Raw genomic sequence first — 110,836 nt, 5'->3', positions numbered from 1 at the left:
AAATTGATCAGGAATATAAATAATAGAAAAAAGAAGTAGTTCAGTAAATTAAAATTATATTTTCACACATGACAATATAAAAATCATCCGGATCTTTTTTAATTCATTTAATTTAAAAATCATCTGGAAAAAATCAGATTATATCTCGTTCAATTGATTTTAATAAGTATATATTTCACATTCTGTTAGATACATAATAGAATATTGACATTATAAAACTTGAATATAATTACTTTTTAAAACATTAATAAAATTGTTTTTGGGGAGACTGGGGTTAATCGAACCGATTTTTACAAAATAGGCTACAGCTCCTAGTTTTCTATAGATAATATAAAAATAATATATGATTAGATACCTAAAACTATACTCTATAAAGGTTCCATATGAAAAATTTAAAAATATAATCATTTCTTTTGAATTTTGTTTTTTGTATAAAGGAAAATTTTATCCAACAAGCTCCAATAGCGTTTTGAGGCAAACCACTTCAAGAGGCTTCCGAAACCATTGATTTTTTTAGGCCATAATAAATTGAAATGCATTTTTATTTATTAATAATGATACGTATAGAATAATTTCATTGTTCAAAATATAATACTTATAAATTGAAGTTAATTATATATAAAAATTGAAACTTAATTTTGGTTAATTTAATAAACATTTTCGTCATAAAAAAAATAAGGATCTTAAGGAGAGGTTATGATTTCTTAACATAAATCCTAAATACCAAACATAAACAGCCATGAAATAGCCTTTTCAAGATTTTGAATTTTTTTCATTATTAACTGCCATAATTGACGTATAAGGTTTAGCAAGCCCTGCTAGCTCTAAATTGACAAATCATGATTGAAATAATATCTAGATATAATAAATACTCATAAAACTTTCCCAAATTATAGAAGAGTGTTTAAACTTTGCTATAAAATTTAATTTACATATAAATGATTATATATTTTAATAAAAATTAAAATTTCATCATGTAAAGATCTTTGAAAATTTCTTCAAAATATTATTAAATAAAATTTTTAATAATTAATTATTTCAAAAGATTTTTTGTCTATAGATATAAACTAATAAAAGCTATATTCGGATAAAATTTTAACCTTCTGATGTATTTAATTTTAAAATGAGATTTAGTGGTTTGAGCACCCCTACCCCTAAATGATTCGATTATATCGAATTCGTTCATATCTATTCTTATCTATCACAATCAACACTACCGCCCAAGCTAATTCCTACAGATTGGCATATATATTAATTTTAGTCAAAAATAAACGGATATTACGAAAGTATATATGAGGTTTAATAGATTATTTTAGGAAGAAATTGATGAAAAGACTTAGACATTAAGAAGAAATGCTATGTTATGAATAAGAAATAATAGAATTGATATCGAGGCAAAGGCAAACTGTAGTAAAAGAAACGAAAATGTATAGAATCAGTAGTTATCGTTATAAGGGATCGATATGGTTAAAAGAAGGCATTATCGTTAACTTATCATTAGAAGCCGCGAATAATAGACAAAAGAAAAATATAGAGCGGAATCATTTAGTGGGAGATAGGTAGAAACAGAGACAATGTTGGACAATTAAAAAATTTAGGAGACACCTTGGCAAAATATTAGGATACCTCTGTAATGTTTTAGAAACGAGTGTTAGAAGCAACAAAGGATCTAGAGAGGTGAATTTATCAATTATAATATAGCTGGATCTCCCGCAATGGCAGTTCAGAATGGAGTTATGGAAAATTCTTGATACTAGCGCCACCCTTATTTTACGCTTGATGCTAATTAATGGAAAAGGTGTTGTAATTAAATTTCAATTTTATTAAAATGATATTTAGATTTGTTTTATAATTTGATCAATTATCATTATATTAAAATGAATGTTTTTCTCTAATAGTATATAAATTCTATTTGTTTAAAATTAGTATAAATAGTGATATTGAAAATGTTAATAAAAATAAATCGAAAATATAATAATTAAGAAAAGTTTATATATTTTTCACTTTACATATTTTTATTTTGTTATGTAATTGTTTATTTGTACAATTATGAAATAACAATAAATTTAATTCCATTTTATAAGTATAATAGTTTAAATTTAGACATCACGAATAAATATCAAAAAATATAATTTATATTAATATAAAAAAGTAGTATTTGCCAAACCCCTAAGTCAATAATATACCTCTATTTCCCCCTCCCCCCACTATAGGGCCATCTGTGATCTTATGCAAGTTTTTAAAGTTTTAACGGGCACGTGATTTTATTTAATTTCTTTATTTTTATTTAATAAATAGTCTAGGCTTGGGTAATCAGAAATAATGTTAACTATGATTTCTTAATAACCATATTTATACAATACAATAAGCGGTAGAGGATTTTAAATAAAAAAATTAAATACAATTATAACAGTGGCATGTTTAGGAGTAGGGATGCAGGGATCAAGCCATCTGAAATTTTTGAGAGCCAACCGATAAAATTAAAAATATTTATTCGCTTATTTCCTGCAAATTTTAGATATTATTTGCTTTTTCCTTAATCTAGTAGAAAATCTAACGTCACTTTCCTTCTTTATTCAATTTTTGTAACATTTATAGTGCCATAAATTGTTCGAAATTGACGCCTGTCACAAAATGATACGGTTATATTGTTGTTTACAATAGTATATTAAAAGTCGCGAATGAGTTTGCGATTCATTTGTTTTTAAAAATTTTTAATATCACCTCAAATTTAAAAAGCCGTCTACAATTTTTTATTTCTTTTGAATCGTAATTAGCCCCGCAGCAACGGTGGGAGTGACGGGAGCTACCCTTAAAAAGTTTTTGGCACGCTAATATTGCTTCAAATTTGTTTCTAATGGCTATGAAGAAAAAATTAATCGATCCTTCAAATATTGGCCACCACAGTTTCTGGATATGGGCCTGATGGTAATATAAATAGCAAGCGCCTAATATGTAGACATTTCCCAGTTTTCGAATTTAATTCTATATATTTTACAATTTACATTTTTACTTTAAAAATCTATTATGTTTGATATTCATTTTTTGTTATTTTTATGTGATAATATTTTTCGTTCTTTTTGTATACAACAGATACACTGATTTGTTACTTGATTTGATTGGCATAAAGAAAAATATATAAGTTATTTAATAAATATTTAATTTTTTGAAACTATTTATATGTTTTTAAATTAAAGACTCCAAAGAATTCGAATGAAAATAATTATGCTTCATTTAATACCTATTTGTAATTTTTTTTACTCATTCTAATTAATTCATGAGGCAGAAAAATTTTAATTTTTTTATCGGAATCGATGTCGAATAATATTTTCAATCTAACCTTAGATCGAATGTTATCTTCGAAATTTCGCATATCTCCGATTATCTATTGCTTTAAATCCATCGGCTGGAACGGTTCTCTCGCATTTTTGTATATGCTGGCTATTTACGTTGGTTCCAAACATGGTATATAACAGATATTTGAAGAGAATTCGAGGACCATTATTTGGATTAAAAACAAATGGCAGATAGAAAAGATTGAGTTATCTTGGTTTGTGTTATAGCTCACTGTCTTATACAAATATTTTTTATTCTATCACACAAATCCCGAATTTGAGATAATATTTCTCGCAAATGTTCTATATCTTTAACCTTTGCATGTTATAAATTAATAAAAAAATTGTATCTGAAACTCCATATGATATATATTTGAGAAAAATCCGAATTCTATATTTGAATTCTTAATTGATTATCATTACATATCAAAGGAATAATATATAATGTGAAAAAATTTAATTTTCGATATTACCCATTAGTGCATCTAACGTATATTCGAATATTTTATATTAATATTTAATCTATCGAATAATTTTTTTGTTATTATATTCATTATTATTCGTTGTTGGAAAATTTTATTTTAATATTCACGAATATTATTTGAATATTTTTTTTGTTTATTTTTATTTAATAGGAAATTTATATTCGCAAATAATGAAATATTCGATTTGTAAAATCGGAATACTATTATCCATACATAATAATTTTAAAGATTAAATATAATCCCGATAAAGTAGGACTATGGCTATAATTAAAACAAGTATTATTATAACCCCCCTCCTACCAATGAGTATTTGCTTAAAATTTGTATTTATTGGAATAGATATTACAAGCATTCATTTCATCTCCTATAATTTCTGTTGTCAATTATTTAGTTCGATGAATGATAATTCAATCATGATAAATATGCAGAATTTTTACCCCCTATTCAAAGTTATTTCATAAGATACCTTAAATATCTTTTATTCAATTCTAATCTGATAAATTTATATAATTCCTATTGAGTGGGTTGATCGGTGCAATATTATAGTGTCAACATTCTAATAAATGTATTAGATGAAAAAAAAATGATTGCGGTGACCCATTTTATTGATGTCGAAATCATTAGAAAGTTCTTTAAGCGAATTCTGATCTTTTATTTATTTTTACTTTATTTGGACGAAATAAACGCAAGGTTATAATATTTTTATTTTATTAAATTTTTAGTAAGAACTAAATAAGAACAACATTATATTATTATAGTATATAAAAATAGTATACAAATTCGGATGTGTTATGTACAAAATATCAAAAATAATAATATTTCTTTTACACCGAAAATGCCTCGGAACTATTCATGGCGAATACTTTATTCGTGGGCAAAGAAACGTCACTTTTTGAATACATTCGATACAAATGGTATTCTAGTTCTAGCCCCAAATTTGCTATGATATTTTTAACGCACCTTAGGCGTGCATTATTTTCTAAACCACCTATCAACGTCTTAGATGGGATTTTTTTGCAATCGTCAATTATTGTTATGTCTATGAGAATATCAGGTTCTGTCAGGTGATTAAGCAAATGTCTTAATATCGATTCCGCGATAGCAGGAGAATCTGCATAGAGGGGCTCTATGGAGTAACCTTCTATAGTAGGCTTAAGCATTCCGTATCCAACTACTTTAGGAAGCTCTTCTATTTGATTATCATTTTTTATAAGGGTGACATCTTCTGTACATACAATGGTTACCGTGTGTTCATAATGGCTTATAGCCTCTTCAAGAAATTGAGAGCGAGGTAGAGTATTTATTTGTGTGTCATAGTCGACAAGTAAACGCAGCAGGGATTTTCGATTCACTTGAGTGATTTGCGGGTTTTCTTGCATGCTTGATAATTTTCTAAAGGTATAACCATCAGATTTAGGGCTAAATTTGAGCTTGAAAGCATTAATGACCCTAGTGGTAAGTCGTCCATAATATGTTGACACTATTTTTTGGAGAAAAAAATAATTATATATTTTAAGAATATTGTAGTTTACTTCTGAATGCCAGTTTCATTCCTAGTTTTTCGTTCGGTCCTATTCTAGATTCGAGAGCATTGATTCCAAAATTGCGATTTCCTATGTGATTTAAACGAACTTTCCATAATTGACCACCTATTCCATGACACCTGTATGATTTTTTTACAGCGAATAGTCCACCAAATGCTTGATTATCGTTCATATTCATTGCAAATATTGTTCCTTTTATAATAAGGAATAATTAATAATCGTAAATATTTAGTGCATATTTGTACATAATAATTTTAAAAAAATATTTTATATAATATACCTAATATTTTACCCTTTTCATCTACTGCCACGATCCAGCCAGATGGGTAACAATTGTAAAGGGACATAAAATAATCCCAATGGGTTCTATATCCAAATTCCTCCTTTCTCCAATCGTATATATTTCTTATTTCGTTGGAATACGGATTTCTAATTTCAAACTTCACTTTAAGACTCAGATTTTTATTCAAGGCAGGAGCTGAGTTTATAAATTTATCTACCACTTTATACATCAAGAACATTGAATTTATAGGCTTGACAATGGAATGAACCGTATCTTTGATACTTGCTAAATCCCGATTGGCATCATTTTTATCAATAGTGTAGAATGAATCTGATTTAACACTCAAATTGGAGGAAGAAATTGAGGTTTGGTCAGAGATTCCACTGTCTACTCCTCTTTTTTCATTAAATTTTTCAATTAAGGCCTGGGCATTTATAGTTACACATTTGAATTCCATAGATTATTTAATATATCTGGAAAAAATAAATATTAAGATAGTTTTGTTAAATTATTTTAATATAAGTTTTAAAATTTTATTTAAAAATTTTTTAATCGAGTATCACTTAATATAGTTCTGAATTTTTTTTAATAGTTAGAATTATTAATATCTTATTATTATGTTTTGATATAATTTGTTTTTCAATTTATTTTTATCCTTTTACGTTTACCTGAAAATATAATTTTTTTTAAAAAATCCTTAATCGATTTCTTTAATTTTATTAAATAGAAAGACAATAGAAACTTAGAAAACTATAGCATTTTTTATAATTATTATTTTTTTCTAATCGTTTGACAATTTTAATCATCTTCATCTTCTTATTTGTTATAATGTAAAACACAAAAGGAAAAACAATTCAAAACACTTATATTTTCTTTATTTCTAATTTATTATATTATTTATACAATAAAATAGATATAATAAGAATAGTAAATTTATTCTATGATTAAATTTAAATTCATAACATTAATTATAAAACACTACCCTAAATAGTTATATACCGGAATATAAAATAATAATATTTAAATATAAAAGTTTGCTAAAATATCATGTATAAATCACGCATAAAAAGCCTGCAGAAAAAACAACTTGGAATATCAAATCTATAGGTATGAAAGTCTTCAGAAGATAAATCTACGTTTATTTTAAAATAAAACTACTAAGGGTTAAATATTTAAAGTAGAATCAATGTTTATATATTTAGTCTTCTGACATTAGCACGATTCTACTCGTCACGAATTTTAAAATATTTTTTATCTCCGGTCAATAAAATATTTTTTGCAAGTATCCTGGCACAGCACATAATAATCGTATGATAGAAATATCTTAAATTTGCATTATTAATTGTCGAAATTAGCGAAATATTCTTTTGAAGATATATATTAATTTTTTTTTAAATCTTCCAAATTTAGGTTAGAAATTTCTCTAAGGTGTTTTAGATAATTGTTTATCGAACACGAATTTTATTTTAGTCATCTCTTACCTTTAGCGAGATTTGTTTTTAATCACGGTAAGCGATTTTTTTTTTAATTTGAGGAATTTTGTTTTTGCAAAGATATAAATTACTACCTTTTATAAAGAAATTAAATAAAATGAATATCGTTAATTGCTTTCTCCTAATTCTAAGAGATCTTAGTATCATTTTATCTTAAGAATAGATACGAAAACATTACTTATTAAAATATTTAAGCTCCAACCCTACCCAATTTATTAAATATAAGACTGTGTTAATCCTCGTGAGATTTAGGCTTGGGGGCGATTTGTTGAGCTCTAATAAAATGATACCCATCCCCTCTATAAATCTTACAGGTGTACTAGATATACGCGAAAAATTAAAAGGATTCGAATAATTATTAACCCTAGATATTACCATAGTTTTCCCACTTTTATTCTTAGAGATTTTTTTCGGCTGCATTTTGTTGCTACTTTCACATTTTTTTTATATTCCCAAATAACCTTTTTGAATTTGTGATAGAATTGAAATCCAAGAAAATATTTTAAATAGAGTGGGTAATGGACTTCTCGATTATTTGTCCAGAATTAACACATTTAAATCATGTTACTCTTTACATTCAAGACGGATTACGATAGAGTTGTGTTAAGTTGAAGCCAATTTGGTTTTAATTATTGAGTTGGAGTTGGCCCCGCGAGAATCGTTTGAAAGAGCGTATTGGAACGGGAAGCATCTTTTTTTTATAATTTGGAGTAGGGTTGATTAAATAAGATATCGATTACAACTCGAGTTCTAGATGTCTAGAAATATGGTTATCTGGGAGGGGTATAGTTAAAGGTAGAAAAATTAGTGGGCGGAGAGATTAGATGAAATTAAGATATTGATAAAGGATGCCTGGGTGTTAATTCTAATTGAATTATATAGTAGAGAGGCTTGAGTCGTAGCGGAATCGATAATTTATGTTGAAAGTGATTCTAGTAGATCCTGATTTTTAACTATTGTGAGGCCATAAAATTTTTATTTAAAAAAAATGCGTGAGTATCTTATGGTATATAAGAATTTGCGTGTAGTGAAGAATCTTTTTAGTAAATCCGAGTTCGATGTCACCGGAGAGTTTAGTCTGATTGTTAATTTGACAGCAAATTATTCCGTTATAACAATTAAATTGGGTTTAAATTATATTTTAAAAACTTTCCAAAGAAATAATTTGAGTCGGTCATACTTAAATGAGACTATATCTTGGAGACTTGGTCGATCATAAAATTTAAAGGGCTGGGAAATTCATGTAAAAAAAGATTTTCGGTCCGGTCAGACAATTTATACATTAAGTACAGGCAGAAAGAATCTCTGATTTTTCGTAAAATTCTAGTGGGTCAGCTCGAACATTAAAATTTTAATATATTTTATTGAATTTTAAGCTATGATTTTGATAGATATTATTTAAAAATTAACAATATAAAGCTGTCTAACTAAAATACTAAATCTATAAATAATATAGTAAATTAAAAAAAAATTAAACAATTTATATGTGATATGATATAATCCAATTACTATTGCACAATACAGAGATAAAATCCAATTGATTTATAAAACAGGTTTTGTGGAAATAGATAGCCATAGAGGAGAGATATAAGATCCTTAATTGATATTGGCAAAAAAATTAGATATAGATATTAATAATGTGATAGCAGAAAATTCTTACAAATAAATTTAATGGGATGGGCTAAGTTGGGGGGGGGGGTGGGTGGGTTCGTAACATTTTTATTGGCCGTACCGGGAAAATTAAAAAAAATTACAATTGGCTGGGTCTGTCCAAAAAAAATTTGGGACAAGTAGGACAACTTGTGTATTAACTTGCCTAAGCGCTTCAGCAAATTCACTGCATCTTATTAAATATCGAACATTATGAAATTTTTGATTATTCTAAATTCATTGTATCTTATTAACTATTAAATATTATGAACTTTTTGGTTATTCTAAATTCACTGCATCTTATCAACTATCGAACATTATGAACTTTTTGTTATTCTAAATTCATTGCATTTTATTAACTACAATATTATAAACTTTTTGGTTATTCTAAATTCATTGTATCTTATTAACTATCAAATATTATGAACTTTTTGGTTATTCTAAATTCACTGTATCTACTATCTAATATTATAAACTTTTTGGTTATTCTAAATTTATTGTATATTATCAACTATACAATATTATGAGCTTCTTGATTATTTGAAATTGATTGTATAAAATTTTCTTGATTCCCTTTTAACCAGATTTTAGATTTCAAATATCTAAAATAAATTATGAGAACCTGAACTTTCAAACAAAAGTATTTATTGGCAGACAAGGTTTTTTATTCCTATTTTCTAATGCCCTCGTGTTTTATTTTTTTATTTCCGGTTGGAATTATAAATTCATAAAATCATTTTCTAGGGCCTGTAAATTTCTCTGATACAAAATAATGATATGATTCAATTGAATTATTTATCAAATTTTAGAAAGTCAAAAAAAATGAAAAACACTTCGAATATCGATTTCACATAAGTGTCATATATTGAGAATATATAAGGTAGCGAATAGTAAAAACAAAAAAAGAAGAAAAAAGACCAACAAAATATTATATATTCATTCATTTTAATTAATTTGTTTTTGCGAATTTCGAATATTATATGTGGCGTGTAACGACTGGCTAAGATGACGTGCAGTTTGTGAAAATGAATCCATATCATCGGATCAAGGAATGAGATTTCACCTGTGTTAGATTAATATGACGGATAATTATTGTGGTATGTCGAATATGATGTATTATCATGGATTTAATGATCTTATATAAAAACTATTAATGTTAAGCTTGATGATTCAATAAATAACTGAATCAATTAATTTCTGTTTCATGATGTATAAAGAAAAGATGATATATGTGATAGTATTTTAAATCAAATAATGAATTTGACTAGAATATTTGCCGTTAAAATGTTGAATAAAACTAACTATTATTATAATTATTATAAGATATATTTTTATGTACATAAACAGAAAATATACTAAAGGTGCCTGGAAGATAAATATATCAATATTGGTTTAAAAAATAGGAAAAAATTAAAGTAAATTTTTTTTAAACACCATATCATCTTTATTTTTAAAGGAAAAAGAATTTTAAAATTATAATTAATATGCAATAAAAGAAGAGAAACTTTAAAAAAAATTTAAATATATTTAGGTATGGTCGGCGGGGCTTAATGACCCGATATACAGTTGGATCAACAAATTTCAATTGATATTCTTTGTTGTAGATAGAAGCCTTCTTCTCGATCATCTGTGAATAAACACAACCTTTGCTCTATTATTTTGGATAATTTTAGGGATTGGGGTTCAAATTCAAATGATCCACAGGTGTCTACTGGAACGAACAAAAGATTATTAAAGTGGCTATAATTATTTGTTTTTGTATTTTCAGCTTTCATGACGGAGTTGACAGAAAAAGAAATTTACAATTGAACACTAAACATTGATAAAACTTTCAGAATAATGCTTTCATCGCCTATTAATCATAAATTTGGCTGCCAAATTTTGTTATTACAAGCAAGATAATAGCATTACCGTCGTCAAAAGGTTTGTTCGCCTTTTTAGGGTTATTGTTTTATTTAAGATTTCAGCCCCGGTATATCAAAGAACTATGGCTATAATATTTTATGATTAATGGTAGTATATTTTTATATTATATTTAGTAACAGGAAGAACTAAGGAAGAACATAACGAGAGATTGGAAGAAGTGTAAAAAAGAATAAAAGAGAAAGGTCTGAAAGGAAGCAAAATGAAAAGTTTAGTTGGGGTGTAGGGGGACATAGAATAAGAAGAAATGAGATAGAATAATTAAATTCCAATAAAAAGTTTAAAGAAAATGAGACCGCCGAAGAACAAAAAGGAGATATATTCCATTTTAGGTATGATAAACTATTATCACAAATTCATAAACTCGTTTGCGGAATTAGTTAATTCATTTTAATTGTTTATATAGAGAAACCGAAGTGATATTGAAAATTGATACGCCAATGAAGGGATTTGGAGGAGCATATGCAAGTAGTTGATAATTGCGAGAAGCCAATAATACATATTTTCGAGGAAAATTAAAACGAGCAGAGGAAAGTTATTCAGTAATAGAGAAAGAAGCGTTAGCCGTATTATTCACACTAATAATGTGCAGAGTATTAGAAGTTGAATATTTAATATGAACACGAATTGAAGATGTCCATTTAATTTATTAAACTAAAATGTAAACATATAAAATCAAACTAAAATATAAAATCAACTAAAAATATAATATCAAAGTCAAACTAAAAATTATAAAAAAAATTTCTTGATATTACATTTTTATCTCTATATTTATACTACTAAAATTCATCATATAATCTCGTTGTATACATATTCAAATTTTACATGAAATTCAACTTTATATATTAAAAAAAAACTATTTTCCTTAACTATTCAAATTTATATAAACAAAACTATTTAATTAAATGCAAACAAAAATAATATCATTCTAATTATCACAACACAGAGAATATATAATGAGTAGAAAGTTTTCTAATTGTAAAGACCATGAGCCGTTGATAGTCATTTAAAAAGGAAAACATAGATATTATGCTATCAACAAGATTACAAAAACGGATAATAATGGTAGGATCTGATGCTAAAGTATAATATAAGAGAGATAGTGAGAATAACCTACCAGATGTAATGTTTAGAATGGCACTAGAAGAAAGAAGGGTTAGAAGAGATTATACATAATTCAATGATAAGATAAGATAAACTACCAAATAACATGAGAAATTTAAGAGAAGCAACGTAAAGGAGAGAGGTGGGGAGAATAAAATATAGTTTAACGGAAAAAGAGAAACAGAAATATAATGAGAAGGCATGTAAAAGGTAGAAAAATAATTGACAATAGAAGATGATTGTATAATCAGATGAAACCAATTAGTGATTTCCAATAATTAAAGATATTGGACTTATTACACACACCACCACAGGCCATCAAGGGATAGTAATGATGAAAAGATTAGGTAGGGAATATGTATGGTGGCCAGGAATGAATGAAGAGACGAAAAGTTTAAGTAGAAAAGGTGAAATGTGTAATAAATGAGCCAAAATGCCAACAATAAAAAAATAAGGTAATTGGGAACCAACAAAAGGTCCAGGAGGGTTAGCTTTCTACAAATTTCCGTTTTTGGTTTTAAATTTTTTCTGATTTAAGATGAGAGTTATTCAAAAATGAACATTTAATTAATTGGAAAATAAATAAATATTTGTATAGTAAAATCAAAGCAAAAATGAGTGTATATACAACCTTAACGTATTTTATGTATTAGGTTTTATTTCATTTTGATGTCTAGGATCATCTAATAAAATGACAATATTATATACAATATTTCATACACACTATATTTTGATTTTTATCATTTTGTTTTTGCTTAAGGCGTGGAAGGAAATCATAATTTTTAAATATGTTAAATATATTAATTTTTTTGGTATATATAAATATTTTATCATTTATTAAAAAGATATTCAAATCAATTTATTATGTCTGAACAAAATATTTCAGTTAAATATCAGCTTTATATTATTCAAAAAAAATATTGAAAAAGATTTTATCACTGAAAAACATTTATTTCCTTAGAAAAATAATTTGTCTATATTCAAATTTATATTTTAGTTGTATATTTTTTTATATATTTTTTTATATTATATTTTATTTCAGTGTGTAAATATATTTGGTTATATAAGGAGATGAATTTATATGTTTGGAAAAATTATTATTTTGAAGAATAAAATTGTTTCTATCATCAGATATACAGTCAAGTCTACATGGTGGCATACAGATACTTATTAATAATTAAATATCATACAATATATGATAATAAAAACATTTTTGATGATTATACAGGCGTCGTAGTACAACATATCAATAAAAAAATTTTTTTAGTTCATTATTACTATGATGATGTAGAAGGCATGTTAATGGCATATCGATTTGTTCAATGAATGAAATGCAGGGACGCAGACGCCAAAGTATTCACCATCAGCGCTCAGCAATACGAAAGAATCTAGACAACGTTGTAATATATCTTTTTTTATATAACTTATTATAAAATCGATAAAGTTATAAACTGTTAAATAATTAAAATAAATTAATGAAAATGGAACAATCGGTCAATAATAATAGGTAAGTATAGAGTTTCCGACATATTCGGGCAATGGAGATTTATTTTTAAGAGAAGATATTTTTAAAGATAGATATTACCGATATCGACAAAGTTGGATCGTTTATGAGGAGATTACCCGATAACGAGTATATTAAACTGAAAGCCATATGCTCGCCGACGGACTTCATCAACCCGATAATTTTGATTGAAAAATTTAAATTATTACATCCTAAAAAATCAACGAATGCAAGTTTAATTTATTTAATGCCGCTGTTCAGGGTAAGAATGAGACATACATGAATTGGGTAAGCCGTCTTTGTTTTAAGAAATGAATGTTCACTTGAGGATAGTAGGGTGATTAAATTAGAATATCATTCATTATCAGGTAAAAATTACACTTAGGGAGAATATTACTTTAGATGAATTTTTAAGTTTAAAAGATGAATTAAAGGAGTTAGAATTAAAAGAAAATATTATTGCAACAATACAAAATATATCTTTAAACGGAAAAATAGAAAGTGAAACATATAGAAAAGCAAAGATGGGAGCAGACAGACAATTAGATTCGAAAACAATAACAAAAGACAAAAGGTGCATCTAATTAAGATAACAGACAACAGTGAACACCAAGATACATTGACTATCAAATAAAAATTATCAAAGAAATAATTACAATGCTAGATATCAGAATTACAATCTAAGACATTACAAAAATGACAGGGCAGACTATGAACCAAGATGGTAAACATTTCTGAATCGGTTTTTTCCATCAATGTGTTATTTTTTAAAACTTTAATTCTTGAAATTAGAGGTGAGCGCGGGCCGTGAAATTATGCGTGATCCGAAAGGTATATGTGGGCCACTGCTTGAATGTGAATAAATTTTAAATTAATAAGAGTGACGGGCCTTCCCAAAATTTTTACTTGGTGTGATTGGGTGTTAACATAAATTTCCCGTGAATCACGGAATTGTTTTTTTTAATGAACATATTCGCAAATTTACAATTATAATATATATTTTCTAATTTAATCCATTTTGAAAGCAAAATAATTACGTATTTTATAAACTTCATTTTTTTCCAAAATTTAAATTGAATGAAAAATTATTTAAGTCTCAACTCTCTTTCAACAACGGAAATTTTGTAATAAATTTAAATTAAATATTTTATTTTCATTTAATCACATTATATAAACATTTTTTTTTAAATAAATTTCAAAAACATTTTTTTAAATATATTTAAATCAATTTTTTTATTAAATTAAAAAATAGATTAAATATCTATTAATATATAATTCTATTTTTTTTAATAATAATGGAAAAAGAATATATTTACTAGCTTATTACAACTCAAATTTTATTCCTCAATTTATTTTAATAAATATATCTCTAAAAGAGGGCGTTAAATTCATAAATATGAAAATATATTATGAAACCTGAAAGATTATTGGTTAGCGCTTTTTATATTTGGATATAGATACATGTGAAAACCTTAAAATGAAAAAAAAAAAAGATAGTTTTTTTGACATTTAATTTATGAATAAGTTCAGGATTTAAAAATAACAGTAAACTTGTAAGGCACACATTGCTGGCGTTATTAATCGAAATCTCTTCATTTTTTGTTTTCACTTTTTATATTTACGTGTAAAACATCATCCCAAAAAATATTGTGATTTGACCGATAACCATTACTAACTAAATAGGCGTTATCCATGGAAAAATCTTCATTTTTTTTATATGCGAATATTTGCTTGTTAAGCATTATTCTAAAAAATATTATGATTTGAGCGATTGCCGAATTCAAAAATGACTGTTCTTTTTACATAATAATTAATATAAATAATCTTAGATTTTTATAATCTTATTTGTTATTAATTAAATAAATAACAAATATATCTTTATTATATACCCAATATTTTGCCCTTTTCGTCAACTGTCACGATCCAGCCAAACGGATAACAATTGTAAAGGGACATGAAATAATCCCAAAAGGTTCCGTAGCCAAATTACTCTTTTCTCCAATTGTATATATTTCTTATTTCATTAGGATACGGGTTTCTAATTTTAAACTTCACTTGAAAGTTTTTTATTTATGCCCAGATTTGAGTATATGGATTTTTCCAGGACTCTATACATAAATATAGAATTTATCGGTTAATGAGTGAATCGTATTTTTGATGCATACCAAATCCCAATAGCATTCTTTTTATCAATCATGACGAGTATCTGATTTAACACTGAAGTTAAGGGGGTGGGGGATAAAATTAGACCCTATATCTGACTAGTAATAATTCCAACTTTAAAAAAATACAATATTATATAAAGGGCACTCATTTAATGAATTATTATATTACTGTTCATTAAACTTTAAAATTATATTTCTAAATTTTATTATTTTTAACTTTAAATAACAACGAATTTCAAAGATGTATTTAATTCTCAGGTATTGAGGAACAAATTTAGGAATCTCAGATTAAACATAGATTTCCTTTTCCAACTTTAATGTTAAATCAGATTCACTCCTCATGATCTATGGACACAGATCTATTGACACTAAGAGAGATATAGAATCTGTTAAGGATAAAATTCCATCTTTAACTAAGCTGATAAAATTCAGATTTGTAATTTTTAGCCATGAGAAACGCATAAACTTAACGCTGGTAACGAATATTAATTCAAATTCAGTTAAAAGTTGGCATCAGAAACCCTTACCTTGATGAAATAGCAGAAATATGCAATTGGAGACAGCGTTCATAAATTATTAGATATTCCTTTAATAATGTTATCCGTAGGGTTGAATCGTGGCAGCTGACATAAAAAGGAAGATAATAAGGTATGGCAAAATTCTTACTATAAATTAACTTAAGAAATATTTACGCAAATTAAAATATTATTCAATTTATTTTTTTTATTATCAAAGGAACGATATTTGGAATGAATATGAATGATGATCAAGCCTTTGAAGGATAATTGGCTGTAAAAAAACGTTGCAATGTCATGCATAGGCGCACCGTTATCAAAATTTCGTTTAAATCACATTGGAAATAGTTTAGGAGTAAACGTTGCTTAATCTAGGATTGCTACCAATAAAAAATTAGGCATGAAACTGGCATTTAGAAGTAACGATTAATATTTTAAGGACTGAATTATTATTTTTAATTATTAATTTGATTTGATTAATATCTCTAATTTATGGACTATACATATATATATATAATTTTTATAGCCTATATCATAAAAAATTAAATTATATACTTAAATTATCCAATTTTATCACTGCGAGAATTTTAGAAAAAATAATTATGCAAATACATCGCAGCCATAAGTTATTTACACGGTAAGGATGCCATGTTAGAAATGAATCATTTGGAACTAGAAAATAAGGACCAGAGTGATATGATGAAAGCAATTAAGATTTTATATATTAATGTCGCACCACCTTTAATTGGTATATTATGTATTAAATAATAGTAGTTTTTAATAATATCAAAAATATACTCTCATTAAATTTAACTCAAAACTATCAAGGAAGAAAAAAAAATAGCTTTCCTCAAAATACGTAAAAAAAAAAGATAAGGAAAAAAAGATATCTAATATGGATAACATCCATTGTGGGATAATAATATGATTAATTTTTAATTTTTATTCAAAATAAATAGATGGCGTTAAAGAATTGAATTCAAATTATTGCTTGTATTTATTATAAAATACATTGATTAGTATATTAACTGTAATATATTCTATAACTGTTAAATCTGTCTGTAAAAGTGACATTTTACCTAATATTTTGTAACCAATTCTATAAAATAGAGGATTATCAACTATATGTCTACTTACTTTTTATAAATAAATTTCTTATATTTATTTAGACATTGGAAATATTTTGGCATGGTAGTTACATTTAAAAATGAATAACATAATTGATTAGTGATTTTGAACTCGGCTAATTACAATATTATTTATTTATTTTGAATTAAATGATTATAATTATTTAATTAGGGTTATAAAATAATTTAAATAATAAAAATTAATTAAGCTTCAACTGTTAAGGTTAAATTGATACCTAGACATTATAAGTGATATTAATATTCTATTTTTAACACAGAATTTGATTGCAAGCTGACATAGTGAAAATATAATTTATAAGTATTAATCTAAACTCATAATTAAAATAGTATTCATATAAGAATAATTTAGATAGACTTATTAATTTTTAAATTATAAAATTAAATCTATATATTACTCAATAGAATTATAAAGGAAATCATTCAGTGGGCAATCAAAAAAATTTATTTTTAGTTCAAGGGGATATTAAGGAGCCATTAAAAAGAAATTTTTTGCTTCAGGGGGCTATTCAAATTTTTCATGGGGCTCGAGCCCCTGAGCCCCCCCCCCTAGTGACGCCACTGTGTATTAATCTAAATCTAATAATTAAAATAACACTCATTTAATAAAAACTTAAATCAGACGTATAAATTTTTAAATAATAATATAAAATCTATATATAATACTTTATAGAATTATTAAAGGAATTGTTCAGGGGGCTATCAAAAAATTATTTTTAGATCAAGGCAATATTAAGGAGCCATTAAAAAATATTTGCCAGGGGGCTATTCAAATTTTTTAGGGGGCTCAAGCCCCTGGGCAATGACGCTACTGAAGGAAAATAGTGATTTTTTTTTAAAAAATTTTTTGAAAAAAAATTATAAATTTTATTCTTGTCATTTCTCTGAAATTTATAGTTTTTTTATTTTTCCTTCTTATTTTATTTCTAACTTTTTGCTATTTTTCTTATCTTTTCTCAATTTATTTTTCTTCTAATTTTGGATAATTTATTCTTGTCTTTTTAAAAATAAATTATTAATTTTCCCTTATTTATCAGTAACTCCATTTTTTATCTCATTTTTTAACAATTCTTTCCTCTTTTTTCATACATAACAATTTTTAGACTTTTTATGATTTTTTTCTCTTTATATTTTTATATTTTTATCTTTTAAATTTCATTTCATTTTTATTTCACTTCTGCAATAAATATTTTTTATTAATATTTTTTGCATATCAAATTATTTCATTACAATTACGATTATATATTCCAAATTTTTTAAAGAGATCAATACTATCCGCGATTATCACGGGATTTAAAGGGATCTGAATTCAATTTTTTACAAGATATTAATCGATAGCTAATCAAAAGATCTATTCAATTGGAGGTCAATCTCTCCCTCTTAATGCGCAAGTATAGATATGGTGGATCAAGAATATTTTTATCAAACAAAAATATTGATATGGGTACCAAAATAGCTTTAAAATCTATTGATTGAAAATATCTCTTCTTGCTCTTAATGAGTGTAATTAGTCTTGGGGGTAGATAGAGTAGAGGGGTAAGGGGGGGGGGTGGGGGGGGGGGTGGTAAAAAATATTGATATAGGTATAGGTATCAAATAAAAGGTAATTAAAATATCTTTTGATTGTAATAATAATTTTTACTCTAAGTAGGCGGGTCGAGATCTCGGGGGGTCAGTAATATTTTTGTCAACACTAAATATCAATATGGGTATCAAATAAGAGCTAATTAAAAATCTATGACTGATTCATTCTTGTTAATGGGTAAGACTTGGTCTGGGGAGTAGATGAAATGGGGGGGGGGGGGGTTAAAAATAAAAATGATTTCTGACCTCCAAGGCCTTGACCCGCCCACTTAGAGTAATAATTATTATTACAATCAAAAGATATTTTAATTACCTTTTATTTGATATCTATATCAACATTTTTTATCACCCCCCCCCCCCTCCATCAGCTCCCAAGACTAAGTCCCACACATCAAGAGCAAGAATGAATACTTTAAATCAATAAAAATAAATTGAGAAAAGATAAGGAAAATAAAGATTAAAAATGACTTAAAGAAATCACTAAAAGTTAGAAATAAAATAAGAATGGAAAATTAAAAAAATTATTTAAGAAAAATTGACATAAAAATATTTTTCCTTTTCTTTTGGGACTTTTCCTTTTTTAATTGAATCCTTTTTTGATTGGACTTTTTCCTTTTTTGATTGAACCTTTTTCTTTTTTATTTGACACTTTTCATCAAACTTTAAGCCTTTGAGACTTTTTCATTTTTGTTGATACTTTACTTTTTTGAACCTTCTCCTTTTTAGATTGACCCTTTTCCTTTTTTGAATGGGAAACTTTGTAAATAACCTTCATGTGTATATTGTAAAAAGCTTGTATATTTATTATAATATTCAGTATTATAGGTATGTGGCTATCAAATTTAATATAGATGATAGTTTTAAATGGAAATAAAATATTAATAAAAAATTAATTTAATGGAGAACCATATATTTTAAAAATGAAGTCGTTTAAAAAATTTTCCTTGTATTTCAAATATAAATATTTAAATTTAATAATGATAATATATTTTTTTAGAAAAAGCATTTTGTCATAGGGGGGGGGGGGGTTAAAGTGAATTAAACGATTTAAAACGAAGAAAATAATGTTTCTCGGTAGAAACGAATTTAAATGCAATTTTTAGGCTTAGTAATTATTTTAATCAGATTCATGCTGAAATTTTTAAAGATATGTTCAAAAATTGAAAAAAATAAACTTAATCACATATTAATTAATTGTAAAAAATTGGCCAAAAAGCTTATAATTTCAATTTTATATAGAAAATCTTATTTTTTATTTCCCTTTATGTTTTTATTATACAAATGCCTAATAATATTTAATATATTTTAATTGTGTGAATATAATATAATAAATGTTAATGTTTTTTAAGGTAAAATATGTTTCTTCTTATTTCATTTTTATTTATTTCATTATCACATTTAAATCAACTTATTTTGCCCCTTCTTTATCAACATTTAAGATTTCGATAAGATTTAATTGTTGCTGTTTCATGTTAAAACATAAGTAAGATAAAAGACGTGCTAATCCTGAAAACGATCATCTGCAGAACATGCACCTATGGGAATTGTAATGCCCCATTACTGGTTAAAATAATTTTTATGATATTTTTTAAAATAAATATAGAAAAAAATTATTCTCATACGAGATATTTTTGGTGTAATATTTTTATTACGATGGAAAATATAAACATTGAGGAACGAAATATAAAATAGCATATTATCTTAATAAATAAAGAGAAAAACATCGAATGTATTGTATAATTCTGTGTTTCAAAAATAAGCGTTGGGGAAAAAAGCCTAATTTATAAATAAATAAAATAAGAGAAATTTTTATATTATATTTCTTATCTCTTCTTTTTTAAATAATTCCTTTTTTTTAAAAGAATTAATTAATTTAAAATGTCTAATGATTGCAATGGTTTTGTTAAAAATATTATTTAGCTCAAGAAATTTGATGTGAAAAAATTGATTATTAAAAAATGTAAGACCAAGACAAGAAATAATTTGAATTCTAAATTTTTCTCTCAATAATGAAAAATATGAGTGGCTCACTGAACGTGAATTTTCCAATGCTCTATATTGTTGGTCATAGAGGTCTGCATTGGCTTCGGATGGGTTTGGCCGGGTTTTCTAAAATATTTTTCCTACATTTGGTAGGTGACGGGTGGGTTGAAAAAATTTCAAAACAACGAGTGAGCGATCTTTTTGGTTTACTCTCCCCCTCCCATTGCAGCTCTAGTTGGTCCCAGAGGAAAAATATGTTTGTGATGATAGAGTTCGAATATGAATAATCTTTTGAAGGCTGTTTAACGGCATGAAGAGGCAACCACTCATTTGCAGTTGATGATTCAAATAAATCATTTGGCAAAAATCTAATAAAAATATGATAGATTCTATGCGCAAATATCAATGAAAATTTTTGTCAAAGATCAAGACGAATTTCGCTTATTTATAAATCTTAAATTATTGTATGGTTTGATAAATAAAATTGTTTTTAAATTGCTTCCCTAATAGTAAACTTTACGCTTCGTCATTGATACTTATTAGATACGTCGATTTGAAATTTTATTTTATTTTATATCTTACGGCGAGATTTTATTTTTATTTTATATACATTTTATTTTATCGTTGCAATTTATGTTTTTTTCTTAACTTTAAAATCAATTTATTTCATCGTTTTATATTTTCGCTAAAATTGACAATTTATATTTTTTGTTATTTTATAACTTAAGTTAAGTTGAATTTTAAACGAACATATTTATTTTTCATAATTGATTATTTTTTATGATATATTTATTTTTAAATAGATATAAAAAGAACATTTTTTTAAAAAAAGTAGGGATAATGAATTTTTGATTTATAATAAAAACTTATTTTGATTGGTGATTTAATGAATAAACTTTTATCGACGACAAATTGTTTACTCTAATTACATAAACATTTAAGAACACTATTAAATCCCTCTCTTTTCTTCAATACTAATACTACTAAAAAATACTTTTCTAAAAAAATCTATACATATTTTCAACAATTAATTTGAATGGAAAAAACAATGTCAAACAAATTAAACGTTGAAATATAAATAATAATGATTAAATTAAAATTCTAATAATAATATAAATATTTAAAATAATATTTATTTTAATATAGATCTAATTGACACATAAAAATATAACATAAAATTGAGCATGAATGTAATATGCCGCTAAAATTTAAGGGGGGGGGGATCATATTGATGCTTTTGGAAATGCAAATACTTACAAATTTGACATATTAATATTTTCAGGGCCTTAAATTATATATGTTTTTATATTAATAGAGCATTAAAAAAAGGCTTCTAGTTAATTTAATCTTTCAAATAAATAATTCCAATTAATTTCAATCGATAAAAAGTTTTCATATCATTTGCACATATGTCAAACATATGTTAGTGCCTTCATCTAGCGAAGAGGATTCAGACAATAGTTCGAATGCTGTAGAAGAGGGAGGAGAAGTTGCCACGGATGTATTACAAGTTCCACTTAATACATACACAGCGTCTCAAAGCTTGCATGGCCTTCCTATACAAAGTCGCAGTATATCACCTTCTCATGAGATAAATTCACATATTTCTTTGAATCAATTCAACATTCCACGGAAAATTGGCGGATCAGAAACTGTTTCCATATCGTCTTCTACAATGTTTAGACCTATTAGTCCAAGTCCTTCTATTTTGAGTGAAAAAGATAGAATTAGTATTATCATGGATGAAAGTCAAGATAAAAGTGAAGAAGAGCATAAAAGGAGACTACAAATATATGTTTTTGTTGCTCGTTGTATATCATATCCATTTAATGCAAGACAACCAACAGATATGACACGTAGATATTATAAGGTGACCAAATCAGGTTTACAACAAATTAAAGAGAGATTTTCAAATTTTTTGAATGTAGACAGCAATCTTGCTGTAGATGAAGCATTTTATAATGCAATTCAACATTATTTTGATGTATTTCTAAAGAGTGATCGAGTATTAAAGATGGTTACAACAGGTGGATGTTCAACAAATGATTTTAGAGAAATTTTTAAGGTTCATATTGATAAAAAATTAAAGATTTTGCCAAATAAAGAAGGACTAAATAAAGATATGGCATTATCTGCCTATATGAATAAATATGATGCCTTATTCAAAGGTGGAACTTCATTTTCATTGAATGAAGATGGTAAAAAATTATCAACTCAACAATCTTTATCAGCTTCCTCCCGTTCACAGCATCAATCATTTATGCAATTTCAAACAAATAGGCCTAGTGCAGAGACTGCATTAAACAAGGAGCAACTTTTTGACATGTTTCAACAAATATTAACTATCAAAAAATTTGAGCATCAACTTTTATATAATGCATTGCAAGTAAATTATTTATATTATAAATTGAATTTTTTTTAGTTGTCTATTTTATTTGTAGTGTTATTATAAATTTAAAATTTTCTCTTTTTTCCCTTAGCAAATTTTAATAAGTTCTTTAAAGTAAATATCTATTAAATTATAAAAGGGGAGAGGATGATTTTTTGATTTATTTTTAAAGTGCACCAATTGCATTAAAAAAAATAATTAATTATGTGGTAATTATATGAAACACATTTAGTATAATAGATTGAGAACCAATGGTTCACTTTATTGAAGTACTGTACTGCTACTTTTTTTATATTTTTGCCAGATTTAAAAATTTACTATAAGAACTTCAAAAGATATGCTATAAAATGCTTTTATACCTAAACTGGCAATACAAATTTATCATATATTAAAGTTATTATTAACTTTTAACCCCCTTCTTACTTTCCCCAACCTTCTTATAAACAACTACCATATTTTATTTTTTAAATAGGTATTTGGCAATACATTACCTTCCCCAATTGCAGATTTTTTTAGTGGGTGTATTGCTCTCTCTAAGCCTGACAAATAATGTAATATGGCCTATAGCTATTTATTCATGTTTCTATCAATTAATAACTAAGTAAATTGTAAATCTTATAAGTTCAAACTCCCCGATAGCTATAAGTTTGGTTTTTTGGAGCCAACTTATCATAAGTTTTAGTTTACAATACAAAGTAACTCAATATATGCACTCGTTTTGAATAGGCCTACTTGAAGGTCTGTTACATAAATGATTATAATATACAAAATGTCTTTTAGTTAACTTATGGTCCATTAAGAAATGTGATGAGATGGTATCAAGTTTAGTTATTTATATAAAACTTATTCACATATTACTTTATCCAATTCATAATATTGTACCTAATTATTTATTTAACTCAGGTCATATTATTTATTTTTTTTACTGTATTCATCAAATGAAAAGTTTCAAAAATGTTAGAACCTGTTTTAAAATTTGTATGAGCCAGCCTGAACGCACCTGACTTCGGGTTGAATTATAAGACCCTATAGTGCACAATTTTCGTTTCTTTAGAACCATTATAGTATAATTATTTGGTATAGTATGATAATAAATATTATTCTTTAAATAGTTCACATTAATAAATTTAATACAAAAATATTTTAAAAAATTCTTAATAACAATAATGCAAAAAAATCGGAAAAAACTATAGGAATAAAAGTTTTCTGAAAATAAATCATTTAAAAATAAAATAATAATACTGAGGATAATACTTGTTAATATCAATAAATAATGTCTATATTTTTAATTATACATGTCTCAATCTTTATGTATTTTGACATCAACACGGTTTGGCCAAAATGTCTCGTCAAGAATTTTTAAATGTTTTGGCCCACCCAATATAGGGTTTATTCGGGACCCATTTGGTAACGTTTCCTGGCCCGTACGTAATTCTTTTTGTAAACGGAAAATCGCAAATTTGCATTATTCAGGTTTGAATAAATTGCAAAATTCCGGACTGGTCAGAAAATTGTTTTGCAAAAATGATTCGCTACTTTGCACAAATTCTCCCGCTCGTTTTTTAGTCAGACCTGCTATGCTAGCCGAGGGCAGGTCAAGCAGTTCAGATCTCTAATATCTATTTCCCACATCTAAATAACATTTAAAATTCCCTTTCAAAAAATATAAACTTTTATATCTTCCGAATCGAGGTTTTAATACCTTTCATTAAGAATTTTTAATACCTTTCATTAAGAAGTTTTAGCAATTTGTTGGCTCGTTATTTAACAAAAATAATGGTTTATCGAACACGAATATATTTTTTTTGATTAGGGGAAATCGGCGTTATATTTTTGGAATTTCGTATTTTTGCGATATTTGTTTTTAATCCCGGCAAAATAATAACCACATTTTTATATCCTAATTCTAAAATAAATTTTATATTTTTTTAAGGCCCGGTAGGCCCAATTAGAAAAATATTTTTAAGCCCCATCCCTGCACGATTTATTAAATTTTTAAGTCCAATTTACCCCCATCCAATTCGGGCATAGTTGCTGGGCTTTATCGAGATGACAAATTCTCTTCACTGATGTACTTGATATACTTACACAATTTAAAATAAGATTAATTTATGATCTTAAATATTTACCTATCGCAGTTTTATTTTTAAATTGTACTTGATGTTCCGATGACTGTTGTTCCAACGGTATTTTTTCCTGCAATTTTTTGTTCTTAATTTTTTCACCCTTGAGATTTTTTTCCCCTAGTTTTTTATTCCTAAGTTTTTCCCGGCTATTTTCCTATATTTCCGCAATTTTTGGTTGAATTTTTTTCCCATTGTCCATTAAAATAGAGAATTAAAATAAATATTTGAAATTTCTTCTCTGTAAGCTTTTTTTTTAAAAAAATTTATTTTCCGAAGTCAAATCTCGATCTAAGACCGAATTCGATTTGGTCGGGCCGAATCAGCGGGACGGATAGATCGAAAGTTTAACAGGTTATATAATCCCCCTCAATTTTATAACATAAAGATGATAGGTTAGGAAAGCTGATAGATAAGATTAAATTAACATTAAGAAAATAGGAAAACGAGCACTTATAGTTTATGGAGATTATATATTAGATTTAACAGTGATATTTTTATGTATTATTATTTATTTTGGATATCGTAATTAAAATCAAAGATGTAGAGACTCCAAACTTAAATCTGACTTTTGAAATTTTTCTTTTGAACAATGATAAACCCATTTTACTATAACCCAATAGAAATACATTACACTATAGGGAAATTTAAACCAATACAATTGTTTGAAGCCAGTGAATAGTGTTGTATTTTTATGATAACCGGCCCTAAGTATATTATGCTTATTTGAATGACAAAGTATTATACTTTAAAAGGATTTTTAAGATTTAAGTTATAATACCGAATTAAAAAGATAAATAAGAAAAATTTGACAAAAAAAAACTGACTTATATTATTTTGAATTAATCTTTTATTTCCTTTAAAAGGATGAATAGAATTATATTTGGTATGCAAGTTTTTAGGAAACAAATATTATAATTTATTGATTTTCAAATGCAATATTTGAAAAGTTTTTTTTTTTTAAATTATTTTCTTATATTTTTTTATATAAATAGTCTAAAATGATTAAATAGAATATTAATTATTCAGAAATTTTTTTTGAATAAGTATAACTTCCATGATAACCTTACCAGCTAAAGATTTAAAGTGTTAAGCACGTTAACATGAGAAACATTGCAGTTTATTGATTTTCCGGGGCCCGATTAAGATACTAATAGCGAACCGATTATACTATATTTGAAATTTTTAGCGTAATTGACGATTGAGGAATTAGTAAATTATAAAATATATTTATAAATAATTAATAGCCTTTTTATATTTAATAAATCGATATAATATGACGTACGTGTTTGGTTTGGGCATTAAAGATTTATTTTATTTATAAATCACACCCATTAATTTAATTTTAAAAACGATAAAATTTGATCTATTTTATTTACGAAAAATATAAGAATATGATTTTATGCTGATTAGGATTTTTTTTTAAACTAAATTTCTTGTTAATATGTGTTAGAAGCTTTGGTACTAGGATTTTATTTAACTTTATTCAACTAAAGAAATTGCAATTTTAAATCAGTATTATGAAAAAAAATTATTGTTGATTTTACAATTTCGCAAATAGATATTTGTATATTTTTCAAAATCAATTTATTTGATTTAAACATTAAAATAAATAATCATCGCAACACTAATCATATGTAATATCCAACTAAATGGAAATTTAAATATCAAAATAAATGTCAACTATAACCATACAAAATTTCAACAATAAGAGAAACAAACTCGAAAGAAATATCCGGGAAAAAGCTTTAGAAAAAAAACTCTCGGAAATTATATCACAGGGGAAAAAACCATCAAATTTACAAAAAGGTCCATAAAATTGGGGAAAACCCCGACCCATTAGTAATATTAAATAGCTATAATTTGATTCTTGATTCAAACTAAGGTCTGATTTGGACTAGAGTCGAAACAATATTATTTAATAGTTTGCATTTTACTTACTTTACCTACTAGGAGGTGTAGGGGTTTACCGTTTTTTCCGAAACAAACCACGCGTACTTTAAGGAAGAGAGATACAATTGATATATAAAAAATAATGGTCTGATAAAATTTGGTCGTTATTGTAAATTATTAAGGGACTATCTACTTTTATAGTAATATAAAATTTGAGCGTTTTATTTAGTAAGTTGCTAGATTCTATATTTGGGGGAAATGAGGATGGTGATTTAGATTCTTATTCGATAGATTTTCGCTTAATTTTTTTTTTTTTAAAAAAGAAGAAATCTACCATAATTTAGTGTCCATTGGAATTTCAAAATTTTTATTTTCCGCTTCCTTTTTTTTAATAAAAAAAATTGAAAATAATATTTATTTTGCCTTAATGTAAAAGGATCAGAATTGGGATCGCGATCAAAAATTTGATCCTGGATTTTGATCCTGTTTTTTGAGAGATCGGGATTCGATCTTTTTAAAATAATCATTTAACAAGTTTTCACAATATTAAATTTAATTTAAATATTTTTTTAAAACAATTTGGTCCCGTTTTGGTTCTTATTTTTTATTCTTATTTCTTTTTAGTCTAGGATAGCTTTTGAACCCTGACGCCCTATTTTGGTTTTTTAAAGTGTTTGGTAGCATTTTTATTTTTTATATATTTTTTTCTTCATTTTTTTGTGTATCTCTCTCTTACTTTTAAGGGCTGTTTAGATAAGTCGAACCAGTACACAACTTATATCTTTTTTTTCGTAAATTATATTTATTTATCTGTAATTTTCTTTAAGCACAAAATATTTTTCGCTATTTTATTTGATTTAGAATGTGAAACAAAATATTTAGCTATTTTAGTACAACTTATCATTTATACGTTAATTGGTTACTTTATTAATATCTCATACAAATGAATTTCAGTATAACAATTTTTCTTGCGCAGGAATACGAATTTTAACGAATATCGGTTTAGCAAATTTATTATAATTATATTTAGAGAAGCACGTTTTTTTTAACGAACTATCGGTCTTTTAAACTATAAATCCATTCTATATTTAATAATAAAAAAATTTGAATATATTTTTAAACCTCTAACAATTGATAATTTCTTAAAAATTATCTGAGCCCGGACCACGGACCCTTAAGTTTTTTGACTGATCCAAAACTCTAGTTTTATGAGAGTTTTTTAGATCTTTTTTTAAGATAAATATATACAATATCTAATGCAGTACCCCCCCCCCCACCCTTCCTTCAGAAAATTCTAGCTATATGATATGGCGAACCCCTTTTAATTATTACATAATTTTGATTTATTTCTCATTTTTCATTACATCCAGAGAAATATCTCTGAACTAGTATTTGCTCGATTTTTAAAAATGGGTATCCCAATATTTTTGCCAAATTATATTGCGCAAGCCTGGAGTTTTTGCTCATAGATGGCATAAAGGTTTGGATATTTATTAACGAAATCTCGGGGTTCGCCTAATATTATTTTGGTTAAAATCCAAATTTAAAATTGGTAAAATCTAGCCGTTAATAACAACACTACTCTGAACATGAATTGAATTATAAATTCAATTATTTTTTATCACAAATCCCTTTTACCATTATAATATGGTTAGGGCCTTTCTTAATGCAACGTAATTCGTAATCAATAAAAAAATCTTTAAATTAAAGATTTTTTTATCAGTCATTATTGATTTATGCTATTAAATTCCACTAATTGTATTCCTTCTGCTCTCCATATATCTTTTATCGGTGTATTCTTTGGCTTCAGTAAAAGGAGATATAATAAATTGAAGGGAAGAGGGGGGTGGTGGTCAGTTATCTAGATTATTTAAAGGATATTCTTAAATAATTCGAAGACATTATTTATTATTAAATATTTTTTTTAAAACAGACATTCTTTTAAGATGGATTTTATATGGCCAAACATTGTAGCTGGGCATTTATTTTATATTATCTGTATCTAACCATTGAATTATAAAATGAAAAATCTGTACCTAATAATAAATTTATGCATTATAATGTTTAAGAAATGAGGAATGAAATATATTAAATTCCAATAATATTAACTGATACAAATATTTTTTAAATTTTTTTTAGATAAGTTATTTTTTAAATGATTTTTTTTATTGGATTTAATCTAAGTTATTCATTTAATTATGCAAAGTATGATTGAACCAGAAATTGTTTTAAATCTATGGTTTAAAAAAAATTGCTAGACCCCCCGCCCCTCCCCCACTCGTGGTTGTTTTTTTTATTTATTTTTTTTTAAGAAAAATACCCACGTAAAGATGGTCTATTTATTGAGATGGTAATCACAAATAGTAGAATCAATCAGGCCTTCTAATTTATTTGTGTATTCACTTAATATAATTAAGTATCCTTTCTAACCCCTCTTTTTAGTTTTCCTTTGTCGTCTTTTTATTTTTAGTATCAGTATCATTTCCCCTTTTTCTTGAAAATTTCGCGTTATCTTTTTTAAATTAGATTTTACGATTTATAATTATAACAGTAAAAAAAATTCAATTTCTATCATTTAAAAAAAATGTTATAGCTAGATAATCAAGATGAACAAGCAGCCACGATCAGAAGAGAATTGGATAGCCGTTTGCAGATGCTGGAAAAATGCACAAAAGTTTATCAATAAAAATTATGGCTTTTATTTTATATTACAGGGTTCTATTCTAATCAAACTTCATTTATAATCGAGAGGTAGACGCCCTATTCCCCTCCCCCATCTATCAAAGATGTATCGATGGCATTTTTTTTTCGCCGATACCAGAGATACTTATTTTTAAAAAATGATAAATTAATTATAAAAAAAATATAGCTTGCATCCTTTGTTTTCCTATTCAGATCTAGGTCCAAATCCCATTTGCTCAGGATGCTATAAAAAAAGAGATGATTTCTTTGATAGGTGAGTGAATAAGCATATGCTAAGAGATATGGTCGCTTTAATGATTATTATAATTAAGATAAATAGAAGATAGGTAATTGATAAGAATGCTTAATAGGATTATCCTAAGCTTATCATTCTCAAAATATTTTTCTTTTTCAGATATATTTTAAACAGTTTTATCAAATATTACACATACTTAACAAAAAATAATTTATTTTTATTTTATTATGATAAATTTTTTTAATAAAAAAAACTAATCTTCAACATTATATGTATGATAAATAACAATCTAATAAAAATTAATTTATCGATCAGTAGTATTGGTAAAAATTAATTTGTCGGCAAGTAGTATCGATAAAAATTAAAAGTATCTGTCCGATACTAACATTATCGGACTGATGCATTTCTGCTTCATATAATATTTCACATTACACGCTGTTTTTAAACCATTCTTATGTTCTATTTGTCGATATGTAATTTGGTCTCTCTAAAACATTTTAAATACATTTTACAAGCGTCATTTTATTGCCCCTGGCCTTGATGATATAGTGGTATATTTTATATTGTATAAATAATATCGGGCCGATTTCCCATTTTTAAATATCGGTTAACGGCCAATATTATAAAATTTATCCGATATAAAATGGCTTCTTTAACAAAAATAAAATGTTATAAAATTTTTTAAAAAAGTTTTTAAGAATTATAATAATAATTAATTAATAAACATCCTGCCTAATTGTTATTTTTTTGCGCATTCTGTTTATAAAAGTGTGCGATATTCTCTTCAGAATCTGTTTTTAGTGAAGCTGGTGTACTATCGCCATAAGCTGATCTCTGATAAATTGGAAATATTGGTATTTCTAAAAAGAAATCTTCAATATATTAATGTTAAATATTATTTTGAATATTTATTCAAATTTCATATTATAATTGTTTATTACTTATTATGTAGATTAATGTTTATTACTATTATATAAAAGTTATTTAACAATAAAAATATTTTATATACTTTTAGAATTGCAATTGAATTGAATATAATAAACTATAACTGATCATTAGAATATATTTAAATGACATAAGTTATGGTATAGTTAAATTACAGATGTTATACTAATAAAAAGTATATTAAAAATTAAAACCATTGGTATTTACAATAAATTCGATGTAGTTTCGCACAAATATTCATTTTTTTCCAATAAATCATGTCGAATTATGAGTAACGATTATAAATTTTGAGTTCTTGATTTGAATGCTTCACCAATATTATTATTATGAACCCTTATTAAGATTGAACACCATATCCACTCGAGTAGAATATTTGGCCTGGGGTCTCAACATTGACCTTTTTTAAAGATACAATATATATATTTTTTTTAAAAATCAAAACGAATAGGACAGAAAACTATTACCGAAATTCGTTTTGCAAAAAGAGATGGAAATACTATACTTCGACGAGGTGAGAAAACAGATCAATCAGCTGATGGTTAACTTGGAGAGTTTACCTGTTTCTAAGACAGCTACCGATTCCAAATATTCCTTACAAAAGTTCAAAGGATACCATCACCATCATAGGTTCATTTATTTTATTTACCCTACAGGGTTTGTAAATCTTTTATTTATTTTTCAACTCGATTTTTTTTTAAAAAACGATGATTTTTAAAGCCAAATATCGGAACCTCATTATAAGTTTTAGAAGAAGGAATATTGGGATGCCATGAAAATAAAGACGAAAAAAAATACAGAATATTATCATTTATAATTGAGAATTAAATCATCTCTGAGTCACGCATTTAACTTTTTGAAAAGTCATTATTTATTTAAGCCCTCTCAAAAAAAACGTTTTATTCAAATAATGAGAATATTCTAGGAGACTTGAGTTAGAACCCGCTTTTATCCCTCACTAACAACGTCAACGTATAACAAATTAATGTTAAAAGGATTCATAGAAGCTCAATAAATTTTTCCCTATTTTCTTTAAAACGCAAAGAAAAGAAACATAGTAAAATTTATCTAAAACAAACTTAAATATTTTTCAGATACTCCAAAAAATTTTTTTTATTAATATAAATTTCTTTCTAAATCATTATTAAATCAATACCAAACAATTTTTTTAGCAAGAAAAACTAAATATTAAAAAAAAAAATTAGATCATACAATTATAATATAATATACATAGATTGATTTAAGGCAAAAAAAATTGATCAATTGGAAGCCATGATAGTTTAATTTTATGCATATTATATTGTAATGGAAGAATCGCGGATCCTTGTCAAATATTTTTGCTGCTTTTGGTCAGCTCTTCTACTACAATTAGGATGAATATAAATTTTTTTCCTTAATATTGTCATAATGATTAGTCTATATATTAGATACAAGTTTGTATTGATTAATTTTCTCCAACCCAGTAATTAATAGTCTAGAACTTTCAGAAAAGTATACATTTTTTTGGATATATATAATCTATTTTTTTAAATAGATTATAATATTCCATGATGGGACACGTGTTACTAATTATTTTAGTAAGCCAGATATGGTATAAGCCACATCAAATGAGATGCCTAGCACTGAATTAATATACTAGTCCTTATTTTCATAATAAAATTTTGATAGTCAGGTTACTTGTCTCTTTATTTTACCCTTCATTAGTGAAAACTTTATCACCCCTTTGTAATTACCTTATCTCACTAGTGAACGCTCAAGTCAAGGCGCAAACCATAAATTCGTCGGACTGTTTTTATATTAGGATCATGATCTCGATAAGAAGTCCATATAAACTTGCCCTTGAATATTTATTTACTTTATCTGATAAGATATCCTTCCTTATACCCTTATTTCATATATATTGATTTAACCATGTTTTTACATCTGCTTAAATTAGATCTACCGCCTCCTTGAGCAAAATGGATTTTATGGATGGTAACGAAAATTCTTTGTCCAAAACAGACGTCGTGCTATCTTTCAATCTTGAAGTAAAGAATGATTAATTTATAATATTGTAATCTCGTATCAGTTGTTGATTTATACATATTAAAATGAAATAAATGATTTAATCGACGAAGTATTCTTTCTTCAAAAATATACAATAGTGAACAAAATAAGTTAAATGGAGGGAATTTTTTTTAACAACAGAACATATCTCTAAAATCTTAATATTTGATTAACGCAATCAGGGATCCGAACCATAATGAATATCTGCTCAGGTTTAGGTTCAGATAAAAATAACGGCTCAGTTTTGGTCGCTAAAAAAAATAATATCGCTTCAGTTTGAACTTTTATAAAACCGGTTAGAATATTTTTGCATACATATTTATTAGAAATATGTAAAGTAGTGAGGAACCCTTTTTAAAATTTTATGCTTATCCACCAAAAAAAAATAAAATTGAGCCATATACAATTAAAAAAAATTTAAAGATTTAATTCTACAAATTATATCTATAGAGAGGAAAAAAAATATTCTATGTTTGAATCTATACCCAAACCTGGGTAGCTGGCAGCGTCAAATAGCAATATACAAAAATATCTAAAAAAAGTTACTGATACTATCAATCAAAATTGATTATTAATAATAACTCTTAAAAGAATTGGGATATAGCTCGAACAGGGTTGCCAAATATTTTATAGGTTAAAGTTTGGGTGAGATTTTTAACGGTTCAGAGTCGGTTTGAATTCCTGATTTATAAGCATTTTTACAAAATGATTTAACTATCTAGATTGGTGAACTGGTCATAAGACCAAGTGAATAGTTTACTCATGATGCCGCAAGAAAATGTCGACAATTGAGGCTAAAATTAAATTTGTTACCATTAAGTTATTTTGCAAGATTTTCCCCTTATCTTACGCATATTATATATATATTATAATATCAATCAATACATTCCTCAGATTATCATTTAGCTATATTATGTATTTTTCGTTTTCCAAAAAACTTTTGAGTGAAAGTCAGGTATGGATCGATTTAAATCTATTTAATCATAGAAATATTATCGTTTTTGATTCTTGTTAATCTTATGGTTCAATGAAATAAATAAAAACCTAGTTTAATAATTATAATGAATTATTAATTTAATCATCATATTCGTTTTTTATAAATAATAATAATTTGTAGGGTTGTGTCGATATTAAATATCGGATCGAATCGGCACCGATATTTTGATTTTTCAAAAGTATCGGCCCAAAAAATATAAATATCAGATTGTGCCTATATTTTTTAAAAACAGATCAGATCGGATATTTTTTTTGTTTTTGGTTATTTTATTATTGGATAATAATTATTATAAAAATAAATTAATTAAGGGAACTAAAATACAATTTATTTATTGTAATGTTTAAATAAATTGATATAAATTGTACACTATTTTTTATTATGTTATCTTCGACAAGAAAAGAATTTAAAAATATCTAACGAGTCACATTTAGCTAATGTTGTTAAACGACTCAATTTATCCAATTTTTAAGAACAATTTACTCAGATTTTACCCCAAAGTAAATTTCTCAAGCGTATTTATTTTGCCCACAGATGATCGAGAGGTTATCACTTTTATTAATTTCGAGGCTTAGGTAATAATATTTTGGCTTAAATATTAATTTAGCCCTTTTTAAAAATCGGCTAAATAGAGCTGTTTAACAACACTACATTCACTTATAATTATCGCAAATTGATTAAATGAGATTCTTTTGGAGAATAAATAAAATACACTTTAATCATTCGTGGAAATTAGTTGGTTTTTTTTAAAATAGAAAATATTAATATTTTTGTTACATTGGTTCAAAGATAGATAGTAAATAAAAATAAATTTAGTAATATCGGATTGGATCGGTGAAACGATTGAGAATTTGTGAAAATTTAAAACGATAAATACAGTTTCAATTTTTTTTAGAAATTTTTGATGAAAATTGTTGACTCAGTCCCCTTCTCAAGTCTTATTATTTAATATTGCTTTAAAAGCCAATTTTAACTTTTTGAAGCAGTGGTCCCAATTGTGCTTAAGGTTACCTAAGTTGCCCTATAATTTTTTTTTGAAAAAATAAATAAATTAAAAAATAGGTAATCGTGATGGAAGTAAAAGGCTTGGTTAATTTAAATCCCAACCGTTTGATATATTGCACTATGGAAGTGGACGGTGGAGTCAAACTCCAGACAGATATGGCAGAAGTTTCTAAACCCTGGTTGAATTATAACGATTATTTATGCAGACTAAGGCCTATTTTTTATATATGTGGTTTATGAAGCTTTTATACAGTAGTGTGCTAGCTGTTATTATTTAGGCAAAAAGAGTCCTTCTCGAAGAATCATCTTGCTCAAATAACAAATAAACTTTATCTTCCCTTAACGGTGCCACTACTTTGATATATAAAGGCTTCCTATTTTACCATAATGAACATACCCTATATTCAGTTAATCAGAGGCGGAAGTGTAATGGACCTGCTAAAGGTAACGCTTATGACAGATTTTTCTCCTTTGGCATATTGAAAACATTTTGTCTAAATTTATTAGAGACGGGTACCCATTTTCAGATCCACCCAGGGTTTTTTAAATTCACCATTTTTCTCCCCGAATGTATGATCAATCATGGGACTGATTCATTTATATAATTTTAAAAAAATTAGGCCAGCCTCGGTTTGCAAATTTTTTCATTTTTTAGATCCGGCGAGGCTGCAAGTCTCTGATATTTATATACAATTTATAATAGACAAGACTTGTGCTTACGGTAAGCATAATTGGTTATATTTAAATTTTCAATTCACTGTAGGAAACAAATTAATGTTGGCCTCTAAAATAGTCTAATTGGTGGCCTATGGCCGTTGCCCACCTAGTCTTCATTTTGCACGGGCCTGCTAATCAAATATTTTATTCTTAAAGAAAAAGGATGTTCTGCATTGATTCTATCTCTTACAATATTTACCTTTATTGACTTGTTATTTGTTAACTTAAATTTATAATTCTTCTTCCAACACTCCCTCCCTCGCTTTAAAGTTGGGATAGCCAAGGCGATTTCGTTACTGCCCACACTCTTCCTATAATAAAAATTAAACTCTACGCCAAAAATGTGAAGATGCTAAAACTCGAAGACAAAGAACTGGGAAAAGTCGTCATCAAGCCCACACCTTTCTCCTCAAAAATGCCCGAATGGTACAAAATGTTGGCTCCCAATGTTAAAACTTCTTCACAGTCGACCAAAGATAATGCCGCATCTCTACCTAACTCAGAATCTAGTCTCAAAATCAAGGTGACTATTAGGATGGACAAACCGCAGAATATGAAACACGGAGGATACCTTTACGCCAAAGGAAGCAAAAATCTTTGGAAAAAGTGGAGAAAACGGTACTTTGTACTCGTTCAGGTATAAATAAACTTGCATTCTTTTAAATATTAGCTTTTCTCGTTGTTCTCCTAGGGAATCATTATATGGCAGGCAGGGGCGCCCCCAATTTTTTAGGAGAGGGCAAAAAATAGGCTTGGCATGATTTAATCAAATTGATTTAAATCAATTATTTTTTGCTTGTTTCTTAAGGTTGATTATTTATAGGTTTCAGAAAAGTAAGTCCATGTACCGTTTGCCTTGATAGGGGAATTTTTAAATTCAAATATTCCACTTCCTTGATTATTTTAACATAATTGATTTTTAAAATATATAAATTTATAGTAATGATTTTATTAGGAAGGGCAAAACTCTCTAATAATTTAAATATATTTAAATAGAGAAATCTAAATATATGTATAATTTATAAATTTAATTTTCCAGAATGAAAAATACTAAAAATCCTTTAAAGTGATATTTAAAAAAATCTTTATACATTATACTTGAGCTCCTCTCCGAGCGCCCCTTGATATCCGATCATCTTATTATTCGAAATTTCATATTTTAAAAATAAAATTATATTGATGATCAACTCGTTTAGTGGGTAGTAACATTTTATTTTTCACATTAAAAAGATAACGACCTTGAATCACTATTCTTCTACAGACTCTTACTAATATTTTATATATTACTCATAATATGACACCCTGTTCAGGTTTCTCAATACACTTTCGCTATGTGTAGCTATCGTGAGAAAAAGGCTGATCCTAGAGAAATGATGCAACTAGATGGTTTTACCATTGATTTCGCTCAATCTATCCCAGGTTAATTTTCAAACTGAATTTGTATTTTTATGCATCATTTCTATCATAAGTTCATTTTTTAAAGGGGCCTTCCTTTTGACCCGTTTATCGAAACTCTGATTTTTGATATCAATTTTTTGTTAAAAATTTTCAAACCGAACAATTTTTCAAGGTTTGGTAGGTGGCCATTACTTTTTTACCGCGGTTAAAGAAGGTGAGAATATCGTTTTTGCCAGCGAAGAAGAGAACGATAGAGCTCTCTGGGTACAGGCTCTATGCAGGGCCACCGGTCAGTCGCACAGACCCATTCCACCTAGCCCCTTAATGAACGATAAAGGTTATATTTAAAAAAAATTTGTGCTTTAATGATATAATAATAAATATTTAAAAAAATTTCTATCTTAATAAATCTTCTTTTTTTTAGGCAATTTTTCTATCATTCTTTCTTTCAAGTTCTTTATAAAAAAGTTATTTTAATTATTATTATAATATTATATATACTTCATATTTTATAAACTTTTAATAATAATTATGAATTCTTGTAAGATGTCATTTTATGCATAGTAATCCTCACTTATGATTCAGAATCTCTCAGTTTCTATAATTTACGAGAGCAATTTTTAATTGTGAAAGATTTCATTTTGCCTCGTTTCCCATTTTCGTTTCGGTCTGGATTTAAGACCGAATCTTGACCACTACACAAAATTACGATTTTATCTCATATTAGAGAGTGATAGAATAAGGAAGCATGGAATGGATGACCTCGTTCAAGCTGATCCATGCAAATTTGATCATAATGCCTTATTCACACTCGTTCAAAAATTAACCTTGGATCACCGGCTTGGGGAACCTATAGCCTCTTTGGTATATATTTATACAAATTTTAATTCTTTATAACTTGGGATTCTTTTGATAATTTTTTCTTTGGAAAAGAATGTAAAATCCACTTTCTGGACTTTGATAAATTTAATTAATATTACATTCTGTATTAGACTATTTAGTAAACTATATTACATATGATTTTATTATTGCATTCACTAGAAAATATATAATATCAATCATCATGATAATATAATCCAAATATAGTGTAATATAAAATGTATGAACTATAATAATATCTTATCTAGCATTTATCACATTTCCCCACACTTAAGATTTTAAAACTCTTCAATCAGACGATGTGTAGGCTTCCTCGATCTTTATGATTTCCCCCTCATTGTTGTTTATAGTTCTCGAGGTAATAAAAACATCCTGTGGACCTGAATTTTCATCAGTTTTTCCCGTTTCGCCGTTATCTCTCTCTATTGGTGATCCTTCTACATTTTCCAAATTCTCAACTATTTCCGACTCCATATTTTCTTCATTTTCTTCCTCTCTCCTTATTTCTCTATCTTTCGCTACATCCCGTTTTCGCAGTTGATCCGCATGCTTTTGTAGCATTCTATCCTTACTTTCTACCAAATAGGAATATCTACCAGTTCTGGATTTTATAATTCCTTCTCTACATCCGGAATTAATTTCATTATGTACCCATACTGGCTGTGAAACCTCGAATTCCCTCATTTGAATGTGTTCAACATGCGCTATCTTTTGTCGTATATTAGATCGTTTCATCTCATCTTTAACATTTGGATGTAACCAATCTAATCCAGTTTTTAGATTGCGCCCTAACAATAATTTCGCCGGTGAACGCCCAGTTGATTGGTGCTCGCCTTTTCTGTATGCTTTCAAAACTTTCCCCATAGCTTCCTTTGGCTCTTTAATATCTTTTCAAGTGGCAAAATATCGACTAGTGTTCGTATTGTTCTTTCAGCTAACCCATTCGTTTTGGGATGGTAACTGTTGAATGTATTAATTTAATATTTATCTTTAAACAGAATTTTCGAAATTTCCAGAACTAAACTGAGGGCCATTATCTGACACAAGTTGTCTTAGCGTTCCAAAATGTGCGAACCATTTTCTTACCTGATCATTGTTCTAGACGTTGTCTCTCTCATCAACTCTACCTCAACCCATTTGAATGTACATCAACTCCAACTAACCATGAATACGAATCGATAGGTCCCGCGAAATCTAGATATATGCGTTCCCATGGCTTATTAGATATGTTTCACGAATATAGAGGAACCTCCATTATATTCGACCGGTTACTTTGACATGGCATACATTGACGAATATGTTGTTCAATATCTTTATTGCATTAGGCCACCAACATTAAATTCTAAAAATTGATTTCATATCATTTATTCCTGGATGCCCTCTGTGTATATAAGTTAATATTGATTTCCACATCACGGTTGGAATTACCAACTTTCCCTTCCATTCAATGACATCACGATCTACTGACAATCCTCCCTACAATTATTAAAACAAATTAACTCTACATCATTTTTCGCATCAAACTCCACCCATCATCTCTCAATCTTTTTAATTACTTTATTTAGCAATCTATCTTTCCTTGTTTCTTTCTGGAGTTCAATTTGACCAAGATTTATATCGAGCAAATTTATAGCTCTAATTTTTAATGCATGTTTCTGGTCATTATTTGACTCCATACTTGCTACTGGCAGTCTAGATAATGTATCAGCCACTGTTTTCTTTTCCTGGACGATATTCAATTTCAAAATCATATGCAGATATTTTCCATGCCTAGCACATTAATCGACTATTGGATATTTTTGGTAGTTCACGTTTATTACCAAATAATTTTCCGAAGGTTTGTGATCTGTTCGCAATATAAATTTTCGTTTAAAAATGAAAGTATAATATTTTTCCATTCCAAACAAAAGTTCTCGTGCTTCTTTTTCTGTTAGTGCATAATTTTTCTCTGACTCCAATAATGTTCGCGAAGCAAATGCGATAGGTCTGCTAAAATCCTTTTTAACTATGTGAAGTTACACAGCTCCAAAACCAGTGTTAAGGGCGTCGCATTCCAATATAATTTGCAAGTTTGACGAATATGGAATTAATGTTTTATCTGTTGACAAATGATGCTTTATTTTATATTTTATTAAATACATCTTGTTCATTTATGCAGCGGAGCGGCTATACCATGTAAATGTGGTAAAAATCTCTCGTGATAATTCACAAGTCTTAAAAAAAATCGCAAATGGTGTATATTCATAGGAGTTGGTATCCTTCGAATAGCATCTATTTTTTATTTCTCTGGGTACATGCCATCTTTATCTATTACAAATCCTAGAAAAGAAACTGATTATTTTAAAAAAAAGCCCATTTTGCCTTCATACCAGCCTGTTTTAATTTCATTAATACTTTTTTCACATTGTGTCATTTGGCAGTCCTGTAATAGATTATCCATATATCTTTGGAAAAAAGTCCGCGAAACTTTTATCGCGAATGGATTTTATAGCGAAACTTTTATCGCGAATCCACAGTAGAAAGGCCGAAAGGCATACATTGATATCGAAAATAGCCAATATGGGTTGATATAGTTAGGTATTCCTTTGAGCTCTCTTTTATTGGTAGCTGCAAATAAGCATTTTTTAAATCTATGACAGTAAATTTCAACCCCCCTTGTAATTTGTCCAATAGATCATCCACAGTTGGTATTATGGATAGTGCTCTATCTTTTGGCAATTGTATCATTTCACCCTTGATGCAAAACATTGGATTGAGGTGTGAGTTCTTCCACATCGTGAACAGTCATTGTTCTTACCCGATTTGGAGTCACTTTATCACGCGACACTTTATCACGCGACACTTTATCACGCGACACTTTATCACGCGACACTTTATCATGCGACACTTTATCACGACGACACTTTATCACTCAGTCATTTGATAACGCGACACTTTATCACGCTACATTTTATCATGATATACTTAAAACTTAATTTAATATAATTGAAAAAATAAAATTTTGATAATATCTCATTTTTTGACTTTTCCGTCTAAATTTCAATATTTAAAAAATTTAAATTAATTTTTTTTTGTTAACGCCACACTTTATCATGATATACTTAAAACTTAATTTAATATATTTGAAAAAATTAAATCTTGATAATATCTCATTTTTTAACTTTTCCGTCTAAATTCCAATATTTAAAAAATTTAAATTAATTTTTTTTATTGAGAAAAACTCATATTTTAATTTACATAAATATAATTTTTTTTAACTTAATTATCATCTTATATAGGGAAACAGGAGACAAGCAATAATTTTCTATTTATACTTTTTATTAATAAGTAACTATAAATCAATATATCACGCACGAGTAAAAAATATAAATTATTTATAATATATTTAATTGCACGAAATATGGGCAATAGCTTTTGACATCACGACTTGAAGATATAGAGCTTTATGTTTCTGCATATCTTTTTGTATCCCATCTAAAAATTTCCATAGTGTTGGATGAGAACATTGGTGTAGGGATTGAATTCCATAGTGCCACCCTTCAACACAATTTGTTGTTCGGGCGACACCTTCTAACGTGGAATTGTGTTTATTCCATAGTCTTACATTATATAAAGGCGCTGCAAAGTTATTTCGTTGCCCTATAAATATAAAAATTTATAATAAAAAAAATATTTTTTTACTGGGATTTCTACGTCCTCGGATATAGGTCTTCTCAAAGTAGGAAATTAGCTCAGATGAGCCATTCAATTCACCAAATATTTCTGCCAAAGTATCAAATGAGTTTCCAACATCATCCTCTGGGACATATGCAAGAGCCGATAAACACCTACTATACAATCGAAAGTCATCATTCGACTCATACATCTCTTTTAATCCCAAATCGTTTATTTTTCTATTAACGCTCTGTTTTAGATGAAAATAACATCCAAGGATATCTGCTAGTGGATACTCAGCTCTAAACGCATTTATCGGTGCCTGTTCGAAATCCACCAATATTTTCCTCGGATGCGCCCCTGGTAGTAATTGTTTCAGCTCCTATAATAAAATTTAAATTACATCTCTTAAAATATATAATATGATTACTTTTATCATCCTTGCATATGTATGCGCCGTTTTATTTGGTAATAAGCAATATATACCATCAAATTCGCGCCCGGTGCAATTTGAAAGTGGATGGTATAAAGTTGGAAGAATATTTCAGGTACAATTTTAAAGGTACCATCACATATCCATATATCCGATCTTGATAATCCTTCGAGTAGTTCGTCCGTGCTCAACATTATAAATCTTAAATTATCATCTGGCCCAGAATCGTATTTGAGCATATCCCTGTAACATTCCGGATATAAGAAAGTGAGATCCTTAGGGATAGGAGGCAATATAATGGTAGAGATCGATTTTTTATGCCTTTGTAAGGATCGATAAAGGGCAGACTTATTTGGCATAACCATCAAAGTATTATTATCATAATTTAACAATGTTGTTGCATGGACCAAAGAAGGACTAGAATATTCACTTAATTTGGATTTCATTTCTGATATTGCTTTTCGAGCATAAGATTTTGAAATGTTACCCTCATGAGTATGATCAAGGGGACCTTTTAAGATATCATTCAATTTTGTTGTAATAAAAGAATGGCATTTTAGAGATTTATATTTGGCGCATCTCCAGCATATTGATTCATTTTTATTTGTCCTAAATTTAGTATATTCGTAATTTTGATATAAAAGGGTAGGTTTATTTTTCGATGTAAATCCTAATTCAAACATTATAATTAATAAAAAAAATATTCTTTAATATATAATAATATAAAAAATTGAGGTATATATAGAAAAAAATATATTATTATATTTATGGGTAAATACAAAACCTTAATTTGTAAAAATTATAAATCTTTGTGAAACAACGATTAGCTTAAAAATATCAATAGATAAACACATTAATTTAAGTGTGGTGTTTTATTGATTTATAGTTACTTATTAATAAAAAGTATAAATAGAAAATTATTGCTTATGTCTCCTGTTTCCCTATATAAGATGATAATTAAGTTAAAAAAAATTATATTTATGTAAATTAAAATATGAGTTTTTCTCAATAAAAAAAATACAAAAAAAATTAATTTAAATTTTTTAAATATTGAAATTTAGACGGAAAAGTCAAAAAATGAGATATTATCAAAATTTTATTTTTTCAAATATATTAAATTAAGTTTTAAGTATATCATGATAAAGTGTGGCGTTAACAAAAAAAAATTAATTTAAATTTTTTAAATATTGAAATTTAGACGGAAAAGTCAAAAAATGAGATATTATCAAAATTTAACTTTTCAATTATAATAAATTAAGTTTTAAGTATATCATGATAAAGTGTCGCGTTAACATAAAAAATTAATTTAAATTTTTTAAATATTGGGATTTAGACGGAAAAGTCAAAAAATGAGATATTATCAAAATTTAACTTTTCAAATATATAAAATTAAGTTTTAAGTATATCATGATGAAAGTCAAAAAATGAGATATTATCAAAATTTAACTTTTCAAATATATAAAATTAAGTTTTAAGTATATCATGATGAAAGTCAAAAAATGAGATATTATCAAAATTTAACTTTTCAAATATATAAAATTAAGTTTTAAGTATATCATGATGAAAGTCAAAAAATGAGATATTATCAAAATTTAACTTTTCAATTATAATAAATTAAGTTTTAAGTATATCATGATAAAATGTCGCGTGATAAAGTGTCGCGTTATCAAATGACTGAGTGATAAAGTGTCGTCGTGATAAAGTTTCGTCATGATAAAGTGTCGTCGTGATAAAGTGTCGTCGTGATAAAGTGTCGTCATGATAAAGTGTCGTGTGATAAAATGTCGCTAGGCGTTCTTACCCATATCATTATTATAATTTACTATTATCTCTGTACTTAAAATTGTTATTATTATTGTAATAATTAAAATTTTCTTTTTCTTTAATATTATATAGGTACTTTTGATTAAAAGGATTTCTTTGATATTCTCCAGTTGCTCCTTATATTTATTCACCTTTTTTACCATCATTAATTTCATCCTCAGCTCTTTCCATTGCCAAAGCCATATTTAAACGTGTTGAAAGCTCACCCTTTCTCCCAGGTCATTTATTCCTTCTGAAAATCTGGTGCAAATTTCTTTCTCCAATTCAGCCATTTTAATTCCAGTCACCATCTGATCCCTCACCCACCAAGGTTAGATTAGAACTTACACTCTTGTATCAATCTTTTAAGTCGACCTGCAAATTCAGCAAATGCTTTGCCTTCCCCTCTTTCTATTCGCATAAACTTAATCCTAGAGCTAAACAAAGTTGAAGGGGGCTTAAACACTGCCTTACCAACTTCAACTATCTCCTCATAATTAAGTTCCTTCAAGATTCTTGGATATATAAATGACCTCATCTCTGCCAAATTACTATTCCCCATGTATGCAAATAATATTTTTTTCTTGGTTTCCTTATAATATCCCTCTTATCTCCAACATATCTATATATTCAATATAATCTTGAAAATTGTTTTGTTTATCAAAATTATCAAGTTTTACTTGTGTTATATTTATTGATTCAAAATTGTTTTTTACTTGATTACCATTATTCGCTTCACTTAAAATATTCATCTCACCATTCTTATTAATTAAAATGTTTGATTCATCACTTTTACCAATTACAGTAGTTGGTTTTTCTTCTTTATTCATAAAATCCTTCGTCACTATTATAGTAAACTATATTTCATATGACTTTATTGTTGCATTCACTAGAAAATATATAATGTCGATCATCATAATAATATAATCCAAATAGAATGTAAAAATATATGAACTATAATAATATCTTATATAGCAATTATCAAAGACTATTTATAATCATTCATATTTTTTAATACGCATGAATAACACTATATCTTTATTTTTAAAAACAAAAACAGAAAGAAATTTTTGCATCATAAAATAATAATTTACAAGTAATGTATATTCAATTGATCATCAATGATCACATGATTAATTATAATATTATACTCATTTTTACTTGCTATATAATTTTTTTAAGTAAAAATTTTGCTCGGGTTTTTATTTTTTACATCTAACATAAAGGGACATAAGTTATAAGGTAATATAAAAAATATTCAAAAAATAATGGACTCGCTGGAAGCCGTTCTGACAAGATGTAAACATGTGTGGCACAACTGCTGAGATGTGAGGTGTACTAAGAAAAATATAGCATCTTGTAATTGTTTATGTATATCTATTAGTATTGCATTAATTTAATTATCGTTTATCCATAGATGATTAATTATATTATCAATAATTAGAAATTAAGAATATATTTATGTGGATTATTATTCAGATAAGTAATAATAAACCCATATTTATGTAGTTATATTATTAATATATTTTACAATTTACACACATAATTTTCTTCATTATTTTTTTTACTATATAACTATATTTCACGATTATAATTGATTATACAATTATTTTAACGATGGATAATTAATTTTCTTTTAGGGCTGGTTCAGTCCCGGTCAAATATTTGTGCTGGAAGAATATTGCAGTAGGTACGGAGTAAGGGGATGTATGAGGCACCTTGGCTACCTGGATAACCTTATAACCAAGGCTCAAGCCGGGGTCATGATAGATCCCACTCTCTTACATTATTCCTACGCATTTTGCGCTTCCCATGTTCATGGAAATAGGTGATTTATTATATTCTTCATTTTTTTACTTATATTTTATATTAGTTAGTAGTGTAGAATATTTTTTTTCCAGCATTTTAACTAAGTTTAAAAGATTAAAAAGTATTGAAAATTAGTAAAAAGTAATTAGAGAGCGGGAGTTAAAAAGAAATTAAGCAAAAGATGATTCAAACTAACAAAACTCAAGTGAATATCATTTATTAATATAATCAAAAAATCACATTACCCACACTCCTATAGAGCTCTGCCTTAGGATTCATGTTTTTTTACCATAGGTTATAAATCTTAATAATTTATATCTAAAAGAGAAAAAAACAAAAGAAAGACATTATGATCAAAGTTGTTATGTGAATTATTTCTTATTATTTGTTTAGGCCAGACGGTATAGGTACAGTTTTATACGAAGAAAAGGAGAAATTCGACTTGATAAAGGAAAAGATTAGAATACTTCTAGAACATCAGATCACAAATTTTAGGTTTATATAATAATATATAAGAAGAAAAACGAACGAACAAAGTATACTTATTTATAATGGCATTTTACAATCCCATGGTAAATGAGTAAAAATAGGCATGTGATTATCATTATATTCTACTGTAACAGCAACTTAGGGGTGCATTTAAATCCCTCATAGTAGTCATAGACTTGAATGATAAAGCCTTGATATGTGATAGGGTTAGTCCATATGAAATAACTAAGAGAATAATCATATAATATAAAGAGCTACTTTAATTATAAAAATAATGGTAGTCACGTGACATACTTAAGCAGTTACATTATTTACTAACTTTTTAATTTATTTATATAATAATTATTTTTCTTTATGAAATAAGATACTGTTTTCCTTTTGGAAGGCCCGAAGGCGCTTTAAAATCTAGTCTCTCCTTATTAGAAAGGGTAAGAATATTGTAATTATATATGATGATTTCAATCGTAAAATTAAATTATAATATCTATCTTATTGTATATACATATAATAGTTTTTTATAGAACACAAAAAATACTTCAGAAAAGAACCTCCGGAAAATCGGGAAGGGGGGGGGGATACCTCATATAATTAAATAAACATGTCAAGTCCAAATGTTGAAGATTTTCATTTTAAAAATTGTCTTGGAATAGTAACGGTAAGATCATAATTTTTAATTTTAGCCACTGTTATTTTCCAATTATGTGCCCTGAGTACGTCCCAAAAATTAAAATTTTAAAAATTTCCTTCCTTTTAGTTCTTATGAATCATATTATGATAAATATGGTTTAATTAACCTTTTTTTTCTGAGGATAAATCAATTGTTTATAACAAAATATTACACATTATATAAATCAAATAAGCTATCTAATCATTTTTAAAATGTTTGGTTATTTGGCAAAATTTTTAAAAAAAAGATTAATTCTAAATTAGATTACTTTATTTAATTATTATTAAATGGTTGTTTTTGTAACTCACCACACCATCCATCCACATTATTATAATAGCTTTACCTACACCTTCTAACCCCTTGTTTCAAATTTAACAAACAATAAAACCGAAGTAGCAATGGAACGGCTAATTTTATATCTTTAACCAATCTCTTATCTATCAATCTTGATAAAATTCCAAGCTACATCTGACCCGTTTAATAAAATTATGTTTACCAATTAAATAAAAAAAATAAATGATGGTTAGCAAGACCATTTAATTCATAGTAGGGTCATTCCATGTCAAATGAGCAAAAAAAATGAGATTTTCGGCCGAACCCCCTTCGATTTTTTTAAAATTTAGTAAGCAAAGAAAGGTTAGTGTAGTTAAGAAATAGCCAAAATTTTAGCCTCGTAACATTTATATTTTTGGAGATATTAGGGTTCAAAGTGGCAAAAATGTCGTATTTTTACCATTATCTGCCTTCATTCAATTAAGCATATCTTAAAAACTATCTAATTGTAAATAACAAATTTAATATCAAAATTACTTACAAAGATTCTACTTTTAGATAAAAAAAAAAAAATTTTTTTTTTCAATTTCCGGCCATTTTATTAAATATATAAGGACTAAAAACGATTTTTTAGAAATTATACGACCTTCAATTTTTTTAAAAAATTTAGTAGACAACACTGAACTCTTCCTTTATATTTATAAAAAAAAATTGATCTGGGACGAGGCCATCTTCATTCTCAAAATCGATAAAAATGTTTAGAAAAGTGTATAAATATTTTCCCGAAAGGGGGCGTCTTTGCATAAATTTATATTTAAATCAGTTTTTAATGTGGTTTTTCTTAGACTATTTGATATAATTTAAAGGAGTATTTATCTTGTAAGTGAAAATAACAATAAATGGGGCTTTCATTCAATTATAGAAATTGCCTATCGATAAAAGAAATTCAATTTATTACTTTATTTATAATTTTTTATAAAATTTTTTGCTAATATAACATATATTAATATTAATAAAATATATTCAACCAAATTTATACTTCTTGAATATATGAATCAGAATCTTTAGCATTTCATATATGGCGCCCTAAATATTAAAAATAATTGATATAATATAAATTTTAAAATCTAATATATAACTCACTTTTAAAAGATTCTAATTTTTCGGTAGCGCATTTACTTTCTTGTGACGACAATGTGTAACTACGGCCAGTAGCAGTTAATGGTGAAACTAATGTTAAGATATGACATTTTGGCAAGTAGAGAGTGTCGTCTATACTTGGAAATGTAAAGGAATTAGAAGGTCCGGATGGGTGTAAAAACTTTATATATATTTCTTCTCCTCCTTTTGATTTTTCCCTAAAACTAAGGCTAACCACCAATTAGAATCATAAACACATGTTATATACCCTGATATCCCTCCAAAAATGATACTTTCATCATTATATGATAAATATTCTATATTACTTTCTATTGAATTGGAATACATTTTACTCTTAAATTGATGTAGACCTGTGGGAATCACCGTGTGAATTTTCTGTGTTCCAGGTATAGGTCTCGTTTTTGAAAACCTTTCCCTGAGTAATATTTCTTCGTGATCATAATTTTCTTGGGTCATATATTCAAAATATATGCCATTAATATTTTCTTTAGCGAACTCGTACAATTCATATGATGTGGTTATTTGCTTTGAGTAAGGTCTTTGTAAACTAGCTCTAGCGGCTAATCTTTTAACAGTGCCACCAATCCCATCACAAACACTTTTCCCATGTGCTGTAGCAGAAAAATGCCATTCCGCCTGTATCCCGAAATCCATCTCATGATGGCAAATATTAACAAAATTTTTTTATGATTTTTATCATCAGGCCTCATTTCTTTAAAAATATATAAATTTCTTTCAAATTATCTAAAATTAATCTCTTTTGTATTGTATTCTTTTTTCCGTCTTCGGTCAAAATTGAAAGGCAATCTTTCTTGCCTGGCATGATTCTGCTTATTTCGTCCGTACAATAAAATTCTTGTACAATTTTAACTGTACATTCGTCTATAGTATTTCCAGGCTTGGGGTTAGGGGTTGACAAAAATCCCTTTTCCGCTATCAATAATTTAGCTTGTCTTGCCATGTATTTTGTTGTATTAAATTCATTCATTATTTTGGACACTGTCCAATTCTTTGGTAATATCGTCAAAATTTTATATTTATCAGTTTTAGATAAGAGTGAAAATTTTTTTTTAATATTGCTTAGAATACCATCATCTTTATCGATAGTAGCTGGCTCAATCGCATTTATATCTAAATGAGTTTCTATAGCCTTTTTTATTTTGGTAATTTTTTTAATTGGATATCTTTTTTTTCTCTCAACCTTTTCTTTTTTATTGGAGATTCTCCAATTTCTATCAATGATGTATTAATTGATTCATAAGCCAGGTTCTCTTCGATATGATGAATATCAGGGTCTTTAAATGCGTCATTTGACTTACTAGCTGTTCCGAGTTTTCTTCGACATTTATCACATATCTTATCATCTGAGTGAAGTGACATCCAAGATTGTAGATTTCTAAGATTTGTAGTTACATTATTATGTTTTAGTATTTTAAAAGGGTTACAGCATCTAGTTTTTCGAATAAGATTTTTGTTCATTTTATTGAAATTCTATATGATAAAACAAATTAATTTATAAAAATATCATAGAATATCTAATAATACAGGTGTACCGATTAGGGGGTTAATCCGATACGATATTATATTGATATCGGACAAATAACCGATATCACTAATCTGATTTTGCTCGCTCTACATATTATATATTTTATCATAACTTAAAACAAATAATTATAATTTAAATTAACCTAGTATTTTCAGGACTATTTATTCATGTAAAATTCTATATAAAATTTAGTAAAAATATGGTATAATCATTTTTTGTTCCAAAAACCCTATTTTGATGTAGAAAGTAACTGGTTAATTTTTGAAAAAATTATTGATTTAGTTTTAAAACCAAAAATATCCTTATAAGACATTATTAATTATTTTCATTTAGTTTTTTATAAAATTTATCGCTTCAATTAAATAATTTTTTTACCTTTGATATTATAAGAATAATTAGAATTTATTATAAGAATAATTAGAATTTATTATAATTTTTTTAAAATACCAAGAAATTAATTAAAAAATGAATTAATATAGTGAGCATGTGTTATTGAATGATTAATCAATTTTAAATTTTTCTTTATTTTATTGATTGAAACACTCATTTATTCTTATTTACAAGTAAAGCTATGCCGATTTTAGAAAATCCGATCCAATATTTATATTGTTTGGGTTATTGATGATACTTTTATTTTGTATATAATTTTATAATAAATAATAAATTAATATTTGTAATATTTTATTAGCTTTTCCACGTCAATGGAAGAATTATAATTCTTCATATATTATTTTTTTTTGGTAAAAACAAAACAATAAATACAATGTACATAATATGGAGACACAAAAAAAATATAATATATCTTGACTTTGAAAAATTTATTTTTTTTGCGACGATCACATTATTTTAAAAAATTAATCGATATTTGGTGGATCATATTTTATTAATATTCGTTAAATATATGCTATATGGGCAAATATATAATAATTATAAATAATAATGCAATAAATTGAGTTTCTTTTATCGATAGATAATTTCTATACTTGAATGAAAGCCCCATAAGTGAAGAAAATATTATAATTTATATTTACAAGATGAATAATCCTTTAAATTATATCAAATAGTCCAAGAAAAGCCATTAAAAACTGATTTAAATATAAATTTATGCAAAGACGCCCCCTTTCGGGAAAATATTTATACACTTTTCTAAACATTTTTATCGCGATTTTGAGAATGAAGATGGCCTCGTCCCAGACCAATTTTTTTTTATAAATATAAAGGAAGAGTTCAGTGTTGTCTACTAAATTTTTTAAAAAAATTGAAGGTCGTATAATTTCTAAAAAATCGTTTTTAGTCCTTATATATTTAATAAAATGGCCGGAAATTGAAAAAAAAAATTTTTTTTTTTTATCTAAAAGTAGAATCTTTGTAAGTAATTTTGATATTAAAATTGTTATTTACAATTAGATAGTTTTTAAGATATGCTTAATTGAATGAAGGCAGATAATGGTAAAAATACGACATTTTTGCCACTTTGAACCCTAATATCTCCAAAAATATAAATGTTACGAGGCTAAAATTTTGGCTATTTCTTAGTTACATTGACCTTTCTTTGCTTACCAAATTTTAAAAAAATCGAAGGGGGTCGGCCGAATCGTGGTTGATTTGTCATGGAATGACCCAGTAATACAATCAACAGCTTCAGTAGTGTATTAACTTAGGAATAGACAATTAAAATAAAATACCAGTGTCGGGTACATGAAAAGTTGCAATGCACTGTTAAAGTTAGGCATGAAAAATCAATCTTAATTTTAACATCTAGATTTTGGAAGATATAATAATCCTCTTATAAAATTTTAAAAATAAATAGAATATTATTTATTAAATTATATATCATTATTTAAATAATAATGATATAAATATTTTTATGGTAAATGATTAAAAAAACTAATGCTTCTGTTATTTTTACTAAATTTTGTAAACCTATATTTCTCTAGACGGCAAATCCTGAATCTGAACCGGGTTCAGAGATATTTCACTGAACCAGAATCCTTTTTTAGAGAGAGGGCTCACAACCCTGAATTTATCAACCTAATTATTTTTTTTGGATTATTAAATAATTTCTCTACATTGAGATTTTAAAAAACTAATTTAAAACAAAGTTCATATAAAAAATCATTTAAAAATATAATACATATATATATAATTAAAATAAACAAACAGAATAAAAATTAAATTAAATTATTTAAGAGATAGGTTTTATTGCATTGCTATATGGAACCATGAATAGCAATGCAATTTTGTAATAGCTGGTTAGAAATAGAAGTTTACATTACAATCGCCACTTATTTGGCTTAATTTTCTTCCTAATAATATGCTAAATTTAAGGAATTCCTCACCAAAAACACCAAGAGTGATGGTGACAAGTGGGATAAAAATTATGTTAGTGATATCTGAATATATGTTTATTTTCAAAATTTCTACCGAATTAAGTGCAGAAGCATTTTTGTTGGAACGCGCCGAAAAGATGCATGTGTAATTAATCCCAAGCTACAGGTAGATCAAAGTATTAGGTTGATACTCGGATTTTCTGTTTTTGCTCGGGAATAAGTTCAGGCTCTAGAGTATTCGGGATGCTGGCCCTTTTAAGGATTAGAATTATTCAATTAAATTAATTATATCAAAAATTGAAACAATTAAATACAAAATAAATTAATTATGTCAAAAATCGAAACAATGAAATACAAAATAAATTAAGTATTTTTTTTATCTAATAAGTAATCATTACTAGTACAATTTAGTATTTTCATATAAAAATTATTTTACTCTAAAATAATCCTATCTTTATCTTTCCCTATATTAAGTATTTTGATCAAATTTAGTAAATGAAATTTTATTAAAAATATTGATTTAAATCACTGATTTTTTTAAAAAATCGGGGTAATTTAAATCATATTGATTTTTATTGGCCAACTCTCTAAAAATAGGGCAAGTACGGTATAGAAATAGACAGAGAAAATTTGATTTAACGACCTGAATTTCCAGTTTTTGGCGGAGGTAAAAAAAACCTTCTTGGGATCTTCAAGGTAATTATTTTACCATTAATGAAGCTATAAATTTTGAACGTGGCCATAATGGTCAGAAGGATTAGAATTAAAAGATATTACTGAGAAATGATATTTATTAGACTTCGTTCTCTTAGTAACCTCAATGAAGTCCCTATAAATATTTGGGCGTGAGAGGCAACACAGGCTAGCTTGGAACTTGCCTTGGCAACAAATCCTACTATTATTCAATTATTGCCCAAAATATTTGCATGGATCGGTTGTTTTACAAGAGAATACGGCTAAGTTAAGGTCTTGTTTTATACCCAAATTGCAGAGTGGTTTACCAGCCTTCCACTTCTGCGAATGCATTGTAAGCAATGTTTTACCGGATTTACTTAGAGTTTTTTAGAGATCTTCTGAAGCTATATATTTTCTAATACCTGTTTTTAATAAAATTCTTCTCAATAAAATCATCTTAAAATGAAAGGTTTTGATGAAAGACATAGTAACTCCCGCTCCGCCAGATGATGTTAGAAATATTATCCGGAAATGTTTAGAAAAAGCCGCGCTCGTTAATTACACAAAAATTTCATCGTTTTCACAAACCGAAGGTTTATAAATTATTTATATTTTTATATGAATCGCATGTTTTATTCTTTTTTTGTGATTTGAGGTCGTTACTATCATGTCATTTATATGTATTCCTTTTGAAATCCCAAATGTTCAAAAAAAAATTTGGTTTTAAACTCTTTATTTAACTTTCCTAAATATTTTTTCAAATGATAAATTTTTAAAGTTATCAATTCAACAACAGCTCCCATCAAAAAGAAGATAGATGGTCTGATAAACCTGGCCGAAATGTGCATAGAGCTACTGCAGCAGAATGAAGAATATCACGCTGAAGTTTTTTTTGCTTCACAAAAATCAGTCAAAGAACTTTTTTTTAAATTTAATTTATTTTAAATGAAATTTAATTGTTGTCCGTAAGAGTTATTCATTTATATTGTCTTTGTTTTATTATTTTTTCTCATTTTATTTTGTAATTAAAACTACTTATTTCTAAAAAATAAATATTATTTTTCTTATTTTTTTTGAATGATAAACCATGAAAGTCTATGTGTAATATCGACATATTAAATTTTAAACAATTATAGCTATGCCTAATATATAATTCTGTTTTCATTATTTTATGGGATGGACTAATTTTTTTAAAACTTATTTTATGTGGCAGAATAAGATAATTTATATAACATTTAATTTATGTTATTAAGTCTAAACTAGATCTAACAGCTAGCTTTAATTACACTCTAATATGTTTTCTTTTCCATAACTGTTCTTTCACCATTTACCCTTCTATCAAAATTTATCTTCTTCATTATTTATAATATTTCTAATACCTCTTTTTCTCGATTGTTATTTTTTTTCAACACAGGCCTTTTCTTGGTTCAAAGATCTTATGATAGAGCACGAAGAAATATTTTGGTCACTTTTCGCAGTAGATCTCGATTCTACTCTCGATTTCCTTAATCCTGATTCCTGGGATGCTTTCCCCCTTTTTCAGTTACTAAATAACTATCTCACTAAATCAGGTATCCTATATATTTATATGGATAAAAAAACGTTTTTTTTATTTTTAATACTACTAATTTATTTTTATTTAATTTTTTTGTTAAAGAAGTGACACTAGTTAATTGGAAACTATTTTATTTAAATATTATGCATATAAAAACAAATTTCCAAATGTTATATTAAAATCAAATAACAATAATATTTTTTTTTCTATCTAAAAAATTATTATACCTATCCTATCTTCTGTTATATATATTTACCTCTTATTATATATTACTATTCTTTTCAAATTTGGTTTGAAAAATGTTATTTTAAATTTTTAGAAACACTTAACAACGGAAAGTTTCACCAACACTTGCAAAACGTTTTTGCACCCATGGTCGTGAGATATGTGGATATCATGGAATCCTCCATAGCTCAATCCATTCATCGTGGGTTCGAACGAGAGAAATGGGAGACCAAAGGGTATTAATTGGCTTCTTTTCAGTCATTATTAAAATGTAGCATAAAATTGACCATATTTGTGAGGAAAGAAATCAACTATATCTTATAGAACTCATATTTATGAGAATACTACGATTAAAATTAAAAAGTATTATCTTTCTATATATTGTGTTGAAAGAAATATAGTATTTCCACTGTTTATTTCTATTTTCAAATTCTCCATAAACACATGAATTGTATTATGCATTATAAACTCGTTTGTGATATTTCTCGAGGAGCCATACTTAAGATTTTAAAATTTCGGGACACTGAAAATTCAATACAATACGGCAAATGTGGAAATCCTATATACGAGGTTACGATATGCATTGAAGTATACAGCCATTGAAACCACCATTGAAAGTCATTAATGACTTTGACTAGATGAACCCAATATATCTACACTATTAATAATTAAATCGGTAATCTCGGTTAGTATTATAATAATTGGCGCGGAGACCCAATTATTTTTTATTGCGATGTATGTACCTATTTTTTTTAAATATTGAATCATCCCGATATTTCTTATTCTTTAATTTCGGTGATCGGTTTATATCTTTAAATTGACCAATTTATTTATATTTGAAATGATGGTTTAAAAATTATTTGACACAATTGAATCATGAAAAAATTGGAAGAAAAAAAATATGTCGATTATTCTCTTTTTAATTGAAATGCCCAATTTGCTTTATATTTATGGTTTATTATTTTCCATATAGACATCTTTTCTACAATGTTATTATTAAAATCGGAATCTGCTTCTATAAAACCTATAATTTTTTCGAAAATTTATTGATCATCTTGTTTGCTACCCTTTCTTCCATTGTTTTTTTCTTCTTTCATTTTAACTGTTTTTTTTACATAATGGAGCAAAAGGGGATTTAATTCAGCCCCTCCAAAAGCTAAAGTTTTTTAAACTCATTTTAGTTAAAAATATTAACACACAATATCTTTCTTTTATAGTTTAGTGAGATGTTTTGGTAATTGATAAGAACGACAAATTAAAATGTCTTAAGATGAATCAATCAAAGCAAAATAAATTTATTTATTAAAATCTTATATAATATAATAAAAATTTGCAAAAAAATGAAGTAACGGCTGCACAACATCTGAAGATATGTTTTGGAAACTTGAATCCCTCCAAACTTTTATAGAACAACTTAAATGGCCTGACGAAGTTTTCGCTAAGCATTTGGAACAACGGCTTAAGCTTATGGCCGCAGATATGATAGAATCATGCGTGGCCAGGTTTGTTTCTATATAATTATATAAAATGTTAATTTATTGTGTTTTCTATTAAGGATTATATTGTTATGATTTATTATAAAATGTTAGTTTATAACGGAATGGACCAATTTAATGTGTATTCTTTATCCTATTTTTTTTTAAAGAAAGAGCGGTATTTATTCTTTAAATTAACTTATAAAATATATCTTTAACATACTAAATTAAAAGTAATTTAATAGAAATCATTAATCCTTAAAAGCACGAGTGATTTCTTAGCATTACGAAATTTATTTTTAATATATATTTTAAAAAATTCTTTAAAGGACTTACAAAAGTTTTGATGCCATGCTAAGTCGAGGCAAAAAAACTACCGATTACGTTTTACCTTTAGAAATTTGTACGATGATCAACGTGCTTCTCGATGCTAAAAATAGGGTAAATAAATATAAATATTCTACCACAGCCCGATTATTAACTTAAGATCAATTTTTTTTTTGCCTTGTGGAAAGCTCATTACAAATTAGAAGCCTCCATTTTTCATTTTTTAAAAAAAAATTGCTTTTAAGCTTGCCCCAAAATTTAATTAAAATATAAATAGCGCATATTTATAAAGTTAAATTAATTTTTTAAAATCTCTTATGGTTTTATCACAGATAAATTGTCATTTTATTTTGATTAAACAAGAATGTCTGTTATCTTTTTAGAGTTTTAATATTTTTTACACTGAGACCGTCCCGGAATTTTAAATTTTTTGGCCCTGCTTTGGGCGGATTTGCAGATAACACTTCATTTTTATATATAATTCACCTTTGTTTATTATTTTGAACTTTATAATTTAATAAATACAAGTTGTTCTTTGATTCTTAGATTCGTGTTCTAGTTTCCAAAAAAACAAGTATACATTTTATAACAATTAAGGTGCATTTTAAAAACGCGTAATTTTTATAAAATAATAAAAATCGTGTTAAAATACAAAATTTGCTATATTTTCTTTATCTTTTTTAAAAATATAATTGAATAACATGATTTTCCAAATTATGATTTTACGATGGGTTTTTTTACAAAGAAAATGTTAAATTATGACATTAATAGGCAGTGTCTATAGAGGGACAGCAAAGAATGACAAGGCTAATTTTAATTTTTATCACCTATAATGTTTCCTATCTGAGCCTAACGTTTTTATGAGCACGTCTACATTTAAAGAAAATCTTTATAAACGAAAATGTTGAGAGCTAGCGATGGCACTGATATAATGCTTAATAGCTACGCCATATTATTTTATTTTATAAATAATATTATTTATTTTATAACAATTTATTTGCAGAGTATGAAACTATGCGCAGTAGACGGTGCTGATATGGTAAATTATATTTTTATATACCGTTGTCTAGTAATTCTGAATTTAATTTATTTTTTTTGTAAATTGATTTATTGCATAACAAAGTCAGTAATTTTCAAAATAAATAACAAATTATATTTAATAAGGAAATTTATTTACACACTAGAGCATCCTTAATACCAAAATCTCATGATATACATAGGCCTAGTTTCACTAAATTAATACGAATTTCGTGAACTTATTAATTCATTTGTTCAAGCATTTTAAACGAATTTAGCATGTTAATTTGATAAATTGATAATGGAAACATCTTTATATTTTTCAAGTAGTCTAACACATTATTACAAGATCAAGAAGTAATAAAGAGAAAGAAGATAAATAATTTTTTTTACAAAAACATACTTTTAGGGCTTCCAACTTTACCTTTCAAGATGTAGTAGCTGATGATACAATAAAATCATTGATGAACTTAAATATATTAATTTAAAATAGTGTACGATAAACATATAATCGAAATTTAGTGGTCGAAAATTCGTAACTAATTCTATTTTGAAATTTGAACACGTATACGTTTAATAACGTTAATGATGAAATTAATTGATTAAATTTGTTACTAATTTAGTGAATCTATGGCGAGATATTAATAAACAGAAACTGGTTTTTAAAATTCATTATTATGATGAAATTCTATATAAATAACAATTAAAGAACTTTTTTTGTCGCTGCTAAACAATTTTTAAAGGTCTGGATAATTTTTTTGCAGTTATATAAATACAAAAAAAATAATATTTATAAAAATTTTCTTAGCACCAATATCATACAAAAATTGACGAATACCTTGATACTATACAGGATAACATGCAACATTTATTAATCGAAAAAGTTATATCTATATATAATGTGTATTTAATTTTGAAGATGAAGGAGCATTGAATTTAACGATCCTTTTTTTAAAGATTTGTATAATGGAATTTTTTTTAAATTTTATGGATTATTAGGAAGAGATGTTTTACTTGGTACTAGCAAGTCAATTAATAACATGATAGTTTTCACTTGTCGCTCATTTTTGGCTAGAAAACTAAATTTGAATAAACCAGTTGAATCTATATCATCAAAATTGTTTTTCAAAAATTTTAAAGTCAAAGCGAATGAGGAAATTTAATAGAATTTCTAATATTTTTTTTTACGATTTTCAATTTCTTTACAGTTAAAGGAAGTTTTGATGGGTGTTCTCCTTAAATTAGCCCGTTACGATGAAAATAGTTTGTTCTCTTCCATTCTAACGCTAGCGGTATGTTGTTATTGTATAAACTCATAATTATATAATTAAGTGTTAAATCTTTCTAAAGTGTTTTAAGTAAATTGAGAATTCGATATCAAAATCAAGTAGTGATTTATTTAAGAAAAATTTCTTTATATATATAATATACATAAACTAATAATAATATAATAACCAAATGCACTATTATAAAACAAAACGGATAAATAAAAATTGAATATAACACCTTTCTCCATTTTAATTTTGATGCCTCTCTCGGTATTTTCTTTCCTGTAGGATATTGTTTTTTCAGCCATTTTATCTTCAAAATCGGTTTCAGGTCCAGCGGGGGACCTACGGTCGTGAGTTTTTTTAGTTAAATCTTGATTTCTCAAGTTTTGTTACCTCAAATGAAGTAACATGTCTTTATCTACTCTGGTTTAAGTGATCTGAATGTCTTCTTTAAAACTATTTATCTCCTGCCATTAGATATAAAAGACATATCTGTTTTTTTATTTTGGCTGAAATCCACGATGGTTCTCGATGACTATCTCGGGCTCATACTTTTTCTTTTATATCAAAACCTTTTATATATTCATCTCCTCGTTGTGGTGTGATTTTAGTTTGTTTAACTGGCCTTGTGGTACAGATTTTAGCATATATGATGTTGATGAAAATTTGTTTATTGTATGAGGAGTATTTCAGAAATCTATCTTCAAGTTATACGTTTTTATAAGAAATTTTAAAGGTTTTTACAAATTTCTCAGCTTCCCCTTGCGATCTCTGATATGGCAATATTAAAATATGTTTTGAGTAAGTTTTTATAAAATTCTTTAAATACTTTACTTTGAAACGAGGATCCACTATAGCTCACTATTGATCTTGTAGTTCCGAATCTTCCAGATAATTTGTTTAAGCATTGTATGGTTCTGTATTATTTGTGAACTGATTAACTTTCTAGCCAACTGTAACTATAAACATAGTTTTCGTTAAAAAAGTCCTGCAAAACCCAGATTAGTCTTGTCCATGGTCATCCCTTATTCGACCAAAACGGACTAATCGGTTTTTGAAAATTTGAATAACTTTAATTTATGTTACATTTTTCTACAAAATTTTCAATATCGTTATCCACTGTTGACCACCATACATGATCGTTCTAAGGCAAGTGTTTTCATATGTGTCTTTCTCTGATGTCCTTTTTAGACTTTTTAATACTTATGCTTCTAATATCTTTGGAACGATCACTCATAACACTCTTAACGATAGAATGTAGCAATATCCGTGTTTCTTTGTTCCTCTTAAAGATAACGAGTAATCAAAATTAGCTAAAAATGATGATCATCTGATTAACCTAGGCGACATTTCGCTCTTTGTAAATTTATAAAATAAAATAAATATTTTTTTAATAAAGATATTAGTACTTTGTTATCAGTTATAATTGAAGAGCTTTTACCTGTTAATGTGATTTAAATTATTTTTAAGACCAAAAATAAGTATAACTCATTCCACTTGAATATAGTTTTTTTGCAGGCGATAAGGTTCTTGACGCGAAAGCGATCGGTTTATCGATATCCGATTAAAAAGAATAAGATAATGCCACCTATTCCATAATTCGAGGCGTCCGTTGCTCTCATAATGGGCGTGGGCTATGTACCTTTATTAATTTATGCCCTAAAATTTTATCTCTAACTCAAAAAATTTACATTGTCAAAATTAATATAATTCCATTGTCTCTTAATGCGGTTAATACCTTATGCAAAATGTTTTAATGCTAACCCTGTTATGTAATCCAAATAAACTGTTATTCCTAGTAGAACTTTTAGTAGTGAATCGATGCTACGTTGAAATATCGCTAGAGCTTAAGAGATTCTAAATGGTAGTCGAATACCGATATAGTCCATTTGGGGTATTGATATTATATTTTTTGTTTCTTCGCCTAATTAGATTTGATGATATATATTAAATAAATCTAGAGTTGTAAAATACGATCATTAGTAGCTTATCTACCCTTGGTAAAAGATATTATTAAGTTAAAGATTTAATGTTATAAGTTTTTCGAAAATCCTCACAGACTCTAATCATCCCATCTTTTTTTTTAAGATTGGAACTATGATTGCTGCTCTCCGAGAGAATGTTATTTTTCAATTATTTTGTTCCGTCTATTTTATTTTTGCAAGATAAAGGTACCTTGACTTGACTTAAAAAATCATTCTTTTGCATCTTCTTTCATTAAGCGATTTCACTAAGTTTGACATATATAAGTCAGCAAATTTTACTTTATAATTTATTTTACTTTTAATAAATTAATTTTCGTTTATTTTTACATTATCAATTGCCTGTTTTAAATATTAGGATAATCTTTTTAATTATCTCGAGCAATTATATTCTTTCCGGTTTTGCAATATAGAAATTTTGAAATATATCTTATTTTTAACATAACTTTACCTAATACATTTATTTAGAATTTGTATATGATTTTAAAATAAGAATTTTTTTTTTATATGATAGTAAATTCAACTTTGTGTATTTAACAGCTATACGGAGTCTCCTGTATCTAATATAATAGGTAATTATAATCGAATACTGGATCCTCCTAATTGCTGTTAAATAAACAAACGTTGAATTTACTATCATAAGCACATATAGAAAAAACGAATATATCATATACAAATTCTAAAATAAATATATCAGGTAGTTGTTAAAAATAAGCGATATGATTTTAAATTCCTTATTGTAAATATCTGAAAAAATATAATTGGTTGTCGATATAATTTAAAAAATTATACTAATATTTTAAAGCATATAATTGATAGTGTAAAAATAACATAAATTTATATAATTAAAAGTAAGATAAATATAAAGTAAAATTTGCCGACTTATTTAAGCCAGACTTAAAGAAATTATATAAGCTTAAAGCAAAGATAACATTAATAGAAGTTGCAAAAAATGGTTTTTTAAGTCAGATCCGATATCTTTCTTGAAAAAATAACATTTTCTCGCATAGCAGCACCCATACTTCCTATCTTATGGAACGATTAGGATCTGGGGGGATTTTCGAAAAACTATTAACAGTGAATAAATTAGCCGAACAATATTCCTTATCAAGGATCGTTGAATTACCGTAGTAAACCATTGGAGGAGATTCGCACTATAACAATGCCTACTATCTATGGCGTTTATTATAAAGCGTTGTTTATTATTATAATATAATATATTTAAAAATGAGAAAATGTATCTATATATAACTTTTACAAAATCGATTATATATTTAATCTATTACAATTAAAGTGTGGCTTTAAACTAAAATAACAAAATATAATTTATTTAGTATTAATTAATACATTTCACTATCAAATCGAATTGAAAGAAGAATCAAAAAAATATGTTGCTATTAATGCCTCAAATAGGAACAGCACTTTATTTGTATAACATAACAGTAAGTAAGTTAACATTAAAGAAGCATGAAATAATTTGCATAAAGTATTAACCAAAAGAAAACAGAATTATATTAAATTATAAATTAAATGTAACAGAAAAGTAACCTTTACTCTTAACAGCTTTGTAGATGTCCCATCCAGAGTGTCTAACCTTTTGACATATAGCTAAGAAAATAAAGTTATAAAGGTTCGGTGCAGGTTAAGGAATTCAATTTTATAAAGGTTCAGGTACAGGAACCTTAATAATATTTAAAATTTCATAAAGGTTCAGTAATTATTATTTATTTACACAAGGTTACTATAGTTCTTTCAATAATTTTAATCTTATTTTATGATAAATATAGAGGAATAAGAAGAATAAAACCAGACTTTTCATATTATTTTACCAATAATTAGAAGCCAACAAATGAATTGGGCATAGCCTATGTTTCTTTCATGCGAAACTGCTTAGATCAATTGCGACAGAAAGTCATAGATGACCTATACGTGCTAAAAATATTTGAGGTATATACTTTAAAAAAAATGTTTTCATTGTTCAATCCATTTTGTAGAAGAGATAAAACTTATAACTTAGAAACTCTCAAAGCGTCTATTTAAAAATATATTAATAATTTTCTTTTGTTCCATTTTCTAAATATATTTATAATCCTTCAGAATTGGTATACGGCTCAAATGAATATTATATGTGATTGGCTCACTGAAAGAATTAACATATCCCTGCATCCCTATCAATACACATGCCTCATGTATATTGTGAGGGTAAGTAATATTAATTATATATTTTTTATTCATAGCTTTTATTAACATACATTTTCAAGAATTGTTAACCCTTTCATTTGTAATTTATAATCAAAATCAATATATCATCATCTTTTTATTTGTAACGATTAATGAATCATATATTTTTATATATAATTATTAAGTTTACTATTTACAAATTAAATTAGGTTTTTGTTGGTTAAAATATTACTAATTGTCTTTTCGCTAAATTTATTTATGAATAACTGGTAACATAAATTTATTCGTATAATATAATCCATTTTATTTTTAAAGCATTGTTCTATTAGCATGAACATGAAACATTATTTTTCATGTATTTTCAGTTTAAAAAAATTAAATTTCACAGGATCTTCTTGATCCTATTTTAAGCACCCTGTAAGATTACCCCCTATCTCAATGATTGGACAAGTTTCACCCCTCCCTTCCTTAATATAACCAAACAAAATTTTAATTGGTACCTGATTAAAAAATAGTTAATTTTAAAAAAAGCAATTGAGTCTTAAAAATAAGGCATAGTCGGACATTAAATTATCTCTACCTTTTTAATCAAAATTGTATATTATTTCACTTTATATGTTTATATTTTTTAATTAAAAAATTGAGGACCGAGATTATGCTTAAAAAAATTTTTCTGGCTCAAGCCAAAAAATATTTTAAACACCTGGGGCTTAAAAATAAAATAGGAGGCAATTTTTAGGGCTCTATATGACATCACGACTGATAAAGCATTTCTTTATTTCGCAAATTTTTAAAAAGACTAATTTTTAATTAAAAAGTTATATTTTAGAATAAATACAATATAGAATTGGAGTGAACATAATGAGTGAAATAAAATAAAAATATTCTTTTTAAAAATAAGGAAAGAGGCTGAATACTTTAATTGGTCTATTCGAAATTGAATTAAATAATAATAAATACGAATAGTAGAATACGAATAAATGACTATTCGATGTTGAAATATTATAGAACATTTAAATAAAACTGGATCCTGAAGAAATCAGGCGTGGAGTCTAATAAGTGCCGTGATGGTTATGTATGAAGAGGCCGTGGGTTTTAACAATGGGGATAGGTATGGTTTTGAGGTAAAGGTAGAGTTACATCAGAGGGGGTACATCTTGAGTTCATTATTTTTATTACAATAATGGTCGTAGTGATTGGAGCTACGCATAAAGACCTCTATTGAAATTTCTATATGCCGACGATTTAATACTTATAGCTAAAGGATAAAATACTTGGATAGAGGATGGTTATGGAGAGGAGGGTTTAAAAATGAATATAGAAAAGAAAATGTTTGGAGGCGAAATGTTGGAAATAATTGAGCAACGATAATGTAGAAAGGAGATGAGAAGGGAAAACGGCCTACCCTAGTAAACTTGGAAAAGGGTCATAAAACGACTAAGAAGAAAAATATTTTCAAATTTTTGATATAATGAAAGTTTCTACCTGCCTTTTTGAATTTTAATATAAATTTTATCCAAAAATCAATATTTCAAACCCTAAAAGGTTTAAATTAAAAAATAAAAATATGATTTATTTTGTGATAAATTATTACATATCTAATATAATTATAAATAATATGACTGATGAATTAATTCATTTTGATGATCAGACACAAATTCCTCCAAAAAATAGGGGCCATTTCGGAAAAATATTAACGCAATAAAACTTGTGAATTGGCCATTGCAAGAGCATTATAAAATGTAAAGGAAGAATAACATTTCCTTTCAATAATTATAACAGTTTCTGTTTACCTGAATAAAAATAGTTTTAGTATGGCAAATTAGTATAATAAATGTTAAAAATTTCAATATATTATCATATGAATTATTTTATAATATTTAAATAAATTAATTATTCGAATAATAGGAATTGAATAAAAATAATTTTCATAAAATGATATATCCATCCTTTATTATAATACAACATATTAAATACATTTACTCAAATAAAGAGCTAAAATGCACGGGAAATTAAATAAAAAATTTGTTCGCACGAAACGAATCGAATACGACACTATTTGGTTGGTATTAGTTTTTGAATAGATCTACTCTGTAGATCGGTAATTTATTAAAATTTTATTCTTATTTGAATCTTAATTAAAGATTGATGATAATAAAAATCGAATAAAACTAGGATCTACATGTTAGGGTTTTCTCCGTTAACTTATTGATAGTTTTAAAGTATTATAATGAAGCGAAAAATAGTAAAATTTTGCAAAATTTTTCCAAAACTATATTGTATAATATACCTTAATAATGAAAATTATTTAATTTTTGACCAGGACATTTCTAAGAGGATTTGGGATTTAGTTACGGCTATTGTAAATACATTTTGTTTTATAAAAAAAAATAGAAATGCTTTACAGATTTTGAACTTCAAGGAGTTCCCGAACAAACTTTAAATAGCAAAACACTTAGCACTGTTCAAGCCAGATTAAAACTTGAGGAAGCTGCCATCTCCATCTCCCAAGATGACAACAATTCTACACATTTTTTTTCAGATAACTCATAAAAAATTTAATCGATTTTTCGCGTAAACCCATATTATAATAGCAAATGATTTCTTCTTGAACAACATTCTAGCCTTAATTATTCCAAACTCTTGTTAAATATTTTATATAATCATATTTCTCAACTGACTACTTACAAGTATTTTTAAATTAACATTCCAGATATTTTGCCATCCATTTTGGACCATTAAATTATAAATCATTACTATTATAATTTTTTAAAAACAACTTATCATAACAAGTTTCAATATTCCAAAAATTAAATTTCCCCTGATCTATTTATTGCTCTATCTATATTATGACGTGATCAAAAATCAAGTGCTTTTTTAAAAAAAATAAAAAATTTAAAACACCGACCATTTTTACATGTACTCAAACTTATAAATATTATATTTGAAAAAGATTCGAGAATCAAAGTGCAATATCAGTTTATAAATGCTACATGTTCAAAATGTATTATCAATTCTTTAATTTTTTTAAATATATCTCGCGTCTCTTGATTGTTACAGAGTTTTTTAACTTCACATTTGGTCGAAATTGAGTTAGGGTTAATATTCTAAGAGGCCACCTATTCCCCCTTACAGTAGACTAAAAAAAATCAATGATTTTAAATGTTTTTAATGTAATATAATTATAGTTGTTTTTATTATTTTTACCAAACAAAATGTAAAATTGATTGAAATGGAGTTGGAACCTATAATTATCAAGCAACATGCTAAAATTATTTCAATTAAGTGCAATAAAAAATCAAATATATTTTATATTTTATTTTTACAAATTTAAACTTCTGAATTATAGCTAGTGTATTACTTTTTATATATTTTCCTTTTTTTTTACCACCTTATGTTTGATATTTACATATCATACCTTACTATAATACCAAATGATTGTTACAAAATGTATGTAAAATAAAAATAATTATTTATGAGCATTTCATTTACAAATTTTTTTAAACTTGGGTAGTGACTCGTTTAGAATCGTTAAAGAGCCAGATTCTGTTCAATTTTTATAAACATTAAGATTTTCGTCAAAATATTATTATGTAAGCCTCGAGAAATAGAGGTCCAAACCTCTGCCATTTATGAACAAAATCTCTAGGCTTACATAATATTATTTTGGCTAAGTTCTAATTCTTTTATAAAAAATCAAGCTTAATCGAGCTTTTTAACAACCCTGAACCCGTTGGATCTCAGCGTGTACGTCAATATATTTTGAATTTTAGGCCGTAATGGACTTTCAAAAAATTTACAGAGTGATAATGGGGGTGAATCGCGTTTATAATTTTTAAAATTGTTATTTTGATTACAAAACTTTTAATTTAATAGAATATAAATATTAATTATTTCATTTAATTATTTTTAAAAATTAAAAACCATCTCACATTTTATAAACACTATTTTTTTTATTGAAACTATTGTCTTAAAAAATTTGAAATGATTTATATTGAGACCTGAACCGGGATTAATTTTGGAAACCCCTTTTTTTATGAACCGGGTTTAACAAAAGTGCATGTAGGATGTAAAAAACAAAAAAATTTAAATGGAAAAAAATAACTAAAAAAACCGACTATTATCATTGAAAATAAAATTATAATTTTTGTGAGATAAAAGTTTTTACAAAGAAAAAATATTTAAATTAATTTTAACATTTTGCTAATATTTAAAATAGAATATAAAATTTAATTTAACGAGTTTACACCTTATTTTTTTACCCACTTACTTCAAAAAAGTTTTAAAATAACGATTTTGACAATTTTCACTTTTCTATGGTTCATCTTCACTTAAATCTTATTAACATGTTTATCATATATATTTTTACCAATTTGCTTCAAAAAAGTTTAAAGATACCGATTATGACAAGTGTCACTTTTGTATTGTTCATCTTCCCCGAAAATCTCAATTTAACATGTTTACAATTTATTTATTTTTAAAAATAACAATTATGACAATTGTCACTTTTCTATGGTTCATCTTCCCTAAAATCTCAATTTAACATGTTTACAATTTATTTTTTTATCCATTTGCGTCAAAAAAATATATAAAATAAAATTATATGTCAATTGTCACTTTTCTTTGGTTCATCTTCATTGAAATCCTAATTTAACATGTTTACAATTTATTATTATCGCGACTATCAAGTTCGGCTCAAAAATTTGATTTAGTCAACTAAGCCGACTAAATGGATCGATTAAGTCAACTAAATGGATCAACTTAGTTGACTAATTTACCAATTTAGTCGCTCGAATTTTTAGTCGAATTTTTTGACTATGATTATTAGTTTGTCGTCTTTTAGCCTACTAAATTTAGTCGATTAACAACACTAATTACTAAGAATGACTTATATTTTGAAACATTTATTTTCATGATCATAATAATTGAATAATATTTTTTAAAAATAGATACAAGATTGATTCAATAATATTTTTTAATTTTCTTTTAGCCTTAATAAATTTAAAAAATCTATTGGAAGAAAATATTTTGCTATTCTGCCTTATGCTTTTCCTCGAAGTCTTATTTTATATGATGTGCATAAAAAACTCAGGTTTTATTAATATATTAATCATTGAGTTCATTAGCTAAACCTAGATCTTTATTGGAGAAATTGATATCTGGGTTGCGCCAAAATTTATTGTCTGAAGTCCTTAATATGTAAAAATTAATCAATCAGTTTTGTGGTGATTCAAAAATAAATTACATCTAAGTGAAATAAGGGATCTTTAATTCAAAATATTTTGACTTATGATTTTCGATCTTTACAGATATTTGTTTTATCTTTTCTATAAAATATTAGTTCAAAATTTAATAGGAATCTGAATCTAATATTGAAACACAGCCTTAAGCATAAAGTTTGCCATACTTTCACGAATTCAGTATAAGCCAATATGTTATGCTTAACTACAATACATGTAGGTTAGTGCTATATTACTTTTTCCCTATAATTACTAAGAATTCAAACCACTTAAAAATACTCTGTGTTTTAATAATTCGGAAAATTGAATAAAATAATACTGAGAAAATTTAAAAAAAATTACTTATCAAAATCTTCTATGATTTTTATAATCTGAGAAAATCATCAAAAATTCTTAGTTTTACTTCTAAGTATTTCAAAATTTATGTGTAAATTTACTTTTATTGGCATAAAAAACATTTTCAAATTTATGTTGGTGGGGGAAGGGGGAAGGGTGATTTATTGGGTAAAAATCTGAATTAAATACCCCCGCCCCCGTACTTATAACTATGCTTGAGAAGAGCCAAGAAAGATATTGGTAAATTAATTTTTTATTATATCAAATAAAGGTTACATGCTTATTTAATAGGTAACAAAAGATCCATAAAACATTTCACGTTTATGATTTAAGGAACTTTTGTGTATAAATTAATATTCAATATGTTGTTTTCTTTTAAATAAATCCATTAACAATATATTTTTTGTTTCGTGGTAATGCGATCCTAATAATGACTTCGCACAAACACATTCGCGGTAAAAAAATTCGTTGTAAAGGGTTGGCAATAAAAGTTCCGCTAAAATGTATTCTATTTAATGAATTCGCTGATAAGGTTTCGTGGAAATAAATTCGCGATAATTGCTTCTTGATATTGTCATTACTATAAACGTTTCGCGGAAAAAAATTGGCGGAGGTTTCGCGATATTACTTTCGCTATAAAATTTCTTCGCGATAAACGACATTCGCGATAAAATTTTGGCTGAATTGACCTGATAGAAGAAATATTTAATTCATTTAATTAACGAATTTATTATTGTTCAGTAATAAATCTTAAATATTTTATTCCTTTAAAAGATTGAAAAGTACTATTAATTTGCACTAAACGACTATTGTCCATATTTTTCATTCATATATATATTATAAAATTTTCTCTTTTTTTATAAGGTAAAATTTTTATTTATTTATTTTTAATATATATATATATAACCATATTCCAATCAAACTATAATATAATATTTTAAAAACATTCTATAAAAACGTAGGTGGTACTACAAGTTCCCAAAAACATGAATAATTATATTTTTGAAAAAAAAATAATATTCTTTTGGGTCTGATTAGTGTTATTAACCGGCTCGATTTGAGCCGATTTTTAAAACGGCTAACTCAATATTTTATCCAAAAAAAAGTAAGCCTGAAGATTTTGCTTATAGATGGCACAAAGATTTGGACATCTATTAGCAAAATCTCAGGGTTTTGACAATATTTTTCCTAAAATCTTGAGTTAGTCGTTTTAAAAATCGGCTATCGAGCCATTAACAACACTAGATCTGATGTAAGGACTCTTATTTTACCCTCTCTATTTTTTTCAAAATTTAAAGTTTAACATGACTTATATTCAAGGGAAGAGATATTGATTGTTAAAAAAATATAACTTGTTAATTTCGAATATTTAATTTTTTTTCTCAGCTATAAGTCTGGAATTTACATTTTTTGAAAATAAATGTAATTGGTGTTGTTCTTATTTATTTTGTTATAATATATTTTTTCCTTCATTATAATTTATTTATTAAGCACAATAATATGACTTTGTAACATCCGCGTGCTTTTTTGACTTTGTTTGACTTTGAATTAAAAGACTCAGGATGAGTCCTATTATTTTTATTTTAGAGAATTATTAATTATTTATTTTATTATAGGTTATAAAAGGGCCGATTTTTAGGCAATATATGTTCCTTTTTTATTTACATTTCAATTTAATAAATATATTCGTTAAATTGTTTGACATGTGTATTCCTTCTTCCACGCGCAACCAATAAAGAAGCGCATGTAAAGTCCAAAATTGAGGATTTACCTAAGGTCCAAGGTACAGAAATTAAACTATCTAGCCTTAGGCCATCATCTAATGATAAATTAGAAGACTCCACGATGTTTGGTATTCTGGCTCTAGTAAGCGAGCGGCTAATAACTGAAACTGCGTATCTTGTATGTCTTCCTTGACTATATATCAATTACGACCATATCCCCCTATTTTAACCTTAATTTATATACCATAACACCCTCCCAAATAATACGGTAAAAGGTTTTCATGTATATCTGTCACTTCAATAAATGCATGTGTATATTATCTTCTAGTTCTATAATAGACATCAGTAAATACCTAAAAATAATACAACTGAGCCATCAAAATTTCCTTTTTTTAGTTTGGCCTTTATAATCCTACTTTTCACTATGGCTACCATTCTTTCAGCCTGACCATTTGAGCTAGGATGATATGGCGGAGCCAACACATGTTTTATTTGCAATGAAATACAAAAATTCTAAAATTTTCACTTACAAACGCTGGACCTCCATCAGATACAATTGTTTTAGGAATCCCAAATTTAGACCACAATTTTTTTTAATAATTTAATAACAACTTTGGTTGTTAACCCATGAACTTCTTCATATTCAATCCACTTAGAATATGAATCCACAATTAAAAAATATGGTTTTTTTCATCCCAATCAAAAAAATCAATATGAACCCTAACGGTTGATTTGACTTTGGCCACATACTTCCCAAGTTGTAGAATCCTAATCTAGACAAAATATCTGGCAAATGATTTTCTTTCCCTCGCCGATATTTAATTTCCACATTAAAACTTCCCACAAGTAACAACAAACGTTGTAATCTCTAGGACATCATTAATTCTTTGTTATCTTTTTTAAACAAATGAATCAATGATTTATGATCAGTATAATCACGAATTTTTTACCAATCAAATATTCACGACACTTGGTTAATCCAAAAATAACCGCCTAAGGCTTCTTGTTGCAAAATTCTCCGCAAAACGATGATAATAATATACCATGCCCAAAAAAGATTTTGCTTCAGCTTTATTACTTGGCTGATTCCACAGCGTCTACGTGACAGGATTTTCACTGGATGCAAACCCCCTTAAAAAACCTTTGCCTACCCCCCTAAAAATCATCATTATTTTTACCTATTTATTTATTGATACTCTTTTCAAAGAATTTATAAAGGATAACTTAAATTAATCTATATCTACTACTAACTATCTATATTTTGTGATTATAAATAATTAATTTTTTAGATAATAAATTCAATTAAAACCTCCATTATTATGGCATTATGAGCTTGCTAAAATATCGAAATCTTTTAAATTACATTTAAAAGGATAGTTTATTTGGAAAACAATGTGTATGATTGTTTGCAATATATAGATTTGGTCGATGAATTGTATTATAATAATACTATAATAAAAGTATAATTTTTACAGCAATAAATTTTGTCCTATTTCATCTCAAAATTTAATGGATAACCCCCCAAAAAATTTATCCTACCCCCAATAAAGCAGCTTACCTCCTACCCCCTCAAAAAAATAGGATGCAAACTGTTCCTACCCCTCCCGCTCATGTAGACGCTGCTGATTCATATTAAATATATTAAATTATGTGAAATAAGCCAACACAACCAATACTTTTGAAGAATATTAAATATTTTATGATAAATTATTATATTTACCCCGTGAGAACAGGATTAGGGAAAGCGAGTGAAACATCAAAGATTTGCTAATTTAGCTAATGTGTATCTATAATTAGTACACATGGCTGGAAAAGAACATTTTTATGCCCCACCAATCTCATCAAAATAACATTTACAATTTAATTTTATTAAATTAATTTTTTAATATATATATATTTTTACTAAATTAATTTTTTAATATATATATATTTTTACTTAATTTGTTAGCATTCCAAATTTATTTGGAGAATGAGAAATGTATAAATTTATTTAGAGGTGGGACAGGAAATGACTAAAAAACTGTATTAATAATGTTGGAACCAAGAGTGCCCAAATAAATTATAAAAAATGTAATACATTGAATTTAAAAATTATATTCATTTTTAAATTTTTAAATATGTGGCACCAGTGGTGTATCTAGCCTTAGGCCATCATCTAATGATAAATTAGAAGACTCCACGATGTTTGGTATTCTGGCCCTAGTAAGCGAGCGGCTAATAACTGAAACTGCCTATCTTGCATTCTTCCTTGACTATATATCAATTACGACCATAAAACGGCTCGTTTTGGGCCGATTCTTAAAAACGGCTAACTCAATATTTTATCCAGAAAAATTTTACCCAAGTCTGAAGATTTTGCTCATAGAAGTAACAAAGGTTTACATATATTATAAAAATATCGAGGTTTAGGTAATATTTTCCTGGCTAAAATATTGAGTTAGTCGTTTTAAAAAATCGGCTCAAAATGAGCCGTTTAACAACTAGGCACCACTGATAAATTGGTGCGCCAAATTGGTGCGCCTATAAAAATTTTAAAAAAAAACTGCCGCAGCCGATTGAGATTTTGGCCCACAAGTCTGTTATCAATAAAGGAGTGATCCCTCCCTTTTTTTGAAAGGATCGTGATTCTGCTTTTAAAGGAATCGATTAATAAGTCTGAGGGTATTACATTACTAAGCGGAAATCTCTCCCAATTTATCCTCGGTTCCTTTGTTTTTATAAATATTTATACAGCAATTCCCTTCCTGACCAAACTGTCAGCAATGGGTACATTTTAATTGTATTCGGGATTCGAAAAAGTAGAATAATTTTTATCTTAGAGATTTGAAAAAGTAGGCCCAGCCCGTATCCGGCGGGGCCCGAACGGGCTTCTGGCCGGCTTAATATTTTTGGGTCGGGTTTTGGAAATTTTTAAATATATCTAAATTTATCAATTTTATGTTAAATTTTTTTATGTAAAGTAAAAATATTTGATTTTAATATATCTTTTATTTTGAGTAATTGTAAAAATTAATTTATATTTAAATAAATTCGGGCCGGGCCGGTGAATTTTTTTAAAAAAAATTTTGGCTTCGTGTCGGCAAAATTTTTTAAAATAATTTCGGGTTCATGTCGACATAACTTTTTAAAAAAATTTCGAGACGGGTCGGGCTTGAAAAATTAAGCCCGATGTAGATCACTAATTCATCTCAATTCGATTTTGATGAATTATTTTAAATAGATGTTGTGATAAAAAATTAATATAATAATATTAAAAAATTTGTCAGGAGTGGGATTTGAACCCACGCCCTCATTCGAGGACCAGAATACCCAATTAAGGATTAAACCTTGAGTCTGGCGCCTTAGACCGCTCGGCCACCCTGACATATAATTTTTAGTTGTCTTTTTCCTATTTATTTGTCTTTAAAGCATATTAAAATTTATAGATGAATTATATTTTAAATTTTAAATGTTAAATAAATGTGATTATAATAATTTTTTAAAATTGTCAAAATTCCATTTTTTATTGCAAAAAAATATATCATATAAATATTCTGACATATTAAAATGTTATTATAATTTTTATACATTGAGAAGATCGTTAAATGAAGATTCAAGAGAAAAATTAATTAATTATTATAAGCTCAACGTTTATAATCCAATTTTCAAATCAGATTTTGAAAAACCTAATAAAGGATATATTCCACAAGATATTCCATCAAAATTACATCTTATAAATAGAGTTGCTTCAATTATTGAATCAATTAAGCAAGCTATATCTGATGATTCAAAAATATCCCGCATTGATGAGTTATCCAGCCTTATAATTCAATATCCATTTTTAAAGTATTATGCATATAAGGTATATTTATTTAGATCCATAGTTAATTAATTAGTGCATCATAGAATGATGCGTACACTATTTTAAATCAAATATGGTTAAAATCATCATCTAGAAATTTAACTTCTTCAGTAGATCAAATATTTGCTCTATTAGGCTGTCATAAGCCATTACATAATGAAGGGATCTGCATTTTAAGTATTGATGGAGGTGGTTCAAGGTTCATATTTATTTTATAATAAAATTATATTATATGTAGAGGGCTTTTATCACTTCACATTTTGAAAGAAATACAAAAGTTATGTAATCAACCAATATATACCTTGTTTGATTTCATTTGTGGAACAAGTACAGGAGCCTTTATTGCTTCTCTTGTTGGATTAAATAGAAAAACATTAGATCAATGTACTGATTTATATAAAGAACTTAGTGCAGATCTATTTGAAAGAAATCGGTAATATTTAAATTAATTTTGAATACATAAATCTGTAAACATTGGGGCCTATTGCCATAATAACTGAGGTTCTTTTGAATATTTTAAAATATGTTAACATATTTTTATTGTTATTTAAGGTGAATTAATATTTCCATCTGAATCATAAATTATTAAATGATATATTTTATTATTTTGTATGAAAATATTTATGGTCGATCTAACTATTGTAACTAGATAATTTAATTATGAAGTATAACATTATAGCATTTACAAAATATATTATCAAAAAACTTTGAATTATGTTGGCAGACATTTATTTTTAATTCCTTTTTCTATTGCAAAATTTTTTATATTTTAAATAGTTTTTGTTTTATAAAATTATAAAAACAAGAAAATGATTTGATTGAATGAGATGGAATGATTAGAAAGCTTTCTCCTTTTAACTTATAAATATTGGAAATAGAAACCAGAGCAATTATCATTATATAGATTAAAATATAAGCAAATAGAATTATTAGGTTCAAAGTCTAAATATTAAAAAAATTTCTTTCTTTTTTGTGAAAATTATGAACTTATTATTTCTCAATTATTTGATGTCTAATTTAATTGAAAATACAATAGATCACAATAAATTACATTTATTAAAAATCTATTTAAAGTTTGATAGGGGCTGGAAAATTAGTTTGGAGCCATTCATATTATGACAGTGATGTACTGGTTAAAGCCTTAAAGAAGCAATTTCTAGATAAATCAATGATATCTACTTCAAAAGATCTTGATTCCCCTAAAGTTTATTTTATTTATAAATGATTTATGTTTTATTTAATACTTTTTTTTAGATTGTATGTGTTTTTGGGTAACTCCCTAAAATTTGGGGAAATTTTTAATATTATTTTTTTTAATATTTTTTAAAAAAAATTTTATTAAAAAAATAATAAATATGCGATCGTATGGATATAGATGGAAATTTTTTGATGTAATAATAATTCAAAGTTTTATTACTCAAAAGTTTTAAGAATTCCATATATTTTTTTTGTGAAAATTTTCACAATTCTTCAATTTTATATAAAAATAAAGTATATTATTTAAAAATTTTAAAAAAGCTTGTGCTATATTGTATGCTACGAAGTTAAGACTATTAAATCAAATACTAGATAATTAAGAAATTTATTTGAATAAACATAATATATTATGAACGAATAATATATAGATATATACAATTTTAAGGAAAAAGATAAATAGTTCTTTATAAATTTATATCATTTAAAAATTTAATTAATTTACTTAAATTTGACATATTTTTAATATTACAAAAATAAGTATATTCACATATATATAAATGTGAGGAAGATTTTCTTCCAGTTCTGGGGAATTAAAAAAAATTCCTATTGCATCAAGATCTAAAATTACGCCAATTGAACGAAAAAAGTTTGCAATTCAAAACTTGATTTGAGTAATGAAACTTGGAATTATTATTACACCAAAAATTTCCACCCATATCGAGACAATCGCAATTTAAAAAAATAATAATATTAAAAATTTCCCGAGTTTAAGTGAGTTACCTGTTTTTGATATATTTTTTTACCCCTAAACTTAAATGATATTTAATGACAGGTTTATTTTTGAAAGTATAACTTTTAGGCTGCATTCAAAGTGGAGACGGATCCTTTTTTTACATCCGTTCCGTCAAAAGTCAATCTCATTAAAAATGATATATATGTTCATAATGCGTCCGTTCCGATCCTTCCGTCTTAAAAACAGATCCGGCAAGTTTTGAAGTCAAAACATTTTGACTTTTTGATCCGGCAAATTTTATAGAACGTTATAACGTTACTTATAATTTTTTTAAAATGAAAATCATTAAGAGAGACGGAAAGTTTGATTTAAAAAAAAATATTTATATCTATTAAACAAAACATCAAGGTAGCTTTAATTTCGACTGTAGTTAACACTCCTCTCCCAAAACCTTTCATATTTCGGAATTACGATTTCCCACTAAACAGCGAATCACTTTACCCCGGTACATACGATGCTACCATATGGCAAGCCTGCCAGGCATCAGCATCTGCACCCGGTTATTTTCAGGCATGCCAGTACGGACCATATATTCTGCAGGTTTTGAATTTTTATTGTAATTCATGATATAAACAAATTTTAATTTATGGATTCGTTTCATATAACGAATTTGCACACCTTGAATACCCTACCCCTCCCATTATCTAAATGTTGCTCAACTTAAACATGCTCTGTAATATCATTTTCCGATTTGATTAATTTAAATTTAGTTAGTAACAAGGTATTGATTTTACTATAATGATTAATGCTTTTAAAATAAACGGCTAATGGAATATTTTTAATAAATACGGAAAATTTGTGATTAAAAAACTTGATGGAAATACGTGTCAAACTTTTTATAAATATTATTAAGCTGGGTCTTTATATTTTAAGTATTCTTATTTTCAAAATCATTGATCAAACTTTATTATTTCACAAAAGAAGAAAAACTACTAACATCAAGAAAAATATTTAACGTTGTTTCTTTTCACTAATATATATCAAAAAATTAAATCTATGTTAACAAAATTAAAATCAAAATTTATCTATCAATATATATTAATTTTATCAAAATTCAGACGTATATAATATCAATTATATAAAATTAATCAAATCAAATGCAAAAAGTTAACGAATATTAGCAACTCAATTTAATTTTGTTATTATAAATTATTTAAAACTAATATTAATAATGTTGACCACCTCAACAGATATGTTTTTGAAATGAATTATCTGACTCTTCATTGTAAGTTTTTAGTGTGTAAACTCTAAAAAACACACATAAATTATTTTGAGGGCATATTCTTTATTAAAAGAAAAAAAGTATGAAAGAAAAATTTTCATTTTTAGTGAATATGTTACATTTATCTAAATGCTACTCACTACTACTGTTCTTGTTCTACAGAACGATCTTTTCAAAACTAACACTTTTAAAATCTTATCTTCGTCATAACACAAAGCAAGGACCTTTTAAATGGTAATAAGGAAAAACCAAAAGAACTTGATTATATACAAAATTTAATATTTCTATAGGTACAATTATTTTATATAAAAAAAATTAATGAAATTAGGCGAAATACATTTTACGTCCCATAATTATTATATAGTTTATATTGTGTTTCAAAATAAATATATAATAGAAAATATTATTATGTCATTTATCTTTTATAACATTGAATAATTTTTACATATTTAATGTGCAAAACTTGGAAAAAGTAAAACTCAAACGTCGACCCCATATTAATTAAGCATCTTAGGGTAGCATCCTTAAATTTACTTGACATTTTTTAAACATGAAAATAGAAAATAAATATACAATTGTTTATTCATAGATTTTTTTTGATTCTTTCACGCACTTTTTTAAATAGAAGAAGATATTTCGAGATAGTTTTATATAAATAGGAAACTAAGAAGGGCGGTTTATCATTTTAAAATAATGTAAACAATTTTGGCTTAATATAATAAGATAATTTTTTTAAATAAATTAATATTAAAAAAGGGAAGTTAAAAATATAATTTCGATAAATAAGAAGAAAGGAATAATAAATGCTAGGGCAAATCATACATTTAATTATTTAATGATTTATAAAAAAAATTTTTTATGCATACACAACATATAATAAGGATGGAGGTGTTTTAATGAACAACCCTGCCCCCATAGCCGTACACGAAAGCAAACTAATATGGCCTGGCGAAAGAGTTCAATGCATTGTTTCGCTCGGTAATGGTAGGTTTAATCCTTTTGACAAGCCATCCTCCCCCGACACTTATAGCAGTCTCAAATCGAAGCTCAGTAAAATGGCTCAATTCATAGCCGATACCGAAGGTTTTGAAAGCTTATTTTTATTCTGGACTTGAAATCAAATTAATATTTGCCACCTTAAAATGAAAATTGATTAATCAATGTCTATATTTTGTTACCTATCAAAGTAGTTATTTAGAATTGTTTTCGAATTTTTATTTTCTTTAAAATAATAATTTTAATATATTAAAAAAATTAACAATCTTTTCAAGGAGCCCATTCTATCCTTTCTGACCTGCTACCTTATAATTATTACTATCGGCTTAACCCTCGATTGACTAAAGAATTTCACTTGGACGAAAAAAATCCAGATAATCTTAAAATCATCGAAGACGATGCCGCCAAGTACGTTGAGAGAAATGCAGCACTTTTTGAAAAATTGGGGCGAAGATTGATGGCTCGAAGAAAATTCACATCTGTAGCTAGAGATGCTATAAATCGATATAAATCAAAATTTTTGAGCTAATATTTATTATTAGTATTACATTTTTGAAATTATATAATTATTACAATATAATATATACATTTTTAAATATAAGAAACCTAAATTACATATATAACTATATACTAAATATTTATAGTAAATTGAATATAATGAATCATGTTATTGTTGCAAAATTTTAATATTTCTTATTTATAAATATAAGGAATTAGTGCATATTATATAATATATGTTTAATAAAAATTTTATTTTTTAAAGAATATTACTTTTTTGGCAGGAAATTGAAAAATAATCTTCTTCTATCATTTTAAAATAAAAACGATAGTTTTAAAAGCCATTAGATATTATGATTTCATATTTGCTGAAAAACGAACCTCAAAATGCCGAATAGATATATTTTTAAAATCCAAACCGAAATTTTTTGATAAACGCTGACCATTAAAAAAACTTTCTAAGCATGGGTTGTAAAAAAAATCTTAGTTGGGCTGGGGGCCGAAAAATTTTTTTAAATACCCGGGCCTGGCCTGAAAATATAAAACAAGGTCGAAATTTTTTTTTGAAAAATAATCCAGGTGGGCCGAAACTTACTTTTTTACAAGGCCGAACCTTGCATTGGTACCTCTCAAGGACATTGATATAAATAACTATATTTCCTTAAAAGATAAAGGTGTCAAAAAAATTTTAAATCTGTGACACCAACACATATCTAATCATATTTCGATTTGGAGTCAATGATATGATAACTTTATATTATTAAAATATCTTAGTCAAAAAAATTTTTAATTGTTGCAGAAAAAATATATCTAAACATATTTAGACTTAGCAAAATTTGAAACTCAATGATATATCTTTAACATTCTTAGTCTTTTCGCGATTTGAAGCAAAGTGACTAAAAAAAATTTCAACCATTAACTCAAAAAAATACATCTAAACATAATTAGATTGATCATAAAATTTGCAAGCTAATCATATAAATAACTTTCTTTTATTTTAATCATAGTCCTTTCGTGATTTAAAAGAAAATACAAAAGGGTAATTTTTTAAACCATTGACCCAAAAAAAATACATCTTAGCATATTTTATCATAAATGGAGTTCTATGATAAAAATAACATTATTTTTTACTATAAAAAAATACATTCAAACACATTTAGATTCGTTATAAAATTTGGATTTCATAATTTACTAAATAAAAATAACGATAGTTTTTAAAATGCAAAAAATATTTATATCTAGTTATCTTATGAAACAATAAAAAAAATAATTTAGTTTATTGTTTTAAAAAAAGGGACTTGTTTTTTTCCCCAATCCTTTCTTATATTTTTCTACTGAATAGATTTGAAAATTTTGGGGAGTATGATTCCTCAAAAACACTAAAGATTAGGGAAATAAATATGAGGAATTCAAAAGAGACCTTTATTAATTATAAATATTAATTTCCAAACGAGTAAAAGGTTCAAAAGCTAATTTTTGACGTAAAGTAGCATTTCAGAATCGATGACCCTCATCATGTCCCGACCAATGATGTATATTAGATTAACAATTTAATAATTTAAAGTATTCATATATAGGAGTTAGCTATATCCTCATTTTGTCTGCACGTCGATTAATTGTCTTTATTTTTCATTATATAAATGCACATTATTGTCATTTAATCGACATGCAAACCATAAAATGGCGTTACAGCTGACTCTTATGTATGGACACTTTTAAATGCATTTAATGAATGAATCGCCAATTTAATTATTGGTCCTGACCTCGATAGAATATATGGATAATTATTAGGAGTTATGAAACCATTGTCCCACGAAGATAGATTTGCTAAAACAAAAAACTTAATGAATATGAGATTTAATCATAAGACTTGTGAACAAGGATATGGTCGATCGGCAGTGAGGGCATGCAGGGCCCCCGCCGATTTAAAAAAACTTAGCCTCCATCAAAAATTTTAATAAAATTAGGAGATTACGGTGGGCTCCTTCCAAAAAAATTTGAATTTCTTTTATAATGGTATATCTATTAATATTTTTTATCATGAAATAAACATAAAATAGTAGTATATTGATGTAAATGTATATTTTTATTCAAAATTAACCCATACCCTTATTATTTGGTTCTTAAAAAAAGAATACAACAGAAAGAGAGGATAATTGTACCAGTTTTGATTAGCCCTGTACGTGTATAAATAAAAATGAAAAATATAAATTATTTTTATAACCAGAGTATGCATTAAAAATGATTAAGCATATTGGTAAACAAACCAATATAATATTGATACTGCATACTATCTTGCAAAATCGAACGGTCTATTTGTGGATCGTTAATAGATTTACTTTAAAAGAGACAACGATTTAGATAGGTAACACATTTTGTATTCTAGATATTCTGCCTTGTTAATAATTTATTGCCAAGGAAATGCAAATAAAAATTGTAATTAATATTACAATTTACAATCGAAAAATACTATCTCTTTGTTAGATGAATGTACTAGTTGTCAAATAAATCCGCCTTGGTTATTTATGTAAAATTAGTTTTGGCGTTCTCTTATTATTTTCCTATTTTTAAATTTCTAGACCTAATTGAACTGGAATGGAAAGATGAGATAGTTCATACGTTACTAAAAAATCCTTAAATCCGTTGTTTTCTGAATTTTTATTTCTTTTGTTAGCGATGGTACCAGTGTCATGACTGAGGAAAAATCAGGTGCAGCAGAGTGCCTTTGCACACTACACCCAACGATCATACCCTATTGTTTAAACCACTGTTTAGAATTAGCGGTGTCCGATGCAATAAAAAGTTACAATCGGTAATCATTTTAAAGCCTTTATATACACAATATATAGTTTATAATAGCCAGTCTAACAAAAAACAAAAGGCGTTGGATCCAATAGCGTCTGAATTGTGCATTATGTTGCTCAAGATTGGAATGGTAGTTGCTATATGATGGATGTCTAGCAGTCTTCGAATGAATTGAGGAAAAAATATTTATATATTGTGTACGTAAAGGATTGTATTATAATACCCTACGGCTTTGTCCTGGTTCATTTTGATACTTAATTGATGTTTAGCCAACATTAAACAGATTTTGAACTAAGTCACCCTATTTTGGTTTGAAGAATTTGGTGACATTGTTATTTTTCATATGTATTTTCTAGTTTTTTTGTATTTTTGATTTTGTTTTATTTCATATTTTTCTTTTTAGGCTGTTTAATAATAAGCCGAACCAGGATACATCCTAAGGCTGTGTCTTAGATATACTTATTACTAAATAGCCGGCTATATCGTATACATTAAATAGTCAAAACAAAAAATATTAAAAAAGCGGAAAACCCCAAAAAACGAGAAGATAAAAATGACACCAAATAGTTAAAACAACCCAAAATAGACCTAGTTCAAAAGCTTTTTAGCATAGGCTAAAAAGTATTGGTTTATTATAAGTATTTGGTTGCATTGCTATATATTTCTTTCTCAAATTTTTGTTTGTTTTTTTTTCAATTTTTTATTTCGCTTTTTTGGCTATATAGCCAATATTTAAAATACCATAATTTGGTCAAACATAAAATTTAGTGTATGCTTTGGCAGTCCATGTGAATTTCTTTCTAGTATCTTTATATAAATTTAATCATGTTTCAAAAAATATATATATGTTGATTTAAAATTGTTAAAAAATTAATAAAATTAAATTGAAAAAATTTAATTTAGAACTTAAAATTGAGTTCTATTTTAGATATTAATTTTTTTAAATATATTTATTTATAATCTATGTTGAGGACTAACCATGTATATATCCAGAAAAATCATTATATCATTATTGGATTGATAGGAATTCTATTGGTACTTATAGGATTGTGCATGGGCGTTTCTATCATAATAGCTAATCAGTACTCGAAACCTTATGGAGTGGAGGTCAAACAAAAAATAACAACCAATAAAACGCTCAATAAATCACCTGAAGCTATGAATTTAAATATGAATAATCATCAAAAAAACCAACGATTCCTATTTGTTATCATATCGGTATGCACAATAGGTACTATCATGTCAATATTAGCGATTGTTGGGTACATCATTATAAAATATCATATACATGCGAATCCCATTTTTGTTGAGGTAAGATATTAATTATCAATTCAGAAAATTAATATTTTTAATTGTTTTAAAAAAAATAATATATTGTAAGGCAAACCTCACAGAAAACCCAAAAACTATTAAACGAGATGAACCTTTGAACGAGTTAAGGTTTTTTTTTATTTAAATAATATATACTTTTTATTCCATGAACATTTAAAACTTCCGTCACAATTTATTTTTTTACTTAGTAAAATAAAAGATAAGAAAAAGGTTCAGATTATTAGGAAAGCTCCAGAGCCTTCACCTACGTCAACGTCATCTAGGAGTTATAGATCTGCATCCTCTTTGGCTACTTCCCAAGGTCCATCAACGAATGATGAAACATCATATTCAACAAATTCTGCATCCGAGACCTCGAATGAAACTCCTGTGTCTAAAACTTCAAGGGGCAAACAACACATTAATAGCGGCTCAAACCATAAGGTGAAAGTCATTCAACCACAGACCAAGAGAAAGAATAAATTTCGCAGGCGCATGTCCAAATTATAGCAGGGATGTAGATCGAAGGGAGAATTTTAATAAAAATCCAATCATGTTACATAATATACGATTTCCATTGTAATATCATTCATAAAATGTACATTTCATAGAATAAAAAAATACTTACACCTAACAAATATTTAGTTTAACTTTTACATGGGTTTATTAAAGATTTCGGTTCATGTTAAACAGTACTATAGGGAGTATGGAACGAATAGACATTTTCGATTTTTTCAAACTAATTCGGGCGAGATTAGGTTAATATTAATAGTTGTCAGATATGGGGTAGGGTAGTATTATAAGGGAAAAAAAATAATTTAAAAATAATGGCAGTGGTAATCCAAACAAAAATAAAGTTAAATTACCGACTAATACAATCTTTTGGTACTTTTTACTAACCGAATATTTCTAACAAACGTTAAAATTCTACATTGTTATTAATTTGTGGTGTGTTCTCGATTTGCATTAGAAAAAAATTTATTTGATCCGTCGACTAAGAAGCAAAATAAGTTTATAAATCTCATAGTTAATTGTTCAATATTATATTCAATCAACATTTAAAGCTGAAATTAGGTTTAGATTCTACAGTGACATAACTAGATTCACTTGGTTTTTATTTTTCTGAAAAAATAAATGTTCTACAATCGGATATCTTTCTTTTTATATTGGGTGCAGAGATTTTAAACAGTCTTTGTGTGGGAGGAGATAAGGTGCTATGGTTCTAACTCAAACTAATTAATAATATTTATATCAACAATTGGTTGGGAACAATTACAATGAAAATCATTAGTATCTCATTTTAAAAAAATGGCAATTTAAAACTATATTTACATCACCTTATAAAAAATTGACAGGTTAATGTAAATTTAAAGTTATAGTCACCTCAGTTTATTTTTAAAAAAAATAAATACTTAAACGTTTTAACGCTATTTATAAAATTCTATATACATTTCAAGTTTTTTTATTTTAAATATTATATTGTTAATAATAAAAACAAATAAAATATAAAATAATTTAAAAAAATTTAAATCTATTATTACAAATTAAGTAAAATTTTGGTATAAACAAAGGTTGATATAGAATAGTTTTATATAATATAATGTATTATAAATATGTAAGATAATAAATATTGCTCTTCATGCCAGTTAACTTTAAATCAAGTTTTTTTAAATGTATTGCTGGAAAACGGAATGATTTCAAGCTATAAATATTATCAATGGTTTAAATGATATGATATTCGTTTTTTTGTAATCATAAGGAAAAAAAATTGATTGATATCAAATCATGTTAACTTGTATAAACCGGGTTGACAATTAAGAAGGATCAATTTTAATTGTATTAATATTTTTTTAGCAGTTAGTATATGATCCTCTATTACATACTAAATCTAATAATCATAAATGTGAGACAATTTAAATTTATATTAAATTACTGCCTTCATTCGGTGATTAAAAAAGATGACTTTTATAAACAGGAGTAAGATATAAATTCAATTTATAAAATATTAATAATATTTTTCATGTATCTAATTTAAAATCGAATATTAATCGAATAATGATTTTTTCGTATTCGATTCCTTAAAACAAATAGAATACTTTACTATTGGTATTTGTACGAATAATAAAATTTGCACTTCTTAATTAATTGGTAATAATCATGAATAATATAAAAGAATAGAATATGAATATTTCATTATTTGATTCGATGTTTTTGAAAAGGCCTAATCTAAATTATTCGATGGGTATTTATTTTTTTATATTTTGAAAAAAATATCTGTAAAATTGTTTAAATGAAATTGTAATTTTTCCAAACTTCAGGTTATTTAAGTCAATTTAACATTTTCATATTGGTATTACTCTTTTAATAAATAGATATAATTTTATTAAAAGTTCCCCTTTTTAAGCAACGAAATGTATATTTTATAATTTTTTAGCTATAAATGCATTTATCAATTTTTTAGCCTTATGCCTGCGACGTTGAGCTAAAACAGAATTTTCAATGGGGCCTATCGAGATGCTTTTGATATTACAATTTATTGCATTATGGGTGGCATTGACCGTTTCCTTAAAAAAATGTTTAAATAAATTTATTATATAACTTGTGTAAAATCATTAATTAATATTTGAAATGCTAGTTATTTTCACATTTCTAATAGACATTAAAATGATCCAAGAAACGTGAAGTAAATAAAATTTTCTATTTAAGAAAAAGTTAAACTATTCTCTAAAAATGGGAATTTTACTCTAAATTTATTTAAATAGATTAATCTGGCTCTAACATTATGAGAATAACTTATAGTAATTTTTCGAAATAAACCATCCTTTTGGGTTTCAAAATAAATTTATAAATTGAAAATATTTTTTTTAACCTTTAGAGATAAAGGATCATTAATAGCGAGTCTGATTTGAGGCAAAGTATGCCTATACATAATCCATGGGTGTTTGAGAATCTTAGGCGCCGTATACCTTTGTTGTGGGTTTATGTGTAACATGCCAAGTATGAGATCCTAAAAGTTTTTTAAAAAATCTCATTATTTTGTAATAATCAAAAAGGTTTTTTATGATTTTTAATCAAATCAAACACTAGCTAGCTACATAAATATAAACTATATTTGTTAATCCTAAAAAAATACTTACTTTAACAAAAGGTGATACGAATTCCCAGTTTCCTCCAGAAATGCATATTTTGCCCTCGCCGATTCTTTCCAGTATCTTAGAAGGAGAATCATTTTTAGCCGATATAAAAGGAGTATATCTTGAGTAAAAATTTTTTAAATTTTAATTAAATTTTTCTAGTTTCAATTTTCTTCAATTAAATTTAACTTTTTTGAAATGTATATAATAAACTACTATTCAGAATGATCATTTATCACTACTATTCTTATTTTCTTTTTAAATATATGAATGAAAAGAAAATATAAGTCATGTACCCACCCAGCTAATATGGTGTAGAGAAGGATACCAAGGCTCCAAATATCGCAACTGGCATCATATCCTTGCCTTTTTAAGACCTTATATATTTTATTAAATTAAAATTAGGAAAATTAAATAAGCGCAAATATTCATTTAGATTCTTTTACGTTTTAAAACGTTATTCTTATCTTTGATTCTTTTCTCAGAAAATATAAATTCATTAATTATTAATCATGGGTTATTATTCAACATACATAATAAATGATCTTAGCTTAAAGCAAAACACTTTTTTAAATAGACAATTTTTAAAAAACCTCTGGAGCAACAAAGTGTGCCGTATAACATGGTGTCATTAAGAGGCCGCTGGGGGCTCTCATCTGTTTAGCAAAACCAAAATCACAAATCTTTAGAGTGTGAGGTTGGAGTGAACGTTCGGAATAAAGTATATTGGAAGGCTTAAGGTCCCTATGGACTACCTAATTTTTGAGTATTTCAATTGTTTATTTTAATAATAAAAAGGTTTAAATTATTTTCATTTAATAAAAGAGGTATAAGTTAAAGTGTATTTTGATAAATAATTAAACTTATTTCTAAAAAAAATAAACCCTTTAAATAAAATTGACTAAACTTATGCATTATTCATCAATTTTATAATATCTATCTATAAATGATGAAAGGGCCATTACAAAGAAGGTTGACTCAAAAAAAAACAATGTTATGTGTAAAAAATGAATATCATATTTGGCTTTTATGAAATAATAATTATAGGGAAAAAAAATTTTAAATTCATTTTTTGATAGTTTGTGGTGGGACAAAAAAAAGGTATCAAAATCTTAGGGCTATCAACTCTGCTCACATTTGGTTCTGCTGTATTATATATAGAATTTACTTTACAAATAATCAAAGCTTCATATCATTTTTTAATAGGTTAGAAATTACTTCATAAATTTAAAATGCTACTTTCCTAGTTTTAGCATAATATGCTATATAACTATATATAATCCTATCCAAAATGATCATACTTTTTTAGAGTTCTTTAGGCCTGGCACGATTGGGCCCGAAAATATTAAACCCCGACCGTAAAACTTGAAAAACCTGGACGGAATAGGAGAATAAAAAATAATCTATAAACCCGGGCTAGGTCTAGATTAAATACTTCGGGTAGGGCTTTGATTTATCAAGATATAATTTATAAAAAACCCCGTAAGAGTGAAGATAATCTAGTGCAGACATGAGATGATAAAGAATCGAACTGGCTTCCATTTCGGAGAAATATTTTTGCTTGATTATTTTGTCGAATAACTCTCCTCCGCTCATGTACTCTAATACGAGAAACGTCTCTTTTTCCGTGATGTAAACCTAAGATAACGAAATAATAGATTAAGTGTTTCTTTCGCGTCCTTAAATCAAAACGCTCAAATCCGCTTCGCGAATCACAAGGATTCAATGGTATCTATATAAGAATTTGTAGTCCATTTATATTATTTAAAAAAAACTATTAATTTATTACTATGGACACGGAGTATACTAAAATTTGAAACAAATATGAACAATTTTTTTTAAAATTACAAATGGTGTTTGTATTCCTTTTCTATCTTAATAAATTGAAATATCTATACTCTGACTAAAGTGTAATTACCTATTCTTTAGGCAAATAGTCGAAATTTAATTTAATCATAATTTTTAATATTACATCTCTCAGGGATATTATGTTGGGATGATTGCCGTAACGTAATAATATATCAATTTCTTCCTTGGGATCTTTTTGGATTTTGTCTACAATCTGATTTGTTTGATTATAAAAATTAAGTTAGATAACAATATTTATTGTAAGTGTGTTATTTTTGGTCCGACTAAGAAAAAGAAAAAAGGATACCCAACCCTCCTAAATTCAATTTGAGCATATCATAAACATTTTTTGTTTCATTTCTTTGTTAAAGCATCTTTTGGATGAAATTTTTTTATTTTTAGAATGCATGCCTAAATGATTAACTAACGATGTAATTGAGATGCTTAATTTAAAAAAAATGTATTTGATATATTTTAAAAAAAGGTAAAAGTATAATCAGAAAAATTGTTGAGCTTAACTTTAACTGTGTACTCTTGCATTGTGGATTTATGGACACATTTTTTGCAAACGGAAAAAGCACCGGTACCTAAAATCTAATTGATAGAAATTAATTTAAAAGGCATTCGTTGCATTAATTTTTTTGCAGGTCCATATTAAAAAAAATTAAATGTACTTCTTTGAAATCGTATTCGTCTAATATGGAAGTAGGTTTGCCAATCTAATTAAAAATGAATAATAAATTTTTTTAAGATGCTTTACAAATCTTTACTCGATTTTCTTCTTTCTTTAATTTATATTATTGTTAATAAATTAATCGGTACATCTACGTGAACTTATAAATAGATAATTAATAAAAGTCATATATAACAAGAGGTCATTCTATATTTTCTATTCTAAAGTCAATCTTTATAGATTATGCTGTCATTTATGAAGGGAATTATAATAAACTTCGCTGATTTGATGATTGCTAACGACGTCTCCATTTGGGAAATTATTCATAACATTTTTATGATTAGAATGTTCAGTTGAGATAGGTTCCTCGCTTAAAATATGAGGAGCTACGTAACTAAAACCTCTAAATAGGTCTTGGGCCCTGGCACTGGCGGGTATACCTGGTGAATCTTGATCATGAATAATTATACGTTTATTTGAGATAAAAAGACCAAAATATAACCCATAAAAGAAAGGAAAAACTAAAATTCACTATTTTTACCCAAACCAGAACCCCTAAAATATACTATCTTCGGAAAATGGCAATTCACTATTTTTAATTGCTCAATTATTAATGTGAAAATCGATATTTTAAACAGTAATAAATATGTTTTTCCTAAAGTTATGCGTTACCGTTACATTATAGCGCTTACTAGTTTTATTAGATGACTTCAAAGTTGGAATTGGTTAATACACTTTGTATTATCGAAGGGACAATAATTTATACTAAAAAAGTACTTTAAAATCAAACCTCGAGGAGTTTTGTTGGTAAACTCGGAATCGAAATAATAGGCATCATCGGCTTTTGTCACCGCGGGCTTGAAAGGGGGGTCTATTCGGTAATTGTAAAGGTCATCCCAATTTATATGACCAAAAAAGGGATGATCTTTGATGGCCTGAGCTCCGGTCAGACCAAAACCTTATTTACGTATTACCAAAATCAATTCAGGTTTTTACATAATAAAAAAGACCGCTCGAATCAAGAGTAATTTACTTATGAAATTACTATAAAACAGAATAATTATATCCAATTAAAAATATTTAACACTTTTGATGCATTTTTAGAGCAGGCAAACTTATTCACTTAAAATATTACTACCATCTAGAGCATCACTTATATATTTTCACACTTCAAATAAACTCAAAAAACAGTAGATACGCTGGATCTTACCATTTGTAAAAAACAATTCTTCAAACTTGTTAAAAACAGGTTTTATCATTGATTCAAGCTAAACATTTTAGAGTATCAATTATAATATGATTTATAGGGTGGTGAACGTAATGCTAACTAAATATTTTTTTTAAAAATATATAACGTAATACCTAATCTATTAACCGGATTTCTTTTAAGCAGGGACCGTAGCAAACTTTGAGCATTTGGGCTCAAAAGTTGTGGCATCCCTAATTTTGCCCTGTCAAACAAAAATAAATTTATATTTTTTTATACTTGATTATAAATTTTAGTATTTAAATTTGGAACAATTTAGGCGCACTTGAGGAGCTTTCAAAGCTCCAAATTTAAAAAACAAATAAAGAATTGGGTAATTTTATAATTTAGAGATCTATAAAAATATTACTTTAAGATTTGCATCATGGTTTCATTTCTATCAGCACCTTGGAAGGGTAATGAACCAGTAAGCATCTCGAACTAATTCATAATTATTTTTTTTTCATTTTATAATAAAAAAATTTACATTTAAAAAATATAGCACAATATTTTAATAAAATATAATATACCAATTATTTATAAAAAACATAAGAATTTTAGAAACAAAAATTACTTTTCAATGCCTAGATCCCTCTTTAAACCTACCCAACTATATATTTATCATTCATAACAATTATTCAATTAAAAACAGACCGTATCCCCTTCCACTGATTAAACTATATTCACCATGAGAACGCCGAATGACCACCAATCAGCCGCGGTCGTGTGACCCCTCCTATTGATAACTTCGGGAGCCATATACTCGACCGTCCCGCAAAATGAATAAGCCTTAGATGTATCGTTGTTTGTATTTCCGTTTGTGAGTGTTATCGGTTGATTATGGTTTTGATTCGGATTTTTATTATTTTCTGATAAATGGTTATTATTTTGATTAAAGTTTTGATAAATGATTGAGCTAGATGTGATGGTACCATTTTTATCTTGAACATTATTGTTATTATTTAAGTCGCTGGTATTTAGGTTATTATTAATATTATCTGTATTTGATGCTAAGAAGGAATGTGAGGAGATAGACGAGGAAGAATTAGTCGGGTTTAGGGCTTCTTTGCTGAGTCCAAAGTCGGTAAGTTTGATGTGACCATGAGTGTCTAATAGGATACTTTAAATAAGGAGGAATAAATTATAAAAGCTAGCTCAAAAGAATATAGTTGATTTTGATTTTCAATTATATATCAGACTTGTTAGGCCAAGACCAAAGCCAGGCTCGATTATACGGGCCAAACCATAATATTTTATCAAAAACCCGGGCTATGCTGATTAGAAAATTAAATTATTGCATTTACCCTTAACAATTTATAAAAAACAGCCAAAAATTATTCAAAATAATGACATTTTAAAAATTCAGGCAGGGCCGTAAAATTATCAATTCCCAAAAATAATCAATCCGAATTTGGTTAAAAAAAAATCCCAGCCGGATTTATATTTTTTGACTTCTGCAAATCTTCTGATATATATTCTATATAAATAAATGAATGTAGTATACTAATAAAACTAAAAAAAAATAATAACTCTAGTGCAAAAAATCTCGATACTATTTAAAAAAATAAAAAGTTGATAAGGTTAAACATTTCTTTATCCTAAAAATTAAAAAAAATCAGAGACCTGCAGAGGTATCAATTGCACGGCGACCCGGCCAGGATTTACAAAAAAAATAAAAATTTCGGCCCGGTCTGGGTGTATAAAAATATTTTGATATAATGGTTTTGAAATGATATAAGAAATATGAGGAGTGAATAAATTTTAGCTTAAAATTTATAAGGTTTTGAAACTTTTACAAAAAAAGGGTAAGTAATATACATTTATATTATTCAAATTATAATAAAAAATTCCATATATTAGATATTATGATAATCGCGATTTAAATATTCGTCCCGGACAGGATATTTTAAAAAAAATACTTAAACCCAGCACGGGTTTATTTTTTTTTTAAATTTATGCTAGTCTCTGAAAGAATATATATCAAATTAAAGCAAATTTATGAGATTTTCTAACTTTTCAGGTTTTAAATCACGGTAAATAATGCCTAATTTATGCAAATGACCCAAAGCTAGTGCAAGCTCGGCGAGATAAAATTTTACATCTTCTTCCGTAAACATAACCTTAAAACATGAATATAAAATTTTTTATGTTGTGATGTTACAAGCTATAAGGAACGGGTAGGTAGTATATTGTGACAAAGTATTACGATATTTAAGTTAGGGCATGTCATGTGTATTTATGTCTAAATTTTATATATTTATAAAGGCTTCATAAATTATGTTCCAAATAAAATCCTAGATATATTACTGAAAAGAATAAAATTGTATGCATATATATTTGGTATAAAAAAATTAGGGCAACCTCTTTAGACAATCGGGTGAATAGGTCTCCGCCCCGAAGAAAATCTAAAATAAGATAGAGTTTCCCCTGCGTTTGAAATGCTTTTATATAAAAAAAATATGTTAACATATATATATAGAATAAAAAATTATCTTAAAAAGGTATATGCATTATCAAATAAAAAATACTATTTACTTCTTTAACCTTTTTTAAAAAAAATTAAATCCGTTAATGGCCAGGGTTTGGTAAACAATCCCAAAAAATTAAACTCAATATATTCATGTAATATATCCTAAATTAAGGTTTAGCCTCTTTAAATTTACTTTAATTGTGCAATATTTCATGAACTATTAGATTGGAGCCTTACAAATTCACTTTTTTGGTCGGAACCCGATTTTAATTAAGAGTCATTCCGATTCGGCCGACCCCTTCGATTTTTTTTAAATTTAAAAATATAAATGTTAGGAGGCAAAAATTTTGGCTATTTTTTAGTTATATTAACCTTTCTTTGCTTACCAAGTTTTTAAAAAATCGAAGGGGGTAGGCCGAAAATCTCTTTTTTTTTCTTATTTATGGAATGACCCTTAATTTATGGAATGACTATTAATTTATAAAATTAAATGGAGTAAAAATTAATAATTGCTTTATATCCTTAACAATAAATTCATTATAATTGTATTATAATAAAAACAGGAGAAAACACTTTTCTATGCTATTTTTTGAATTTCAGACCCGATTTTTAAATTAATTTTTAAGCCTGAGACCGGCCCGAAATATCTTAAAATTTGGTTCAGACCCAGCACATAAAATAAATTAATATCAAATATTTTTTGAGGATAAGTATGCATTATTTTTCTAGAACAACTTTCTAATTAAAATGAAGGTAACTTTTATTGTATATATTAAATGTATTTAATTTGATGATATTAGTTTGGTCAATTCTTAATGAACAAAGTTGATTATGTGGAATTAGATCTAAAAGACTAGTCACTTTTACGATTTAAAAATCAATAATTTCTGAAAGATAAAGATATCACAAAAAACAAATATATTTAAGTTAGCAAAATGATATATCATTTTTTTGCGCAAAAGGGAAAATTAAAATATTATAATAAGGACAAAAAGAATGAAAAAAAAATTTAGTGCAATCTTCAGGACATAGAAAAATTATGGTGTATAAGCATTTAAATAATTCTAAGCAATCCTTATTTTTTTTATATATAAAATTTTAATCGTTTGATATTTCTAAAAAAATTAAATTGGATGCATTTCAAAATATTATTATTGTCTTTTTAAAAAATATGTGTATATTTAAATCCGTGCCAAAATTTTGAAATTATTATTACTATTTAGAAGTTACATATAAAATAACTTTTCATTTTCTTGTTATTAATAAAATTTAAAAATATTATTAATTGTTTAATAAAGTAGTGACCGTTGGTTGTGATGCGTTTTGTTTATAGATGTATCGCTTATAATCATTTTGTCCATAAGACCAGACTTAATAATAACTGGGCATATTTACTAATATTAATAGTAAATGAATAAATGCAATAACAAATTATTATATATATATAGCCATTTCGCCTAAAAGCGTCAAAAGACTAAATTTAATTGCAAATGAGCATAATTTAATAGTTAAAAATGTAGAGCAAAAAGCGAATGGTATTAGATATTGGAGCTTTTAGGCGAAAAGGTTATATAATATTAATTTTCTATTATATATTTGATTGCTCATTTACATTAAATTCTACTCATTTCTATTTGCCATTAATTGGTCTTTTGGCACTTTTTGGCATTTATAGTCGAAATATGCAAATTTCCCATGATATTCGTTGATTACTAATAAATTTGCATCTAGTTTGATGTTTTGGGACTTTCAGGCGAAATGTGCTAAATTTTAAAATGACTGCAATTGTAATTTTTCAGAAAAAGCATTTCGTAGAAATAAAGTGTAAAGTTAAAATTATCTTAAAATATACCTGACTAAAAGTTTACCCCAATTAGGAAAATAAAAAATTGTATTAATTTTACATCTCATTTGGTGACAATAAAACTCCAATTTTTAAGTCATTTTAAGTTTATTAATAATGTAATTGTATATTAATATTTTATTTTCATGTCCAACCTTATTGGGCATTAAAACAAAATTATTATGCTTGAACGCAATTTTTTGAGTAAGATAATTGAATTTTCTTAAAAATAAAATACTATATTGTCAATTAATACCGTAACGTAATCGCACTATAAATGGATGCTGCACGTCGGCCAAAATATCCCTTTCCATTTTCGTCCTAATCCTATCTCTCACTGTATATATAAAAATCAAAACAAAAAACATCAATATAATAAAACATGTAAATATGCAATGTTAAAGGTCCTAACATATTGCGACTATCGAAGTCGTTTAACGATCTAGATTCAAAAAATATTCTCTATAGAATTGGAAAGGTCATTATGGATGTTTTAAATGATAACGTACGTTTCAAGGAAGCTTTCTTGAGGACTTTCATGGCATAAAGGGTTTTCGCGTCAGAACCGACCACCTTACGTACCAGGAATACCTTTAAATGTAATTTAAATTATGATAGCTACAAGTAAAAAAAATATATATAATATATATAAAATTATTGATTTATAAATTAGTTTTTCGCTTTTTACAATAAACGTATAACTCATTTCTGTATTACTCTTATAATAAATGATTTTTGAATCTCGAATAAAACATAATAGTTTATTCTATAATTTTAGATTGAATAATTTAAATTTTTGACAGGCGCGTACGCAGCGGGAAGGGGGCAAGGGGACAAATCGTCCCAGCTTAAAACAAAAAAAATTAAATGCCTGGAAATATATTACTATTTTATGATTTAATTTATATTTTATAACCATTTCTACCTCTTATCGCATATATATTTACATATTTTTTGATAGGTCTACGTCCGTCGGTATCCTGAAATTGACTCAGGCCGGAAGGAAATGAGATTTTTTCTCATTTTAGAAAATCTAAATTTATTTAAAAATAATAATAAAGCCATCAAAAGCGGAAATTAGAGCAGTTAAATTATTTATTAATCCTCCAACAAAATTCGAAATCTTATTTAAAATAATTCCTTTTAATAACATTATATGGTATTTACTATACATAGTTTCTTTGGTAAATATGAAGAAATATTTAAACAATTAAAAATTAAAACATATCAATATAAATCAGGATATATGTAAGCTTAAAATTTAAACTTTAAAGAGAAATTTTTAAGAGCATTTTGAATCAAATTTCATGGAATTATTATCTTTCATTTTTTTCTTTCATTCTTCCATGTATAATTTTAATTAGTATGTTTAAATTTTAATTTGATACAATTGAAAAATAATGTTCGTTGTCATTGTGTGTGATATTTATATAGTTTTAAAGTTTTTTGTATCGTTTTATTTTCAATGATTTATAGCTACTATAAATGCGAAATTATTATGTATATTGCAATTGATATACAAATAAAAATCCGAAACCTTGAAAAGAAAGTATATATTTTATTTCTCACAAAATACTTAGGGAATTGAGATAAAAAAAATAAGAATTATTGTATTATAATAAAATGTCACATGTAGTGAAGGTAACAATCAATTTTTCAAGCCCTGTCCAGAATTTTAAGATTTAGTTAGAATTTTGGCTTCTCAAATCATAGGTCTGTGGAATTTATAGGCTCACTCCGCGGTCGGCCTATAGGGGTCTGATATTTATTATTAACCTTTTTTAATGTGAGAGCAAGTTTCAACAATTTAATAATTTAATAACCGTTATAAACATTCGTTTGCGCAAAATATTACCAAATCCCGATTTTTTATTAACATTTCTTTCCTCCTGAAATAAAAAATTATAAATTGAGTAAATAAATTATCGTTTGTTTAATATCAGGAATAAGAATTGTTTTTTGTGTAAAACGATCGATATAGTAATTATCATTTTTATTAATAGGACGAAATAAATTATTTACATTAATAACAAAAGATAATTTTAAAAAATCTTTGTTTTTACTATTTAGAATCGGACCAACTATATATAAGAAAACTTTTTTAAATAGCCATTCAAAAGAATTTGAGTTCATTATAAAGGATACTTTTTGTATAAATAAAGTTTAAAAATTGACGTATAATGACTGGTTACTTTATAGAGGTAGAAAAAATGTAAGAATGGTCAATATTGGTAGTTCAACTGTATATATATGCATTTTTTAGCAATTAAAAAATGTTAAAATGATCATTATCTATTTTTTATTTGGCAATGGGATAGAAATAAATTTGACAAAAAAATCAGGGGCAATAAGCACCGGACAAAAATAACCCAATTTATATTTTTAAATATTTAAAAAAGGATTTATTTTTCAAAAAATTATTAATTTTTTCGAGGCCTGGACCAAAATATTTACAGTCCAATTTTTTAATATTTTTGTTGACGATAAATGACTTTCCATCAAAAGAAGAAGAAAAACATAGATCCAGTAATGACTATTTTCCGGACAAAGGATTTTCAGACGTGATCATAAAAGGACAGATATGGGTTAATTTATAATACCTATTCAAAAATTAATATATTTTTTTGAACGGTTCAAATAATTTGCTATTCGTATTCGTTTTCATTCAATTAGTATAATTACGAATAAAAAAATCGAATACGAATAATTCATTGTTCGATTCATATTCGTTTCTGATTGGTCCATTATTCAGTATGACTATTTTTCGAATAAATGGATAATTTGATATTAGATGCGGAGATTTTCAAGTGAAATCATAAAAGGTAAAAAAAATGATATTGATAATTTTATTTCGAAAAAATAATGAACAAATTATACTATTATGATATAAACATTTAGAAATTTAAGAATACTATCAGATTATTATAAATTTATCACTTTTAATATCTCGAATTTTCTTACCCTGAGATCCAGGCGTAGAAGAATAAAAAATTATTTAAATTACTCCTTTTCTAAGCAGTTAAACAATTTATTAAAATTCGAGTATTTTTGTCCAGTGTCTTTTTTTAGTCCTGGTATTTTTGTCAGTAATATTGTTTAGGAATTTTTTTATTTACCACGTGGGTAATGAAATGACCGAAGTTTCGTGTTTAAATTTATGAGTCATTAATATTTCTATTTTTTAAAAGAAAAAAATGGATCAAATTTATAAAAATAATTTATATATTACATTATGTAAGTAATTTTGCAAAATTGTCAAAATCGAAATGTGAATGTTTGGTATTTTTGGAGTTGGCTCAAAATCAGTAGCGTCTCCAAATAAATGAAATGATGAACCAATATAATCATAAAACCCACATTTAAGACGAAATTAAAATCATAATTTTAAACCCTCTTTGCCTTTCCCCCATCCATAAGCACAAAAATGTTAACAATGCCATATCTCAATTGCTTAGATAAGATTATTTTGCAACTTTACATGGTGTTAAAATGCTATATATTATTATTTAAATTACATATTTAGAATTTTATGCTATTATCAATAAAGTGTTGGCAAGTAAATCAATTGACAAGGAATATTAGACCTGGTCAAAACTACGAAAAAAAGAAATCGATTGAAGACCTCGACAACAGGAAAATTTATTTAAAATATTAAAGAAAATGATGATATTGAATATGAGTCAAAACAACTCTGCCGCGGAGAGCGAAACATTAATTATAGGATGACAATGAATTTAAAAATAAATTTAATATTTCAGATTAATTTTAATATTATACCAAAATAACGTTAATTTTGTCTTTAAAAAACATTTATTTGAATTTGACCATATACTATTGGTCAAATATTGGTCAATTGATCGAATAAATTAGACCAGTCAAATATACAACCCTAATAATTTCAATTATCTATGTTTAGGCATTAGTAGTTTTCAAGCAGCCAAGCAGGATGGTAAATTTGAAATAATTTGGGGAAAAATTAGTAGAATGGGCTTATGTTTAAAAATTATATTTTCATAATACTGCATATTTTATAAAGTATAAATAAAAAGTATAAAAATAAAATAAATAGAGGCCAACCAATCAAATAATTTTAAATAAATGGATGGGTATTTTAAACCATTGGCGGGCGAGTTAAAAATCTGAACATTGCAAACCTTAGGTGGCATGGCTTCGACGTTTAGATTTTAGGAATAATCCTTCAATACTCCAGTGGAGTCTATTGAACCCCAGGTATGCTAGAATTTATATTATAAAAAAATGGTTAATTATTATGATCTGGAATCTTCAGTCACTTTATTAAACATATCTTGGAATGTATATTCCAAATTTCATTTTTTTGGTTGAGTAGCTTTTAAGATATAAGCATTTCGTGAATAATGCGGTATGTGACCCTACTAGTAAATTCCTAAAAATTTTTAAAACCTTAGTTATGATAGGAAATTTTTTAAAATTAATATATAATAATTTTATGAAATGTCGGTTTCAATATCCAATAATTTTTTTGTACTTAATATTTCGAGTTAAATTTTTACTCTATTTTAGAATGTTGGTATAATCTATATTAAAATAACATTTTAAAAAAATTTAAAATGACATTTAAAATAAAATAAGTAAACAATTAAGTTTTAAAAAAAACAGGGGGGAGAGTTGAAAAAAAGAGGGGGGGGGGGGGGTTATTATTGAGATCTGAGGAAACTAAGATAGTTGCTTCGAAACACAGCGATTTGAGTTGATTGTAACATTTTAAAAGAGGATCCATGATCACACCATTAATTTGAGATTTTTTTGCCTAAAATCTTTTAAAAAAATGATAGCCTAGGGGACCTAGAGACCCATTGGTAGAAATAACTATAAGGATAAAGTGAAAAAAATCGTGTTAATTTCAAATTTGAGCTTTCAGATGTAATAATCGGATTATACTATATATTTTAACTAAGCATATTATAATAAACAAATATTTTATAAGGTTTGACCTCACAAAGCCTTTACGTCTCTTTTTTCACCGGAGTATTGAAGGGTTAATATAAATATTACTATAAAACTAATGAATAAAACAAAATATTTGGTCTTAATGGTCGGTTATTAAGAAATATAAATAAATTTAGGGATTCGTGTGGAAATTATTAATGGTTAGTTAGTTTCATTTTAAAGATTTATAATTTAATATATTATCTATAAATTTTAATTAGTTTTATTTTCACTTTATCACCCCATCTATTAATATGATTATTATTTTAATTAAAAAATTTATAAATTTATTTTTCGTTTGGCACAAAATGGGGAAATGGAATTTTAAAAAATATTTTAGCATCGTCAGATCCTGAATAATCAAAACAAACATTTTATAAATATAAATTTCATAAAGTTTGTATTATAAAAAACAAGACCTAGAGTTTGAGCCCTGCAAATTGAATTTTTTTGAAAAAATATTTTTAGACTAAAGTCCTGTCCTGACTTAGGCCTGAGCTTAGCCCGAAAATTGAGAGCCATGTGAAGCTAGGTGTAAAAACGTTGATAAAATATTGGCCGGGCTGAGAAGCCCAGAAAAATATTAATTCAAATTTCTCAAGTGCTTTTGCTATTCCCTACGGGCTTATTCAGCAATCAGTGAACGAAACTTTTCTAAAAAAACAAGCCTAAATCCAAATTTTGATATAATTGATTATTTATTATTTTTATATCAAGATTGGAAATTGGTATATCAGTTTCATTTAACTGCTTAAATGTTTCATTTTTCATATTCATTGTAATAAACATCATTTTTTTTACCACCGCACTCGAACGAAAAACATTTTTTATATAAGAATCTAACAAATGAACTTTTCAATGTTAGGATCATATCAAGGCATTTTAGTTGATATAATTAATTCTATAATATAAAATGGTATATTTGTGCAAAAATGTGGAAAATTGTTAATTTCACATATCAACAGTAAATAGTTTGTCCATGTCTTAGTTAAAGAAATTGCCATGATTTTTCTAACTCTTCTTAATTCGATCTTTCATTGGAAAAAAATTGGTGTGCTTGAGGGTATCATGCAAACCTAACTTCATAAATTTTGGCCTATATTTATTTTTAGAGATTCAATCATAAAATAATAATTTATATTAAAAAAAATTCCGTTCAATTCATTCTTTACTTAAGTGAATATATTAAATGTTATAGTAAAATAAAGATTTCAAATCTTAAAAAATATTATAAAACTGATTCAATGAACATAAAAGATAATAAAAAATTTATTATATATAATACATAAAGTGAACTTAATATTGTCAAAAACATTTATATGAATTTGTCCGGTTTTATAACTTCCTGAATACCAGAGATAAGAATTAACGCAAGTTATATGTTTGTATTTAATTAAAATACATTTGTGTGTGATTTAGTAATCTATATTTCGATTCAATTATTTTATTGCATCGAATCATTAATATATTAACCTGAAAGATTATATTTTATATTAGTGTGTTGAGGTATGGGTATGTGTTAACAAGAATCCAAACCTAACCTAAATCGTTAAACCGGTATTAACCGTTATTATTTTGCCGAACTCAAACCGTTAAAAAAATGTTGCTATCCGAACTTGAAAGCTCTAAAACGGTCTGTAAACTAGTTTGATATGATATCCTAACTTCTTTAAAGAATATTTTTAGATATTTTTGTATTAGGTTTCCCAACTACCCAAGTTAGCGAATAGAAGTATCCTCAACATAAGAATTAATTCTTTCCTCTTATAGAAAAATTTGACAGATGAGAATCTTAAAAATATTTTATTTGTATGCGTGGAACTCTATATTATTTTTTTAGGAAATAGTAAAAATTACCCGTTTCTAAAGGTTCAAACCGAACCGATATTATTATTTCTTAACCGAATCATTATTTTTATCTGAACCTAAACCTATATTTGTTACGGTTCGGGTGGGATACTTGTGTGTAAGTTTAGACTTGAGCGTTGATAATCCATTATTCTTAAATGGCTTTGCAAGTAAGGGTTTATATGTCTCAAATATAAAATCCATATCATCTAGATAAATCAAACACATATTCCCAATGTATATAGAGTATTATTAGCCAGTCCTTGCAACCAAGCGAGAATATAAATATGTTTTCTCAAAGTTCAAGTTACATCTCAGCTTCCGGAGTACAAATTTAAAAGTTAGTCTTTGAGATTCAATAATTTAAAAAAAATACTATATGATTAAGTTATTAAAATATAAATTAAATGAGATAATAACAAGTTAAATTATTAATAAATATTTTTTCCCAATAACATTCCGGTATTCGTCCGAACCGGAATGGCGCATTTTCCCATTTCCCAAACAATTTAAGAAAAAAAATTTTAATAAGTTTGCTAAGTTTTAATTATGTTTACAACAAAATATGATCACGTAACTTCAAAAAAAATACAATATGTGATTATGAAAAAATGCCAAGATCTCAAAAGTAAAGGTTATAATGACTAATACAATATTTCCATAGTGTATAAAACATCTTTGAACTATTACATTTACACATATATAACGCGAATAGAGTATATTATATTATATTATATATTTTTTTACAATTTGCCAAAAGTTTTATATTTTTAAAAACTCTACCTAAATAATTCGTAGGTTTGTGAGTTAAACCTAGAGAAGCCCACCACTAACTAAACACCAATAACCAAATATTCTTAATTATTTCAGCTTTGATATAAAAAAGATGCCGGCGGAATAATTATTTATTGAAATCGGTATATTTATTTTTTTCTAATTAAATGAAAATTTATTTGGAAACAAAAAAAGTGTTAAAAAAATACAAAGTAAAAGTATAGGTAATAAATGGAAAAAAATAATGATGGGAAGATTTTGTCATTTAGGTAGTATATAATTTTATAAATAAAAAAAATAAGAGGCTTAATTCTAAGATTATTTATATACTCTACCTTTTTATGACCATAATTTAATTTGTCTAAAAAATTTAATTTATACAATACTATATTTTTAATGATCTATATTAAGCATAGAAATCTTAAAGTATATAAGACAAAAAAAATCTGGGTTTTTAATAAATCTTCACATATTAAATATAGCGCGGGTTTTTTTTTTGAATTTTGAAAGATACCTGATGATGGCGGAAATGTATTCTAACATGTGTCAGACAGAGTACTTAACCCTAGGAATATCAAACAATTATGAATATGGGACTTTTAAACTACCTTTAATTTTTATATTAAATTTTTTATCAAAAAAATTAAAAAAGAAACCAATAATTCATGATAGAATTGTCTAGAATTCATGTTAAAATATAATTCCGGTAGGATTAGAATGACATCTATCAAAATTTTTTAAAAAAACGTGTACTAAAATAATTAAAACTTTGTATTTAAAAAATCTCGGGTCAATGAAACAGAGTCCTGAATCTGCTTAAACTCTTTCGATATTTAGTAATTATATTATGAAAAAAAATGATTGTTTTTTGAATAATTATATTAGTTAAAATTCAACAAAGTCAGTGAAGAGAATACAAAGATCTTTAAATTTTTTAATTGTAAAAAGTATAATTTCAGCATTTAAAGGTTAAACAATGTAAAATATGCTTCGTCCTAACCCCAGAGAAGTTTCTGATTATATTTTTTATTTTATAAATCTAAGTAGAATTATATTTAACTTTTTAAGCCCAGGCCCGGCCCGATTTTATTTTTAGGCCAGGGCTCGGTTTAGTGTTATTATTTGTCGGTTTCATTTTACAATTTTGGGAAATTTTCATCCCACTTCTAATGCCACCCCTCTCCCCCAATGATATGGAGGTAGTTAGTAATTACGCCAATATGAGCAGCTTTTAGAACCTTTATCCTTTTATGTCCTCAGCTTATTGATAAATTTATATTTAATATTTAACCTTTCCAAAAGATCCTTGTCCCAAAACTTTGAGCAATTCAAATTGAGAAGGGTCTGCTTTGGAGTAACCCGTTTTCGCTAAATCCGCTAAATCAACTATGCGTTCTTGAGGCATCGTTTCGTCATCCTTATTGATTGGAAGATAGGATAATAAATTAGAATTTGTAGATTTTTTTTTAATGTAACGCGAGTTCCAATTTGAACAAACAAATCGACTAAATTTTTTGATATCAAAAGCAAATGAACCCTTATTTTTCCGGGTCTTAAAAAATTTTGGTAAAAGAGAGGAAATTTTTTTCATAATTTTACAACAGGGTTCTAATTTTTTTTTAGATTTCTTAAAAAATAGACGCCAAATTAGAATTATAAAAATACTAAAGTTATATATTATATTATAAATCGCAATAAAAATATGTAAAGAAAAATAAACCTTATTTGATATTTTTAAGAGCGAGTAGACGAAGACGAGTATTTATATTTTGTAAAACGTGTTTTCAATTTTTTTTTGTTTACAATTGGTATAATTAATTTTTATTATTTAATTTGCTTATAAATTGGGTTATTTGAAGAGTTTATAATTTTAGGATAGTTATAAGAAAAAATATTATATTAAAATGTAGGCCATTAATATTTTAAGCAGAGATCCAATATAAACCTATACTATCGATATCCATACTAGAGGTCTGCAATGGGCGAGTTTTTAACACGTCCTCGGGCGTGCATGGTCGGGTTTTCTAAAATATTCTTAACATAGGGCGGGTGATGAGCTGTTAAAAATATTTTGAAAGTTATGGGCGGAAGTGGCCTGTTAAATTTTTAACATTTTTCAATAAAAATGAGCAAAACACTCTTTAATTTATTAAAAATAAATGTTTTATTTTATAATAATATTCAAATTAAAATAATTTTTAAAAATTAGGCAAGTGGGTTAAACAAAATTTATATATAAATGGGCGAGCGGTCAGGGTATATTTTAAAACAACGAGTGGGCGGGTTATTTGGTTAAACCCGCCCATTGCAGACCTCTAATTCATACTAATATGTTACCAGACTATTGATAGCAGGCCTCCTCTCATAAGTAAGAGAATCCCGATTTTTTAACGCAGAGATCTTCCTCCTGCATTTTTTAAATTTCACCCGCATTAAAATTTCCAGCATTTTAAAGTTTTTAATTTATAAATCATTTTAAAACAATTAAAAAAGATGGTTTATTTTTGCATAAAATTAATATATATTTTTAAATAAAGAGTTATTTTATAAAAAAAAAAAATTGGTGCTGTAAAGTAACGTTGTTTCGTTACCTTTTCCAACAAAAAGAAACGCCATTCGGTCTTGTTTCAAAGTGTAACGAGTTACTCCTTTTTTTTTTTGAGTAACATTAACGCAAAATGTTATTTGTTTATAATTTTTTCTTAAAAAATAGTGAAAATATATTTATAAATAACTTAAGCCGAGTTTTTAATTCAGATCAACCACCAAAGTTCTTCATTTTTATTTTATATATTACATTTTTGTTGAATTTATACAGTCAGGATGTTAATCTATTGAACCATCAGGTATTTTAATTTATATAAAATTTATTTTATAAATAATATATGTTAATACTATTTATTTCTTCAGATGAAGATGATTTAATCTTACCGAATATAATGGGTTTGATGTCTAATAAAATTAGCAGAGTTGTTAAAGTATCTATATAAAAATGTGGTATCTATATCTATATCTAGATATTATTTTAGAAGTATCTGTTAAGATACATTTAGATATACTTTTATTTAACACTTTTTTATATTATAAATAAAATACTTGAATGCAAAATTTTCATATGAGCATATAAATTAAATATATATTATATTAAAAAATATTAAAACAACTATAATAAAAAATTATATATATATATATATATAATATTAAAACTTATATATATATATATAAATATTCATTAAACATTATGTCCGAGTTTATCAATAAACCAGACAAATTTTGATATTACAATGCATCTCAAGGAATCTGCCATTTTTATTTTCAATTGAATTGCTTAATTCCATTTTATTAAACTAATTTTAAAAATTTATTTTAGATTAATAGTGATGAAGAGGAAGAAGTAATAATCACTGTAGCATCAGCAAGTTCAGACATTGTTTTTCCATAGCTAATTTATAGAGCATAATTTAAAATAATATCTCAAAATATAGAAAACAAATCTCTGATAGTAAAATTGTTATGTTTATCAAAAAATAAGAAAATTTCAGTTAGCATTACCCCAACTTGCAACATTGTAAAACATTTAAGGGTATAGATACTAAATAAATGTTTACAATTGTAATTTAAAATTTTAAGAGAAAACATCAAACACTGTTGATGAAAATAAAAAAGGAGAAGGAGAATAAATCTGTTAAATAAAATATTGTATTAGGCTCATTGTCCACTGATATTTTTGCCAAGAGACCTCAGACTTGAACACAAACTACTTTAGATAATTTAATAACTGCTTTTATTATAGCTAGCATTCAGCCATTTTCAATTGTAAATCCTTCATTTATAAAAATGATCCGAACATTAGCTCCACAAAAGAATATAATTTGTTGACAGACAGTGGTTGGTAGAATTTCCCAAAGATGAGAAAATGAAAAAAAGAAATCAAGGTCTAATAGAAACATGCTAATATGCAAAAGAGCAGATTGTTGGAGTGTTTATCACTGGTATATCTAAATTTTTTTAAAAATTTAGTCAAAAAAAGAAGAAATTAAGTGTTTTTTCAATATCTCAATAAGTTATAAATAATTTATAAACTTAGTATTAACATTTTTTGATTCCTTTTAATAAGTTATATATGATTCTGCATTCATTTTTTATATATTAAGCTTCTTTGATAGGGGGCGCATATTTAGTCATGTAAAAAAATAATTTTTTAAAAAATTTACTATGTTGCCATTTTTTTTAAATAAAAAAAAACATTTTTTAACTCATCTTATGAAGCTAAATACAACTCTGTAATAATATAATTTAAATTAAGCTTCTTTGATAGGGGGCACGTAGTTTTTGGGGACTCATATTTTAGTCATGCCCATATTATGTGATTTATTTTTTTGAACCCCCCCCCCCCATTTAAAAAAAAAAGAAGCAAAATCTTAGATATAGTCATTTAGTATAAATTATAATTCCATGTGTTTTGAGATTTAAATATATAATGTAATTATTTTTTATATTTTAATAAGTGATATCTTTATTTAATTGTAAATGGAGAAAAAATATAAAAGAAAAATGGAAATCAATAGTGTTTTAATGTTTTGCAATTCAAAGGAAATAGAAATGTACATAGCCTTGTTTAAATTAAGATAATATTGAAAAAAACAAATGAGCATAAACTTATTTGCAATATTTAATAGGTTATAATAGAATTGTACTAATTTGAATGATATCATTAGAAAATCAATATTCACAAAACATAGTGTCAAAATTATGAATTTTAATTCATTATTACAATGTCACACTTTTTTATAGTTTTGAATATTAAGTTTTAATTTAAATTAATTATAAAATTCTTTTAAAAAATTTATAGTTTGTTCTAAATTTTAGACAATATAATATGTAGCAAAAAAATAATGTATTTAATAAAATTGATATATTTAATTACAGGACATTATTTTGATAAAATGAATATATGTAATCATAGGACAATATTTAAATAAATAATTAATAGTATATAAATATGCTGAAAATTATAAGAAAAACAATTTTCTACATATTTTTTACCTGGATATCTGAATTAGGATCTGAATGACTATCTTCAATGTGCATCTAAATTATAATTTAAATCAATCGTGCATATATACACAAAAATATACCTCATTCTCACGATTTGAATATATATTTTGCCATAAGTGTTTAATTTGAGCTAAAGGCATTTCTAAGCTCAGGTGTTCATCTAAAATTTTAAAATTAAAGGGTTTTTATATAACTCCCCTATAAAAACCTTATTAATTTAAATCTGAGAAACTTAACTTTAAGTATAATGTAATATTACGTAAGATCATAAATGAAAACAAATATAATACTAAAACAAGCAAGTAACAATAAAGAGAAAAGTGATTCAAATTTAAAACTTTAAAAAAAATAATAAAATATTTTGGCGGGAACTAAGTTCCTCCAAAAAATTTAAAAAGGAGCTGAAAATTAAAAAAATTAGCTGGGAGGGGATAGAATTCATAGCTTCCTCCCTAGTATAGCCCAAATCTATATACCATTTGATGATTTTAAAAAGATTCCCATAACCTCTTGGCCAAAGCAATTTAAAATTGACTATACCTACTGATCATAATCACTTTGCTATACCTAATACAGTATTATTTTTTAATTAGTTTACAGCCGGTTGAAAGCGGCTATAGCTAAACTTCCAAATATATACTTTCGAGTTTATAAATTGCCGCTGTATCATTTCGCTCTTTTTATCGAATTAAAAATTTTATAAATTCAGACAGATATTTTATCTCCTTTTTCACATTTTTTTATAGTCATATGAGGAATGGGGGGGGGGGTGCTATTCTACAACAGCCGTTTTGTTTATATTAGGGACAGGGTAGGCAGAATTTTCTTACGGGGCAGGAAGAGGAAGGGATAATTTTTTTATTGTCTGATGATATTTATGAAAAATTGCAATTTTTGGACCCAGATATGTATCTCGATAATATTGTGATATATTATTTAAAAAGATATTTGGATAATAATCTTGATCTTAGTAATAAAAACACTTTATAAAATAAAGATCGAGATGAAAAAAGTTCTATTTTTCAATATATTTTTCTTCTCTTTTATTTTCATTCTGTATCAGTTATCAATCAACTAAATAAAAATTTTGATTTCGCTCGTTTTATCAATTTTTTTGGATATAGATAATTAAAGGTAAAAAATTTAATAACAATCTACAGTAATGACAAGTTTTTAAAATTTAGTGGCCTCGACACCACGGGTACAGTAGGGTTCATGGCCCAATAAAATTTTATATAAAGCAAATATTATTGAACCAATAATATTTCAAATATCATATTTTCTTTTAAAATTTGAATCGATTCTTAAAAAGACCAAACCAAATTTTTAAGCGAAAACTATCATTTTCGCCTTGATCGAGGTTTGAACTGAAATGATAGCTCAATTCTATAAAAAAATTAACTCGTGCCTCAAGAAATTTATTTTTATTAACTGACGATACAACACTATAAAAGCAAAAAAAATAGTTCAATTAACAATGTTTAAATAGGAATTTTTTATTTTCAAATAAGTAGATTGTTAGTTTTTAGGATTAATAAATATGCTTTGGAAGAAATAATAATTAGGGATATTATTTTTCACGTTCTAATGTGCCTTTTGAAATGTATCATTTTTTATATATTGACAAATATTTCAAAAACTAAATTAATGAGATATTCTTGAAAAGGTTAAAAAATTGCATAACTTTCTGGATATTTTATCTTACAATACTTCCGAATGTAAAACTTTTATCTCATTAATTTTATCATAAACCTCTAAAAAAAATACTGGCTCCAGTCCCTTTATTGAAATCTTAGCCTTTACAAATGGCCCAAAAAAATTTCCCAAATTTAAAAAAAAATAATAGTTATTGAATTTCAATTTGCCGTTAATAATTAATTCTAAATGAAAAAAACAAAATTCTTAGAAGAAATTTTAGTTAAATTATTTAGCCAAATTAATTGGATAAACAAGAAGAAAAAAATAGTTATAAAATATCCATTCACTCATTAACCAATGAAAAAAAAAACAATATACGTATTTTTTATTCTTCCAAGACATTAGTGTTGGCTAAATCTTCAGTTCCTGTGATGATTGATTCTTATCAACCTCTTCTTGAACATGGTTTAAGTCAATTTTAGCGAGATTTAATTAATTAAACAATCAAGATAAATTATAGATGTTACAAACAACCTCTTGATTACCACGGATGTTACCTAAACGTTAATTAGACCAGCACAGGTCAACTATTAATAGAATATTTCAAAAAAAATGAAAAAGATTGAATATTCTTGCACAACAAAAATTTTACTCTGGTGGGGATGAATATTTTTTTAAATACAAATTTTCCTAGTGGAGTATCACTAAACTATTTTAGGAACCGAAGTTACTCAGGCGGACACATTACATTTTAATTATTTATTTCCACTTAAAAAATTTGAGTATAATCTAAGTTATTCAATTTCTACATTTTTGATATTGTACTTTTTTAATTGTTTAGAAGGTAACGAAGACAAATTTAGTTTTAATGGTGTATAAGAAAAATAGCTTAAAGTTATCTTTTAATATACCTAAACTTATGTTAAAATTCAAAATGGTTGTATTATAATATAGTATTATTTTGTATATTTATTTTTAGAAATTTTGAATAAAAATAGCAATATAGTGCCCAAGTGTTTGTTTCATTTCAAAAATATTGGCTCTCACAAATAATGAATTTCTTTTCTCTAACTGAAAATTTCTGGTTACAAGCCTGATTGTATATAATCGAGCGAATTTAAGAGTAAATAATTTCTTAAATTTAAGGTTCATATATATTAATAAACATTCAATATAAGACTAGATTCTTTATCCATATATCAAAATATGGAAATAGTATCATTGCGGGGTGAATAAAATCTTTTTTGGCTGTCTCCTAACCACAAAAAATATAAATTTTTTAATTTTGAAGAAAAAAGTAACATAAGCTATTTGTAATGTAAAAATAAAATAGTGTTCTAAATCATTTTTCTAAAAAAATACATTCTAAAAGAAAATAAAAAGATAAAACATTAATTTTTTTTTGTATGAAATTTAAAATAAGACGAATTGGTATATTGGTTACTAATTTAATAAATACTACCCAGAGCTCTTTATAATTGACTATGGCAATTATTGATACTTAGCAAAAATTTCTATGGGGGCTGAGATTTTTTTTAATGACATGTTCAACATTTGAAAAAAGACCTCATATTTTAATGAATTATTAAAATCAACAAAAGTAATTTTTATTTTGTATAGAAAATCTTTTTTTAATATTTTTTTTATTTTGTGAATGATATATAAGATAATAAAAATATTAATATTTTTTTAAGGTAAAATGTGCTACTTCTTATTTCATATTTATTTATAAAAATATTCATTAGCACATTTAAATCAATTTCTTTTGCTTCTTCTTTATTAAATTCTATCAAGTTTTTGAAACGCAAATATCTATATTAATTTAATAATTACTGGTTTGTTGAAACGAATTTTTTGTACCTACAATTGAATTTCATAATAAACTTATGAATATTCATTAACTCCCAAAATGATGGTATGGCATATTCTAGTTTTTAGTTAATGGGTGTTATATTATAGAAATTAATATATTATATATTTTGGTTATTGATTAGTAATATGTTTAAATTTATGTAACGCACATTCATTTAATTCTGTTTATTCAAATCGCACATTCATTTAATTCTGTTTGTTCAAATTATATTTTTATTTTAGTTATACTTTTATTTTATAACTTAACCTTTTTAATATTATATTCTAATTTTAATTTGTAAAAATGTTATATACCATATGAAAAAGAGAAATAAAATGAGATAAAATAATATTTTTACTTTTTCTCCAAGGACGTCCTTCTTTCTTTCTTCATGGTGCCCCGGCTCTGGGTGGTGACTTGAATGAGATGACTACCTAATCTATTGAGATGACCAAGAATCAAACCATAGCACGTTCTTTCACAACAAAAGCTTCTTTCTTCATGGTCTCCTGGCTCTGGGTGGTGGACTGCAATATGATGACCCAACAACTAATCTAATGTGACAACCTAGAAAAAACCAATATGGAAGTTGGACGTTAGGTTATGAATTC

The 110,836-nt window shown here is 26.3% G+C and overlaps 4 protein-coding genes and 1 non-coding gene across 6 annotated transcripts; 2 read left to right on the top strand and 3 right to left on the bottom strand.

Annotated features, from left to right (window-relative positions):
- Positions 1-22,103: 22,103 nt before the first annotated feature.
- LOC135924769 (calcium-dependent secretion activator 1-like) lies at positions 22,104-66,279 on the top strand. Of its 2 annotated transcripts, XM_065459878.1 has the most exons (24): positions 22,104-23,099; positions 29,712-29,792; positions 31,450-31,628; positions 32,935-33,025; positions 35,101-35,222; positions 36,031-36,397; positions 37,071-37,179; positions 37,331-37,495; positions 37,886-38,022; positions 45,568-45,755; positions 46,130-46,231; positions 46,590-46,653; positions 53,347-53,470; positions 53,656-53,762; positions 54,292-54,448; positions 54,752-54,893; positions 56,004-56,159; positions 56,462-56,573; positions 57,463-57,498; positions 58,285-58,359; positions 58,685-58,768; positions 62,569-62,676; positions 62,827-62,931; positions 65,305-66,279. In XM_065459878.1, the coding sequence occupies exons 1-24, from the start codon at positions 22,134-22,136 to the stop codon at positions 65,461-65,463; spliced, it is 3,936 nt and encodes a 1,311-aa protein (XP_065315950.1). In that variant the 5' UTR covers positions 22,104-22,133; the 3' UTR covers positions 65,464-66,279. The 2 variants fall into 2 exon arrangements, with proteins under 2 accessions (XP_065315950.1, XP_065315951.1); XM_065459879.1 differs by lacking the exons at positions 58,285-58,359; positions 58,685-58,768; positions 62,569-62,676; positions 62,827-62,931; positions 65,305-66,279 and adding an exon at positions 57,886-58,036.
- On the bottom strand, positions 41,394-42,689 carry LOC135924680 (uncharacterized). Its single transcript, XM_065459776.1, has 3 exons — positions 42,122-42,689; positions 41,719-42,073; positions 41,394-41,676 (listed from the first exon to the last, which is right to left on the bottom strand). The coding sequence occupies exons 1-3, from the start codon at positions 42,128-42,130 to the stop codon at positions 41,423-41,425; spliced, it is 618 nt and encodes a 205-aa protein (XP_065315848.1). The 5' UTR covers positions 42,131-42,689; the 3' UTR covers positions 41,394-41,422.
- Positions 66,280-69,001: 2,722 nt separating the features above from the next.
- LOC135924141 (calcium-independent phospholipase A2-gamma-like) lies at positions 69,002-78,930 on the top strand. The gene is made up of 8 exons (XM_065459189.1): positions 69,002-69,018; positions 73,787-74,051; positions 74,096-74,250; positions 74,290-74,484; positions 75,126-75,255; positions 76,390-76,581; positions 78,145-78,346; positions 78,535-78,930. The coding sequence occupies exons 1-8, from the start codon at positions 69,002-69,004 to the stop codon at positions 78,786-78,788; spliced, it is 1,410 nt and encodes a 469-aa protein (XP_065315261.1). The 3' UTR covers positions 78,789-78,930.
- On the bottom strand, positions 73,471-73,574 carry Trnal-caa (transfer RNA leucine (anticodon CAA)). Its single transcript has 2 exons — positions 73,537-73,574; positions 73,471-73,516 (listed from the first exon to the last, which is right to left on the bottom strand). It is a non-coding gene; the product is annotated as a tRNA-Leu (tRNA).
- A 5,728-nt stretch (positions 78,931-84,658) lies between the features above and the next one.
- LOC135925144 (ribosomal protein S6 kinase 2 beta-like) lies at positions 84,659-106,931 on the bottom strand. The gene is made up of 21 exons (XM_065460349.1): positions 106,816-106,931; positions 106,724-106,768; positions 102,969-103,094; positions 94,597-94,678; positions 94,344-94,424; positions 92,136-92,215; positions 91,788-91,894; positions 90,462-90,894; positions 90,145-90,215; positions 89,891-89,979; positions 89,319-89,486; positions 88,805-88,977; positions 88,530-88,574; positions 88,375-88,449; positions 87,980-88,069; positions 87,487-87,645; positions 86,601-86,762; positions 86,308-86,384; positions 86,011-86,128; positions 85,743-85,880; positions 84,659-85,437 (listed from the first exon to the last, which is right to left on the bottom strand). The coding sequence occupies exons 1-21, from the start codon at positions 106,873-106,875 to the stop codon at positions 85,294-85,296; spliced, it is 2,523 nt and encodes an 840-aa protein (XP_065316421.1). The 5' UTR covers positions 106,876-106,931; the 3' UTR covers positions 84,659-85,293.
- Between the last annotated feature and the right edge of the window lie 3,905 nt (positions 106,932-110,836).

This window comes from Gordionus sp. m RMFG-2023, chromosome 2, assembly GCF_954871325.1.
Source record: "Gordionus sp. m RMFG-2023 chromosome 2, tfGorSpeb1-WG-v2, whole genome shotgun sequence".
Taxonomy (NCBI): Eukaryota; Metazoa; Nematomorpha; class Gordioida; order Chordodea; family Parachordodidae; genus Gordionus; species Gordionus sp. m RMFG-2023.
Note: the sequence above shows the minus strand (reverse complement) of the source record. Positions and strands in the feature narration are given on the sequence as shown.

What these genes read in the sequence shown, in the direction of transcription:
- LOC135924769 (XM_065459878.1), top strand. Translation starts at nt 22,134, where the DNA reads ATGTTAGTGCCTTCATCTAGCGAAGAGGATTCAGACAATAGTTCGAAT. An exon ending in CATCAGATCACAAATTTTAG is followed by an intron (nt 46,232 to 46,589) that starts GTTTATATAATA and finishes TTATGAAATAAG; the next exon opens with ATACTGTTTTCCTTTTGGAA. An exon ending in ATAGAATCATGCGTGGCCAG is followed by an intron (nt 56,160 to 56,461) that starts GTTTGTTTCTAT and finishes AATTCTTTAAAG; the next exon opens with GACTTACAAAAGTTTTGATG.
- LOC135924680 (XM_065459776.1), bottom strand. An exon ending in CCGAGGACGTAGAAATCCCA is followed by an intron (nt 41,677 to 41,718) that starts GTAAAAAAATAT and finishes TTATATTTATAG; the next exon opens with GGCAACGAAATAACTTTGCA.
- LOC135924141 (XM_065459189.1), top strand. An exon ending in AAGATCTTGATTCCCCTAAA is followed by an intron (nt 75,256 to 76,389) that starts GTTTATTTTATT and finishes CAAAACATCAAG; the next exon opens with GTAGCTTTAATTTCGACTGT. An exon ending in ATTCATAGCCGATACCGAAG is followed by an intron (nt 78,347 to 78,534) that starts GTTTTGAAAGCT and finishes AATCTTTTCAAG; the next exon opens with GAGCCCATTCTATCCTTTCT.
- LOC135925144 (XM_065460349.1), bottom strand. Translation starts at nt 106,875, where the DNA reads ATGCCTTTAGCTCAAATTAAACACTTATGGCAAAATATATATTCAAAT. An exon ending in CAAGAAAGCTTCCTTGAAAC is followed by an intron (nt 94,425 to 94,596) that starts GTACGTTATCAT and finishes TTATATATACAG; the next exon opens with TGAGAGATAGGATTAGGACG. An exon ending in TCGTATCACCTTTTGTTAAA is followed by an intron (nt 85,881 to 86,010) that starts GTAAGTATTTTT and finishes AAAAACTTTTAG; the next exon opens with GATCTCATACTTGGCATGTT.